This window comes from Chenopodium quinoa, unplaced genomic scaffold, assembly GCF_001683475.1.
Source record: "Chenopodium quinoa cultivar QQ74 unplaced genomic scaffold, ASM168347v1, whole genome shotgun sequence".
Classification (NCBI taxonomy): domain Eukaryota; kingdom Viridiplantae; phylum Streptophyta; class Magnoliopsida; order Caryophyllales; family Amaranthaceae; genus Chenopodium; species Chenopodium quinoa.
The window spans coordinates 1,126,579-1,261,159 of NW_018742966.1; the positions used below are offsets into that span (position 1 = coordinate 1,126,579).

Here is a 134,581-nt window from a genome sequence, read left to right on the forward strand (position 1 = left end):
AATCTAAAGGAACTCATCTCTTAGTTGTGCAGATCTATGTTGATGATATTATATTTGGTGCAACTAACGAATCTTTGTGCAAGTACTTTGCTGACTTGATGTGCAGTGAGTTCCAAATGAGCATGATGGGGGAACTCAATTTATTTTTAGGACTGCAGATCAAACAAACAAAATCAGGAATATTTATACATCAGCAAAAATATGTCAAGGAACTCCTGAAAAAGTATAACCTTGATAGCGCAAAGACTAACCACACTCCTATGGGAACTAACTCTAGGTTAGACGAAGATCCCTCAGGAACTTGTGTGGACCAGACAAAGTACAAAGGTATGATTGGTTCCTTACTATACTTAACTGCAAGTAGACCAGACATTTCTTTTAGTGTTGGTCTGTGTGCTAGGTTCCAATCAAACCCCAAAGAATCGCATTTAACAGCCGTCAAGAGAATACTGAGATATCTCAAAGGAGCTGACAACTTGAGTTTATTCTACCCAAGAAGTAACACATATGATCTTACTGGATTTGCCGATGCCGACTATGCTGGGGTTTTGGTGAATAGAAAAAGTACATCAGGTATGGTCCAATTCCTAGGATCTTGTTTAGTTTCTTGGAGTTCCAAGAAACAGAATACAGTTGCTCTATCCACAGCAGAAGCAGAATACGTAGCAGCTGCTGCATGTTGCTCACAACTGTTGTGGATAAAACAACAATTACGTGATTTTGGCATAGTTCTTGAATGTGTTCCAATATACTGTGATAATACAAGTGCTATTTGCATATCAAAAGATCCAGTACATCATTCACGTGTAAAGCATATTCATGTTAGGCATCATTTTCTAAAAGACAATGTGGAAAAAGGCTCTATTAAACTAGAATTTGTACAAACTGAATATCAAATTGCTGACATTCTAACAAAGCCTTTGAGTAGAGAAAAATTCGAAAAGATGCGATTGGAACTCGGAATGATAAAGCTGAATTGAGCAGTTCTTCTTAGAACCCCAAGGTATGTCTTAGTGAAACGACTGAGCATTTCTATATATAACCTTAATGTGAAAAACATAATCTCGAATCTTGCAATGAAAGAGTGTGTAATTCTAATGAGTATGTGATCATGTGATTATGTTGATGAAGAAGACAAATTAAGCCATATTATTTTCCAAGTTCTTTTTTGTAAAGCTCTGTACATGTTAACCAGTATTTTACTTTGAAGTAACTTACTGGAAGTTTTTTTTCTTTCGTAATTTTTATTTTTTAAAATTTTATTTTTATCTTTTTAATTTTTTTTTGTTATCTTATAATTTTAAAAACAAAAAAAAGATTTTTTTTCTCAATTAGATTCTATCTTATTTTTAATTTTATCTTTAATTTTTATTATTGTAAGTAAATCACAAAATCCTTTATCTTACCCCACTAAACTTTCAACCATCATTCATCTCTGACTTCACCCCACTTACCACACGCAACCCATTCACCTCAACCGTCACCTCCATTAAAACACCTCACCTCCATTAAACCCTTCATCTTCTCCAATACACTCACTGAAATTTCCTCACCTCCAAACTCTTTCCTCAAAACTCATCTCAAACCATGAAAACCAACCTAATTTCAAATCCAATGGAGCAAAGATCCGGAAAGAACACCACGAAGGAACCAAAAAGAAAAACCGAAGAATCAAAGGAGAAAAAAGGAAAGAAGAAGGTTCCTCGCACCTCGTCCTCAAAAACCCAACAAAGAAAAACCGACAAGTTCCTACTTGGGTACGCAATTGACCATGATTGGTGCAAGGCTTGTAAGTTTTCGGAACTTTTGGAGATTTTAGATTATCAAAATTGGATTTACATGTTGGATTCGTGTGCAAAATCTCAAATTTACCCTAAGTTGATGGATGAATTTTGCTCCTCTTTTACTTGCGTTAATGGTGTATGTAGTGCTATCGTTAGTGGTGTGGATATTGAGTTTGATGCTATTTATTTGGCTAAATTGTTCAAAACCCCAAATTTTGGATATCGAACCTATGTCAAAAACAAATCCAAAAACACCGTTGATGGCCACAATGAAACCGAAATTATCAAATTTATTGGTGGAAACCCAAAAGTTACTACAACTAACCACAAAGCCTTAACCTCTTTACATAAACTATTGTTCAATATTATTTGGAGAGGAATTCTTCCTCGTTCCCAGAAACGGAGTACTGTAACTCTGTTAGATGCATCCCTCATTTTCTGTTTGGCGAAGAAAGTTAGTATTAACTTTCCTGCTTTAATGATAGCCCACCTGGAACATTGCATTCCCGACTTACACATACCCTATGGTTCCCTTTTGACAATTGTGTTTAAGGATTTGAAAGTTCCTTTGCCACAAACCGAGAATTACATTCTCAAGCCTGAACACATCCCTCAAGAAAAATCACTGTTAAAGCTGAATTTAAAAGTGGTGCATGGGAATGTTTGTTTTGCATCTGATGTGAAAAGTGAGTCTGAGGGGGAACATAGTGAGGGGGAAGGAGAAAAGAGAGAGGAAGATAGTGAGAAAAATAAAGAAGAAATTGGTGAGAAAGAAACAGAAAAAGATAGTGACAAAGAGGACGAAGAAGAAAAGAGTGATGGGGCAGTAGAAAAGAAGAGTAGAAAAGGAGAGAAAACAGAAGGTAAATCAGAGGAAGCAGGAGAAAAAGAAAAAGAGAAAGACACAATTGGAAAAGAGAGTGAGAGTGAGGAGGAAGAGGATGATCAAGAGGAATTAATGAAAGAGTTGCTTAAGGAAATTGGGGGCTCTGTCAAACACACTGCCCCTGTAACAGGCAGAAGAAGGAGAAGTATCAGACTTGCTACATCTAAACCCAGAACCCTGCAATCTGAGCCTGTTATTTTTGAGTTGGATGATGATTCAACCAAAGTTTTTGAAGGAACTTCCATCCAAGTTCCTCAGGGTCCCTCCTCATCTGTTCCAGAAGAAACTCCATCACCACCTCCAATTCCATCCCCTGCTCACCAAACCACACCTTTTCCACCTGCTTCACAGCCTTGTACTTCTGGTTTCGGCTTCAGTGCTTTTAGCTCTGGTCCAAGTTCCTTGCAAATCCAGGAGGAACTTCAGCTTTTGTCCACTACACTTACACAGAGTATAACTAACCTTTCTTCTAAAGTGGATAACCTGGCTACTAAAGTTGAGGGGCTGCAAACTCAGATGCTTTCTCTGGAAGATAAAGTAAATGCTCATATGGACTCCTCGGCTCAGGAACTCAAAGCTAAAGTGAAGCAAAGTTGTTACAAGACCATTCTCGATGCGATCAAGGATGTTACCTTACCATGAAGCTGCTACCATTTCCTAGCCCTTTGCAAAACAAACCTACCCCACTCTTTCTTGTGATTTATTAAACAGTGATATTGTCCTTCAATTTTATTTTATTTGGCTTGTTTTGAACACTTTATTTTGTTTTATTTCGGTTTGTATTAAACTGGATAAGTTTGTCTTTGAATTTGATGTTTTCATTTTGGTTGCATATGAACTGTGTGCGCATGCTTAATCGTTCATGAATTCAGATTTACTACTCCCTCCGTAGTTTAGTACTATATATAGCATGCTCTTTCTATCATTTTGATAATGTCAAAAGGGGGAAGAGAATAACAAACTCAGAAAGCCGGACTCAAACCGATTCCCTTCAAGTCTTCATCATTAAGTGAAGGTATACTTTCATAATTTATTAATTTCATGAATGATGCAGACTTCTTTATCCTTAGTTTATTTTATTGCTTTAAATAATTTAATTGTTTTATTTAAGTATCGGTTACTCTGATTGCTTGGATGTTTGTTTTGTTTAACCGAGTTTGTTTTTGTTTGTCATCATCAAAAAGGGGGAATATTGTTGAATTGACTACCTTAATATTTTGATGATTGACTTACGTAAAACAAACTCTGACTAATGATGTTTATGAGTCTTGGTTGAACATAAAGATTTAGGTACACAAATACATGTTCCGGAGTAGGAACAACAGAGTTTGGAAGACTTGATGATGAATGCAAGCTTTCAAGATGTCCTCACAACTCTATATACTTAGTTACTCAGTGTACGAGCTTAAGAAACAAAAGTGTTGGAAGTAATGGAAGGAATTAAGAAGAAACTTGAAGTTGCTGAAGGAACCTGAAGTTCCCGAAGGAACTTGACGATTGACTCAGAAAGTTTTAAACGAAAGTTTTAAAACGGTTTTCAAAACCCTTAATTTAAGGAAGTGATAAAAATCAGTTTTGAAAAAGATTTAAAAAGATTTTATAAATAAATAAATTATTCATTAATTTAAAAAGATAAGTTTTAAATTAATTAATTATTTATCTTTTAATTAATAAATAATTATCTTTTTTATTAAATAATTATCTTTTTGAATAACTGATTTTTTTGACTTGGTAAATACTGGCTCCTAGTATTAAGGAGAACGTTGAACTTGGGAGTCAAGCTAAGGAAATCATGTTCCTAAATTCCCTCTGCCTACATCCCAACTTCTCAGTCAAAGAGAACGTGGGATTAAGGGGGAAGTGGGAACTTGATGGAAGCTTGGTTTAACTCCTTATAAAAACAGATCAACGTTAAGTTTTGAAAGCGTGGAAAAACAATCTTAAGTATTCTGAGCATAGAGTTTCAAAGTGTTTAAAAGAGAAGTTCCTTCCATCCTTAGTCTCTTAAGTTCTTTAGGAAATACTTGTAATCATTGTGTAATTGGGTTTGGGTTGTGAGAGTTGTAAATTGTGAGACTTGAGAGAGTTGTTTACACTGTACAAGTGATTCGGAGTAGAATCACAAAGTGTGAGAAACTGTGATTGAGGGATCACAGTTGGGTAACTTGAGTTCCTCACGGAACTTGAGTCTAGGCAACGTATTAGTGATTGTAAATCATTTTTACAGAGTGAATTTATTCATTGCCTATATCAGTGTCTTTTCTCTTAGTAGTAGATTTTAATTCCGCAAAATTTACCATAGTCTACATACACTACAATTAACCCCCCCTCTTGTAGTATACATTGTTCTATCAATAAATAATTAAACCCAGAAATCCTTACCAATTAAACCCAAAAACATGCACTAACCTCAAATTTGACCAGAAAATAAGTTGTATCAGTGGCGACGGTGGTTAGTGGCGTCGGTGGTGGTGGGCAGAAGACATAAGAGAGGTGGGAGATCTAGACAGAAGAGGACAGAGAAGGGAGAGAGGACAGAGAAGAGAGGTCGGAGAGAGAAGGAGGGGAGGAGAGGAACGCCGGCGATCTAGATTAGAGGAGGAAGAAGATAAGCGGATCGTGATTAGAGGAGAGAGAAGGAGAAGCGCCGAGGGAGAGAGAATGAGGAGAGAGAAGGAGGTAGCTAGGTTAGGTTATATTAGGGTGTATATATATAAAGGAAAGGCCGGGTTTTTTTTTGGAGCAACGGTTCAGTGGCACCGGTTCAAACCGGTGGCCATTTTATTTTTGGCACCGTTTGAGCTGAACCGGTGCCATTGTTCTTGGTCTAATTCCTTGCCCAATTGTAGGCCGGTTTTTGGCACCGGTTTTGCCTGAACCGATGCCAATTGGGGGTTGCCTTTTTGTATTTTTCTACTAGTGCGAAATGCATATATGATCCCGAGATTTATCCCCTAAAATCTCAAGGATTTTTGACATCGGGCCACTAAATCTCCAAAATTTCTCAAAAAGCGCTGATGTTAGCCTTCAAACTTGGAATATTTTTGACTTTTTTTTCGACCGGAAATAAAAATTGCCGAAATGTTTACCACGGTCCCTAATACCCTCAGAGAGTCCTATTGGGTGGGTGGAACTATCCAATTTACCTTTAAAAAGCCAATTTACCGGTTTACAACTTACACCGATTTCATTAACTTAAGTCTACCACGAATATTTATGACAACATTTAATGATCGTATATGATTCCAAACGGCATTATATGACCCCGACATTTACACCTTACAATTTCAAGACTTTTCGACACCGAGCCCCGAAACCTTTAAAATTTCGCATGGATTAGTTTTTAATTTTGGAATTTTTTAAAACTTTTTTTACCCAAAAATTAAAATTTCCGAAATGTTTACCATGGTCCCTAATATCCTTCGGGATTCCAATTGGGTGGGTGGAACCATACAACTTGCCTTTCTACGGCCAATTTACCGGTTTACAACTTGCAATTATTTCATTAACTCAAGCCTACCACAAACATATATGACAACCTATGATGATCATATATGGTTTCAAATGGCATTATATAACCCCGAGATGTGTCCCCAAAGATATCAAGGCTTTTCAACACCAGGCCCCGAAACCTCAAAAAATTCTCAAAAAGCATGGATATTAGCCTTCAAAAAATTCTCAAAAAGCATGGACTTTTTTTTGTCCGTAAATAAAAATTGTCGAAATGTTTACCATGGTCCCTAATACCCTCCGGGAGTCCAATTGGATGGGTGTAATCATCTAATTTGCCTTTTAACGGCCAATTTACTGGTTTACGTACATCTTGCACCGATTTCATTAACTCAAACTTACTACAAACATTTATGATAACATATAATGATCATATATGGTTCCAAACGGAATTTTAGGACCCTGAGATTGATCCCTTAAAATCTCAATCTTCTTCGACACCGGTCCTCGAAACCTCCAAAATTTCACAAAAAACGTGTATTAGCCTTTAATTTTTGAATTTTTTGACTTTTTTTCGCCCGTAAATAAAAATAGCCGAAAAATTTACCACGGTCCTCAATTCCCTCCGGGAGTTCAATTGGTTGGGTGGAACCATCCAATTTGCCTTTAAACGGTCAATTTATCGGTTTACAACTTACACCGATTTCACTACCACGACTATTTTATGACAACAAATAATTATCATATATGGTTCTAAACGACATTATATGACCCCGAGATGTATTCCCTAACATCTCATGTCTTTTCAACACCGGGTCCCGAAACCTCCTAAATTTCTCAAAAAACGTGGATATTAGTCTTCAATTTTGGTATTTTTTTGACTTCTTTGCCCAGAAATAAAAATTGCCGAAATTTTTACCATAGTCCTTAATACCCTCCGGGAGTCTAATTGGTTGGGTGGAACTATCCAATTTTCCTTTAAACGACCAATTTATAGGTTTACAGCTTGCACCGATTTCATCAACTCAAGCCTAACACGAACATTTATGACAAAATATAATGGTCATTTATGATTTCAAACGGCATTATATGACCCCGAGATGTATCTCATTTATTTTCAACACTGCCGGGCCCCCGAAACCTTCGAAATTTCTTAAAAAGCGTGGATATAAAGCCATCAATTTTTGAATTTTTTGACCTTTTTTCGCCAAGAATAAAAATTGATGAAATGTTTGTCATGGTTCATAATACCCTCCGGGAGTCCAATTGGGTGGGTGGAACCATCCAATTTGCCTTTAAACGACCAATTTACCAGTTTACAACTTGCACCAATTTCATTAACTCAAGCCTACCACGAATATTTATGACAACAAATAATGATCATATATGGTTCCAAATAGCATTATATGACCCCGAGATGTATCTCCTAAAATTTCAAGACTTTTCGACACCGGGCCTCGAAACTTCCAAAATTTCTCAAAAAGCGTGGATATTAGTCTCCAATTTTGGAATTTTTTGACTTTTTTTGCCCTGAAATAAAAATTGCCGAAATGTTTATCATGGTCTCTAATACCTCCGGGAGCCCAATTGGGTGGGTAGAATCATCCAACTTGTCTTTAAACGGCCAATTTACCGGTTTACAACTTGCACTGATTTCATTAAAGCCTACCACTAACATTTATGACAACATATAATGATCATATATGGTTCCAAACGTCATTATATGACCCCGAGATGTATCCCCTAAAATTTCAAGGCTTTTTCGACACTGGGCATCGAAACCTCCAAAATTTCTGAAAAAGCGTGGATCCTTAGCCTTTAATTTTGGAATTTTTTGACTTTTTTCGTTCGAAAATAAGAATTGCCGGAATATTTACCATGGTCCTTAATACCCTCCGGGAGTCCAATCAGGTGGTTGGAACCATCCAATTTGCCTTTAAACGACCAATTTACCGGTTTACAACTTGCGATGATTTCATTAACTCAAGTCTACCACGAACATTTATGACAACAAATAATGATTGCATATAGTTCCAAACGACATTGTATAACCCCGAGATATATTCCTAAGAATTTCAAGACTTTTAGACACCAGGCCCCGATACTCCAAAATTTCTCATAAAGGTGGATATTAGCCTTCAATTTTTGAATATTTTTTACTTTTTTTTGCCGGAATAAAAATTGTCGAAATGTTTATCATGGTCCCATAACCCTCCGAAAGTCCAATTGGGTGGGTGGAACCATCAAATTTGCCTTTAAACATCCAATTTACCGGTTCATATATTGCACCGATTTTATTAACTCAATCGTACCATGAACATTTATGACATCATTTAATTGTCATATATGATTTCAAAGGGTATTATATGACCTCGAGATAAATCACTTAAATTTTCAAGGCTTTTCGACACTAGGCGTCAAAATTTCTCCAAAACTATGGATCTTAGCCTTCAATTTTGGAATATTTTGACTTTTTTCGCCCGAAAATAAAAATTGTCGAAATGTTTACCATGATCCCTAATACCCTTCGGGAGTTCAATTGGATGGGTAGAACCATCCAATTGTCCTTTAAACGGCTTATTTATTGGTTTACAACTTGCACCGATTTCATTAATTCAAACCTACCACGGACATTTATGACAACATATAATGATCATATATGGTTCCAAACGGCATTATATGACCCGAGATGTATCCTCTAAAATCTCATAGCTTTTCGACACAGGGCCCCAAAACCTTTGAAATTTCTAAAAAGCGTGGATATTAGTCTTCAATTTTGGAAATTTTTGACTTTTTTTCGCCCAGAAATAAAAATTGCCGAAATGTTTACTATGGTTCCTAATACCCTCCGACAGTCCAATTGGGTGGGTGTAACCATACAATTTGCCTTTAAACAACCAATTTACCGTTTACAACTTGCACCGATTTCATTTAATCAAGCCTACCACGAACATTTATGACTACATATAATGATCATATATGGTTCCAAACGGAATTATATGACCCCGAGATGTATCCCTTAAAATGTCAAGTCTTTTCGAAACCGGGCCCTGAAACCTACAAAATTTCTCGAAAAGCGTGGATATTAGCATTCAATTTTGGAATTTTTTGACTTTTTTTCGCTTGGAAAAAAAATTGCTGAAATGTTTACCAAGTTTATTAATACCTGTCGGGAGTCCAATTAGCTGGGTGGAACCATCCAATTAGCCTTTAAACGACCAATTTACCAATTTAAAATTTGCACCGATTTCATTAACTCAAGCATACCACGAACATTTATGACAACATATAATGATCATATATGGTTCCAAAAAGCATTATATGACCCCAAGATGTATTCTTTAAAATCTGAAGGCTTCTCGACACTGTTCCCCGAAACTACCAAAATTTCTCAAAAAGCGTGGATATAAGCCTTCAATTTCAAAAATTTTTGATTTTTTTTCACCCGTATATAAAAATTGCCGATATTTTTACCATGGTCCCTAATAGCCTCCGGGATTCCAATTGGGTGGGTGTATCCATCCAATTTGCCTTTAAACGACCAATATAGCGGTTTACAACTTGCACCGATTTCATTAAATCAAGCCTACCACGAACATTTATGACAACATATAATGATCATATATGGTTCCAAAAAGCATTATATGACCCCAAGATGTATTCCTTAAAATCTGAAGGCTTCTCGACACTGTGCCCCGAAACTACCAAAATTTCTCAAAAAGCGTGGATATAAGCCTTCAATTTCGGAATTTTTTGATTTTTTTTCACCCGTATATAAAAATTGCCGATATTTTTACCATGGTCCCTAATAGCCTCCGAGATTCCAATTGGGTGGGTGTATCCATCCAATTTGCCTTTAAACGACCAATATAGCGGTTTACAACTTGCACCGATTTCATTAAATCAAGCCTACCACGAACATTTATGACAACATATAATGATCATAAATGGTTCCAAACGGCATTATATGACCCCGAGATGTATCCCCTAAAATTTGAAGGCTTTTCGACACCGGGCCTCAAAATCTCTAAAATTTCACAAAAAGCACGGATCTTAGCCTTTAATTTTGGAATTTTTTGACTTTTTATCGCCAGGAATAAAAATTTTCGAAATGTTTACCATGGTCCCTAATACCAGACCTATTATTTACCCGACCCAAAAATTCAACCCGATCTGTTACTAACCCTACTCAAAATTAACAAGACTTGTTATTGACCCGACCTAAATTCAACCCAAATTATTCCTGACCCGATTTCAAATCACCTTAATGCAATTTAGACCACCTTATTATTGTTGATCAAAGCATTTTTTCTAGGGAGACCAAGTCGGTCCAGGCCAACAAAAGAAAAGAGCATCATCCTCAAATTTAAGAGTTATATATAGTATATATTTATTGTATGGTCAAAGGAGATAATTATCTTACTAAATTATAGACTATAGTTCCCTAGTATATTTCCATATATATTATAGTCAAAGGAAATAATTAGCTTGATAAAAATGATAATTATCTATTTATAGTTAGTTGAACCCGAATATGACCTGACTTGGAAATGACCCGACCTGATTGTAACCTGCAAATTATTGACTTGAACATTACTCGACTTGAATCCGTGAATGACCCGACTTGGAAATGACAAAACCTGATTATAACCTGCAAATTATTGACTTGAACCGAACTCGACTTGAACCCGATAATGACCCGACTTGAAAATGACCGGACCTGATTATAACCCGCAAATTATTGACTTGAACCGAACCCGACTTAAACCCGAGAATGACCCGACCTGTTCTAACCCGCAAATATTGACTTGAATCGAACCTGCCTCGAACTCGAGAATTACTTTTACCCGTGAAAACCCGAATTAAACCTGACCTATTGTTCACTCGACCCGAATGTAACCCGACTTGTTATTAACCTGACCTAAACCCGACCCCCACCCAATAAGAAGTATGACCCAACGTGACCCGACTCAAGCATGACCCAACCCTAACCCAACCAACATAGGTTATGGAATTAATCCGAATTGACCTGACCCGAGTTGACCCGACCCACTCTTACCTGACCCAAACTCGACCCGTTTACCCGAATTGACAGCTCTAACCATTACAAACCTAGCCTTAAAAGGAAGGAGAGACATGTCATGCACCCCATGACATCATGGGAGACCATTTGGGTGGTTGGACAACCATACGCGCACTTTGCCTTTAAATGGTCAATAAAGTCGTTTACGCAACTTCTCCTTTATGCAACGGACTATTAGTCTTGAGTTTTCGACATCAGCTATCGAAATCTCCTAAATTGGTTCGATTCATTTATTATAACCTTGAAATTTGACTTTGGTAATATTTTTGGACTAGACAAGATTATGCCCCGAGGTGCTTGCCGAGGTAGCCCTCTCATTTATGCCTTCACCCACCCTTCATTATCATAAGATGTCTTCCATTGTTGTCCTTGTTGCTTTGGCTTGGCTGACCTTGTGATACTTTGACGTGTCATTATGTTTCCAAATGAACTTATATGACCGTAATGTATAGCATAAACATTCACATTATTTTTTGGGAAAAAAATTCCGAATGACCTAAAAGCGTGGATTATAGCCTTTAAATTTGGTAAAAAATTAGGACCCACATTAAAAGAGGTTGGGGTGCTTCCCATGAATCCCATGATACTTTGAGAGCCCATTTCCCGCCACGCTTTCAAAGGTATATAGAGTGCACTGATCAGTGAACATGCACTTTCTTGCCGATGGGTTATGGGATTATGGGTAGGTAATTTCTAAGGTTAATTAAAAAAAATGAAATGAAATGGGATTTCCCCATAAAATTTCCTGCAAACCATCATGCATACATGCCCACAATCTCTTAATCCCATGCATATCCTCCATGATTGTTTATTACGTACTTACTACTTTTGCTCCCTTTTCATCATTGTTATAACTACTTCTTTCATGTATAAACGTTTTTTCTATTTTGAGAATTATTATTTTAGCCAATCATCGTCCATTCAAAATAAATTTCAAACGCGTATGAAGTAGCATTAATTAATTTGACTAGCTAGTTGTTTTTTCTTCTCAATCCCACATAACTAGTACTGTACTATACATGTACTCCGTATTATGTAAGGTTTAATATAGAAACTTGGTAAATTGGTAATACTCCTCAATATGACCATGTTTAAAATTATTTGACATAGTTGAACTCAAATTTAACTTCCAAATTCAATCAAGTTCACGAAAAAAAAAAAAAAAAGTGAAAATTGGCCTCCACTAACTAACAGACTTTGGTAAAAATAAATAAGAGTACAGAAGCATCATCTATTTCTGACTTTAAGAATTGGAGAGGTAAAAATGTACTGTAATAAAAAAAAAAAAAAAAATGGCAGTGTAATTAATGAGTAAAGTTGATGGGCCAAAGTGATGGGCCTGACTTTAATTCTGAAAACTCAGAGTGGAGGGCTTCTTTTGGGCCGCTGACACACCATATTGTTAGCACGGTCACAGGATACTTACTAAGTCTGTCGCTGACATAAGTTGCACGCTTTCGGAATTTTTTTAATTTTTATTACGTAAACATGCAATCATTTTTGGTCCATCCTACTTTAACTCGATTTCCCAATCTTTCTTGTTGGGAGGTAAAGCTCCTTTCTATGGTGTTGTCCATGCTAGTGAAATTAACAATATTCAACTTTTTTTTTGTAGTTTCATCATCATAAAACTTGTTACACTGATCTAGTAAGCAATACATAGTATAAAATAGGCCGATATTATTGAATATAAAAAGTTTTAATCATCTCAAGTTAGGTCACATCATAGTCATATACTATTACAAATAAAGTTAGTTTCATGTATATGATCCTATATATATGATGATTAATTTACGTAATCTTATTAACCTTTATTCTACCCTACCATGATTTGCTAATATTTACATATGATAATTAACAACCTTAGCTTTTATCTTACATAATGATAACATAAAATGTAGCAACATGACATGCGAACTCGATTAAAATAGAACATGCAATTTAATTTATAAACTTTTTTGTATTACTCCCTTATCCCTTTTAATCTCATCTATCAATTTAATTATACTATAAACCCAACCTTCATATTACACTTAATTACTTGAATCAATGTCTATGTCCTCTAACATATCCATATTTATGTCACCTATATATCCAAGCTTCGCATATTAGCTAGGGAAGATGGAAGATGTATACAGCAACAAATTAACAAGCATGTAGAAAAATACATAAAAGAAGTTAATACTACCTCCGTTAACATTTACTTGCACCTTTGAGATATTATTTGAACGAGAGGCATAGAATATTTCAAAGTTGCAAGTAAATGTTAACGGAGGTAGTACATTACTTTGCATTGGTTCAACAAAATCGGTGAAAAGCTGTCAAAATCAAAGAAGTTTAGCTAGGCGAGTACAATTAAAATATAAAGTATTGCCAAAAAGAGGAACAACCAAGTAAATTGATCCAACTACCAAATTTCACCAAAATGACATACGCAAAAGCCTATAAATCAAACAAACAAACAAACTATTTGCAAATTAAATGCATGCAATATTTTTTCACTATTACATTTAATTTTACTTTCCTACATTACATTAGCTTGATTATGTAACACGGTATCAGAATATCTGCAATGTTACAGTTGAAACAAAACAAAAGCACACGATCGATCGAACTGAAGTTTAACGTACGTACATACGTAAGCCAATTTTTAAGGTTGAATTTGTAGTATCAACTCCTTACTTCCCAGTTCCCACGTGCATGCATGTACTATTTATAAATATATACTGTTTTTTTTTTTTATTTCTATTTATAATATATTGAGGTATATTTTTTGAACTATAAATTCTTTATTTGCCCAAATTTAGTCAACATCTATCTTTGATTCTTTGAAAGGTACATTGTGTTTTAAGGTGGTGCATGTTTGGTTTGGCTTTTTATTCTTACTACATAAAACTTTATTCTAATATTTTCACTCTATAGTTTCACTAATAAGGTAAAATATAACATGAGGTGAAAAATATACTTAGAGTTTTGGGTTATGTTATGGGTGATGTATAGTCTACATCACATGATCATGTAATAGTACACGTGGACCATGCATATAAATAATTTTGGGGGGAGGGGGGTAGTATCTAGTGGTGAAAAAGAGGAATTGGTAGCTAGGGTTAGGCTTTGCTTTCCTAGGATGAAATTCTAGACGTACCAATATTAATTGTATTGCATGTTGTGAAATTTTGATTAGTATGAGTAGTGTAATCACTTGATGAATGACTGAATTGACATGGGTCTCTATTTATGTCCTTTTGAGTTGGTGTGTGGTTGTTGACATAATAAATACGAATTGAGCTAGTAGTCTCCAATTGATCTCTATAAAGAAAAGGAGAGGTTATATGCTTATTAGTGTAAAATTTTCTATATGGATAAGTAATTACCTATTTGCGACTTGCAAGGGTATGGTGACAATATTTAATTATTTATCAATTACATATTATGAGCAATTTAAAAAATAAATTAAATTGAAAAAATGAATAAGGATTGTGGGACAAAGAGAGTATTGCACTACGTTATTGGATCTACTTTGTACAGCATTATGATTTACGAAGTATGATTTAAGTAATTGACAAGTGATTTGATTAAGTAAGGCTAACAAATAGTGATTGTGAAATACTCGTACTTTTAATAATCATGCATGCAAGAGACTATATTTAAGTCAACTCTATAAATAAGACACGTTATAAGGGCACATGTTAGTTGTTGTTAGACGGACAATAAACAATCTTATCGTTTTTAGAGAATTCTTCTCCTAATTAGATTGCCATGACATTGCATAGAATGCATGGGAAAGAGTAGTCGAAAGCAATTAAAGTTGCAGATTAGAATTGATTAATGACGTAAGATATGACTAGTGTTGTGAAAGCTCCATGGTTTGTTTTCATCATTTCATGTGCATCAACCTTAACTTTGTCACACCATTATTGTTGTCATTTTCAGTCACCCCCTATTGTGGATCTTGTCGACTAGTAGTCGTGATAGACTTGCTACATACAGCCAAGGAGAAAGTGGTGACTATTACATTTAAACTTTCTCATTCTTCTTTTCAAGTTTCAAAATAATTACGTTGTGTAACCATTTTAATTAACTTCTTTTCGAGTGTTTTACTATTCATTACACTGTATTGACGTTGTAACTTCTTAATTAACTCCAGGCTCCAGCCATGTACTTGTATTAGTCGTCTATATCAATATAAAAGGTGAGGTAGTAGAATAGTAACATCGCTTTCTGCCTTAGATCTTTGGTGTCTAGGGATCAAATTTCAAGGGGCTTATTATAGATATTTTTCATATATTTCCCATCAATTGAGTCCCCTTTTTCTTGTAAAAGAAAAAAGATTTATAAATGAAAAAATTTACTCAAGAAAAGGAAAGTTAAAAATGAAAGCAAAATTGCAAACCTTAAATTATTTTTATAAAATTATCAAAGACCAAGTTTTAACAAATTAAAATGTTGTATTCAAAGATCTATATACGACACAATTTAAATGAGCAGGCCGGAAAAAATACTACTTGAGAGTTAAGATGAAGTCTGTTGCATGACAGAATGTTACAGCCCATTGGGCCTTATCTCTTCCAAATCCAAGAATGGACATTTTGATCCACATGAAGCCCAAATTGGGATATCATTGACACAGTAACTATTTGTGAACTCAGATCAATCTCACAAGTTTCACAATTCACAATTGAAGACATGTTGAAATGTTAAATCAAATGTTAAGGTAATTGAAGACATGTTGAAACATATTTTTATCTAAGGTACATAAGACTACAAATTCATGCAAACTATCAAACTCAACTATGCAAGCAAATGCCTTATCATAGACAGCAAAAATACTACTCGGTAGTAAAAAGAAAGCAAGCTAAGCAGCAAAAGAAAGGTCAGCAATAACAGTTAAAGAAATACAGAAATTTAAACCGTTACCATCTGAAGCAACAAACCTTGGTTAGTTCCATTGCAGCCTTATATGATATTGGCGCAAACAATAACTCACGCCATCTGCAGGTAGCATTCGAATATAGGTAATTCACAGTAAGTCATAACAGATCACATAAGAAATGGAGGATAATGTCCCTCCCAAAGAATTTCTGCAGGTTCAATATCATGGGATGGAATAAACTTGGATCATGAGGCATCTTCAGATTACACATTTACATCAACTTACTACAATTTATCCTAATAGTGAGAGCATTATAGCTTAACTTATACAGATTGACCTCTATTATAATATCGGTATGTAGGAATGTACATTTCAATAGGTACTTTATATTCTGCTTGACCTCTATCAATTAGTTTTCATACATGCATACCGAAATGTACTACACATTAATTCACTTATGCGGAGTACATAGCTACTAATCCACTTAGCATCAGTTCTTCAGTACAGCATCCCATGCTAAGCATGCAACAAGCAAACATGGAAAAAGCGCAGCACAAAAAACCTTAACATAAGGGCATGATAGGCCACTTAAATGTATCACATGCCCTGTTTTTGTTATGGCCTGGGCTGCTTCTGCTAGATTGCTAGAAGCACTAAATTCCTCACACTTATAGGCAAATAGAAAAAAATGTTGGCTGCCTAAACTCGACTAAAGAGTAAAGAACGCTACTTGCAAGTTACAACACATGTTCTATTTGAACAAAACAAATCAAAACTTAATGAGATTGGATTACAGGAGACCAGTCAGCAGCACAAACATAATTGAGATTAGAGTAATTAAATAAATTGCACAACTGGAACAGTATACTATAGATTATACTGATAACTTACCATCATTCCGATCATCTTATTATTACTTTTATATTGATATTAGAGTATTGTTGTGATCAGAAATTATTATCCAATAAGTAATGAACAGAACAAACAAAGTTCATACTAAAGAAAAAAAAAAGCCAACTAAAAAAAGTTACTCTAAACATGCGTGATCATTATTCATTCAGCTTATATACATTTATTTGAAGAGATTACTTAAAAAAATCATAAGTACACAAGTTATGAACAACCTTCTAGCTTCTATGCTAAATCAGAAAACTATCTGTAAAAATGTCTGGAATAATAAAAAAAATCAGACAAGAACTACTAAGATGTACAGAAACGTACAAACTATTAGTTCCTGAGAAATAATTTGTCTAATTATTAAGAAAATTTAAGTTTTTAAATCTCTAAACTGGAAAGCTTGCCACTTCCAGAAGTAGTTTCTAATTTACCCCAACAAGCTAGCCTAGGAAGCACCACGCTTCCCAGACTTCAGCGAAGTTTTGCTCTCTTCATTCCTCAGTCTCCATTGGTGATATGTGAAGTCTATCCTTATTAATCTGTTTCGCACGACATTCTATGCTGCAAAAGGCTCCAAAGTTGCTGTATGTGACAGTAAATGCAGAAATTTTAAAGAACAAAGCAATAAAAGTAATATTCTTAGGGCGTTGATAAAAATTTTGTTTCTCATATACAATTTGTACTCCGTATAAATTAGCATACAAAACTTGTTAATTTTACGTCTAAAAACCTATGAGTAAATTTCTAGTGCGAATTACCGATTTATAAAATCCTGAGTAAAATTTTCTAAACATTATTATTTCTTATAACTAAGTATTGTTGAATGGAAAAGTAATCGAATTTCTCAATTAAAAAGCATAATTTGTAAGGAAATAACCTCTATTCAAAAAAAAAAAAAAAGTAAAATTATAATGGTAATATTATCAGTCAATGAAATAACCTAAGATCTTAATCCATACAAAATTTGCTTCAACTACGAATTCTAACTATCCCACCTTCAAATTTACGTCTCTATTATTTTTCAGAACTATTAAAATCTGCTTTCAGTTTTCCTTCACTTAATTATTTTTTTATTTTTTCCAAAATTTTATGGGTACAATTCATTTTTTTTTTCACTTCAATTAGCAGAACATAAGCACGCATAATTAAGCTGAAACTAATGCATACATACTAATAAACCAGGAAAACAAAGATTTTTAAAAAAAAAAGCAAATCAAGAAATCTATCTTAAAATAAAAAAAATCACACCATAATTATAAAAAAAATTTGACGAATTATATTCCATTATATTACTCTGTAATTCCGTATGAAATAGATATAAAAATGAAAAAAAGAAAAAGAAAGATTGCGAACCTGTACATATAAATTGCCGAAGTACTTTCGATCAAATTCTTACAAAAGAAACATTTCATAAGAAATTCACCAAATGGCATTTTACTCTGATCAAATGGTTCACGTGTTGCCGGGACTATCGTGAATATTGACGGTCGACTATAATCCGGTGGATTCCTCGGAACTATCGCCGGAAAATTATTTTCAGGGAGAATTGTCATCGGAACAGTAGTAATCTCCGGCGAAGGTTGCGGCGGGGGAGGAGGAGGAGGATGAGATTCCGGCCACATTGCCTCGCCGGAGAAGATGGAGGTGTAGCCAGAGCTAGATGATCGACAAATACGAGATCGCTTTGCCGACATTGTTGAAATTAATAAATTGAATTAGGGAATTCGGAAATTAGGGTTTATAAAAATTGGGAGTGAAGAAGAGATTCCGAGATTGAAAGAAGAGAAATTTGGTAAAGGCGTCAAGCTCAGTTATTTATAGGCTACTGTGGACCCTACTTTTTTTTTTTAATTTTTTATAATACTTTCTCCGTTTATTTAATTTTTGGAGTATCTATCTCCTTCCATTATAAATTACTCGCAATAAAGGAATATTTTATGTCTCACAAATAATGTCCCTTTTGTTGCGAGTAATTCGTAACGGAGGAATTATTTTTGACAGACTCTGTTCTTTTAATATTGCATCATAAGGAAGAAGAAAGAGAGAGAAAGGTAAAAATACAAATCTGTCCATATAATTGTAGATATAACTAAAGAATAAGCCGTTAAAATGTAAGGGTATATAGGTTATTTGTAATGTGAATATAAATATTTTCTATTCTAAAATTAATATGATGCAATATTTACGAAACGGATAAAGTATATAGGAGTAATTATAATTTCGTATAGAGTCATTTTTTTTATCAGATGATTAAATCAGAGTACTCGTCTAGTCGTCTTAGACAATTATGCTGATTTTTTGGGCTTAATTTGCGGCAATTTTGGTGATTAAAAGCAGAGTATAGAAAGTGAATCACATTGTTTTGGGAATGAGTTTTATTTCCATGTTTAAGAGATATTTTGAGATTTTTCTAAACAAAGATTCTGATTCTTTTCCTAATTATGTTTTAGGTTGTTTGCAATAAATAAATAAATGAAAAAGTTGGCAAAAATAATCTCAATTTTCATGTATTTACTTTAAATAATCCGAATTTAAGAGTGTATTCACTTTTATTAGTCCCAACAACCGGTCACTTGCTTGATCAATCCATTAGAAGATTTAGAACAGGTTTCACGTGATTGATAAAAAAAAAAAAAAAAAAAAAAAAAAAAATTATAAACATAGCCCTTACTTAGGCTATGTATAAGAAGATCAAAAGGGAAAGATTGAGTAAAAATTAACATTAATTACACTGATCTACGCATGATTTAGTCATGAATTTCCAACTTAATTACATTTTGAAAAATATATTTAATGCTTATACATAATAGCAAGAAAAAAAAAAAAAAAAAAACCCAAACCCTCCCCTAGCCCTTGCCACCCACCCAAACCTTTGCAGATTGGCAACCCAACCACCTTTAGCACCTCTAAACCTCTTGAAATGGCCACTCCTCCGGTCCTCTCCACTTTTGCCCAAAAAATTACTGCCCCTGGAAACCCCACCACCTCTCTTTCCCAGCCACAAAACCCAATCATCTCCGTCCCTCTCCCCATCCATGAAACCCTGTCCCTCTTCCCTTCCGCAACCATGAATCCCCCTCCATCCCTGAAAACCCTTCAAAAGAGGCATATAAGGCAGAGGAAAAGAGTAGTTTTCTGGGGGTGGGGTGGGGATTATGGCGGTTCCGATCGTGGGTTGGGGAGGGACCTAGTTTTGGGAGGTGGGGCTTGGGGATAGGGGCGGTTTCTGGTGGTGGCCTGGGGAGGATGGACTATTGGAGGCTAGGGGTGGGGACTTGGCTGCTTTATTTTTATTTTTATTATTATTATTATTATTATTATTATTATTATTTGACCATTGACTACCTATTTAATAGATTACTGATATTCTCAACAAATTCAATTATTTAAAAATGATCCAAAGTTGAGATTATTTAAAGTGTATACGTTAAAATTGGGATTATTATTGCAAATTTTTCATAAATCAATCTATAAACTGTTTTTTTTTAATGCAAATTGATAAATAAATTGTAGTTGTATTATTTATTTTTTTTATTCTATTCAATTCTATATATAAAATAGTGAAAATTTTAATTTAAAATAAAATTCTAAATAACACTTTTGTCATAAAAATATATCAAAATTTCGCTTGTTTGATCTTATATTATGTGTAATACATAAATACATACTATGTACTAATGTATTATTGTCATCTAAGGAGCGCAACACTTCGCATTTGGTGAAAATTAGAATACCGAGTATCGCTGTCTTGTGGTTGACTTCAAGATCCGAGTTTATATGTTAGTTAGTGATATCTTGATATGATATGACAGCGATGATACACATACACCTTAGCTGCTCATATCAAAAGGGATTTGTGAAGAAGAATTGACATTTTAAACCTTCATATAAAGGGCAAAATCTAAAACTACCCTAATTGACAAACGCAAAGGATAGAGAACTCACCCTTCCTAAGCTTATAAATATATATCGCCGCATCTAAACTCCTTGTTAGGCTACCTCTTTCACTCATCGACTTGTTTCATATAAAGCTTCAATTTCCCTCTCTAGCCTCTCGCTCTTCATCTATCTTCACCCCAATTTAATTTCTTTATCGAATCTTTGTGGGAAAGCAAATCAGCAGTTTGCATAAATTACAAGGCAACTGGTAATCTTTCATTTCCTTTTTAAATATGTTTTAGTTCATTTCTTAAAATCATCCTGACTACTTTTAATTAAATTACTTCAGTTGAGGTAAAAATATATATTTATATTTTATTTAATTTTTTTTTTATACTTTAACATATGACCATGTCTCTAAACAATTTAATAATTCTTGTAAAAAATTATTAAGATTGTCCCATTTTCCATTATATCAAGTCATATTTTTGTCGAATCAATAGGTAAGGGTGCCAATTTGGATAAAAAATAAAATTCAATCCAATTCAAACTAAATTATTAATCTGGATCAAAATATTTTAAATCGAAATAGATCGGTTTAGAATTTTAAAAATATCGGATTTTGGGATCAATCACATAAATGGGGATTGGATCCAAATTAAATTAAAGTGAACAAACGGTGGCCTGGAGTATTAAATAAGACCATTAGGTTTAAGAAAAATCTAGTAAATTATTGGCCTTAATATTATTAATAACCACAAAGCTTTGTCCTTAAGGTTTAGTGATGAAACAAAAATCATCTCAAGCGTTCACATGAAGGGAAAAATCTGAAACTGCCCTAATTGACAAAGGCAAAGACATTAAGCAACCTATTTCACTCACCGGTTTCAAATAAAGCTTTAATTTCCCCCTATTTTTCTTTCTACCTCCATTTGTCTCCACCCTCTTATGATTTTTTACATCAAGTCCTTGAAAGATAGCAAATCATCAACTTCGAAATATTATTAGGCATCTATCTGGTAATCTCTATCTCATTCATTTTCCTTTTCAAATTTGTCGTAGTTCGCTTCTTAAGATCATCTTTTGTTTAATACTAAATTCAATTTTGAAAGAGTAATAAACAATATTTTTTAAAACCTTTTGTTAATTATTTAGTACTCCATAATATATGCATGACCATGTCTCTTAATAATTTCATCCTTTCAATTGAAAACTAGAAATTTATTTTCGTGTTGGTGTGCAATCTTTGGATTGAATCCGAGTGAATCCAATCCAATCCAATCCAATCCAAATTGGATTAGTAATATGAATCAGATTATATGAAAAGCAGATCATCAGAGATGAATTGAGTTTTTAGAAAATCAAAAATTTGGATCAGATTAGATTGAAAGGTTTAAGACCTATATTTCACGAACACGAATTTTTTCAAGAAGTCTAAAATTAATTTTAAAGTACTAACTTTAATGAGATAGGAAAAACAATAAGCTAATCGAACAAAAGTATATTAAGTATCTTTACGCATAGTTCGGGATTGTACTAATTTACACTAATTTGTAATTATCGGTATTTTCATTACTATTTTTTTTTATCAAAAAAGTCATTTCACCCAAAAAAAAAAAAACATACATTTTGTTTTCTCTTAACTTTCACCGTCTACTTTTTGACACAATACTTATTAACATTGAAATTTATATAATATTAATAATACATGGTCAAAGCATAGAAAAATGATCAAGTAGGTCAGTTATTCGGGAACGCAGTGAGTAGTTTATTTTATTTCGAAATTTATTTTGGAGCGCATTGTGTAATTTAATTCTAACTAGTATTTAATTTTAATCGGGAAACTTCATGTCGGATTGGACTTAACTTTCAAAACCGTATTTTGTTTTGGATTTAAGTATTTAATCCAAATCCAATCCGAACACCAAATTAAAACCCTTATTGATAAGTTCAAAGCTATTTGGTAAATGGATTTATTATTCAATTATACTTTTGTATTTGGTATATAAACTTGATTTTGAGTTTTTCTTCCAAAATATTTTCAATTGAACGTTTATACTCTTTACATTTTTTTTTTGGTGAAAAGAGAGGGCAAGCCCAAACGAACAAAACAAAGACAGAAGACTAACAAAGCAAACAGAACAAAATAAAAAGCAACAAAAAAAAAAAAACAAGTCACACGAACTAAGCCTTGTCTTGAGGAACAAGCCTAGCTCTCGCAACCCCACTCAAATCCTCCAATAAAACGGCCCTAAGATCCTCCGGGATCGCCTCAAACAAGACTAGTTTTTGCTCCGAGGTAACGCCAAAATTAGCTAACCAGTCCGCAGCCCGATTCGCCTCTCTATAGCAGTGAGATAATTCCACTTTCCAACCTTCACGAGCAATCATAACCTTACATCTTCTTATTATGTTAATAAAAGGAGAGTTAGCCGAGCAAGGCTTAACCAACATTCGGATTGCAAACTCTGAATCAACACGCACTTGAACCAATCTATGCCCTGCATTCCAAGCAATTGCAAGCCCACGCATAACCCCAATGAGTTCAGCTTTATTGTTAGAGCATATGCCGCAATTGGTAGCAAAAACCTCGAAAATTTCTCCATCACAACCCCTTATCAGCCCTCCAGCACCTGCCTTACCCGGATTACCCTTGGAAGCTCCATCGGTGTTAAGGAAAACCCAACCCAAGCATGACAATTCCCATCGAATATACTTCTCTACCTTTCGACCAGCCCCACCAGGATTGAACAAAATGGGATTCTCCATAGCTCTATTGATGTCCAACACTCTTGCCATAATATATGCTCCTTGGTCTGGGGGAATACTTGGAGCTTGACTGAAAATCCTCTCATTCCTCCAATGCCATAGGCACCAACAAGTAACCATGAAAGTTACCTTTCTAGCTTCACCATCGACACTTTGTCCAGTCTCAATATTAAACATGATCCATTCACTACACTGCATCGAGTTGTAGATCATATTATCATCCCAACCCAGCCTTCGCCAAACCATTCTTGCAGCAGGACAGCCCATAAGAATGTGATTCACACTTTCATCATTCGCACCACACACTCCACAGCGAGGATCATTGGTCATCTTTCGAATAAACCTCATAGAATTAGTCACGAGGCGATCTCTTACTGCCAACTATATGAGAATCTTAATTTTCTGTGGCACTCGAGCTTTCCAAATAGCCCTCCACCGTACCCTTGGCTTTCTCGATCAGGAATTTCAACTTGATTGCGGATAATTTTAATGGCCGAGGAAATCGTGAAACCGCCAGACGGGTTCCCATTCCAGTAAAGACTATCGATAGCCTCTTCATCATTGAGAACTTCATGAGAGGCTATCAATTCAAGCACCTCAGCATTAAAAAAAGACGCAAAAATCTCATACTTCCAACCCGAGTTTGTATCCTAATATTCTCGAACAGGATCCTCCAGCATGACTGAAGGCGGTTTTGGGTTGGCTAGATCATACAAAGTGTCCTTCGAGGCCCATCAATGAGTCCAGAAAGCAATCCTATCTCCACCTCCCACTGCCATATTGACTCCCTTCTTAAGAATATCCACATTTTCCACAATACCTTTCCAAACATTAGAAGAATCTGATTTAGCTTTGAACATCTCAAGGTCATACCTACCATCGCAATATTTGTTGCGCAAAATACGGGCCCAAAGTGAATTTGGTTCCGTGAGCATTCGCCATCCCAGCTTGGCTAAAAAGGCTGCGTTTGCTTGACGCATTGATCGAAGTCCCAAACCTCCTTCACTTTTTGGTTTTGTCACCGTTTCCCAAGCCACCAAGTGAACCTTTCGATGTTCATCATCCCCACCCCACAAGAACCTCCTAGTCTTTTTATCAATTTCATCACAAGTTGCTTTAGGAAGTTTAGTAGTCTACATAGTAAAATATGGCACCGAAGATAAACAAGCTTGAGCCAAAGTGCATCTCCCCGCAAGAGAAAGAGTCTTCTGTTTCCACCTAGCCAACTTTGAATTAATATTCTCAATCAAGTATTGGTAGTCTTGCTTTGTGGTTCGACCATTAATAGTCGGCACACCCAAATAACGGCCCAAATCTTCTGTATAAGCCATTCCCAAATTGTCACAGATTGCTTGACGAACCTCACCATCAGTATTATTCGAGAAAAAGACACAAGACTTCTCATAACTGACCTTACTACCCGAAGCTCTACAAAATCTGTCGAGACAATTTTTCATGAACAACGCTTGATCAACTGAGGCTTCACAAAATAAAATAAGGTCATCGACAAATGCAAGATGGCTAATTTCCGGTCCCTTTATACACGCTCTCACTGCCTTCCAACCTCCAAATTTCACCTCATGCTCAATTAGTTGGGCCAATCTCTCCATACAAATCACATAAAGATAAGGAGAAAGTGGATCTCCTTGACGAATACCCCGACTCGGAGTAAAGCTGGAAGTTGGCTCACCGTTCCAAAGAATTTGTAACTTAGTGGAAGTTAAACAATTCATAACAATATCAACCATGGACTGCGGCAATCGTAACTCCATAAGAGATTCCCTAATAAAAGACCACCGGAGTCGATCATAAGCCTTTTCAAAATCAATCTTCACAACCATAATACCACGTTTGCCTTGTTTCTTCCTCATCGAATGAAGCATCTCTTGGACAATGATGATATTATCCGTTATTTGACGCTTGGGCACAAAACTACATTGCGTCGGAGAGATAAGAGTCGGGAGAAGCGGCTTCAATCTATTCACAATCACTTTTATCACAATCTTATAAGTGATATTGCAAAGCCCAATTGGCATAAAATGATTTGGTTTCTGAGGAGAAGCCATCTTAGGTATTAAAACCAAAAACGCATCATTAAGGCCCTCAGGAAACGCCTTCCCATCAAGCACATCCTTCACCAAGTTAATCACACTCGGAGCAACAAGATGCCAATAATGCTGAAAAAATAAGGGTTGAAAGCCATCGGGCCCTGGTGCCTTAAATGGTTTCATCCCAAAGAGAGCACGCTTAACTTCACTTCCAGTAAAAGGTCGAGAAATCAAATCTCGATCATCAGGTGAAATAAGAGGAAACTAGTCCAAAAGTAAACGCTCCCTTGTGAAACTACTCTGCTCCTCTTGAAATAAATCGTTCCAGTAGCTCACAACCAAATATTTTACACGATTCGGGTCAGACACCCAAACTCCATTCAAATCTTGTAATGATTTAATACGATTTTGCCTTCGACGGATGATAGTGGAAAGATGAAAATACTTTGTGTTTCGATCCCCATCTCGAAGGCTATCAACCCTTGATTTTTAAAACCATAAAATCTCTTCTTGGTTCAAGACTTCATCCATCTCCCTTCTCAACTTCATTTCGAGCTTGATGAGATGACGATCCCTCCCCGCTGCTAATCTCTTCTGAACACCCTCGAGTCGTGCCCATAACTCTGATTTCTTCCTAAAAATATTGTGGAAAATTTCCTTATTCCAAGATGACAAAAAATCCGCAAAAGGTTCGAAGGAAAAGAATTATAGGCAGATTATTATTCCATCTCGAATGAACAAATTCATCGAATTTAGCATGGTTCATCCACGCGGCTTGAAATCTGAACGGTTTCAAAGAGGAAGGGATTGGAGCAAATCCGGTGGTGCTAATAAGAATAGGGCAATGGTCACTTCTAGATTTAGGGAGATTGCGTAAAGCTCCTTCATCAAACCGAACTCTCCACGACTCATTCACCAAACCTCTATCCAATCTAGCCGATTTAAAGGTTTCAACTGAATTTCCTCTAAACCAAGTATGCGCAGGCCCCGAGCAGCCCAAGTCAAACAACTCATTTTTATCAATCCATTCAGCAAACGCATTGCATCTTCGAACAATCTCAGCCCCTCCAACACCATTTCTTTCGTTCATAGATGTCGTCTCATTAAAATCTCCCGCAATTAGCCATGGACCCGAGTAGTTCTGCTTAATTTGGTCCAAGGCTTCCCATAAATCGCGCCGAATAGAGCTGTCCGGGCTTGCATACACAGCTGAAAACAACCACGGTGCTTCTCCATGTTTATTGATCTCCACCGAAAGATGTTGTGTGTGGCTTCCATAGCCAACAACAGATACTACTTCAGTCCTCCAAAACAGCCATATACCTCCAACGAATCCCTGAGCTTCAACCCGCATCTGACCCGTAAAACCAATACTATCACACACTCGTTGGGCTTGTTCACCACTTAAGTGTGTCTCGACCAATGCTAAAACTGTAGGCTTATTAATCCGAACTAACTCCCTAATGAGAGTTACTTTATTTCCCGCTTCCTGAACATTCCACACCATTATTTTTATAGACATATTAAATTCTGGAAAAATAGGGAATCGGTCATAAACGTTCAAAGGAACGTTAGGCATGAGTGAGAGATACGCTTCCCTCAGCGCTCTCATTGGATCGTCCGTCACATACGGAATCTGAAACGTAGCCATCATATCCGGTGGATTGTGATTCGGTGGCAAGAAGCTTGTTATACTCTTTACATGACTTTTGTTGTCAAATGTCTTAGCATAAAGCTTGTTTATTTGTTTTACCTAACATATACTAACTCCATCTCCTAAAGAACGACTTATTTGGACTAATTTTAGTCCTCAAAAAGAATGACCCATTTGCATTAAAATCCCCACCAATTTGCAATAATATTTGTGCAAAATTAGCTTCCCCATATAAAATTTTGTTTCTCAATGTATTTTATATTACTTTCTCTCTCTAATTTTTTCCAAACCCCATGTAAATTTATCTTTCCAATATACTTTTACTTCTTTTTATTTAACTTTCTTAATACCCGCAAAATCAACCCAAATGTGTCATTCTTTCGGAGACGTATGGAGTAGTGATTTTGTCCAAATCTATTAATGTTATATATTGTACATGGTCGATTGAACAAAGTCTTGGTACGTGGAAAAATTAGGGTATTATTTTTTTAGTAATATTTTTTAGAGGCTTGTTTGATAATAATCCCAAAAGTTGTTACACAATCCTTTATAAAATAAAAGATCAAATTTTGCAACTGAATTCCACCTAAAGTGGACTTCTTCATTAGGGTTTATTTATTTATTTATTTATTGTATATATTTTGTTTTTCACAGTAACGAATCTACTATGGACTACTTGAGTGACTATGACTCCAATGAAGACGTCTACGAAAGCAGTGAGGATTACTCCGGCGACAAGGCCAATACAAACTACACCATCTTAGACGAAGCCGAGATTCGACGTCGTCAAGGTGATCAAATCTCTCATATCTCCTCACTCTTATCACTACCCAATGATCAAGCAAGCCTTTTGCTTTATAAATACAATTGGAAGGTTGATAAGTTGCAAGACGATTGGTTTGCGGATGAGCACGCTGTTTGTGACAAAGTCGGGCTATTGATCAACGATAAAAACATTGACAATAAAGAAAGAGATGATGATATCTGCAAGATTTGTTACGACGAGTTGGAATCTGGAAACAATCGATCCGTGTCGTGTGGACATAAGTTTTGTGTTGTGTGTTGGAAGAGTTACATAAGTGTGGCTATTGACGACACGGGTGCCGGTGTTTTGTCCCTGAAATGTCCGGCGATTAAGTGTCAAGCTGCTGTGACTCGAGACTTGATTGTTGAGTTGGCGTCGAAAGAGGAGAAGGAGAAGTATGATGAGTATTTTGTGAGGTCTTTTGTGGAAGGAAGGAAGAATACTACAAAGTGGTGTCCTGCACCGGGTTGTGACAAAGCTGTAGAATTTGTGGTTCAAGAAGGCGGAATCCATGGGTATGATGTTACTTGTTTGTGTTCGAGTGCGTTTTGTTGGAATTGCGGGGAGGAGCCTCATAGACCGGTGGATTGTGAGCTTGTTGCGAAGTGGACCTTGAAGAATTCATCGGAGGCTGAGAACACTAAATGGATACTTGCGTATGCTAAGCCTTGTCCCAAGTGCAAGCGCCCTATTGAGAAGACTGTTGGATGCAGTCATATGACTTGTTCTGCACTTTGCAGGTAAGATCTCCTACAATTTTTAATCTATTTTTTTATACGGAATAATCAATTTTGGTTATATGTAGTCGACCCCCTTTATGAGTAAAGGCTTTGATTGATTGACTGGCCGACTGACTAATATTATGAAAGACTTTAGTAGATGTTAGTTATTAGCATGTTTGATACGTCTTAAGAATAGTAAAGCTAAAATATGAGGTTGAATCTTATCTACATTCCTGTCTTTTATTGTTGTATTTTATTCTAGAAAATCGAAGTATGTAAATTTAATTGTAGAACTTGAATGCCTTGATAGTTGACAGTACAAATAATCTGAATATAGATCATTCGTTTACACCTAGAGATGGATGGTGTTACTAATAGTTATTATTTTTTGGAAAACCTAAGTAAATTATATACTTATAGTGGGTTACAGGGATTTTAGACTAATTAGACTCTACAATTGTGAATTTAGAAATTAATGTTTTGAAATTAAAATATGAAAAGAGTTAAGTTTGATAGTATAAAGCTTTTGGTTGATGAGATGGTCCTTTAACATGGTATCGGAGACAGCGTGATCTAAGAGCACTCTCATTCACAAAAAAATGCCCATGAGGAGAATTTAATGGTAAAAATGCTAAAAATGTTATCCCACTCATCAGCAAAAAAAAAAATGCCCATGAGGAGATTATCAAATGCCCATAGGAATGTCAAAAATAAATTGCTACAGTACCTATGGGCCCATGAGTGTTTGTGAGAGAAAATATAGGAGAGATGGTGGTGTGGTTTTTTTTGTTTGTTTAGCCCATGAGTGTGGGAAGAGTTCTTAAATAAAATGCCCATAAGAAAAAATGGAAAAGAGGAGTGAGAAAGTGAGTAGAGAGAGTGACATTTTTATTTTTTGCCCATGAATGCGAGTGGTCTAAGGTCACGAGTTCGAAATGAATCTCATCCACCCCCTACTTTCAAGTGGAATATTAAGCGCTTGGTATGAGAAAGGACTCATGCAGCATCCACACTTCTAGCCCAAACGGGCTCTCGTGTATGGGGGGCATGATAGAGTATAAAACATATTCTTGGGCCTAAAGTCCTCGACCATCAGCTTAAGCTTTTGGTTGAGTTGGTCCATTGATAGAAGTGAAGGAGTAATAATCTTTACGCCTAGTAATTTGTTTAGTTGATTAGCATCATGTGAACTTTGATATTTATTTGAAAGTGTATAATGTATGAATAATTTGTGTAGGTTTGAGTTCTGTTGGTTGTGCCTAGGGAATTGGTACAAACATACGGGGTGCAACAGATTCAGTACAGAGGATAGAGATATCGATGAAAGAATGAGGAAAATTGCTCAATTTTCTATTAGAAGATGCTCACATTATTACGAAAGGTGGGCAAGCAACCATAAATCGCGACAAAAAGCCATGGATGACTTGAAAAGAGTTGAGGAGGTTGATCTGAACAAGCTGAGTGGCAGGGTGAACACCCCTACAACACAGCTAGAATTCGTCATGCAAGGATGGAAGCAAATCATCGAGTGTAGGAGAGTACTGAAGTGGACTTACGCGTATGGGTACTACCTAGAGGAGGACAAAAAGGAGGACCAAGACTTTAAGATAAAAAAGGAATTGTTCGAGTTTCTGCAAGGTCAAGCTGAGACTCAGCTTGAGAGGCTTCATTCTTGCGCTGAGATAGAACTGTCGCCTTTCCTTAAAGATGTTAATGAAGACGACGATGATATAATTATGACCAACCCTGATGATATGGATTTTAGTAAGTACCGCATTAAGCTGGTTGGTCTGACAAAGGTAACTGGTAAACACTTTGAAGAGTTGGTTAAGGCGTTGGAGAATGGTTTATAAGAAGTGGTTCTGGATCGGAAGATAGGGCGCAACAACAGCTCGAAGAAGAGAAAGGATTCGGCTTCTTCTTCACAAGGTACTCAAGATTTTGATTATGATCCGAATACGGTGTACGACTCTTGGGAGTGTGATCAGTGTACCTTCATTAATATATGCACAGCTACTGCGTGTAGGATGTGCTATAGGTTTGATTGAAGGTTAATGTCTGTTTAAGTTACTAAGCTAGTACCATTTACAAGACATGGGATTATGGTTTATTTGGTTTGAGGTTGTTTTTTTATTTGCTTGTTTTGAATTGGAATTTGTGAACAAAATGTCACAGGATTATGATTAATTAAGTTTTAAACTATTGTAATTTCATGTGTTTGTCTTTGTGTTTTTTTTTTTAATTGATTTTTACATCCTTTTGTTAGGAGATTTTACTCTCCAGCAGCTAATTAAGCTTAGGATGCTGCACTCTTCTGCATTGTGGTTTGTGGGAATTGTGGCCATCTAAATTGTATCGTTGGAATACAAAATTTTACTTAAATCAATTTTACATCATAGAGGAGGAGGCTGAGGCTGAGGCTAATCAAGGTCGAAGCCGTGCTAACTCGACCCGTACCGTGTTTTCTTAAAGATATCCTAGAAGAGACTTTTCAAAGGTTATCCTTAAAAATCATAATACAAAGAGTGGAATTTCATCTCCTCTATTCTGATAGGGGTCGCGATGTATACCTTACCCGGACCCGAAATTTGTTATCCTTACTCATATCCCACCCGGACCCTTAGTGTCAATTTTAAGACCCTTACCCGAATCCTTTGGGTCTAGCAAGGTCGGGTAGGGTCCTTTACCTATTTTTATCCTCAAATTTTAATTGCCTATATTTTAGTGTACAAATATTACAATGTGCAAATATAATAAAGTAATTATTTACGTGAGTATGTATTAATGTATATGACCCATCAGTTAATCAAACTTTGAACCTATTGTAAAACAATTATAAGAAGAAAACTACAATATAATACAATTAATTATAATGGGGAAGATTTCCGACGAGGTTAGGGGTGGGGTTAGGGTTTGCCGGTGGGGAAGGTGGCTGGAAATTTTGGGTTTTTCTTAAAAAAAAATATTTTTTAAATTTTTTTTTGACCAATCACGTATATATTGAAGGCAAATCCATAGCATAGTTGGGTTGGTAATTCCTATTTACTACACCCCCCTTTAGCCATTAATACCTACTCCCCCACTAAAATTACAGTAAAACCCTTACCCCCACTAACACACCCCACTAACTGCATCCCACTAACCGCACTAGTTAGAACTTGCAGTTAATTCTCCATTTCTCTTCAACACCATATTCTCTCTCTTCAAATACTCAAAATCGCTACAATTCAAGAAAAAAAATCTTCAAAATTACTGCAAATTGCATCAAAACATCTGAAAATGTCTGACATTCGAGATGAAGTTCGTCAATCGCAACTAAATTCCGAAAAAGAAGAGTAAGAATTTGTTCATTTAAGTAGAATTTTGAATGTAAACCCTAGATTTTATATTTTTTTTTGCGTTTTGATATTCTAAAACAAACTCTACTATAATTACACTTATTTTTGTGCAAAATAGACTAAAATCTACTATATTTGGTGGTATTTTTAATTAGTAAAAACGAAAAAGAGAAGAATACTTCGAAGGTTCCGTCGGAGAAGACGATTACTGAACAAATGTTCATTTTCAGTAAATGTTCATTTTCAATTTGATAGATGTTCATTATGATACTAGTATATGATCATTTATATTCTTACCTTACATCTACTAGGGTTCATTCTTGAATTCTTGAGAGAATATTACTCTAATTTTGTTCATGATCTTTACATATTAATAAATGTTTACTGGTATTTAAACATATGTTTATTTGAATGTTATTACGTACATTTTCATTCTCATATTGAAAATATCCACATAGATTATACTAATACATGTTTAACTTCATATTAAATTATATGCTCATGAGCATCATTTGAATGTTGTACTACATACATTTTCGCTCAAATATTGATAGATGCTTATTCGAATTTGATACATAGATGTTCATTTGGATATGTGTATATTATTCACACATATGTTAATGCATGTTCATTCACATGTCTAAAAATGTTCAAAAATAAATTACATATTGCTCATTCATCATAAACCTTTGATGATTCTATTTTAAAATATGATTCTATTTTAAAATATGTTAAAAAATAAATCACCTATTGTCACTTACATTATTTGTGATATATATATGCTTATGTTATTTGTGATAATTTGTTCATTTATATAAAATAGAATGTACATTTTTGTTTTGCCAATTGAACATTTATTAAATTTGTAATATCAATATAATGTTTATGCATATATATTGATTTACAAACACAATACATATTGTAGTTATGTTCTATATAGAGTGAAACACACGTTGCAATAATTTAGAGATGAAAACTATGAGCCTAAATTTATAAGGAGATAATGCCATCAATTATATTGAAAGATAAAAATGAACAACATAGTAATATGTAGGAATCATATTTTGATAAAAGCATGTTGAACCACAAGTAAGTTAATTTGACATATAGCATAATGTTCATTTTCATAACAATGAATACACACATTGACATTGTAATTTGTTTGACTTAAAGATACACCAAATCAAGAAGCTGGGAATACAATACATTGCTCAACTGATGCTATTTGGATTAAACAGAAGCTAGAGGCAATAGAAAAGGAGCAAGAAGATTTATGGAAGCTTATATTACTACAAATATTATTCTTTCGGTTATTTGATCATTTATGGATTTCTAAATGATCAAGTACATTAATATTCATATTTTTTTTTAATTCATTAGTGCTTGTTATATACATATACATATATATATATATATCAAGAAATTAACGAAATACAATAAAATGTACGTAACCAAAAAGGCAAATGTTCAGTGTCAAAACAAAACATGTTCAGTTACATATCACTTATCAGAAAAAGAAAAAAAAAATAAGCTGGAACAAATATATGTTGTTTCAATCCAAATTCTTACTTATTATTATTTTCCAACCTATTCGCTACATTAGTGTAAAAAAGAAAAAGCTAACAACCTATCATACTTAGAAGAAATATGTTGATTAGCTACCACGTTGAACATTTTGAACATCTCTTGGAACACTTGAAGGAACTTGAAAATTTCTTGAAACACTTGGACGTAATTGAACCTTTTCTCTTGGCACATTTAAAGAAACTTGGACATCACTTGGAGCACTTGAATGAACTTGGCCTTTTCTTGGAGCACGCACTTGGACAATACTAAATTCTTTCTTAAAAACATATTCATTATACCTGCCATAAATTTCTTGTTCAGAATTAAAATATGTAAAAAGTAACTCTGATTTAGTTGCTTCTTCATACAAAATTTCATCACTAGCACCCGTTGTATAAGTTTTAAAAATGAACATAATCAATGAGAGATATGTACAAATACAAAACAGTACATATATAAATGATCATTTAGCATTATCAATTTGATCAAAATAATAAAATAAAATAAAGAACTAAATATTTAAAATATAATTAAAACATCTATAACAGAACATTAGTTTGAATCATAATGATCATTTAGAATTATGAAATTGATCAAAATTGTAAAACTACTAAAAAAACCCACGAAAACGTATATAAAAAAATCTAATCACTCACAGAAAACAAATCACAATCAACAATCATTAAACTAAAAACAGCAAACAAACTTGAATCATAAATCATACTAATCGAAATAAGAGACAAAATTTATTAAAATAAAAACTTCAATTCACTTGAATTACAACACCAAACCAAATTGAACTAAAACATAGGCTAAATTGATTTAAAAAAAACTAGAAAAATCGAATAAAATCAGCAAATAATTTAAAACAAAACAGCTAACAAAATTGAATCAAACAATTGACCAGCAAGCATTTATCGAAATCAGAGGCAAAATTGATCAAATTGAACAACTCCAATCAGAAACAAAATAACTTCACAATCACGATCAAATTCGACAATCGAAGAATGTAGCACTTCATTATCACAATCAACAGCTCCAATCAATGATTCATCCATAAATAAGAGGAAAAAAAGTGATTGAAAGAGAAATAATGTTGAAAAAGAGAGAGAAAATGCCAAAAAAAAAATAAAAAAAACAAAAAACAGAAAAATAGGTTTTGAATCATATATATAAATGACTTGAGAGATAAGATATAAATAAATTTAAAAAAAAAAAAAAAAAAAAAACAAAAGCATAAACAGGTAAAACGATGTAGTATAATTGGGGGGAGTAGGCAGCAATGGCTAAAGGGGGTTGTAGGTAAAAATTTTCAGTTGGGTTTATTAGGTAATAAACATTAGTTGGGCTTTAATAATAAGTATATCACCAATAGTGTTTTTTTAAAAAAAAAAAAAATTAAGGAAGTAAATCACCAATGGTTAGGATTATTAAAGTGTAACTTTTTTAAAATAAATGATATAGATTAAATATTTAATTAATATCAACAACACAAATTAAAAGATAATAATGCATTAATCCTAATGTAAAAATAAATTAGAAAAAAAATAAAAATAACAATGCTACAATATTTAGATATGAAGGGTGTACTCCGCATAAAAGAAAATTCTCTACCTATTGAAATTCAATCACAAACTTACTTCCATTAAAATACGGAGCAATACAATTACTTTCCATAAATTAATATACAATTACTCCATCATATATTCGGATTAGGGTTCTTATAATAACATCGCAACCTTTACCATATAACCCAATTGGTAGTAGCTTCCCAAGATCAGAGAAACACTTTTCAATTAAAAAAAAAAAAAAAAAAAATCTCGTTGACAAGCCATGGAATCTGATGATGATAACTTGGAGTTTTACGAGAGCGATTACGATGAGGAAGAATACAACTGCGGCAGTGATTCCGACATGGGCAATTATAGCTCCGTGTCGGATGAAGATGAGTCTAATGTCAATAACTATGGTACCTTCAAGCCCAAGAAAACTTATACAGTATTGAAGGAGGGTGATATCAAGAAACAGCAAGATCATCAAATTTCTCATGCTTCTATTGTTTTATCTATATCAGAAGTTGCTGCAAGCAAGCTGCTTTATTACTATAAGTGGAACGTATCTCAGCTCCATGATCAGTGGTTCGCTGATGAAGATAGAGTACGCGATGAGGTTGGTTTGCCTAGCACAGTTGTACCCTTTTTAAACACCGAGGAAGCGATCACTTGTGGCATCTGTTTTGATGTCCTGCCTCAGGAAGATTTTTATCCTATGGTTTGTGGTCATCCGTACTGTAAAACATGCTGGAGAGGATATATTACTACGTCGATTAATGATGGGCCGGGATGCTTGTCGTTAAGGTGTCCTGAGCCTTCGTGCAGAGTGGCAGTTTGTCGAGACTTGATTGATGATCTAGGAACGGAGGTAGAAAGAGAGAAGTATCATCGGTATTATTTAAGGGTGTATGTGGAGGAGAGCAGGAAAATTAAGTGGTGTCCTATGCCAGGGTGTGAGAATGCAGTAGAATTAGAGTTAGGAAATAATATATTTGATGTAACCTGTCTTTGTTTTGGTAGCTTCTGTTGGAATTGTGGGGAGGATGCTCATCGTCCTGTGAGCTGTGAAACCGTGTCTAAGTGGGTGTTGAAGAACAGCTCTGAGGCCGAGAACACAAAATGGATCCTAGCAAACTCGAAGCAATGTCCAATGTGCAAGCGCAACATTGAGAAGAACAAAGGGTGCATGCATATGGTTTGCTCTCCACCCTGCAAGTACCAGTTCTGTTGGCTCTGTCTCGGGGATTGGAAGAAGCACGGCCAAGAAACTGGGGGTTACTATGCGTGCAACATATATAACAATAAAAAAGAAAAAGGATTGTTGGACGAAGAAGAAAGTATCAGGGAAATGGCAAAATCATCTTTGAATAAATATGCACATTATTATGAACGGTGGGCAGCTAACCAAAAGTCAAGGGAGAAAGCAATTGAAGATTTTAAGGCATTAGACACTGGTATACTGGTGAACCTTCGCAACAAGACCAATGAAACAGAGGTACAACTCAAATTCATAGCAGAAGCTTGGGAACAGATTATAGAATGTAGACGAGTATTGAAGTGGACTTATGCGTATGGATATTATTTACCTGAAGACGAGCCTGTCAAGAAACAATTATTTGAGTATCTCCAAGGACAAGCTGAGGCTCAACTTGAAAAACTGCATAACTGTACAGAGAAGGAGCTTACGAGTTTCCTTGAGAAAGATGATGAAGATTTTGGAAATTTTCGTGAGAAGCTTGTTGGTTTAACTGCTGTCACTCAATCCCACTTCACAAAATTAGTTGCATATTTTGAAACTCAGAAGTTGTAAGCTAAATAACCTCTAAATCAGTACTAATAAGCTTCCCAATAACTACAACAATTGTTTATGTTATTATTAGTTATGGCCCTAATTATGAATCTATGAACATAAGTCACATGATGCCGGATCACAAGAAGCAACTTCAGAAACAGACTATGAACCAGTTTTGCTTGTTTTGGACGGATTATCACGTTTGATTTATGTATATTGGTAGTTTTACACTTAGTCTGATTAGGTATTTAATAGCAATAGTATGATTTTGTATTATCTATTTAGTATACTGTTTTACAAGATCTTGAATGTTTTCTTTTATCAAGTAGATATCCTGCAATCAAAGAAGCTAGTTTGTTAGATGCTTTCAATTTTTAGTTATAACATTATTAAATTTTAATAATCAAGAATTGAAAATACTAATGGACAAAGCTGTACGTTGTCAAGCACAAAACTTGGACATGGCAATTATATTAAAATGGGAAGTATGACCAAGTTTGATGTACTTGGACTTCATTGGATTGTTTATTAGTGAAAACTGCTTTAAACCAGATTCTCAGTGAGTTTGGCTTGAAAATTTAGGCTCTTAGTGAACTTAGACTTGATGTTTTCATCAAAGACATGCTTGAAACTAAAATCTGAAACAAAAGCTCTTACATGCAAAAGTCAAGAACACCTTGAAACCAAAATCTGAAGCAAAAGCTCTTACATCCATAACTCGAGAAAATTATAACTGGCAAGAATCCAAATTTTCTTTCTATTGTCAAACCATTGTTTGGTTCGTCGTGCATGTTTTTACATACAGAGCAAATCAATCAGCCTAAAACAGGATTGACTATCTTTTTATCCTTGATACAGAAAGGATAAAAGAACAGAGGATGACATGCTAAGGTCACCCCTGTATATGCCCTAAACTACTAAAAAAAAAAAATAATGAACTGAAAAAAATGGATGGTAATTAATACATGTAGATTTTGGAGTACATATAAGTTGATTAAGTTGCCAATTATGTTGAAACAACCCCAATTGAAAATGTGAAACAGATATCAATCAGGAGCAGAGGAAGCATTGTTAATTGTCTTGATCCTGGCCTGATGTTTATATTGTGAAATTGATCGATACAAATTCAAGCAAGAGTTGAGATTCTTCTTTAACATGAGGTTCTTTGATGACACAGTGGATTGAATATGAATGGAATGAGGCAGAAAAAAAAATATAAAAAGTATCATTTTCACAAAGCTGATGACAATAAACACATGATCTTTTCTGAAGCAGCATTACCTTGAGGCCTTGAATAGCTTTGTACTGTGCAAATTTGTTGCCTTAATAGTTTAAGTGAATTCAGTTGAAATCATTTGACCTCTGAAGTTGCAAGGGATTGTTTTGTCTTCATGACTAAAAGGAAGATCATCCGAAATCAGCATAATTTTTGTAGGCGCTGAAGGTTTACTCAGTTGACCTTCACAAAGTGTGAGATTCCTTCGTCTTGTTTTACAGTTGCATTAGATTCCGACATCCGATTGCTTGGTCATGGAATTGGAACTTGATATCTGCCAATGGAAATTGATTACCAAATCACTTTTGAAAAGTCAAAAATCATTAGGTAAATCAGCAAATGTCCTAGGTTGAAATAATGGGGGAGTGGGTTATTTGCATCTGTTCTGGCCATTGGTTGCTCCAGTCTACAGTTGAAACAGTGTTATATAATTTCGATTGTTTTATAGTTGTTTCACTTGTTTATATAACTTCGAGATTGGGAAAAATCATGGATGATAATCAACTATATCCTCTGTACACTCAGGCCAATATGAGCGTATGACAGGGAATTGGATATCTCATCTTCCAAGCTGTATCGAGGTGTTCACTACTACACGTCTAGTCGTCTACACATACATGTATACATTGTATCAGACCACTACTCGGCTTGCTGACCCTACCCATTTTAAGCATGGTTATAAATTTGTAACTCAACAGTCGCAGAGATATCCTATAACACAAGAACTATCAATTTCTATTTGCTAACATAAAACCCATTATTAGGTGTTAAAATAAATCAAAGCCTACAGAGACTTTCTGAATAGAAGGGACAACAACAGATGGATGCTTTGACTTACCATTGGCTGGCTACCTTCCACTACCTTCTCCTCTTCCTTCCAAACCACTCTAAGGCTGTGGCTCAACCCGTTGAACTGGAAAAAGAAACAAACCAACAACAGCAATATAACTATAAGGATTATATACTTCATTTAATATAAATTATTACCTATATTAATGTGCATTGTCAATGTTTAACACCAATCAAGTATTAATTGATGCAAAGTTTGTAAAACTACTAATACTATAGAAATAATAGAATATATGATGGACTTGATGGTATAACAAATACACTAATAATCAAGAACTATTCACAAGCACAAATGCACAAAATATTACACGTTTCTTCATAAAAATAGTAAACACAACCAAGTTTGTATTAGCCAAAGCAAAGGTAACAAAACCTAATCAGCAATCCAGATTGTACTCACAAAATAAACAACATAGAATTATAGACAAACTCATATTGAGCACACAAGAGGAGTCAGTAAAGGTTCTCAAAAGAGCAAAGATCAAAGAATATGTGGCAATGTAGCCTTGACAGTTTCACAGATAGTGACAGAGCACTTTGGGATAGAGTTATCCTAAACTACAAATTTTACCAACATTGGTACAAAGCTACAAACAGGCAAGACAGTTGAAATAAATAGTACAAGCTGATTTCCTTTCTTGATTGGTAATCAGATATCGTCAATATGGTGCCAGGGTTTCTTAAAAATTCTGAAGTAAAATTTGATTAAATCTTTCACATTTCTCAAGTCAATCAAGTTTTGACACTCTTCACCCTCTGCAGAGCATAGTGCCACATCCTGACAAATAACCACCTTGAAAATGTTTTAAATATTTATATAGCTCAGAACTCTCTTTATTTCATATTATGTGTACATTAAATTAACTTGTGAGTTTTAAATTCCAGTATTAACTTGTGAGTATGCGGTATGCATACAGCAAGTTTAGGGTATCTGAGCCTATAAGCATTGATCAACTTAGGTTATGGCTTGATAGTCAATATCCTTTTCTTAATGCAAAAGAGTAAAAGACCTTTCAATAAAGGAAAATTTCCAAATACGTAGTATTTATATTTGAAGAAGAGACTAAATCCCGACATATCCAAACACAAGATCCTAAACAGCTTAATAGAGACTGAATATAAACAACTAACATTTGTAATAAGTACCTTAGTTCAACAATCAATTCCCAAAATTTCAATACAGGATTCATATATAATACTATTGATAATTTTAAAGGTACTGAATCCAGGTTTTCATACAAATTCAAATTCTCCAAAAAAAAAAAAACTGTTATTTTCATTCCCGATACTTTTTTATAATAAACCCTAATGCTAAACTTTCAAACTAGAACCCCCCTTCCAGCCTTCCTTATAATGTCACAACCTAATGAAAGAAAACAATCTAAAAAAAAAAAGCCTAAATTACCGAAAACTCTCAAATAAAAAGGCCAAAAACAATTAAACAAACCCTGATATTAAATTTAAAAGCATCTCCAAGAGAGTCCCTGATATTAAATTTAAAAGCATCAATATTTATAAGTCTTTTAAGAAAAATGCAAAAGACAAAAACTTAGCTCAAAAGATCCATATTAAAGATCCGTAATAAACAACAATATGGTGTATCAATGCAACAGCTTAAAAGCTAGTTGCATGGCCTAAGACTGAAGAGTAGGATCAAGCCCAAGCAATCAGGCGCAGTCAAGTAAGAATAGAGCAGCAAGCTTACTGTTCATTTCAACTTTCAAGTGTGGATGAATAAGATTAATTATGAGAAGATGTTGCTTTTATAAAGGTGATAAGATTTGTTCAAATCTCAATGTCATTAGACCATTGGAACAAGGAATTGAATGGTAAATTAAACATTACAGGTTGCTAATTACATAAAGATATTGAAAGACTTAGAAGCATACCTTGGAAACAAGTTGGACCAGGCAATTGGCGATGCTATGATAACTATCTGATACGAGTAATTTTGTGCTTAAGCTTTTTTGAGAAAATCCAAGAAAAGCTAACATGCATTGACATGAAAAAGCTTTACGTAAAACTCCACAAATTATAGTCACAGAAGAAGTAAATATAAACTTGTTAAGCTCTTTCACTTAAGTCTTCAAAACTGACAAGCCTCAACAGCAAACCACAAAATAGCCACAAGTCACTGAAGAGACTAAGCTGCTTAAATTCCTCTAAAATAAGCCAACCCATTTTTTGAAAGCCAATGCAGCTTCTCTTTTCTTTGATTGGGCTTCCGTCTGATAATTTGGAGCCTTACCCTTATAAAGTGTCTTATGATACTTCAGAAAGAGAGTACGGTACCTATACTTGTCAATGAACATGTTTCCTTTCTCCATCATCTCAACCACCTCATTTGCACGATAAAAAAATCCACCCCTAACAAAAGTGTAGAGAACAGAATCCAGAAGTTCCTGATCAAACTTCATTGGGGTGGCAGTAGCAAGACTTTTCATCTCGCCCCAGAGCTCTGCCACCTCAATGTATTTTCCTCCAATGGCCGCATACCCAGTTACCATAGAATGGAAAGTTTGCGCATTAGGGGTGTGTCCCAAGCTTCTCATCTTCTTTAGAGCCTTCTCTGCATCTTGCATTAATCTCTTTTTACAAAAAAAATGAATCACATTATTCCAATCATGGACACCACAATCTACTGTCTCGCCCTCCTTAATTTCCTGCAAGAGTTTGGCCATAAAACCTGCTTCACCACTCTTTGCACAGCTCCCAGACAGAACCTCATATTCTTTATGACTAGCTCTTGGCACTTTAGCTTCTTTCATTTCTTTGAAGAGATTAAGAGCCCCCTGAGTATCTCTCTGTAGCACCTTGGCCTGCATTAATGCTTCATAACAACTTGCATCCAGCTGAATCCCAGCCGTTCGAACTTCCCGAAGAAGTGACGTAACCTCTTTTAGCATTTTTTCCTTACAGTAAGCTTTAAGAAGCGAGGAGTACACAGAAGAGCTGGTCTTGATCCCAGCAAAACGCACTTCATCAAGAAGATCATGTGCTTGATCTAACCAGCCAAGGGAGATGCATGAATTAATGACATCAGCCAGCGGTGAATCGTTAACAGAGGATAGGGAGTCTTCTTTCTCTACCTTGATCAGAAACTCAGCCAAGTCCTTAATTTTACCAGCGTCCAAAAATGCCTTAGCTAGCTTCACATATGTTTTTTCTGTTGGTTGAAGAATACCCCGTTCAGTCACAATCAATTCTGTTTGCTTCTGCAATTGCAGCAACAAAGTAACCAGTATTTTTTTTGCCTCTCCCTCCATACAAATGAAGTTCCGGTCTCTGCTGAAATCTTCAAAAGACATAAAAGAGCCTGGCTGACTCTCACCTTTATCAAAAGTACTTATCTCCGTTGTGTTATTGACATTTATGGAAGAGTATGAATTTGCAGGTTCAAACCTGAGTGTGGCAGCAGCTAGAGAAGTTTTAGCTTCTTTTGCCTTACGAAGCATCTCTAAAACCATTTGAGAAGCGGAATCCAGGTCTCCAAACTTCAAGTAGCAATTAAGCAAGCAATTATAGTATTGTCGAAACTGAGTATCATCTAGGTTGTGAGCTTCATCAATGTGTCTCTTCAGCTTCTTTAGTTCTTCTCTTCTCCCATTCCTTTCATATATACGTGCCATGAGGATTAATAGGGTAGCATCAGTTTTAACACCAATTCTAGGCATCATGTCAAGCAGCTGCTCAGCTATTCTTGTTGTCCCAGACACGAGGCACCCAGCTATAGCAACACTAATGGCAAGAGTGTTAGGCTTCATTGCAATTAAAGGTGCATTACATTTCTTACGGGGGTCTATCCTGTTATCCTGAAAGAGGTAACCTATCTCAAGTATCAGCTCGGCAGCAAGATAGGCTCCAGAGGATGACAGAGACATGTAGGCTAAAACGGCAGACCATGCTGTTACTGGGGGATATTCTTCCATTCTGATCAACTTCCTTAAGATAACAGATGCTGGCACTGGCTGACTGCATCTAGCAAGAGCATGAGCAAGGTATATAAGAGTCACTTTCTCAAATAATGTCTGTTTACCTTTCTCAAATGCCTGTTCCACCAGCCCAAAAGCTCGTTCCAGCAAATGGGAGTCCAAGGTTTCTGCATAACTCACAAGCAACTTATTTACCACCGATTTCCTAGGAAATCCTTCCATCTCCAAATGCTGCTCAAAATATCTCCAAGCATCATCATACCTATGCTCATCAACTGCATTATGTATATCCAAACTCAACTTTGCTGGGTCACGAGCCTGCACCAAGATAGTACCAGAAGATGTCGAAAAGAATTCTGTTCGCTTAAATATATGGCCATGATATATCAAACTGAGAGCAAGCCTACTTCCATTAACCAATGAATAAACGGCAGGTTGAGAGAGATTTCTTTCTCTAGAATTTGAAAAGACGCTAGGTGTAACATAATGAGCACCGCCAAGCCATGATGACAAAAACTGGCATCTCAGCTTCTTGATTCTCAGCATTCCCACTGTTAATAAAATTATATCTGCACCAAGGCATCCCACTAATTGATGAATCCATCAGCGGGGAGAAGAGAAAAGACATCAACTCACTCCATCCAAAACAAAAAGTCACACATACATTTTAAAGATACCCGGAAAACGTTGTAACATTTCCTAAGATAATAATGGATATTGATTAAAATTCCTAAGCTATTGCTGGAGTAATAGAGCTACTATCAATAATCTTTTAGTAAAAACATATCAAACTCTTTACTTATGCAGGACTGAGACAACGGGATGATTAATACCGCGTACTCTAAGATAAAAGCAGGCCTGTCCCTGAGCCAAGGCAGTGGGGCGGCCGCCCTGGCTCAGGGAGAAAAGGTCCATTTTCATAGGTCCATCCTAACATTAAAGGGTTCTGCAACACATTAGCAACTAAATTTGATGCAAATATCAAATTAGCTCGAAAATTCACATATCTTAGGTGCAAAAGGTCCAATTTCAAAGGTCCAATCTAACATTAAAGGGTTCTGCAACACATAAGCAACCAAATTCGATTCAATTATTAAATAAAGCTCAAAAAATCACATATCTTTAGGTAGAAAAGGTCCAATTTCATAGTTCCATCCTAACATTAAAAGAAAATTTGATTAAATTATCAAATTAAACTCGAAAAATTACATAATCAAAATCGCTCTTTACAATCTTTCATAACCTTACTAATTATAAGCAGTAGTTCAATAATCGAGTTTAGAAGACCCCTAACATGAGCAATACTTACAAAAAAATTAGCGATAAACCCTAGAATGTGAAATTGAAATTGGATGAATACAAAAGGAAACAACATCTAACCTGAGAAGCTGCTTCAATAGAGGATAGAAATATGAGAAAGTTTCCCCAACAAATTAGTCAGAATTCTTGCCAAAGAAATGGAATTAAGAACAAAAGGGAAAAAGCACGAAGTAGGAGTAGGAGTACAAAAATGGTGTAATAATCATCCAACAACAGAGTAAGAATGAGAGAGAAAGAGAAGAGAGGAAGAAGAAGAAGATGAAGAAGAAGAGTGAAGTTAGCGTGAGAGGAATTAGTACGCCGACCCTATACTGATACAAATTATTATGGATCGGGTTTAACTCGGGTTTGATTTGGAATCTTTTGGTAGATTTTTAGTTTTTTTCACCTCTTGGTTTGATGGTAACACACACCAGCATTAGTGTGTAGTTCCGACGTTGCAATAATCATGCAGTTGAAATTATTTTGGTCAAAATTAAGATTAGTCTTATCAATATTTTCTTTCATAACTTTACAATTATACTTTTTATTTCAGATTAATTATATATAATAATATTTATTCATATTATACTCTTTATTTCAGGTTAATCACAATAGCATTGCACAAAATTTAGGGCAAATTATAGGTAGCAACGCTTTAACCCTTAGCAACTCTGATATAGTTGGAAATATCTCAAAGTTATTATAGAGTAATGCAAGTTGTAAAGAAAGAGAATTTCAATAAATTAAAAATAAAATTAGTTATAACTAATTAATTGATGGAAATTTCAAAAAAAAAAAATTAATTGATGGAAAAAGCATTATTGTAGCTAAAGGAAAAGCGTTATTGTAGCTAAAGTTAACATTGTACTATACTTAGAGCCTGTTCACATTTACTGAACTTAGCTGAACTGAACTGAACTGAATTGAGCTGAAATGAATATTTTATGAGAGAGGTAAATTTAGAGCTGAACTGAACTGATTGGAGCTGAACTGAACTAAACTGAACTGATTAGAGCTGAACTGAACTGAAATTAAGTAAATGTGAACAGGCCCTTACTGTAGTTTTTAGTTGTCTCAATTTCTCAAATATTGTTGTGAGGCTACAAGCTAAGATTTTTTCCCCTATCTTAATCTCTTAATTAATTAAGGCCTGAATAAATCCAACCAACCCTAATCATGTCGAAGATTAAACAAATCATATGCGATTAAAGGCAAACACCACGGCGCTGCTCCCATCTATTTGTTCTACGAGGATGTGATTAATGCTAGTGCGCTTTACTTATTTTAATTGTATGCATGTTAAACGGAGTGGGAATGTACTTGCTCATAGTATTTCTCGTTGGGATACTTCTAACTCTTTGGAGCGTATATATATGTTCTTTTCCCCAAAGTTTAATCACTATGGCGGAAATTGACTTATGCTAACAAAATGTTCGCTCGCTTGCTTCAGAAGAAAAAAAAAAAAAAAAAAAAAAAAAAAAAAAAAAGCAAAATGAAGAATAGAAAGAAGTTGCACAACAAAAACTGGTAGTACATTTTATTACCACCTGAGTTCACCTCCTCATACTATTATTTATGTAACAAAGCTTGGTTAACTTCGGCTGTTACACTTATGAGGAGGGTATTTACACAAGAAGAACTATACAGGAAAACTAAATTACACAACAAGAACGGATCTTTTTTACCCTCTACAAAACCAAACAGCTTTCAAAACTCGGGATTGGTTAGGTCTCATTCCTTAGCCTTAGCCTCAGTCTCGGAGTCAGACTCTTTCCGGCATCTTAGATGATGGAGTAGCCTCGGCGATGCTCTTGCTGCCTCGGCCCTTTGAAGAAGAACTCCTCCTCTTGACTCCTAAACACCTCATCCACCTCCTCTGCTGAGGTTGCGAAGGCCAACTCCTTTGCCTCCTTCTCAATGTTCTTCAGTATATTCCTTTGTCCTGTGTTTTACACACATGAGATATAACATTATTATCAGAATATATATGAAATGTAACCCAGAATTGGCTAGCTCCAGTTGACATTGTATGATCAAAATGAATAACTAAAAATAAATTAATCTAGTACATATAAAGATGTTTATTAGATAAGCTGTACAAGTATCTGTTGTGTTTTTTACCTGCTAGTGGGAATTTATGGTTGTTCTCGGCATTGATCTCGAAGCAAATGACCTCTAAGTTTTCATCCTCAGAAGCTACAGTGACGAAGGGGTGAGCAGGAGGGACTACAAACACCGAGCCTTCTCTGAGCTCTGAGTTGATCTTCTCATAGTGGACCGGGGATGTCTCCTCTTCGCCTCGCCTGCTTTTCTCATTGTGGTGGTGGTGGTGCTGCTGCTTGTGGCCAGACTTAGATACATGAGGACAAGCCATCTCAAAGTAGCCTTTTCCATTTAGCACCACTGCTATCTTTGTGGCCCTTGAGTTGTAGTATGGAGTGTGCATGGATCCCTGTCAAACGAAAACATCACCATCAATATTAAGACAATTTTAATACAAAACTTTAGTTAAGGTTCACCAATGACAAACCTGAGTGATGTTGGCAAAGGCAACCGCAACATTGAGGTCTCGGAGTTGTCGGTAGTCGTTCGAGTCAACTTCAAAGAGTGACCCAAAGTCATTAGATTCTCTAGGATTCTGCCTTAAGAGATGAAATGGGCCTGAACCCCTTGAACCCTTCCCTCCAAAAGGCCAGTGGCTGCCTTTTTCATGGGTCAAAGCCCTGATTTGTTCCTCAGATGCCTTTATTATAGCTCCTTCTCTCTGCTGCGAGAATATCCTCTTCAGGCTATCCTCTGATGTCTGTTATCAATATAAGTATGTCAGTGTTGCAGGCGTCGATGTATGAGTATTTCTTGAATTAATCCTGATTGAAAGATCTTTAGTTCCTTACCTTGAAGGCTGCTTGGAGTATGTCAGAGCTGAAGGCGTTGAAATATGATTCTGGGTTGTCACCTCCTGGCCCGAAGAATGACTAATGCCACAGAATAAATTCGTACAATTAGAAAAACTACTTACATGAAAAATATTGTACAAGGAATTCAGGGAAACTACCTCAAACTTTCCGATGTTCGAAACAGGATTGATGAGCTTGACCAAGATTAATTTGTCATTGTTTCCTCTGTTGATCAAATATGCAGTCACTCCAGCGGGTATCACCATCACATGACCACGTTCTATATTGAAGCTCTCCCTTCTGTCTGTGTAAACTAGACTCACGGTACCCTTTCCTAATATCAATCCAAAAACAACAAATATACATAAATAAATATTGTGAAATGAAGGTTAACTTTACATAGATTAAGACTCAAGAATATCACTCACAATACAATTCAATTCTAATCATCTAGGCAATTAAGAATCCTAATTCTAACGTAACTTAGAATCCTAATTCTATTCAAAGTAGCATGTATTGTAATAACGAAGGTGATATAATTTTACATAGATTAGGACTCTCGGAATACTACTTGTAACAGAATTATATCATCTAGGCATCTAAGAATCCTAATTCTATCTAAAGAGGGACTACTTCTCTCATCATAAATATATAAATATAGGCCCATAAAACCCAGTTATTCCCACAACCAGCAATCAGCGTTATCAGCCATAAACAAGAAAAACACACACAAACGCACACACTACAAAACCAATGGCTCGTCAAGTTTTCCTCCTCTCAGCTTTCGTTTTTCTCCTTTCAATTTCTTGCGCCTTGGCAGCTGATTCTTCTAATGCAACTGATTCACCTAATACAGCTTTTGTCAAAAAGACTTGTAACAGTGCCACAAACGTTACCCTGTGCTTAAACACCCTTCTCCCCCAGGCCGGCCGCATCAACAGCCATCCCAAAAAGGCCACAAGCCTCGCCATCATGGCAACCATAACCGAGGTTCAAACTGCGTCTAGCAAACTTACCCACCAGGCTAAACAACCTAACCTCAAAACCCATGAAATTAACTCCCTCAATGAATGCAATAGCATGATCTCTGACTCCGTCACGGGATTGAACCAATCATTGGAGGCAACCAATCACTTGGGTGGCGGCAGTAAGGCGGACAAGGAATCTAAGAGACAAAGCACGGTAAACGACGTAAGGACAGTCCTTAATGCTATCAATCAATGCACAACTTATTTGCAAAGCTCTCATGTTAGAGATGTCCTGCTCAAACGAGTTGACGACATTGTCACACCACTCAATCAACTTGCTACTAACGCCGTTGATCTCATCCATCACATGGTGTTTTAATCAACTCAATCATCCCATCTAATATACTTAGTACTTAGATTATTTTACTTAGACTATTGTTATTATGCATAATTAGTTTCCTATATGTTCTCAATAATTAGAATTGCATCAATATGCACTTTATTACAGTAGATTATTAGTTTTGCATTATTTCATATTTCTATGCACAATTAGTTATCTATTTTTTATTCAATAATAAAAATTGCTGAATTAAATTCTATCTTATATTATAATAAAGGATTATTATTTCTCAATTTTCATGGTTACATCTGTATTCTTTATCAATAAGTTGCTTATATGATTGTTTTTACAATATAAAGATTTATAATTATTGCTCCAAACAAAAAAAATCCAAAAAAAGAAATAGTAGAATATAGTTACCTTGGGCAACAAAGAGGACAACATCAGCATCCCAGTGATTAGGAACAACAAAAGTCTGAGGATTAGCCTCAAAGATCAACACCCTAAAATTCTCAATCCCTTTAAAAAGTTTAGACCTTTTTGTAAACTTCTGAAGAACTCTCACTCTCCCTTCTTCTGCCTTTAGTTTTGTACTCCAATGTTGATCATCAAACACATAAGGCCTACCTTTACCACTGCTCTCTTCCTCTTCTTCTTCCTCGTCTTCGCTTCTCTCCTTCTTCCTTCCTACAATCTCATCATCCTCATCTCTCCTCCTCCTAATCTCCCTCTCCTGCTCTATCTTCCTCTGCTCGCATTCGCTCTCGCAGACCTGCTCCTGTCTCTTACCCTCCTTCTCCTCCTGGCACCTCTGCCTGCACTCTCTGTACTCCTTTCCGGGGTCGTGCCGCGACTGCGGCTCATCCCTCTGCTCTCTCCTCTCCTTCTCTCTGATGTACTCCTCACAGGCAGTCTCACACTGATGCCTCTGTCTGCTGTCAAGCTGCCTCTGCTGCCTGCAGTGTTCCTTGCATAGTCTCAGCTGTTGATCTTCCTTGGATACAGAGAGACTAGCGCATAACACTACCAGCAGAGAAAACACCAGCAGAATTACAGACACTTTCCCTTTCAACAACCCCATCTTTTTCTTACTACTTTAACTCTCTTATTATGTATATTTTTTCAGCTGGGCTTTTTATCAAACAGTTGGTGTGCACTGCTTTGGTTGATGAATTAACTGGGTTAAATGATGGTGTTTATATAAGTAATCAAATGGGTAGTGAGAATATGGGGTTTCCATGCATAGTGCCATCTGTAAATGGGTTTTGATTAACGTGGCAAAGTGTAAGGAAGAAGATGATCGCCGTGTAAGAAATAGGACAGATGCTGAAAGAATGGTATATTTTGTAGAAGTTTTGATTTAAATGTTGATGAGTGAGTGAAGTAGTGGAGTGGAGTGGAGTGAGTGACAAAGTCGAGTATATCATAAATTTTGAGATTGGAATGAATTAAATGGGTAAATTGGCAAGTTGTTGATGCTGTTAGATTAGTACGGAATTGCGCTGATTTTGATGGTTTTGTTGTTAGTGGTATTGTGTACGGAGTATTATACGTCTATACGAAGTATGAAGTACAAAAACAAGAGTAGATACCACGTTAGTCTAAACGGGTTCGAATTTCATCAAATTAAGGTGTTTAGGAATGGTCAAATGGAAACTTCCTTGCCTTTTATTTCATTTCATATAAATTAAAAAATCGTGAAGATTGAGATATGATCAGTCGATTAGAGTTATTCGCTAAATACAAAGTAGGAGTAGTTGCGGATACACAAATATGGGGATAGTGTACAATGGCTTTTCTTTTTCCTCAAAGTTGCTCAATAAATAGTTGGCTTATTAAGTCATAAATTTTTTTGTAAAACCTACCTCCAAGTCTCCAACAAATATGATCACAATTTATTTATTTACTTAAACCCGTAATCACAATTTTTTTTTAAAATGGCCTAATAAGGTGACTTTTTATCAAGCAAGATGGAAGCATATTATACGAAGTATAACATATCTCGAGTAAAAAAAAAAAAAAACAAAAAATTGCAGCTGTTACTCAATGATTTAAGAGTGGAGTACATGATAGTCATCGAAGCGTAGGAGTGAATGTAGCTCATCATAATGGATTTGTACACTTTTAAAGAATTGGGACTCTGGATAACTTATCCAAAAGAGTGACAATTCAAAAACAAATTTTATGCTAACATTCAGTTCTTTAAACTCATGGACTAGAGCTAGGTATGGGCTAGGACGATCAAGCACGGCACAATCGTGTCCCAGCATACCTAAGCTCGGCACAAGTGCTACACGAGAGACAAATCAGTGGGCTATGAGTCGCATATGGACATCATGCCAAGCCTAGCACAAGCATGATGGCATGTTGGATTGATTCAAAGTATTTCCTTTATTTTAGGATAAGAATTGTCGAATATTGGTTAGTTTCTATTAGTAGTAGAATGTTATGTTGATTTTATTAAGTTGTTGAATTAGTGGTGTAAAACGTGGGTTGTTAGTTGCTATTTTATAGTTTGTTAGTGGCATTATGTAAGTCTATATATATGGCTTAGTATTTTCAATTTCTAATGGAATGTAATCAGATTGATAAAATATTTTTCTCTTATCTCTCTCTTTATAGTTTCTACTGAGTTGGCTCACTTCCGTTCTGGCAGGCAGGCAGGGTATGCTGCCAAAGTGCCAAGCTCATAGCCTCATACCCATCTCTATAATTAGGATTTTTCTGCTTAATCAATGCATTATACAAATATAAATATTTTCAGTTAATCACTTTTTTTTTTTTTTTTTTTTTGAGAAACTTCAGTTAATCATTTAGAAATATATATAATAAAAATAAATAAATAAATAATCATATATATTAAAAGTCATAGATAAGATCGATCACTCTGAGCCAAACACAGAGGTCGAATAAATCTGAAATTGAAATTTATATTCTAGATTAATCATTCTAGTGTTGTAAGTCCTATACTTTCTATTTGTCAACAATATTATTATTTTATTTTGTCAAAAAAAAAAAATATATATATATATATATTATATTCTAGATTAATCATTCTAGTGTTGTAAGTCCTATACTTTCTAATTGTCAACAATATTATTATTTTATTTTGTCAAAAAAAAAATTATATATATATATAGAGAGGCTATATTATAAAAAGCTCCCAATGTTATCCGATTAGCATGAAAAATACTACGCATACTGCAGTTTGAGAGGTAATTTATTGGTGCGTTGCTGCCTCATGAATTCAACATCCTAGTTTCGTGCCTGTAAACAAGAAGAAAATAAATAGCATCCATTTAGTTAATCTATGATCAAAGGAAATCCTGGGATCGATTCTAACCCCCGCCCTTATGCTCTCTAAACACCAAAAAAATCTATGATCAAAGGACTACAATTTTGCATGAATGGACATACTACGGTCAGTGAGAGTGAGGGGATAGCTCGAGTGGTTAGAGTTTCCCTCCCGATTCTAGGAGATCCTGGGATCGATTCTCACCCCCGCCCTTGTGGCTCTCTAAACACCAAAAAAAAAACATACTACGGTCAGTTTTTAATGCCTTCTCGTTTGTGATATAGGTTAGATACATTGCATAAATAACATGAAGGGGCTAGTGAGCTGAATTTATCCGACCCGACCAGAGATCGGTGTTGGACCGGTCAAGTTAACATATGAAGTATGGGGTAAGTGAACAGCACAAACTAACCCACCGAAGGCTAATATAGTTAACCCAAACATTATGGACGGATTTTAATGAAAAATACGCAAAACTCTTAGCTTGACGCCTTGATTCACCTTGCCCGGATCAATTATTGCTCGTGAATCAGACCAAACTGCATTTAACTGACCCATTGGCCATTACTAGGGGCCAACCCATGTATAAATCAGCCCCAGCTAATATTTAGACCGTCACATAGGACTATAGGAGAACACATCTACAATGAAGCATGAGTATTACTTACATCCGTATTAGTTCGGCCACAAGCGTTCTCACACTGAGCGTTGCACGAGTCCACAGTTGGTCGGCCCACAGCTGATCGGCCAGCAGATCCTACATTGTCGATCTCTTCCATGCATCGATCAAAACACCCAGGATCACATCGTTCAATCCTAGATATTGCTGAAACCTCAACCATATTCACGGCAAATATAACTACTACACACAACACAAACACAGCAGCAACCTTGTTGGCCATTTTGTTCTTCGTCGCTGATTTTTCTTGACTTTTGTAAATTTGCAGTTGATCATTCACAGGCGAGTTTTTATAGGAGAAAGAGCTTATTTTATAACTCTACAAGGCTTGAGAAGTTTTTGCTACTATTTTTAGACATTTGAATAAAAACCAACAAATAGGTCAAAAGACCATCAATTGCTACCAAAAATCCCTCATTGCCCAAATCAGTCTATAAATTTGTGGCTGTAATGCTGTATTTAGCTGAGGATTTAAATCATGTGCGAAGTTGCGGACAATGAAATTATGCTCCAACAATCATTTCCATTTAAAGGTAGTCCAGTCTATTATTATTCCATTGCCAAAAATAAAAAAAAATAAAAAAAAAAAAAAATCTATCTTCCCTTTAACATCAATTATTCATCTATATGACGGAACAAAAACAATCTTAGATACCACAAAATAATAAACTAAATAAAGTTTGAAATATTGTAAAGATTTTAACATGATGTCAAGTATAAAATGACAGGATATCTGATTCCAACCAAAAACAAAAGACTTAAATTGAAAACAGCAGAAAAGTATGTAATACTCCAATATTGAAGCGTGAATAGGATTATATTCTCTGAAAATCAAAGTCTTAACATTTCAAAACCGTACAGGCTGAGTAGTCCACACCTTAAAGGTCACGAAATAGAAAGCCTAGCCTAAGAAAACTTAAAACAGCTTCTGCTGTGATTCCAATGCTACACTTCAGGTCTTCAACGGTACTGAAAAAACAAAATCAAAGAAATAGGTCAGATGATATAAAATGCAGGCAACAACCTTCACTTAAACACAACAAATTAAAAATAGAAGTACAATGGAAAGCCAAAACACTCTTAAACAATACTGGCAACAAGTATAAGAGGCATCACCAATCGAAATGGCTTAGTCGAGTGATGCCTATGATCATAGTAACAAGTAATTGAATAGCAAACATGTAGGGTAGAGTAGAGGAAGACAGAGTCAACACTTTCAAAGCTTTCAAACATTGGAAGGACATTGATTGTTAAAAGGGGAAGGGTAATGGATCCCTTCAATTCCCTTCCCTTTACTTCCCTTCCGGCTTTCGTTCTTTCTCCCCGTCCTATATCAAACATGACAAAATATTGATCCCCCACTCTAGTCTCTACCTCCCCAGCCATTAAATCCAAATTTTCAGATTCACCACCCAATAAGGTTTACCAGTGGATAGTTTCTCAACTGCAAATCATCGACATAAAAGTTCCAGGCATGTTCTTTACTATTCAATGTTCATAGACTCTCACTGCGAAAGCAACCAAAAGATAGGAGTATAATCCTATTCAACCTTATTCAACCAACAACAAGCACTCCTTAGTAAAGTTGATCATCTTTAAATGTAAAATAATGTTTCGTCTAAGCAGAGCATTACAGGTTAGTACGGACTACCCCATCAAGAAAAAGTTAGTTCGGACTACAGAGTAGCTAAAAACCACAAGTAAACACCTGAATAGATCATCCAAGTTCTTCCCCAAAAACTGATGGAGTGGGATTGAAGTAAAAGTTTCAATAAAAAAGTTCCGACACTAATTGCTAGCAAAATTACACACAGCAGCATCCACATTGCAATTTTCAAATAGCACCAATCACAAGAGTATCTATTAATCATCTGAAACTACAAATCAACACATCAAACACCATAGTTCAAATTAATACATCATCTCACCAACTCATAGTAACACCCATTACGTCTCCTCAAAGTTTCAAATTGTACAGGTAAATCAGAGTATCAAGGTCAACAATGAAAAGATTGTCTCACCGATCACAGCTAGACCTCAGCTTAAAACAAATCCGTAGTAATCAATTTATCAAGATGTATGGAGATCAACCTCAAACATTCTAAGCCAAATAGAAGCACATAAGCTCAAATTAATTATCGACACCAATAACTCAAATCATTAACTCCGTCTCTGGCACCGATTATTTCAATCTCCAACACTCACAGCTCATGAGCTCAATCAAAGCAAAACAACTCAACAAACTAAACAGAATGGAAAAATATATGAATCTAACATTCATTTATACACTAATTTCACTTTCACTTACATGACTATCCTACCTTAACTAATAACAAATTAAAACCATTAATTTCCCAATTCACAAGCATAAGATCAAAAGAAAACAAAAACACAATGCAGAATCCAATAATATCAGGTCAATTAATCAAGTTCAACAAAATCAATCATGCCAATAAACCAAATCTAACAAATAAATCATACAATAAAACAAAAAAAAAAAAAAAAAAAAAAAAAGGTTAATTTGGTAAAAATTAACCTTGATGAAACCGATTTCCTTGGCATTGCTGCGGAAGCATTGCCTGCAGCACATCAAACCATACTTGCGGATGATTGCGTGAGGGTTGCCGCAAACTCGGCTGCCATGAATTAAGCAAATCAAAGTCGAATTAAACACATAATTAATCGGAAAAAAAAAGGATTGAAATTGGAATCTGCTGAGTTTTGGAAAGAGAGAAGGATTACCAGGCGCGAGATCCAGGACCGTAGTTCTTAGGGTGAGCATTCCAGATGTTAGAGTGACCCATTTTCTTCTTCGATTGACGATTTCGGATAAACCCTAGAACAAGAAGAGTAAAGCGCCGCTTCTGTTTCTGAAAACCCTAGCAATCTGAATTTTGTGAGAGAGTAAATGATGGCTTTTTAATCACTGCGTCAGCACAATCACCAACGTGCTCAAACGCGTCGTTTTTGTGTTTTTTTTTTTTTTTTAAAAAAGATTTTTTTTAATCAATTCAATAAAAACAGTAAAAATAATTTTAATTCAATAAAAATTAAGTAAAAAAAAAAAAAACATTTCAACAAAAATCATTCTTTAAAAAAAAAAAACGACAAATAAACTATATTTATAAAAATTATAATTAATCTTATACTGTATATGATATAAAATCCGGTAACTAATACGAAGTATTATACATTTGTACATCATCTACATCATTATACTCTCTTTAAACCAAATGCAGCAAAATGTTACTCCTACTTCATATTAAAATACTTTGTACATGCCAAAACTTAGGGCCTGTTCATATTTACTAAACTGAACTGAACTGATTGGAGCTGAACTGAACTGAACTGATTGGAGTTGAACTGAACTGAACTGAAAAATTAAAATGCATAAAAATATATGAAAATGTTAATGAAAATTAATGATAATATATATAGTGGATTGTGAAAAATATAAAAGTGTTTTAAAAATAACTTTGTATTTTAAATTATTAAATTTTTGTGTATTATATTTTAAATATATATATAAAAATAAAAAGTATTCTTCAATATTTACTGTAGTCAATCGTTGCTTGTTGTACTCTACACAATTTTGTTCGTTTACATGAACTAGGGATTCCATTCACGCACCAAGTTGAAGTCATGGGACCAACAGATGAAGATCATACTATGTACGATGATAACAGAAAAAGCAGCTATGGATATTGTATGAACCTAAATAACTGATCAGATATGGGAGTCAATTCAGAGGAATGCAGAGGTAATAGAGGAACTTAATGATGAAGAAGAAGAACTAACCGATTATGAAAGCTAGTAACTGTTGTGTAGTACTCTCGTTTTGTCAATGAGTTCAACTATAAAAAAACATGTGACCATTTTGAACGACGAATATAATTTAAAATAATAATAATTATTATTATTATTATTATTATTTTTTATTTTTATTATTTTATTTTTATTATTTTTATTATTATTATTATTATCATTATTATTATTGTTATTATTTTTATTATTATTGTCGTTGTTGTAATATGCTAAAACATCTAAAACAAAAAAATTAACAACTGAGCTGAACTGAACTAAACTGAACTGATTGGAGCTGAACTGAACTGAAAATAAGTAAATATGAACAAGCCCTTAATGAGGTTTATCATTAATGTTGTATCATCAATGGTAAATGGTTTTTATTTTTGCTAAGTAGACTAATCTTATGGTAAAACGGTCTTACATAAATATTTTTCTTTATCTCCATTTGAGCTTTGAAAACAATTAACTAATTCTTTTTTATCATTGGTTAGAGTCAAAATATATGTTTAACTTTGCAACATTAGTGCTCACTATCCATGACTAAAGATGACACAGGGACAGGGCGGCACAAGACCTGGCACAGCCCGATATAAAAAAAGCATGGCACGTTACTATTCGTGTTAGGCCATGAGCCGCCTTTAGTTGGGAGAAGCACGACATGATTTGTCCTAGCACGACAATGCATGCTAGTATTAATGAAAATTTGCTTAGGCACACAAGCCCAGCACGACAGTCTGTGCCGTGCACAAGCCAATCTTTTCAAAATTTCGACACAACACAACACATAACTTGTGGACTAAGCCATGGGTCGGACCTAACTAACCCTAAAGCATATGGGTCCGACACGACCCAAAGCCATCTTTATCTATGATAATGTCAATGGATTAACAATGATACTTGATACATGTATTATTTTTTATACTATTATTGTAGTCAGTGAATATTACAATTTAATCATTATTAAATAAAAGGTAATGCTATAGCCCTAATGCTATATGTAGCCCTAAGGGCTATATATAAACATAAATTACACTTTTAAAAATTGTATAAAATTAGAAATTCATGACAAAACACATGCATAAATCAGTGTAAATTTTTATGATTTTTTGAGTGTAAATTCTTAAAACTCTTTAAAATACTACTCTTCTTTCAAAAAAAAAAAAATTAAAATACTACTCTGTATAACATTAAGTTATGTGCAACGATTAGACATTTTCCCTCTTTACTTTATCTCAAATCGTTGCACATAACCCGTTACAGAGGTAGTATGTTGAAAAATTATTATGTGAATGAATTCAATCAATCCATTAATTTTACAACCACCTTGTGGATTTGACTTAAAATTGTGAGGTAGCCCGGCCCAAGAATACGTACTTATTCCCAATACACAGGTACTCCAAAATTAAGGTTAGCATAAAAGAATCTCTTTCCCTCTACAGCTCTACTCTTTCAAAATCGATTTAGTTTGCAGACTGCTTTAATTGATTCTTCCAAGTTATGGTTATGCACACTAGAAAGAGAAGAGTACACTGTTCAACTATGCTAACCGCAGGTTTGCAGCAGTCCCTAGTGCAAGTGCCAAAAACAAGTGTTATTATCAAATGAACAGAAACGATAAATGACCAAAGACTACAGCATTATTTGCTCAGGCGAACAACACATCTACAACACATATCGAATAAATAGGAACCCAATCTTGAAGAAATCACAGAATACAGTAACCCTTTTTATGGGAGGTAAATTGATTCTAAATATATTCCAGGGCAATAGCTTGTAAAACAGCAGGAAACTGCATTCCAGGGCAAGAAAATAACCTATATATTTGAAACATTCAAATCTAATCCATTCATAGAATCATAGCAGTTTAAAATTCCAATGGCACACAGGTCCAGTTGTTTTACATACTCCAAAATCTAAAATTTAAGCAAAAAAAAAAAAAGGTGTTCCATAACTCAATCTACAAAAACTTCAGAGCTGCTTCTGCATTGCTGCCAAATTGCACTTCAGCGGTACTGAAAGAGGAAAAATAGAAGTTAACACTTTATGAATCAAAACATTTCCTAGGTAATTCAAACATACAACTCAAGTTACAAGAAAAAATCCGCCAAATTAACAAAGTATGTCTAACTTCCTTGAATAAAAGTTGGTAATGGACTAATAGTAGTCTTTAAAGCCCCTGAACTTCATAGCAACCTTTCAGTTCGAAAGATATCAGATAGGTGATGAAAAGTGTCCTGTTAACATGCAATTTTCCCCTTAAAAGCTAATGGATGGAATACAACTATACAAGTTGACCAGGACATTAAAGATAAGTATAAGACATATCCTCAATAACGGCAAATTGCATAGGCTGATACATGATTCAAGGGATTCATTACAATAACTCAAGGTCTTTCTAGCCTACCGCACACTTCATATTTATTCCAAACAAAGAAAGCTACACTCCTATATCCTCCTCTAAACAAAGTAAGCATTGAAGCAACATTGTAATTGCATTCCTGTTTCATCTTCCAATTTATTTAGGTATAATGTTGGAAAACCATATGTTTGTCACTCATACATCTTTCTCCAAAAGCAATGAACTTCATCCAAATAACATATTTTCCCCAACAATAAAGCCATACATTGATTAGAAACTCCAAACTAACCGCTGCAAAGACAAGTTCACCATCCCAAACAAGAACCAATATACTGATAAAACAGTTCAGAAATCCGTGCTGTTAAGCCAAAAAACTTCAATATAACATACTCCGTACTAAGTTTCCTAATCCTAAAGCCTAAAAATCAGTCAATGAGCACCAGCTATAAATTGATGTCACATAACACTCCCAATTCCCAACCCCTAAAAAGACATTGCAATATCTCCAAGTGCAATATCATCATTAAAAAGCTCATTTCAAACTATATTCTCCGAACTCTTCACTTCACCTCAACAACCCATGTCAAATACTGGACATCCATATGTCTACAATGTTACAACATCTAAACACTTCACTTGTAACAAAATCGAGATAAAAGTTAAGCCCCCAAAAATTAAAGTAAAATTTTTAACCTCAAAATTACTTGAAATTAGCACAGTTTATGCATAATGGATATATGAAAACAGAGAGAATTGACAAGTTAATTCACATTAAGGTCTACAAATTAATGGAGATTAAACAATAACACATATACATATAATAAAACCCACGAAACCCTCTCAAATAATCCGCAAAATTAGCAAAAAAGTGTATAGCATAAAAAACTAATTCAAATTTATAAATCAAATAAAGAAATAACCTTGATGAAACCAATTTCCTTGGCATTGCTACGGAAGCATTGTCTGCAGCACATCAAACCATACTTGCGAATGATTGCGTGAGGATTCCCGCAAACTCGGCTGCCAAAATTTGAATGAAAATAAACAAACAAATTAAACCCAGAAAAATTAAAACAGATTAATCTGAAATTCTGAGTTAAAAAGATGGAATACCAAGCGCGAGATCCAGGACCGTAGTTCTTAGGGTGAGCGTTCCAAATGTTAGAGTGCCCCATTTTCGTTACTTTTCCGGCGCTTTCAAAAGCTCTCTATAAACCCTAGAAATTATGCCGTTAATTTAGGGAGATGAGAAGGGGGTTTTTATTTGCTGGATTTTGGACCCAACACCCAACAAACTTAACCCCTCCAACGCGCCGTTTTGGTCTTTTTCTTCTACTAGGGCATTTGTAAGATAAGACTAGTAGAGTAAATCAATATCTAATTAATTTAGGGAGATGAGAAGGGGGTTTTTATTTGCTGGATTTTGGACCCAACACCCAACAAACTTAACCCCTCCAACGCGTCGTTTTGGTCTTTTTCTTCTACTAGGTCATTTGTAAGATAAGACTAGTAGAGTAAATCAATATCTAATTAATTTGTTGCCCACTCGTATAATCGTATTAGCCAATGATACTTGTATAATTGTAAACTTCGTATTTTTGGGTTTTGATTATGTTCAAGATTAATATAAGATTAACTATTACGAGTATACAAATTTTTACCTACAATCTGTTGTTGGCAAAAATCCCTACACCCCCACCCCACTACATCCCCCTGCACCTCTCCTCATTGCATCTCCTCCAGTCCTCCATCTCCCCACCTCTTCCCCCTTAAATTATTGTATTTCACCGAAAAAATATAGCAGCTTATATCCATCTTTATGAACTAAAGAAAAATCCATATTCGGCGATCTCATCGACATAATCTTCTTCTTCGATAACATTCTAAAACATGTCCCGTGTTCTCTAGACCACTATTTTTGTCAACTCCGGCAAAATTCCAAGATTGATCACCTGAAAACACCCAATTTCGATAGATTGATCAGAATCTGGGATCTTTGCAATTAAATTGATTTGCAGTAGCAGTCGTGATTATTGCGGTAGTCGTGGACCTCGTGGTTATGGTTGTGGACGACATATTAGCTGTAGCGGGAGATATAGAAGATGATATTATGTCATATCATTAGTTCATTACCATGGATTGTTTGAAGGAAGCACATCGGCTTATGCTGATTTGTGATCTTGGTCAGGCTCGAAAATCAAACTGGCCAAATTATTGGCAAACTTTTATACTCCATATATAAACATATACTATCTTATAAATGAACATTTTGTTAAAAAATAATTGTAAATGAACATTTATTATTTTACAACTGAACATTTATTTATATAGCATTAAAATTCACCTATGTGTGGTTATGTTGTTGCAATGAGAAATAAAATGAAGTTCTTGAAGAAATCGCCCGATTAATCCATTTTTGAAGAAGAAAGCAAGCAAATAGACAATTTTAGAAAAAGTTGTAGATTCAAATAATACAATGTACATTAAAATACAGTAAAATGTTCTTTTTCATATACTTACATGATTCAAATAATACAATGTATATTAAACATGTAACCAACATTATAACATATATGTTCATTAGAATATAATACAATGTACATTATAATACAATAAAATATACTTTTTTTTATATACATACATGGTCATTTATACTAAATGTACATTTACTATATGAATAATGTTCTTTAATATTATCATGTTCTTTACTAATATTACAAATGTTCTTTAGATTTACTAAAAAAACATATAAAACAAGATGTTCTTTATAAAATAGCTATATGTTCTTTATAAAACAACTAAATGTTCTTTATTGAACAACTAAATGTTCATTCCGCCTTTTTTTAAGAAAACCGGATGCACCAAGCATGATGCATCCGCCTCCACAGAAAAAATTTCACTTTGCAAATTAATTAATTAGTTAATAAAATAAACAGCCTTCAACAGGAGGTATTATTGTAAAAAAAAAATACTCTATACCTAAAAGTTAAAAAAAATAATAAAATGTGTTATAGAATATTCAATAATAGTATATAAGTATTCTTTCAAAAAAAAAATAGTATATAAGTATGAATATTTATGTTTCAAAACACAAAAAAAAAAGTATGAATATTTATCATTTTAATGTCTTTTTTAATATGTGTAAATGTTCATTATTACATAATAGAATAAATTTTATTAAAAACAATACAAAATATAATAATAGGTAATTAGGAAAGATTGTTATATACACCCGGGTGCACTGTACACCCATGATTATTCTCATTTTGATGATTGTTTTTCATTTAATAGCCAAATGAATAGCAAAAACCTTGGATGAGTTGTACGCACCCGAATGTATATAACAAATTCTACTATTGGAGTATCAATATGAACCTTGATGTATGTGTATATGTTTATTTAAAATAAATTCATTTACTTGTTCTAAATGAAATTATCATGAATCATAATAAAAATGGGCATATACCAATATGAAAAAGAACATTTTATATGATAAAATTAATTTATATTTTGAAAGTTAGTAAGTATCTAATATTTGTAAATGATCATCTTATATATTCAATGGGTAAAGATCTGTAGTAAACTATGTACTTTAGTAACTAATAATATTTTACATTTTTTGTGGGGAAAGGTTGTATGTATTTAATTAGCCCTAAAATTTCAGAATATAAGTATAAATGTTGATATGTAGAAGTTGGGAGTACATTTTGTGTTACAACTGTAGAACATGCATGATTTAATTTTGTAATATTGATCAATAATGATGACTAATTTTTGTAAAAGAGCCAAATAGAGGTCAGTCAATATTATAAATATCATACAGGCAAACCTAATCACCTATTAATATGATGAAAATGAAATTTTAAATTAGAAATAAGCATAAATTTAGCTTTAAAAATGTACATTTATGTCTTTTAAAATGAACATCCTTGCATATTTAAAACGTACATATTGAGAATCGACAATTGTTCAAAGAAAAAATACTTAGTATAAAATAAGCAATGCTAAATCATTACTTCAAGTTGTAAGGTTGATTGGTATGACCTTGAAAGATAATGATCAATGAATATGATATATATAATTTTTTTTTTTTTTTTTTTTTTGAAACCATCAATATGTGAATGAGCATATACTTTTATGTAATTGAGCATATACCAAATAACAATGAACATTCATTAAAATAAATTTTCACTCTAAATAATTATCAAAAAGACTGAACATTGATATTTTTTTTTATAAAATCAATTATCTCTTTAATTAATCCTTTTTTATATTCAATAGTTACTATACTTGATCGAGGACTTTTCTTTCACATCTATTAATATGATATTCACCATGTATCCTTGTAAGTTGTAACTTATAAGAAGACACATGTATTGAAATTTGTAATTGAAGTTTAACTGGCTCGAAATGAGATTCCCATATGAACATGTAGAAAATTCAGCAAGCACTTTACGACACAAAAATGAAGAAATAACAACAATCAAATGTATATCTATTACCCCTTACCTATTAGTGAATGAACGACCTGAACATATAACATTTTTTAAATGAACATTTTTGTAAATGAGAATGAACATTTTTCTAAGTGAGAATGAACATCAAACAATGCTATTATCGAAGGCTTAGCATCCCGCGGTCTTTTTGAGCAATGAAGTTCACTGAGTCGAATTTTTTTTTATTAAATTATCAATAATATGCTCTAAGCTAGATAAACTAGTTCATGCTAGATCAACTAGATCATGCTGAAATAAGGAACGAACTACAATTAAACGTCAACTCAGATATGAAAAAACATAGTTTAACAACAACAACAATAATAATAATAATAATAATAATAATAATAATTTTACAGAAACATATGAACAATTGAACTATCATCACCAACTAATTGATACAGTGGCAGCCACAAATCGAAAATAACAATTAAAAAAAAATTATCTAAAAAGAAGAAGAAAAATAGGACATGGGCCCTGACGATTGAGATGGCGGCAACGTTGAATTTTTGAATAAAGAAAGTGAAATGGTAGTGGATAAATGGGTAATGGGAAACTGGGAATGGTGGAGTTAAACGGTGCCGTTTAAGTGGGGGTGTAGGGAGTAATGCTTGCTTTAGAGTGTAGGGATAAATAATTAATTACGAGTACAAGTGTCAATTCGGGTGTTTGGGTTGAATTTGGTGAAGTCGGGCCAGCTTTACATTAAACTTAAGTCATGTTAAAGCGAGTCGAAATATAATTTATTTATTTTTTTTTCTTTTAATTTGGGCCAGATTTTGACATTTCTATTTACGATTAGTGTTTATATTTTTATTCACGCCGATAAATTTAAAATTGTATTCACATTCATTTAAATTGCTTAAGAGCTAGTAAAACGGTATAGATTAGCTTATTGCTTATAGAAGTATATCTTACATTTCAAATGAAATGTTATTTGCTATATAATTTTTTGTTTTATCAACCATTTTGAGAGCTTATTTGCTCATCTACTGCCCTCTAAAATAACAAATGAGTCACACAAATAAACTTAGTTATACAAGAGTGCATGATGAATTTCGCACATATTTGGCTACATCTCAATTCTTAAGATTATCTCTCGGCGTGGATAGGGTCACAAGGACAATGGTGTATACATAATTTGATCTTAGTATCACCCTTTAATACTTTAACCAACAAAGTTAGTTAACATACACTTATAAATGCAAATAATGTTGAACTTCTTAAGCATTTATGTGGAATTCAAGAGTCGGATTATGTTTGTGTATTTCATCAATTTGTATATCTATTCACAAGATTGGAATTGACAAATTAACCACTCAATTTTCGAGAAGAATTCACCCTTCATCCTATTAAATCTGAGTGCAAAACTCCTAACTAGTTTGCATTATGATGGGCAATATAACCACCACCAAGGCGAAAACAAGACTGAAGTGTCTGAAGACTCATTTCTGTCTCCTTAGAACTCAAGGATACGAGGTACGATCCTATAGAACAGATCCTGCTCAAGTAAGGTCGTGTATGAAGACTCATTTCGCAACATCAAACCGCTCTGTTTTCAATACCTCTCATTTTCTCAAGCAGGGCTATGATGAAAGTGAAACAACAAGCGCAAGAAAATACTAGGATAAACCCAAAATAACAGCATATATAATAGCAAATAAACATCACCATGAAAGTACATGATCAGTCTCCCTTATGATTTTCCAAAGCATCCACGATGCAAATTGTTTGTGGCACACATTATTATTACTAGATGGATCGCGATAAACTCTTGAAGATCTCTCAAGGGTCGGACAAATGATCTGTTCTAGCTTAAGGGCGTCTTGGAAAATATGTCAATATTCGGGTTAAACACAAGTTTTTATTCAAGTTTATACCACTGATTTCACTAGAGTACCCCGAAGAAAGGATCATTTTATCCGCTCTCTGAGAGATCAAATCCATCAATCCTCGACGTATAATGTCTCTAGGTGCCAAATTATATCAACATGTCCAGACAATTTTTCATTTACATGGAAATGTTGAATGCTGATGGCCAAGCAGTATACTTGTACCGAAATAGCTACACTGTGTCCTGAAGAGTTCTGACAAATTAGAGAGAAGAGAGAATGAATAGCTTTTGTATTGCTTGATCATTATTCTATTAGTAAGTTGAGTATTTATACAAAACCTATGCTCATGAGATAGGAAATAATCTTCCCAAAAGATATACCATTTATCCTAATGATATATTCACTAAATAATATCTTAACATATCATAAACCTAAATATATTATTCCCTTAATGATATTTACGGAAAATATATCATACATATATTTTCTGATATCTCATATCTCTAACAAGTTCAGAGCTGCTGCAGCATATATAAATACATCGCCGTCTACCAAAACTTGTTGCTAAGGCATGTAGTGTTTGATCTAGCCCAGGCTAAGGCGTTTTTCATAGATTTTTTCTTGAGCCATTTAGGGGAAGGAGAGCGAGATACTTCATGAGAAGTCTCCGATTTCTTCAACATCTCCCACATGATTCGAACATCTTCGTATTCACAAGCTTGTACTTCTTGACTTAGTATCAATATTCCTGTTTTTTCAAGTCATAGCAGCCAAATTCATAAGCTATTGTTCAACTTTCTCAAATTAAACATCCCAATTAAAGAAATAGAATTACTAACAGTCAACCAAAGTTGTTAAGGGTCGTTTTCATCTTTATAATATCCTAGCTGCTTTAACATCAATTAAGTACTATCAACTTGAAAGCTTAAACGCATCAGACTAATAAGAAAAACAACATGCTTACATGATCTTAATTATGTAACTTTCAGCTTACAGGAATCTAAGTCATCATAACTCGTAAGCCAGCAAATCAAACACTAGTTTATAGTTATATGCTTGTAATCGTCATTATCATATCATCTAATAGACAATATTATTGACTTGTCCGACAATTATTTTTGACTTATACACTATCCTCCTCGACCTCTCATCCCTAACTGTATGTTCGTTAGTTACAGGTCTTCACGTAACATAACAATTTAACAAATTAACACTATGTCATGAAATATCGTCCTCAATTCCTCGTGCTTCATGCTCTAGGCTACCCAACTGCTTAAAGCATGATCGATAAATCAACTCATCTATATTATAATAGTGACCGGTCCTAAATATCCCGTGTGCTAGTAGTTAAATTAGTACCAACTAACTGTTGAACAACCACAAAAATTAATCCATATGTAATACGGAGTATGGATGAATTATTTATTATAACGTGAAAAAGGGTTAGATTAGACCTCAAAAATTTCCATTATGGAGTAATAACAACAATAATAGTTGAAATTTCTAACTATTTACAAATTATTTCGTCATATAGTTTCAAATTAAAGACTATACCGTCCTCTATAAGATTATTTATGAGACAATCTCATACAGGAATACATGAATTTGTTCATTATCCCTCGATTAAATTTGCATACTACATAAATCATCATCATCAATTAATACTATTATGTTATTTATGTAAATGACTATTCCTTAATAATCTCTTAATAGTACTCGTAGTAGTTAATACCAACTAACTACCAACGGTTGGACAACCAGAAAAGTAAAACCGGCCCATGTAATCAATAAAAACAAAAGTAATTAAGGGTAGTCAGTTTTGTAATACCTCTTAAACTCAAATCTAAAATCAATCTAATACAAACCAAATAACGCAATAATAAACAAATTTCCATCAACTCATGCATATAATTATAATGTTTTAACAATGATTTCCTCAAAACAACTGCAATTTGTTGTACTTAATCTACTATCAAAAATTCAAAACAGTTTCTAATTGAGTAATTACCATCAACTAATTTCGACTTTTTTTACATTTTTATGACACAATTATCGTCTAAACAAAAATTAAAAACTTTTAAAAACGGAGGGAGTATTACTTACCACGCTTGCGAAAACCAAGACGAGCAGCTAGACCACGGCAAAGTCGTTTAACAGGATAGATGATTCTTTTCTCCAACCAATAACACTCCATAGTACAGTACTTTGAGTAATATCGATATTTCACCCTTTTTTCTTTCGGTATTTAATTTATCCAACGATGAAAATAATATAATTCGTTACGAATTATGATAAACCAATCCCCTAAAAATTCGGAAATTCTAATATATCTTCTTGAATAATAATAAGAATAATCCCTTCTTTACGAAGAAAAAGTCTTTTTATTTATTTTTGTTTCTGGAAACGGGAAGAAGAAGGCTCCTTCCAAAATCATAAAGTTAGGAAAAAGATAAATGTATGGTACGTATGCTTTATAAACCCACATATTCATAAAAAAACAAAAAATATTAAATTTAAAAAGTTGGCAAATCCAGTAAAATACGACCACGTGGTCAATTTTTAGTCTGGGAAATTAAACAACAGGTTTAACTGTCGGTGGCTTTTTCTTTTTACACGTGTGGTTTTCATATTGAGCATGCTTGACTCCATTGTCACTTAGCTAAGATATTACTTTTAATTTTATTCATAAATATTGACAAGATATTACTTCAATTTTTATTCATTAAATAAGCGAGATATTATTATTACCTTGCTATTATTGTTAATTTGTTATTGGTATTTATTTTCATTATTGTAAAGTTGAAAATGATGGTTTCACCTAACTAGTGGAGACTTTGGCCATAGAAGGTGTAATGGTTAGATTTTAGAAATCTTTTTTTCCACAAAAATACAAAAACATATTTATTTGGCAAGTTGGTGGATCTAATTGGTCAAATATATTATATTTTATTAGTTTTATAAGGGATATATTTTGTTTTATTTGTATGAAGAATTATTTTTAAAAAGGGAATGGAATGTGACTACATCCACTTGAAGTTGTTATTTATAAATTTGGGCCTCTTCAATTGAACTTAATTTCATTTCATTTCATCTCCTAATTTCCCTTTCTTATAAAATATTCATTTTAGCTCTTTTACTTCAGCTCCAATCAGTTCAGTTCAGTTCATCAATTCAGTTCAGTAAATATGAAGATGTCCTTTGTATTGATTAATGTCCTTAATACTGTACCAATTAACCTAGTATTTGTATAGTCTTATATATTTATAACCTTGAACTTCTTATTTCTCGCAAGGCAATTCCATTCAACTTATAGATCAAACTTTTTTTAAGTAAAACGATAAATCAACTCTATATCGGTTGGCTCGGTAGCTGAATAAGGCAATACAAGGATTTTTAGTAGGATTTGAATATAAGATCTTATTAGTGTTAAGATGCTAAATCAGGTAAAACCCTTAGACCCTTGTCATAGTACGATGTATCACCTTACTTTCTTATAGCCGAGTACACACCCACTTGACTTGATGACTTGCATAAATTATTATTGAAAAATAAGGAATTTAGAATTATAATAATTAGATGGAATACAAATTAAATTTTGTAGCAATGTACATAGAATATATTAATTAATCTACTGATTGTGACTAGATAAAGACATTTCAACTATTGTCGTTCTTAATTGTCTATGTTAATTGGTGGAAACATGCTAAAATGCTTTCACAATCTATTATGAACCATTAAGTAACATACAAATGCTTGTCCAAATATGTAGTAGATTATCACGGATTATGTCATTGAGATGTCTAGTTGATAATTTATAATTTCTTCAAAATTATATACCGTAGATAGTACTTCTACATAACGAAAACCTACATAATAAAGTTCACAGGTTTAGTGTCAGCTCCTAAAGCTTTCTCTCGTTAGGAATGGAACCTAAACTCTTTTTTAAAAAGTCTTCTTTGATTCTTAGTGAATATATTCTTCCTTATCCAATTAAGCGTAAAAGAAGAAGCTTGACATATTGAGGATATATTTTAAGAAGTACTGTATTTATATGGCAATACGTTCAGCTTTTCCTTATAGATTCATGCTTTAGGTACAAAGTCACAAAAAGTAAATGATACATTAATTACTAGGTACACAATCATGATTATGTAACTATATATGCAAAGTCACAATGTTTAAAAGAAGTGACTAAGTGAGGAATATTTCAAACTTTAAGAAAACCTTTATTGTTTTCTTCCAAAGTAAAATGTACGAAGTAATTCATTAATATATATCTTAACAATATGTTTGTTAATTGGGGCCAGAACATTTCATAGGTTCTCCCGATCCGAGTTAGCAGGCTAAGCACGTAGGGAGTGGAGCGGGGGAGGCCTGGTAAGGGAATCCCTACCCCAAAATGTTTTTATTGATGTTTGATCTCACAACCATATATAGAAACTTTTACCACTAGGCCAAATTATGTTTCGTATCACTATAATGTACTTGATGTGGGTAGGGGTGTACACAAATTAGATCAAACCTGAAACCGACCTGAACTGGACCTGTTTGGATCAGCTCGGAACCTAACCGATAAATTCATGTCTGGTCTCAATCCTTAAAAATCCATGATTTCGGGTTTTAGGCTCGGTTCGGGTAAAATCGGAAATGCTCAGGTTTGAATTTAAAATCGGTAAAGCTATTGTTATTATCATTATTATTTAACAGGTGGTAAACAGATCCAACATGTTTTTCATTAAAAAAAAACGAAATAAAACAATAATAAGGTATTTACGAGTCCAAACTTGGACCGGGCCTGATTTTTCAGGATTGGACCGGATCCGAACCTGGTGATTGAGTCTAGTTTCCAATCCTTAAAAATCAATGACTCTAGTCTCGATCTATTCAGGTCAAGTCATGTCTAGTCCAGTTTTAGACCGGTGTACGGCCCTAAATGTGAGTACCACTACTAGAACTCTAGAAGTGTTTTTGATACCACTAAAAACACATACAACTATAATCTCTTATGGTATAACCCAATTACATTATTTTCTTAGTTACATATTATTTGCAACTTATCCTATTGTTGCAATAATATGCAACGGGCCAACGGAGGTAGTAGTACTAGTACTTTTACAAAATTGCCGTGTTAGCTACAACGTACAAGTATTTGCCAATTTACCGTACACAGTAAATTCTCATCCCACAACATTAACAATTTACCCTTACCCTGAGTCCGAGACAAATCTACTAGCAGAACCACCGTCCCTCTTTCTCAATCCTCCCAACCCGCCAACAACATCAGTCAGCGAAATAAAGCGGCAACCACTAATTCTTAAGGTACCACTATTACTATTTCTCTTTTCTACTCCCTCTTTTTATATTTTTCAACTACTCCGTATATTTTGGACTTTTAATTTCAACTTTTATTATTATTTTTCGCTCTGATAGTGATTACTACTTGTACTGTATTATAATTCAAATTGGTGTTTTTGATTGTTGATAATGATTGTTTTTTTTTAGCAAAATTGTTGGAAATAGCACTCAAATTACATATTATGATGGATCAAGTGTATAATTTGAAGGGAATACTGATTATCTGTATAATATAATGGCAAAGAAACACTTTTGATGTTTTTCAAGTGTATCAAAATATATATTACCTCCGCAACAAAAGTCTTGACACTCAAAATTTGTTTGAGAGTGTTAAGTGGCGAAAGAAAGATAAAAAATGCATGTGATGAGAAGACAGAGAGAAGACAACTCAAAAGGGAAGTAATATATTTGTTGCACGTGTAGCAACCGTTTTTTAGTAATGTTGCATATAATATAAAACGGAGGTAGTATATGTGTGCGAATGCCACCCAATTTCATGATTGTTTATTATTGTATAGTGACTAGTAAGTGGGCTTAGATGATCTATTTAGATTAATTGCGGAGGCTTGATATTGCCTGATCAGATTTTTAATTTTTTTTGATGGGTTATCAGAAGTTGCTTAGCCTAACTAGGGGGATGTGTACTTCAATGAGTGTAGTTGTGTAGTTTGGTTGTAGGCTTGTAGCTGTCAAGTAAAGGGGAACTGGTTCTTCAATCAATCCTTAGCGAATTTCATTTTATCGTTCTTTGTTGATGGGGTGGATTTTGCATTCATTGAAAGGGTAATGGCTAATGTAGGCCATATGCTGAACTAATTGGCAATGGAATTGTCAAAATTTTGACATTGGTAGGACTTATGATTCATATATATTGGGCTTATTCACTAATATTGGTCAGGACTCAGGATCAAAGATTATTGCACTCTCAGGCTGTGTTTATTTGGGCTGAAAATGTTAATTCCTGCCACCAAAATAGTGTTACTTCAAGTTCATGGTTTGAATATTACTTTTTATTGTTATGGATTCTGAACATAAAATCAAGTTAGATGGCTTGATTAGTCACTGGACTGGGAAAGATTTCAAGCATACTGAGTATGAATTACAGTTGTTATTTTGTTACTCTTTTGAGCAGTTATCCTGATTTCTGTTGGGAGTCCAATGCATCGTTCTTGATGACAATGCGTGACATTCATGTTGAGTTAACCTATAGCGAGTCACATTCTCACCAGATGCCGCTTACCCTCTATTAAGGTAGAAAGGTCAATTAGCATGTAGATTATAGATTAAAAACAGGTAAAAGACATAGGTGTAAAGTAGGAGAACCAATTTATTCTCTGCTGTCTCTTGGTCAAGCTATAGAGTATAGATAATATCTGAAATCAAGCACATTATTGAGTTTTTATTTGATGAAAGCCGAGGGCATAGCATTTGGTTGAGTTGGAGGGATTTTTTAACAACATTTATGTTCGAAGCAGCTGACGCTGCAATTTCCTGAAACCCTTGAATATGTATTGTGTCCGATTACACCTGTATTGGTGGATGTACTTCAGCAACCAAGCAAACCCAAAAATAAAATAAAATTGATTCGATGATGACGGCTATTGTGGAAAAAAAATTATATAATTGATCTTGCGAAAGAAAGAAAAAAAAAAAGGATCTTAAACCCTTGGCTGTGATACCATGTTAAAATAAAAGGAAAATATCTGACTGTCTGTATTTCTCTATGTTACACTTAAATTTATTACATGCCTTATATAGACTACACAACTACGGAGCCCTAGTATTCAATGAGAATATAATAAGTCAGACCCAATACACAATATGGGCCTTGTCTATGCTTTCAATATATATCTATGCTGCATATTAGATGGAAATCTTGAAAACAGTTTCACTTGTAAATTATGGACACTTTGAAGAAAACCACCACTCTATTCCAAGTTCATAAGAAACTACAACAAGATAAAGAACGATACTATAAATAATGGGCACTTTGGAATAATCTAACTACAATAACTCCACAAGATAAAGAACGATACTATAAATAATGGAACTTTGGAGTAGTTTTTGATAACTGAATGTTCTATATTCCTACATAACATTGCAGTTTGTGATTGACTAACAAGATTTTTTCAAGTCATTACCTTTGTTATTTCTGTCTGCTGCTAGATAGATTATGTCAATTTATCGATCTTTTGACATTATTTTCTCTTCCCTTCCCTCCAGCTATTGGCTGCTAAGTTATCTTTGAAATGGGAAAAACTGATGAGGGCTCAAAATCTGATAATGTGAAGATGGAATCTACCTCCAACAAGCCCAAGCCAAAAGCAGCTCCTTAAGTTTCATCTTACATTGATTGGGTAGCTCTTCCTCCCTCTGATGATGATGATGGTTATTATGGTTTTGAGGGAGAGAAAGAGCTGGATGGTGTCTGACTTGTCTCTGATCATACCAACTAGCAGCTGAATACAGTTCCTAGACTATTGGACATTAGTCTAACTGGCATTCGGCAAAGATTTTTGAAAATGAGCAGTCGAAACAGGAGGCGCTAATGGGGCAGATGCTGCTGAAGCTCAGGCATCCTAGATGTTTGATGGTCCCAGGTTCACAAGGATATGTACTGTGCAGGTCTGCCCTTGGTAGATCTTTTGACAATAAATGAAACATCAGTTCGTTGTCTTGATGCAGATCAAGAGGGAATGAGTAAACAAGATGCCTTCAGGGCAAAACTGGTCAAGTTTGGGCTCCCAAATTATAACCATCTGACCCAAATTGCAAAGTTATCCGGGGGCCAAAAAGGACAGGTGGTATATACTTTAGTAGCAATGTTGAAGCCTCAAATTTTGTCATAGGATAGACCAACCAATCCCTTGGAAATGCCGAACATTTACGCTCACCCTGGGAGATGCCTTAGTTGAATTTATAGGCAGAGGTGTCCCTGTTAGTCATGATTCTCAGTTGATTATGTGTGTGGGTAAGGTTGAGGAGCATAGTCAAATCTTGGTGGTTGATGTACACATTCTATACCATATTTTACCCTCATTTTATAGCTATGTTCGTATGACTTCTAAGCTCTACGGAGCTATTTCTCGCTAATATCCTCCTCTCTAGTGTGGCTTGGTCTATTTGATTGATTTTGTAGGCATATGAAGATTTCCGGATGATTTGAACTTGTTTTAGATAGCCACGAAAGCTTATTAAGATGGAGGAGAATTTTACCCGTGTCCGCCTGGAAGGCACATTGCCCTGGCAGCCAGGGCGAAGAAGGAAAAGAAGAGAAGTCATGAGAAAGAATGGAAGAGTTCAACTTCCATCCGCCCGGACCGGGTGACATTGCCCTGGCAGACCGGGCGGACAAAAGCACTGCATATGAAAGATTTGTTGAAGGCGTAAGGTCGTTTTTTCTTCTCGCGCCCGACCGGGCAGCCTTGCCCGGTCAGACCGGGCGGAGTGTCGATGACCGCATTTTCCTATTTTTTCGGGTTTTCTTAATTAAAGGATATAAATACCCTTTGTAAAGCCCGACTAAAACATACTTAGTTATTATCTTAGCAGTTTTTAACACCATTAGAACCCTAATATTCTCTCTAGATCTAGATTAAAATTGCACTTTCAAGTTTTGATCTTTGTTCATCAACAATTGGTACTTTTCTTCATTCAAGCAATTGGTATTCATCTCTATTTCTTCTTTTACTTTTAATTGCTTATTAATCATGCTTTCTTCATTATTATTGTTTTTGCTTCCATTAATATGTGTGAGTAGTTCTTTACTTCAAGATCTAGCGAAACCCGAATATGATTAATGCATGATTTAATTCTTTAAATTCTCTAATAATAATTGTATTTGATTTGCTTAATTGATTATGTTTATGCCAATACTAGATTAGGGATAATTGGTATTGTTATTAATCCTTTGTTTTTATCACAACGGGAGTTGGGTTTTGACGGATTTGAATAAATCAATTAAGGGTTTGAAGTTTATCACGGGAGTAGTTGAACGGATGATTAGGAAGTTAAAGTAATGTGCTTAAGGTCTCTAATTTACATGATTCCACGGAAGTAGGCTTGATTGTGATTAGAGAAGCCATTGATAACTCGGGAGAGACCATTGGTATTATTCATGGATTACTTTTCCTCATTAATCAATTGAATTATATGTTAGGGGTAGAACGACTATTGCATTAATTGTATTCGTGGTGAAACTTGATCTTGGATGTTTTTAGCATTGAATTGTGCATTTTATTAGATTTTATCGTTTTAATTAGTTCTTTAGATATTGATTCCCACTTATTTGATTTGGTTACTTGCTTAGTAATTGCTTGAGTCTATTTAATTAGTTGAACTATAGTCTCTTGGGATCCGACCCCTGCTTGCCCGTCTATATAGTAGTGGTCTAGTTAGGTTTATTTTTGTTAGGTACGCAACACGCCTATCAAATTTTGGCGCCGTTGCCGGGGACTAACGGTTTCATTCTAGTTATTTGTGATTCATTTTACTAAGCATATATTTTGTTGCTTCGGCTATTGTTCCTTGTGTCTTTGATCTCCCGTTTTAGTTTCTTTGTTGCATGCAAACTCGAAGTTCAGGTTCAGATGATTTAACACCTTTTGATTCTGAGATCGAAGCTATTGCACGTAGACGAAGAGGTAGAAGAAGGAAAAATCAAAATACAAGAAACATGGTTGACCCAGGAACAAAATCTCTTTTGGAGTATGGTATTCCGGATACAACAACCGGATTTCTCTCCAGTATTGTTAGACCACTTGTCACCGCTCAAAGTTTTGAGTTGAATCCCCAATTCATACAGTTCATCTCCAATGATTCTTTTGCGGGCTCATCAAATGATTGCCCCGTGACTCACATTGATAGTTTCTTGGAGAAGTGTGACACTATGAAGCTCAACGGTGTCACTGATGATGCTATTAGACTACGCCTTTTCCCTTTTTCACTAAGGGATAGGGCAAGGGAATGGCTACGAGATGAAGGTATTGGTTCCTTTGATACGTGGGACAAGCTTGCTAAGGCTTTCCTAGTAAAATTCTTGGGGCAAGAGAAAACCGAAAAATTAAGGAACGAGCTATATACCTTCCATCAATCTAATGATGAGTCCTTATATGAAGCATGGAGGAGGTTCAAGCGATTGCAGAGACAATGCCCTCATCATGGTATTCCTGAATGGATGCTGATCCAAACGTTCTATAATGGTTTGACCCATGAGTTTCGCATATACATTGATGCTGCATCTGGAGGTTCTATCATGACGAAGAACCCAACCGATGCAAAGGATTTGATTGAGAAGATGGCGGCTAATGATAATTACCATCCAAGGGGACGAAATGCTATCAACGCAGGTAATAAACATGATGTTGATGCTCTAACCATGTTGACTAGTTCTGTGCAGGCACTAACTCACAAAGTCAATCAACTCCAAGCTGAGTCCCCTCGACCCTCGATGGAAACTTGTCAGATGTGTGGATTGCAAGGCCATACTGCGCGGGAGTGTCAACCTAATTATGATGGAATGACAATTGAGCAAGCTAATGCTTTTTATACCACAACCTCCACAAGGCCATTTGATGAAGGGTGGAGAAATCATCAAGGGCTCTCATATATGAACAATCAGGCTCCAGTGAATCCTCAACCACCACCTGCTTTTCAAGCAAGGGCACCTTTCAATCATCAATCCACACAACTACCACCACCCCAAACCTCAAAATTTGATCTTGAATCAATTATGAAGGCTTTTACTACCTCCCAAATTCAACAACAAGAGCTTATATCAAGGCAATTTGAGCTACAAGCAAAGCAAAATGAGTACTTTGAAAACTCAATCCAATTGCTCACCGCTCAAAATAAGAGGATAGAGACTCATCTTTCTCAACTTTCACAGCAAGTGAGTCATCTAACAACACTTCAAGATCAAGCAAAAGTCCAGACGAAACAATGCAATGCAATTTTCGTGAAGAGTGATGAATTGTTTACGGGTGGATTAGAAGAGAAAGCGTGCAATGTGGAGTCAAGAACTGAGAAGCATGAGAGAGAAGGTCCCAAACATGTTGCTCCACAAGCATATGAGGAGCCAATGCCTTTCCCGCAAAGGTTATCAAAAGCTGTGCTCGATAAGCATTTTGGGAAGTATTCCGAGACTCTTAAGAAGGTATATGCTACCATTCCTTTTTCCGATCTTGTAATTCAAATGCCTCAATTTGCAAATTTTGTGAAAGGAATTCTAGATCATGATCATAATGATAAGAAATTAGAAAGTGTGGTAGTAAAGAAGAAATGTTCTGATCTTTTACATGATAGCTTACCACCTAAATTGCATGATCCTGGTAGTTTTACTATCCCTTGTATGATAAACAAAACATATTTTGATAGGGTCTTGTGTGATTTAGGTGCTAGTGTTAATTTAATGCCTTTTTCAGTGTATGACAAATTAGGTTTGAAAAACCTTAAACCCTCTCCTATATCTCTTCATATGGCTGATAGAACTGTTAGACTCCCTAAGGGTGTAGTTGAAGATGTATTAGTTGGGATTGGTGAACTTGTTTTTCTTGTTGACTTTGTTGTGGTGGATATGAAAGAAGACCATAAGATCCCACTCATCTTTGGTCGCCCTTTTCTTGCTACAAGTCAAGCTTTAATAGATGTTCCTAAAGGACAAGTGACCATTAGAGCTCAGGATAAACAAGTTGTGTTTAAGATTTTCAATGACCATAATTTTACTTTTGATGGTGGTACTTGTTTGAGAATTGATGCTACTAACCCTTTGGTTAATAAGTGTGTTTCTAATAGAAATCATGTGCGCAAAAAAGACAATATTCCACCACATGATGGGTTTAGCTACATCAAAATAAGCTCGGATACAAAGTACATCAACTCAAATTTGAAGGAGTCGTTTGGAGGTGGATATATTTATGAGAAATACCACAAAATATCTTCTCCGTGTGGTGACCCAGGTTGAGCTACTAAAGAAGGGTCGAGCTAAAGACCTTAAACAAGCGCTAAATGGGAGGCAACCCATTCCGTTTTTTTTATTATTTATTTTATTTTCCCTTTATTTTTTTCTATTTATTATTTTTTTTAGTGTTTTGGGTTACGATGCGACGTTATTTTGAGGGCGGTCCCAGCTTCGCCCTTAGGTATGATCCCTCCTCTGTCATTAGGGCCTAGTTTTCTTTTTCCCTTACTTGTTCTTATTCGATATATGTTCACATTGAGGACAATGTGAAGTTTAGCTTGGGGGAAGGATTACTTTTGGCTTTGGGTAGTTACTTTGTGAATCATGACGATGAATGGCTAGTAAACTACTTCTTTGTGCCCCTATCCTTAATGATTTAAACTTGATGATTTTGGTTTTTGGCTTGATTTTGATTGAAAGACTTGCTATGCGGATTAAATGATCATGATCTGATATTGGATTGTCTGGGCCTATGGAAATCAACTTTGTGCAACTGTGTATGAATCTGGAGCTTGACTGTATTAACTGTGAGGCTTGAGCCTTTATTATTTATTCATGTGTGTTAGTTCCTAGTGTGACATTGATCTTAGTTTTGTCTTGAGACTCTTAGTAGTGTGTCATGATACATTGCACATGCACGATGAGGAGGACGAAGGCCATGTTCATTAGGTAGCCTCCAGATGAATTTAGAAACATATGTTCCCTTCTTGCTTACCCATGTTGTAGCCTTGTCCATGTTTTTCATCTAAGTCACAAAATTAACCTATCGGCCCCAATTAGTAACTTATCCCAAGTCTAGCTTGGGGGAGCCATCTATCTTGGTATTCTCTATGGTTTGTGATGATGTTTTGGAGAAGATTAATTTGAAGCTTGAAGGTTTTTGAAATTTTTTCTATATGATCTATTTTAAAGCTCTTATAGTTTGTTATAAAAAAAAGAAAAAAAAAGAAAAAAGAAAAGAAAAAAATTTCAGCTTCTTGAATGATAAATAAAAGAGCTTCAAAAATAAGAATAGTGCGATGAATTGTTATGTAGGGTGAATAAGGTGGTAGTTGCTCTTAATTCAAGTTATCTTTGGAGTGTGTATTCTTGTGAATTAGTTCGATGGGATTTTAATGTGTATTGTTCATTTTTGATGGCTTCCCTGAAGGACTATATTTACCTACATTTTCTAAAATTTCCCTACCCATTTTCACCCGACTTACATTACAAGCTTGAAAAAGACCTTCTGACCTTCGTGCATAGTATTTCGAGTCGACTTTTTACTAGTTTGAGCGGCATTATTACCCTTTAAACACACGAGTGTTGTGAGATAAGGGGGGTTATCATCATTAGTGGGGATGGAGAGAGATCAGGCTCATTTTTAGCTCGCCACATAAAATTGTGCGAAGTGACCACTAAGTGAGATACTCTAGTCATCGATTCCTTATGTGTACATGGTTGACTCTGTTTGATGGCCATTCAGGTTGATTGATAGTCTGAATGAGGTGATTAGTTGGCTAAGATGCTTGTGTGTCCGATTTCGATTTTGAGTATGGTATTTTCAAATGTATTATGGGGTGAAGTATGTTTATTTGGTTGTTGCTAGTCATTGATTGTCTTGCTTGAGGGCAAGCAAGAACTTAGCTTGGGGGAATTTGATGTACACATTCTATACCATATTTTACCCTCATTTTATAGCTATGTTCGTATGACTTCTAAGCTCTACGAAGCTATTTCTCGCTAATATCCTCCTCTCTAGTGTGGCTTGGTCTATTTGATTGATTTTGTAGGCATATGAAGATTTCCGGATGATTTGAACTTGTTTTAGATAGCCACGAAAGCTTATTAAGATGGAGGAGAATTTTACCCGTGTCCGCCTGGAAGGCACATTGCCCTGGCATCCAGGGCGAAGAAGGAAAAGAAGAGAAGTCATGAGAAAGAATGGAAGAGTTCAACTTCCATCCGCCCGGACCGGGCGACATTGCCCTGGCAGACCGGGCGGACAAAAGCACTGCATATGAAAGATTTGTTGAAGGCGTAAGGTCGTTTTTGCTTCTCGCGCCCGACCGGGCAGCCTTGCCCGGTCAGACCGGGCGGAGTGTCGATGACCGCATTTTCCTATTTTTTCGGGTTTTCTTAATTAAAGGATATAAATACCCTTTGTAAAGCCCGACTAAAACATACTTAGTTATTATCTTAGCAGTTTTTAACACCATTAGAACCCTAATATTCTCTCTAGATCTAGATTAAAATTGCACTTTCAAGTTTTGATCTTTGTTCATCAACAATTGGTACTTTTCTTCATTCAAGCAATTGGTATTCATCTCTATTTCTTCTTTTACTTTTAATTGCTTATTAATCATGCTTTCTTCATTATTATTGTTTTTGCTTCCATTAATATGTGTGAGTAGTTCTTTACTCCAAGATCTAGCGAAACCCGAATATGATTAATGCATGATTTAATTCTTTAAATTCTCTAATAATAATTGTATTTGATTTGCTTAATTGATTATGTTTATGCCAATACTAGATTAGGGATAATTGGTATTGTTATTAATCCTTTGTTTTTATCACAACGGGAGTTGGGTTTTGACGGATTTGAATAAATCAATTAAGGGTTTGAAGTTTATCACGGGAGTAGTTGAACGGATGATTAGGAAGTTAGAGTAATGTGCTTAAGGTCTCTAATTTACATGATTCCACGGAAGTAGGCTTGATTGTGATTAGAGAAGCCATTGATAACTCGGGAGAGACCATTGGTATTATTCATGGATTACTTTTCCTCATTAATCAATTGAATTATATGTTAGGGGTAGAACGACTATTGCATTAATTGTATTCGTGGTGAAGCTTGATCTTGGATGTTTTTAGCATTGAATTGTGCATTTTATTAGATTTTATCGTTTTAATTAGTTCTTTAGAATTTGATTCCCACTTATTTGATTTGGTTACTTGCTTAGTAATTGCTTGAGTCTATTTAATTAGTTGAACTATAGTCTCTTGGGATCCGACCCTTGCTTGCCCGTCTATATAGTAGTGGTCTAGTTAGATTTATTTTTGTTAGGTACGCGACACGCCTATCAGTGATGGACGATGGGACTGTGAGGATCTTCTTAGGGGCTTTCAAGGAGTATTTGGAAGAGCTGCAAAGAGAGAACATGGCTGAAGTGGATGACTGACATAGCATGCTTTGAAATATTTGTATAGGTATTTGCTGCCTGAGAGTATTATTAAATTTTCCCTCTCATCAACCCAAAATTTGGCAATTTGATTAAAGCATTTTATGAGGATACTATGTTTTTTTTTTTTTTTTTTTTTTTTTGTGAAATCACTAGTCGTATAAAATTCGGAAAGGTTCAAATTCAGAATTTCTGTCAAAAGCCAGAGAAGTTTGCTCTTGTGGCAAATTCTAGGCAAGGATCTTTGTTTCTACTTGTGTGCATCCCTGCCTTCTGCTTAAGCAGATGTAAATTAATACGTAAAACTTTTGACTTTGTTATTTGTGAGTTGTGACAACTGTCTTTCTCCTCAATTTCTATTCTTAAATTTGTCCAACTGACCCTTCTCAAAGTAGTCCTTTGAATCTGGTCCATCCCTATACCTTCTCAAACTTGGAGCATCTATTGATTCGCCATTCTTGGCATACAGACGAAGCAAAATCCTAGCATCTGTTCCAGCTCTTTCGACATTTCCGGTTTTCAGTTTCACGTTATACGCACATGACTGCATATGCACAAAAAATGTTATCAACTCATGTAGTAGTTGTTTGGGTCCAATTTAGTCCAATTGGGCCTGGTCACTGAATGATCCAATTAAAAGCCCAAGGTTAAGGTTCAACTCTCCAAATGTGCTAAAGTCAAAAATCAACATCCTCAAAGCCATGTCAAGGTCAGTCAACGGCCCAATCAGCTTGGCCCAGCCCAACTGACTTCCGGGCCCAATCCGCCTCCTTCATTAGCCAAGGTATAAAAGCCAACAATTTGGTCAATTCTTGGTAAGACAATAAAGCCTCAAGCAACTAAACTCTTGCACAGCTTTCTCTCTCTAATATACTGACTTAAGCATCGGAGGGGCCTTCCTCGGCGTCCCCCCCGAGGCTAGTTTACGTGTATTTGTTGTGCAGGAAACCCTCGGCTCCTGCGTCGTTCGGACCGAGACCAAGTTCCCTCAAGATAAAAGGATCTTCCGAGATTCGATTGTTTTCATCCGAAACAATTTGGCGCCGTCTGTGGGGAACGCTACTAAATTTCGCGTCAGTCATCAAACACTCCGGCAGTCGCCATGACTAAGAGTGGAAAGAGTTCCAAGAAGGCTAAGAAGGGAGGAGGCCGGATTACGGTGAGGGAACGCCAGCCGGTTTATCCCTCCCCGGAGCAAGCCTCTTCCGAATCGGAGGCCCCCATTTCTCCGGAAAGGGAAGCCTCAAGAGGTCCTAGCCTCCAGGAGGAGAACACCTCGCACCACACTCGGCAGCCGGGGCCATCCCCGAGACCGAGTGGCTCAGGTGCGAGGAACTCCCCGCCGCGCCATAGCGTGCAATCCAGGTCACATCCGCGGGAGACTCCTCCCTCCGGACCCTCCACCGAGGAAGTGGCCAGAGCAGTGGCCATCTGCATGGAGTTCCTTAAAGCTCAAGGGGCTCCAATCCAGATGCCTGATGATCACCAGCCGAGAAACCTGAAAAGGAGGATCGGTCAGGATGATGGTGGACAAGTTCCACCACATAGAGAGCTCGGCCAGAGGTGGCGAGGGGACACCCGAAACTCCAGTAAGGAGAGGAGGAGGAACCCTCAACCCTCTGACCACTCTGAAGCTCAGAATTCCATGGGGCCCTCCAAGGACCCGGAATTCGCCCGCCAAAGCGTTCACGAACGCTTGGGTTCGAGGGAGGTGAGTGTGCATAGCCGCCTCACCTTCCCAGAGGATACCGGACCCCACCCAACCTTGTCTCAGCCGGGGACGAAAACCACTTCCACCTCTGAGAGAGGAGGGAGCGAGGTCCCTGAGGCCGGGTACAAGGGGAAGGCGGTCATGGTTCCATCGAACTCGCCCTTCCAGAAGTGGATTCTGGAAGAGCATGTGCCAACGGTCAAAATCCCGGCACATATTACTTACGATGGTACCTCAGATCCTAAGGATCATATTGCCTCTTACGAGGGGCACATGTATCTGAACCCGAGGTCTGAGGCTACCTGGTGTAAATACTTTCCTACGACCCTCAAAGGTGTTGCCCAATCCTGGATCACCAAAGGGCTCAAGGAAGGCTCCATAACCGGTTGGAACGACCTCTCCAACAAGTTCAAGAGCAAATTCTCTACGGCCAACCGCCGAGAGAAGACCACTGCAGAGCTAATGAGTCTGCAGCAGGCGGAGGACGAGAGCCTCCGCGACTATCTGACTCGCTTCAGCAACGAGTCATCCGGAATCACAAGCCTGGATCAAGGCCTGGCCGTGTTCGCGCTACGGAACGGCCTCCAAGCTGGAAAGTTCCTGGACTTCATGGTCATGCATCCCCCGCAGACCCTGGAGGAAGCCTTGGAAGCATCGGATAGGTTCATCCGAGCCGAGGAGTGGAACAGATCCAGGTCTCAGTCTCGTCCGAGAATTGAGAAGCCGAAAGGGCAGCAGCCCGAAGTCTCGGCGCAGAGGAAAGGGAAGGCTAAGGCCTCAGAACCGTCCTCTGCTGCCGAGCCGAAGAAGGAAAGACACTTTCCCTACACGGGAAGGTACGATTCATACACTCCACTCTCCCTTCCCCGTGCTAAGATTTTCAGCACGACGAAGGACGAGGGGAGATTCAAAAAACCTCGTCCGTTGCCTCCCTGGCATCAGACGAGGGGAAAGGACCAGTGGTGCGAGTTCCATGACTCACCCGGACATCGCACCGAGGACTGCGTCCAGCTGAAGGACCAGATTGAGGATCTGGTCCGCAAGGGGTACCTGAGCCAATACCTCGCGGACAGGCGCGAGGAGAAAAAAGCTGAGAAAGATTCTCGGCAGGACCTCAACTTCGCTCGGAAGAAGGATAAGGGACCTCAGGGCAAGGAGTCCCTCGACATCCTAGTTATTTCCGGGGGAATCTCGCGAGGCACAGCCAAACGCCAACTGAGGGGTCTAACCCATCAGATTCATCAGGCTGAGCTTCGGCAGTCCCAGTCACCGGCGCCGAACATCCTGTTCACAGCCGAAGACTGTGAGGGGGTGGTATACCCCCACGATGACCCACTAGTAATCATTCTGGGCATCGCCAACCGCAACGTCTGGCGGACCCTCGTCGACGGCGGTAGCGGGGCGAACATCCTCTTCCGAGGAGCGTTCGACCAGCTGAGGATGGGAGCCGAGCACCTGGCCCCCGCACCCTACCCGGTGTCTGGATTCAACGGCTCTTCCTCGTATCCTGACGGGAAGATTACACTTCCTGTCACCATCGGCGAAGGCCGAGCAGCTAGGAATATCATGGCCGAATTTTTGGTCGTAGATGCTCCATCTGCATACAACGTGATCATGGGGAGACCCCTCATTCACGGCATTCAAGGAGTCGTCTCCACGTATCATCAAATCATGATATACGTTTCAGACGAGGGAGGCTCCGAGAAAATAAAGGGCAGTCAAAAAGAAGCCCGCCGATGCAATCACCTCAAGCCATCCACGTCTCGCCGAGGCGACCGTGGCGATGGGGAGGAAAAGCACCGGGACCGAAACGCCAAAAAGCCGAGAGGCTCAGACGTTTCGGCTAATGAAGCCCCAGACAACGAGAAATCTGATGGGGGCCAAAAGGCTGACTCCGCCTCAGAGCCGAACGACTCTGATGGCCAGCCGCGGTCAGGAAAGTCTGCTAATATTGATAGCAGGCCGGAATTCGAGGAATCCAACTCTAAGAGCATGGAGACGGATGACCTGACCGAGTCAATAGAACTGACCGTAGGAGATCCGAACAGATGTGTTAGCATCGGGTCGTCACTGGAGCCAAACACCCGTGCGGCACTCGTCCAACTCCTACGGGCCAGTGGAGACGTGTTCGCCTTCTCAGCCGCAGAAATGCCCGGGATTGATCCGGACTTCGTCTCCCATAGGCTTAATGTCGACCCCTCCAGTCGACCCATTAAGCAGAAAAAGCGGAACTACTCCGCCGAAAAGAACCAGAACATCGCAGCTGAGGTCGATAAGCTCCTAGATGCTGGGTTCATTGAACCCTGTCAGTATCCGGAGTGGCTGGCCAATGTTGTAATGGTTCAGAAGGCAAATGGTAACTGGAGGATGTGCGTTGACTTCACGGACCTGAATAGGGCATGTCCCAAGGACTCCTATCCGCTGCCGAGGATCGACCAACTGGTCGACTCGACAAGCGGGCATGCTCTGCTCAGTTTCATGGACGCATTCTCGGGATACCATCAGATCTTCATGCACCCCGAGGACCGAGCTAAAACAGCGTTCATAACAAGTTCCGGGTTGTACAATTACAGAATGATGCCCTTCGGATTGAAAAATGCGGGGGCAACATATCAGAGGTTGGTTGATCAGGTTTTCGCCGAGCAAAAAGGCCGAAACATGGAGGTTTATGTTGACGACTCAATCGTCAAAAGCATAAAAGAAAAAGATCATGTCACGGACCTAGCCGAAACCTTCGCCACCCTCAGAAAATACAAAATGAAGCTGAATCCGAAGAAATGTGTCTTCGGCGTGAAGTCAGGCAAGTTCCTCGGCTTCATGGTCAGCAAGAGGGGGATTGATGCAAACCCCGCCAAAGTACAAGCTGCTTTAGACCTCCCCGAGCCGAAGACAAAAAGGGATATTCAGCGTCTAGCCGGGAGAATGGCTGCCTTGTCCAGGTTCATCTCACGAGCCTCAGACAAAGGGCTCCCTTTCTTCAAGGCGCTGAAGCTCCAAAATTCAAAAGGCATTGAATGGGGAGACGAACAAAAGTCAGCCTTTCAGCAGCTCCGTGAACACCTGGCTCAACTCCCAACACTGGCAAGGCCAGTCGTAGGAGACATCCTATACTTATACGTGGCGGTCAGTCCAGCCACGGTAAGCGCGGTGCTGCTAAGGGAAGAAGAAAAAGTTCAACAGCCGATCTATTTCGTCAGCCACACCCTGACGGATGCCGAGACGCGCTACCCATTGTTAGAAAAAGTGGCTTATGCAGTGGTGGTGGCTGCTCGGAAGTTGCGACCCTATTTTGATTCTCATCAAATAGCGGTTCTAACTGATCAGCCGTTAGAGAAAGTCCTCGGCAAGGTTGAAAAATCCGGTAGACTAGCAAAGTGGGCTTTCGAGCTCACCGAGTTCAGTATCGGTTATCAGCCGAGAACAGCCATCAAGGCGCAAGCCTTGGCAGACTTCTTGGCCGAGTGCTCCTATCAGGAGACTCTGGATGCAAGGAGGAAAATCTGGACCGTCTTCACGGATGGGTCCTCCACCGTGAACGGTTCGGGGCAGGGGTCGTCATCACCTCTCCCGAAGGCAAAACCTTCGAGTATGCACTAAAATTTTCATTCAAAGCCTCTAACAACGAGGCCGAATACGAAGCAGCCATTGCTGGCTTAGACCTGTGCATATCGTTGGAAGCCGAGCATGTCTACCTCAAGACAGATTCTCAGCTGGTCGCCAATCAGATCCGGGGGGAGTATGAGGCTAAAGAGCCTTCAATGGCAGCTTACCTCACAAGGATCAAATCGACAATTGCGAAGCTGAGATCTTTCGAAGTAGAGCTGATCCCAAGGGGTCAAAATGCTCAAGCGGACGCACTCTCCAAACTTGCAAGCTCAACTCTGACTGAGTTAAGCCGTTCTGTCTATGTGGAGGTGCGCCGAGAAAAGAGTGTAGCCGAAGCAATATCAATCTGCTGCGCTGCACTCGAGCCGAGCTGGATGGATGACATCCTGGCTTATAAACTCAGGGACGAGCTCCCCGAGGATAGGAATTCGGCCTCCAAGATAAAGCGGATCAGTTCACGATTCCTCGTCTTCGGCGGCCAACTCCTCAGAAAATCCTTCTCCGCTCCATTATTGAAATGCGTGGGTCCAACGGATGCCGACTATATTCTCCGAGAGATTCACCTCGGCATCTGCGGAAACCACATAGGAGGGAGAACCTTAGCCCACAAAGCTCTCAGGGCAGGGTATTTTTGGCCTACAATGATCTCGGATGCAAAGAACATGGTCAGAAAATGCGAGAAATGCCAAAAATTTGCACCGGTAATCCATCGGCCATGCCTAGATCTCCAGCCAATTCTTAATCCTCTTCCATTTGCACAATGGGGGTTGGATATTCTGGGACCCTTTCCCGAGGCCCCATACAAAAGAAAGTGGCTGATAGTCGGAATCGACTATTTCAGCAAATGGATTGAAGCGGAAGCTGCTTCAGGCATATCTGAGCAAACTGTCAGACAGTTCATCTGGCAGAACATAATAACTCGGTTCGGCATCCCAAAAGTTTTTGTGTTCGACCACGGCAGACAGTTTGACAACCTGCCCTTGCGCCGATACACTGATCAATTCGGGATAAAATTGGCTTACTCCGCGGTTTGCCACCCTCAGAGTAATGGCCAAGCCGAAGCCGCAAATAAACAGATCCTTAACGCTCTCAGAAAAAGAGTAGAGGATCAAAAGTCCAAGTGGGTAGAGGAACTTCCGGGAACCCTCTGGTCACTCCGGACAACCGAGAAGGAGGCAACGGGGCATTCACCTTTTCAGCTGGTGTATGGATCCGAAGCAGTGCTTCCAGTGGAAGTGGGCTCAGAAAGCCTACGAGTGAATCTCTTCTCAGCCGAGGAAAATGAGCAGCTCATGAAAGAGTCCCTCGACTTCCTTGACGAGATTAGAGATCTAGCCCGAGAAAGGATGGCTGCACACAAGCTCAGAATGAGCAAGTCCTACAACCGAAGAGTCTATCAACGACCTCTCAGAGTTGGGGATTTAGTTTTGAGGAATGCTGCAGCTGTTCAAAAAAGTCGCATTCATGGCAAACTCTCAGCATCTTGGGAGGGACCTTATGAAATTTATCAAGAGCTTCAGCCCGGTACCTTCAGACTCAAACAAATGGATGGCACCGAGCTGAAAAACCATTGGAATGCCGATGTGCTCAAAAAATACTATGTGTAAATCCTTCGGATAGTACAATCTATGTAAGTACACTGATTTTGTTTATAAAAAGGCCATCGAGCCAGTATTCATTCAGATTGCGTGTATTCTTTAAGTCTTTATGCTTTCTACGGTTTTTCAAAAATTCAAGGTTTCATTCGGCGCTGTCCGGGGTATTGCATAATGATGCCTTGTACCTCGGCAAGCCGTAAAACCTGCCAAAAAAAGATACAAGCCCGAAGTATTGCATAGTGATGCCTTGTACTTCGGAGAATCTGTTCCTTTGGGCAAAAAGGCCATAGACTTATCCGAAACATAGCCTAAAAAATAAGAACTGATAAAGCCCCGAAGTATTGCATAGTGATGCCTTGTACTTCGGATGAATCAGTTCCGGGTGGTAGTTGCAACTCTGAAGTATTGCATGATGATGCCTCGTACTTCAGATAAACTGCTGCCCCGGCATGGTGTTTCGGATAGTTGTTCCCTTGGATGAATTGAAGAAAGTGTCACAAGAGTACCATCTCTAGAGTGAAAACTCTCAGGTGGGAAATCAGTACTTTAAAAACAGATGTAGAAAATAAAGCAAAGTGTTCAAAGATCCTCGGCTTAGCCGAGAAAAATTATCAGCCATTCCAGAATTCAGAAGACCTCATCTTCAGATTTCTGGGGGGGCAGAGGGAAATAGAGAAATGGCACAACTGATCTAATACCCTTCAGCTCAGCCGAAGTTTGATACTTATGTCAGTTTTTTCACAAGTTGAAAACATCCGAGTACAAACGGCAAAAAGAAGTCTCAGCAGAAATGATTCTCGCTAGCCGAAGTTCTGCACTTAGCAAATATTTGAAAGATCATTCAAAGAAAGCAGTAAAGTGCGAAGACTGGTAAAGCGAAGAGAAGAAAAAAAAAAAAAAATACACAAGAAAGCTGAGAAAGTGAACTTCTTTGAAATAAAAATGTTGAATTACAAAAATAGTCGGCAGCCGCCCACAAGCGGAAAGTAACAGCTGCCGAAATACGTACAGGCAAAATAAAAATATAATAAGCTGTTGTACGATAAGGCAAGCTGAAGCAAAAAAAAACAAAAGGCAAAAATTCAGAAAGCGGCAAGTCTAAAGTTGAGCGCATGATGAACCGCAAGATTCTGAAGACGACTGCCCGAGTTCCTATGCTTCAGCCTGAGGGTCAGACTGATCAGCTTCATTGGGCCCAATGGTGGTCTCAGCTCCAGCAGCAGAAGAGGCGGGCTTTGCACTTTGCCGAGCCTCCCTTTCCCTCTGCTCAGCTTCCAACTCCAGTCTTTCAGCTTCCTCTTCGGCTTCCTCAGCCTTAAGAATTTCAGCTTCAGCTGGAGTTGCATACTTCATGTGAGGGTCTTCGGGATTCTGGACCCACTCAGCACATTTAGACCAGTCCAGCTTCGGCTCAGCATGAAGGCAGAGTCTTCGGCATACTCGGAATCCGTTTCTGAAACCCATCTCATATTCCTCTTGGGTGTAAACACGGACTTTGAGTAAAGCCTCAGCATCAGCCAGCTTCTTCTGGGTCTCCTCCAAGTCTTCCTTGGATTTCTTCAGCTGTTCAGCGACTTTGGAGGAGGACCCCTTCAGCTCATTCAGCTCTTGCTGAATTTGGAAAGCCTTTGTCTGAGCTTGGGCCACTTCAACTTTCTGGATCAGCAGTTGATCCTCAGCCTCTTGGAATTTAGCTCTTTGAGCTTCAGCAGCAGCAGCAGCCTCTGAGAGTTGGACGTCTTTGGCCAAGAGCAACTCTTCAGCAGCCATTCGGCTGGCTTCAAGAGCCTCTAGACGCTGCTGCACTTCAGCTTGTGCAGCAGTTCCTTCTTGAATTCGGCTCTCAATAGCAGCCTTGAATTTGGAGACGTCCACTCCCATATGCTCCTGGAGGAATTTTTCCCCTTCCATCAGTGGGGGAAAAACCTCCATCTCCATAGCATCGCAGAAGGTTTTCAGAGCTTCGGCAGCTTTTTTACCGTACTCCTCAACCTCCTGCTGCTTCTCTTCAGCTGCTGCTTGCTTCAGCTTAGCAAGCTTAACTTCCTCTTCAGCCACCTTCCTTTCATGCACAGCAGCGTCTACCCTATCTTGTAGGGTATCAATCAGCTCTACAGTGAGAGTCTGATTGTGCACGAACTGAAAACAGGAAGACAAAAAAAAAATAAGTAATAAGAAAAAAAAATAGAGCTGAATTTCGGAGGAAATGAAGGAAAATTACCTGCATCATCAGCAGTTGGTTAGACCTGGCTGGGTCAGGAACTGATCTACTGGATTCGCCCATCCCAGCAGTGGCCTTCAGCGACCAGATCCTTGCCCTGTCTACTTCGGACATGCCAGCAAAATTGCCGAAGTAGGCTGCAGCTCCTTCTCGGTTTTGACCCCATATGAGGTCCCAGATGTGATCTGGGATTGGAATTCGGGGGGCCGAGAAACCCATTTCTCCAGAATGCAGAGTCTGGAAAGAAGGGAAGGACGACGATGGAGCTTGATTAGCTTTGGTTGTCTCAGCATCGTCCTTCTCAGAGGAGTCAAGTACTATGACCTCCTCTTCTTCAGGGGTGAGGACGAAAGCCTCAACCTCTCTTGCGATATCTGCCGTGAAGCCTTCAGCATTTGACATCACGGCATCTTTATTTTCGTGCTCAGCAGCACTCTCCTTGATTTCTTCTTGGACCCCTCCCTTAGGTTCGGGAGTTCTCTGATCCACCTCCATCTCAGGAGGTGGCGGAGGGGTCTTTTGAAGAGATTGGGGTGTTGGCTGGGGAACCCTCGGCGATCCATTGCCTTCCTCAGGTTCCCTTATTGCGACGCCGATGGTCATCGGCCTCTGCTGAAAGTCATGAGGGCCGATGATGGCCATCCTTCGGCGCCTCTTCAGAAGGGGCTGCTCGTCCATATCTGAGTCTGAAGACTCTTGTATTTGATCTTCGGGACGAACAGGAGCTTTGCCTTCTCTGTGTCTGTTACTCTCTTCAGACTGTAACAGACAGGGGGGAAGAAGAGTGTGAGTAAAAAAAAAAGAAGAAGAAGAAAAGAAAAAAGTTGTCTGAAAGCTCACCGAGGTTTTCAGCAAAGCCTCGTCTTCTTCAGCTGCTCTAGCTGCAGCTTCGGCTTCAGCAGCTCTGGAGGACCCTTCTCCTCCTTCACAAGCCTCAAGTACTCGTGCAACCTCTTCGGCTGTGCGGGCAGCTTCAGCTTCCTCGTTCAGCAGCTGAAACCAAGGGTCTCTCTTCTTCCACCAAGGCTTCTGCCTCTGATACAGAGCAACAGCCTCAATTTGGAAGTGGGAAGAGTCCAGATGAACTTCCCTATGCCTCGGCTCAGTGATAGACGGGGCCCGTTCAGTTACAACTCGCTCTCGGTTAACACCAAGACGAGCGTAGTTAATACCAACGTTGGTCTCGTCCCGCTCTGAAAAAAGGAAAGGGAAAAAGTTTAGCTCAGATATGTTGGCACAGCATAAAAAAGCAAAGCGAGAGAAGAAAAAGAGGTAGTTAAAAGCCTCGGCCCCAGCCGAAGAAGCTTACCATCCTTAAACTTTCGGCTGAGGCCAACAGCTGCTAGCATATTCTCTTGGAAAACGTAATGCGTATCGGGGAGCCAAGTCTCCGGGATATGCTGCATTCGACCACTCCCCCCGGGTTCGGCAGCTTGCCGAAGATATGTTGCTGATCCAGGTTCGGATCCGCCCCGTTATCTGCGGGGGGACCTAGACTTCCCATTTCGGGATCAGGCTCAGCTAAGTACCGGGGAGCGCTGAAGACACAAGGGTGGCCCGGATCTATGGGTGCCCTAACCCAAATCCATTGACCTCTCCAGTCCTTGTCTGAAGAGTCATTTGGCCACATGGTCAAGTATTGGGGCCGGGACTCAATCCGATACCACCCAGAACCATGGCTTCCGTGCCCACTCTGAATATTTGGCACTAGCCGATGGAGCTTTCTGAAGCAGTGCAGGTTCGGCACGTATCTGAAGAACTTGCAGACCCATAAGTATGTCATCACCCTTCGGATACTGGTGGGGGTTAGCTGACATAGGGAAATGTTGTAATGGATCAGCAAGTCTCGGACGAAAACGTCCAAAGGGAACCTCAGCCCATACTGAAGCTGTCTCGTGTACACCCCCACATACCCCGGGGGTGGACGATGGATTCTATCGGATGCTGAGGGCATTCGGCACCAATATCCATCAGCTTCAAAAATGCCGTAGTGCAACTCAATTTGCTCGGCAAATCGATATTGATCGGCGTTCTCTACCCACCATGAGTAGGGGCGGTTCTTTATCATGGCCGAAGCGACTTCGGCATTCTCCCACTCTGAAAACCCAGGGAGGATATCCCAAAGGACAGCGGGAATTTCATCGTCCCGTCCAGAAGCACTCGGCTCATCCGTTCTTTGAGGAGGAGCCGAGGAAAGGGGAGTCGCCCTAATCCCATCAGCAGGGTCAGACTCCGGCCTTCGACCATTCCAGGTCCCAATCCTATTCCTAGGATCGGGAATCGGCCTTGCTCTTCTTGGAGCACGGGCTCTACCTCTAACTCCTCTTGCCATGGACTATTTCGAAGAGAAAAGTCGAAAGAAAAAGGGAAGGAGTTCGAATTCGAAGAAAAATGAAATAAAATCAAAGGAATTTACCTTGATCTGAAGCAAAAGTCGCCGATTTACGAATTGGTAGTGACAAGTCTCAGCTTCTAAGCTTAATGCTCGGGGAATTTGCGAAGTTTTGATGCGGGCTCTTGAGCGTTCTTGAGAATTCTGGGTTTGTGTTGATGAATGAGTGGGGAGAGAAGACGCGCCTCTATTTATATCTCCAGAAATGGGAATTCAAGGAGTCTGCGTTTCAATTTCTCTCAAGCACCCCACTAAGTAACCGTTAAACACACGACCTTGCAGTTAAATCGCCCACTACCCATCCAACTTCCGCAATTATCCACATTAACTGTTGTTATCTCATTAATCATGGGTTAATTACGGTTTAAATTCACATTTTTGGATTAACAAATCATTCACTTCCCTCCTTTTCTGATTAAATCAAACCCGACCCGTCATCCTTCCAAATCGGGTCTGGGGGGCAAGTTGTTTGGGTCCAATTTAGTCCAATTGGGCCTGGTCACTGAATGATCCAATTAAAAGCCCAAGGTTAAGGTTCAACTCTCCAAATGTGCTAAAGTCAAAAATCAACATCCTCAAAGCCATGTCAAGGTCAGTCAACGGCCCAATCAGCTTGGCCCAGCCCAACTGACTTCCGGGCCCAATCCGCCTCCTTCATTAGCCAAGGTATAAAAGCCAACAATTTGGTCAATTCTTGGTAAGACAATAAAGCCTCAAGCAACTAAACTCTTGCACAGCTTTCTCTCTCTAATATACTGACTTAAGCATCGGAGGGGCCTTCCTCGGCGTCCCCCCCGAGGCTAGTTTACGTGTATTTGTTGTGCAGGAAACCCTCGGCTCCTGCGTCGTTCGGACCGAGACCAAGTTCCCTCAAGATAAAAGGATCTTCCGAGATTCGATTGTTTTCATCCGAAACAGTAGTAATAGTGTATACAGCTACGTACGTTGCAGTATATAGTGCAAACAACATCTTAAAACTTGAGGATCAACTAGTGTGTGACTAGACTTATTAATATATAGGTTCATCTAGCTTAATTAGCTAGTTTCATGTATGAATTAATCACTAAAAAACTATGCAAAAGATTAAGAAATTTTAACGATGAGAATACAAAATTTTGATGTATAGTCAGGGTCTTACAGAGTGAGCAACAATGGCTAAGGAGAAGAAGAAGACGACGAGAATACTTAAAATGTAAGTACCCTTTGCCATGCCTATCAAACTCTTTCTAGCTCTCTCAGTATTTCTTGACTATGTTAGAAGATGTGGAGAAATGTTTTTGAGTTGTGGTTTGGTTAGCACTAGCACCTCGTCTATTTATAGCAAATAGTGCGACATACTAAGTACTCCATATGTAATTTAAAATACATCTATAGTATTATCATTATATCATACGAGTATAATAGATAGATTAATTAATTACGGAGTAATAGATGTTGAGTCGATAACAAGCAATCAAGAAGGCAAGGATAGACAGCTAAACAAGGCATAGAATTTTTCCTCCTTTCATTCTTTGAATAAAACAATATTTTCTTGTAATCTACGTGTTTATGTTTTTAATTATTGAACCGTATTCATATTTGCACATAAATACATTACTTCTCTCCATCGTCAGCCTATCACATGAGTTCGTTATTTTTTTTTTTCTTTCTGTAAAATCTTTAATCATCACATAAATTATACGAAGTATGAAATAAAACATTGTGCAATCCCTACATATTACAAACTTACAACGATAAAGAAAGGTTGAAAGTATATACTTTGTAGTATACAAAGTATTAAAAATTACTTTGGCAAATAATGCAACATAGCTAGGAATAATTTTTAAAAATATAGTCTTAATAATTTAGTAGGCATTGATTAGGTTACAAGGATTCAGTCAGGAAGATGGACATTGAACAAGGCATAGAGTTCGCCATTTCTTGAGGAAGAAATATGACTATTACTATTTAGACAAATCCCAATGCAAACCATATACGTTAATCTTATATGAATTTTTGTCCATATCTACAAATTATTTAGCAAGTATTTGATATGTAGTAATAATAATTGTCAAATATTGCTGGTCACGACAGATGTACGATGATAATTCGTCGAAACTGATCGAGGAAGATAACCTAAGAAATCAAGGCTACTTATTCTATTTTTGATTAATTATGGGATTGGATCGGAGGGTAATATATTATTAAGATAAAGACAAAGCTCAAAGTTGACGATAAAAAGCAAGATCATTATCATTCATATTTTGATCAACTCAAATTAATTCAAGGTCAATGAATTGAATAGAACAAAACAACAAAGTTTAAATCGTTAAGTTTAATTCATAATTAATGATCCTTTTGTTATATTAAGTGATTCAAGTCTCATATCATATATATGTATGTAGTACTACCAGGTATTGTACTCTGTTTATACTACTCCCTCCGTGTTTTTTAAATGTTACACTTTCCATATCCGACCGTGATTTTTTAAGTGTTATACTTCATTTTTTGGCAAAAAGCTACATCAAAATAGTATATCTCTATCCCTTCATGGTCTCCACCCAAATCCACTATCACTTTTTTTTTTATTATATATTTCCTCTCACATTCATTACTTTTCAATAAACTATTAACACCACTATCTTTCTTTTAAAATTTTTAATACTCCAACTATCCCACTTACCTCTTATTTTATTTAAATTAATTAAATTGCCTAAAACTATGTGCCAGTGAAACTGTAACACTTAAAAAAACACAGAGGAAGTAATAGAGGCAAAAAAATATACTCGTATATATAGTACAAAGTACAAAATTAAGTCTAATCATCTAATGTAATAACATTGATTGTATGATCAACTTATATTTACTTTTCATTTGTTAATCCAAACAGCCATAAATATTGATATTTACGTAGTATAATTTTTAGAATCCAAATTTAAAGGGAAGACTAATACAAACAAAGTTTAAAAAATAAAGTTTAATCTCGAACACCAAAAATAGTGTATATAAAAAATTCTCAAAATAAAACAGTTTCCTAATGGATAATAAAACAACTATTATCCACGACTTAAAGATTGATAAGCTAAAATTTAAAGTACATTTTTATTATTCATTCATTTTTTTATTTTATTTTTTAAATTTCTTTTGCCACATTAAACATAATAATGCTACAAATCGTGATTGTTTCTAAACGAAGACGTGCATCTTTTCCTCAGTAATTTAGATCATCTTTCGTCTTCGTATAAAACCATCGCTTCGTATTTAGTTTTACTTCAATTTCTTCCCCATTCCATTTACTTTGGCTGTAATAACAAGAAACAAAAAAAAAACAAAAAAAAAAAAAAACCACAAATTAGTTTAGCAACATTGTAAAGTCCTCCATAAAGTAATTAATTAAAGGGTGGTACTCAAGACCTATAATATAATCAAACCCTTATTTATGTGTGCTACTATATTTTGTGCCTCGTAAGCCAATATAAAGAACTTTAACAACTTATATCGAACCAAAATACCCTTCATATTCTAATGTTAAAGTAAAATTGAACCATAATCAATCTATTTTATGTCAACTTGAAAAGGTAACAGGTTTTTTTTTTTTTTTTTTACCACCTTTAAAAACCTGGTTTTGATTTTTATTTTCTTAAATATATATATATTTTTAATAATTTAACACCTTAAAATAATAATTTTGCCACCATTTAACAACCATAATATATACAATAAGATAAAGCTAATCAAAGAATTATAGGGTATGTTATGATTAATATCCCAATTGATAAACATACCCCTGGTTTCCTCTTCATCACATTTTTCATCACAACTCATCTCACAATGGGTTTCACCTCCCTGGCAAGAGTTTTGGCAGTCAGCGAAACATTTCTTGTACACCTCTGTACCGGCACCATTAGGGTCACCGGCCTCTACCACCAAGTTCATGGCCGCGGCCACAATCATGCACATCATAAACATTGCAACAAACTTGTTACCGGCCATTTTTTAGTTGATGTATGAATTATCTTTTGTTTTTGAATTAAACAGTACGTGTGTGATAGATTTAATTTGTTGCATGAGAGGAGCCTAGGTTATATATATGGTGGAGTGCTTATTTTTGGACAAATTAAAAGCCTTAAAATGTGGGCAATTTTATGGTAAACTTTTTTATTTAGTGCTATTAGATTGGCTAAAAGCTAGGAGTTTTTATATGTTTTAAGCCTCAAATTTTTGTTAATTATTAACTTCCTATAATCTATCTTTCTTCATGGCAACTCAAATTTGCTAGGCGTATTATCCTTATTTTTAGGGTTCCAATTCTACAAAATGTAGATAAAATAGCTTAGGATCCCAATCATGTAAAAAGGACTTTGGACTTAGCTATTCAAGTTGTGTGTGGTGATCAAACTAATTAAGCTAATTAAGGGTGCTAATGAGATAAGACAAGGCATGAGCTATTCAAGCTAGACAATTATTAATATCTTGAGCCGAGGAGTCAACTTTTTACTTGTTCACATTTTTACTCAAGCTTGCGTCATATGAGAGTTTGACCACATATAATCCCAACGTATAATTACATTATTCTTTAAATCTATCAATTTGGTAATATGAATCTATATATGAGGAGTAGCCTGTTTTCTTGTTTGTCTCTTTTGCCATTCACGAACACACAGGAGTTATTCTCTTAACAAAATCATCAAGAAAAACCAAAAATATATATCAATTGTTGCTTAAATGGAATCAAGACATGTCAAATAAGAGGATTGTAGTAGTAATTGTACTAGTAGCTTTTAAACAAATTTAATTATTACATGAATCTAATACAACATACAAGAGCCTATGGATTATGGGGGCACTCGACCGCAATCTTTAACTTGATATATACGTAAAAACATGTTACGTTACAATGTGAATAGCATGAATCCCATTAGAAATGCCCAAATAGTAGTAGGTGATGAGAGGATCATTGATGCACTTGAGGTTGATGGGGTCAACACTGGTCTAATTCTAGGAGTCCTTGATGGTGCCTCAACTTCCACTGAGGATGGTGCCTCGACATCCACCGTTGATGGTGCCACCACCTGTGATACTTCTGTGCCCGTTGGTTCGGGTGCTGGTGTAAAGGCTGTTGCTTTGGATGCTAGATTCATGTTTTCAAAGACACAGAATTAAGTTAGTTGTATTGTATTATTGCTACTTCCTCTGTTTCTTTATACGTGCAACAAGTTGGATGTATTATATACTATGATATAGGTCGTTATGCTTTGGAGTAAATTGTCCAATTAGTCTAAACTTATTATGGGAAATTAGTTAGTTCACCCACATTTGATTTTGATTCGGGTAAATTCTTTGCCAAACAAAAACATGTTCATTGTCAATTACATGTATGTTCTTTCCGGCTTTTTTTTTATTTAATCGGGCGCATGGTGCACCCAGGTGCACACATCAGGCCGTTAATTTTCTAGTCATCCAATTTGAATATTTTCGAGTATGAGTCGGATAAGACTTATAATTAACGTACCTTGGGGACTGAATGCCGGGCTAGGTGAGGCTCCTGCTGGGGGAGGTGCTCCAAACTGCAAAGGACCTGTTAATTAAATTACATGTAAAAACATTTGATTAAAAAATCATGTGAAATAATTAAGAGCATGCATAATTCAGGTCATTCCAATATTCATGAAAACTCAAAGCTGAATTTCAGTAGTATTTTGTCCATCCGGATTTCAACTTTTAAATCATTCATATTACACTATTAACGTGACTATTATAGTTTCGGACATAGTGTAGGTAAGAAAAATGATCATAGTAATTTGTACCTGGAGCAGGGAGAGGACTACCAGATGCTGCAAGATGACATAAAACACCAACCCAATTACATATTTAACAATTTTAAAATCAAAACTAAATATAATCTTATGAAATTATGGTCATGAAATGAGGCCAGTTACATACCTTCACACTTAATAGGAACACCACCACTGTTACAAACCCTAGGGAGTCCAAGTGCAAGAGTTCTGTTCACTAGTTGAGGCAGAGGAATACTAGCAGTGACCATGAGGCAAGCACAGTCGACACTACTGCTCATCACTGATCTCAAGGCACCACAGCAGTTCGACGATGGGGATGAGCCATTGGCCGTGCTGCTGGTCAGGTAGTTCATGCATGGGGTGAAGGTGGCTATCATTGAGGCAGTGCATGGTGTAGTTACCTGCCCATTCACTGAACTTACTACTAAAATATAAGTTAAGATGGATAATGCTGCTTTTGATGAAGTAAAATTTAACCTATCCATTTACTTGATTTTAGTACTTTTCTCCAAGTGTTTTTTGTTTTGCTGAATTTTTGTGGTGAAGAACTTACAAAAAAAAAGACTGATTTATAGAGTGGAAGTGTATTTTGAGTGTTATTATGAGTAAAAGCAGAGTATTTCTGTAGTGAGACCAACTGCCTCTGACTTATGTGGAAGGATATGAGTGGAAGGTTCTAATGATTTTTATTTATATACTTGTTTGTCCAAATTTTATAAACAAATGATTTGGTTGTGTTTGGAATGTTAGGTGAAGATTATAATTTAAAGATTGTTATTTTTATGTAAAAAAAAATATGTTATTTTGCATGGTTATTATAGCATATTTCAATGTTATTTTACATAGTTATTGTAGCATATTTCAATGTTATTTTACTGTGACTTGGTTGAAATGTTATCCCTTGAGCATAAATAGCAATTGCTTCTACTGATTGGACATCTACTTGTAGAAATGATTGATAGGTGATAAAAGAACGTCATATTGGTTATGGTTTATGAGTTATTTTGATTTTTTAATGTGACAACTAATTTCAGACGGAAGGAGTTGAGAAAAGAACTCTCAAATTAAATTTGTTTCTTATTATTGTGAAATTAGATTATCGAGGAACTTGGTATGACATGAACTAGTTTCTCAAGATACATATGCCCTTTGTTAAATCTACTTCGTCATACCAAATAATTTCATACTAGAATACATGATAGGTAGGAATTGAATAAAAAGAAAATCAGACAAGACTAAGTTAGAAAATGTAAATAATATGCTAAATCATGCAAGTGATATAAAATAAACTATATAGCTCAACTAACCATATGAACAAAATATTGGTTTGGCCACCCAAACTTAACTGCACTTTGTTGTCCACTTCCAACTATAATCCTATAAAATCTTCCCTCTCTTTCCCAAAATTATCATCCTCATCTAAATTCAACTAATTATTTCTCAATTTTCCTCCTTTAATCACTTGTTTTTTTTTTTTTCTTACTTTCTTTAGTTTTTTTTCTTGGAAAATGGCTTCAAGAGGATCTAAAGTATGTTTAGTGCTCCTAGTTTTAGTAATGGCCTTAACATGGAATGGAGTAAAAGCTCAATCAGGCGGCAGCAGTTGCACAAATGTGTTACTTAGCATGTCCTCTTGCCTTAACTTCATAACCGGCAACTCCTCTTCCCCTGCATCTTCATGCTGCTCGGCTCTTTCAAACGTTGTCCAATCACAGCCTCAGTGCCTTTGCTCGGCTCTCAGCAGTGGGGCAGCTTCCTCTTTAGGTGTTGCAATCAACCAAACCCGAGCTCTCGGTCTACCCAATGCTTGCAATGTACAAACTCCACCTGTTAGTCAATGTGGTGGTAAGCTTTTTGTCCATTCAATTATGAGTTTATGACTAATTACTTCTTCATAATACTGTATATAACTAAATTTCCCTACATTTACACTTTAAGTAACGGAAGTATGATACGGACTAGTACACAATATAATCACTTATATAATAAAATCGCGCTATTTTTTTAAACAGGAACAGGAGGACCTTCAGCTTCAGGTGCAGCTCCAGCAGGTTCTCCAGCAGCAGGAAAACCAGATGCAGAACCTGAAGGCCCATCAGCTGATTTTCCCTCAGGTACATACATGACTTCTAAATATGTTTTACACAAAACCCGAAAAAACAAGAATCTGATGCAAGCTTTTTTATAACTGCAGGATCAGGATCCAAGACAGTACCATCAACTGATGAATCAAATGGAAGCACCATTACATCTTCCCTTTATCTGCTGTCTTTTATACTCTCAGTTGTGTCCTGTACTTCTGCTTTGGCAATTTTTTGAGCCATTTTGTAGCATCCTTTAGCAAAATTTATGTATGTGATTGTACTATATTAATTAGTTTGTCATGGTTGTAGAGTGAATTTTGGGACCATATTGGCTCCCCTGTTGGCCCTGTCATTGAATTTGTTGAGCAGTTTGTGTAATATTGTTTGCTTGATTGAAATTAATAAAGTTGTACCACACTTTTCAGATTAATTTTAAGATGTCTCTTTCAACCTTTTCATCGTAACTAAGAAAAAAGTGTCCTATAGCAAATTACAAAAAGTTTAATTTAGTCAAAATACAACACCGTAATGATTGTAGTTGCCTAGTTAATATACTTCTATATTAGAATAGAAATGTGGCTGATTATTCACGGACAAACAATCTCAATGTTGATCGGTAACATGAGGTTCTTGCCAAAGGAACAATTTTAAGGATGTACTGTAATGTACATGAAACTTATGAGAAATGGATTATAGAAGGCACTTGTGCTAAACATATAGCAGACTATTACTTGATTAACTGATAAGAAAGTAGTTGGATTCAAGTTGGTTACAGAACTTTACTTTAGAATTTTTCATCAACAATATGAATTATAGGATATACAGCTTTGATGACCAATTTTAGTACCCCAAATGAAAGGAAAATTAGCAATTTATGATTAAACACTAGACAAACTAGACCTGGCATATTAACTAAACTTGAACCTAGTTAATTCACTTACATGCCTAAATTAGACATTAGTTTTGACTTTTTTTTTTTATGTTAACCACTTCCCTATAAAACTCATCCTCATTACTTTCCTGAACATTTTCAAGGGGAAAAAATATAAGCAACAAAGGTGCTTAGATGTTCTGTTTTTGTTATTGTAACACGTACAAGATAAAAATGGCCTCACTAGTCGCGCTGATGCTAGTCATGACCATGTTGTCGGGTGTAGCCCTGGGTGATGATGATTTAGCACTAGCGTGCAAAGATGCACTAGTAAGCTTATCGCCGTGTCTTGAATTCATCACGGGAGGCTCTTCCACCCCGACCTCCTCGTGTTGCTTGCAACTACATGCTATTGTTGAATCACAACCTTGGTGTCTTTGTGTTGGCCTCAAAGGCAATGGCGCTGAAATTGGAGTACCCATCAATGACACCAGGGCTGAATCCCTCCCTAGAATCTGTCGCGTCAAAACTCAGCCTGTTAGCGAATGCAATAAACTTCCTGCAGGACTCAACCTATCTGATTTGCCTTCTAATGCTTCCACACCAAAGGGTTCAGTCAATCCTAACAATACAACATTGCCTAAACTTCCTACCATTCCTTCAGCTGGTACGTACGTATATTAGAGCAATTGGTTTATAGCTTAGCGTAGTTGGTTAGGAATTTACCTTATAACCTTGAGATCACAAGGTCTCTATTGTAGCCTGCTGTAGTTATTTGAAGGTGAGATCAATCCCTTGTCCTTTCCTAAAAACCGTTAGGGCCAAAGACTGGTTAGAGATCTTTTCTTCTTACTTTTTTATTCTAAGAAAATAATTAGACAGACTTATTATTGCAAATCATGCTCCGCCAAAGTCTTTGGGAAAACGAGTTCATACTAATTAACTTCAAACTCTCACCTTAACAAATAATATGAGCATTTTGACATATATCAATCTTGAACGTTATTAATAAAAAAAATTCAGTAGCTATTAATTGGTGAATTTATATTATGCAGGAACAGGACCAAAATCGGATTCTAAGAACACATCTAATGGAAGCATGATCGAATTCCCATTTCATATTACCCTCTTTCTTCTCTTCATCACTTCAAGTGTTTATGCTAATATTGCAATTTAAAGTTAAAAACGTGCTTATAATATTGAAAATTTTCAATTTAGATAAGCTTGTTCGTGTATTGCTCTGATCACTTTTATTTATAAAAAGCCATATGAATTCAACATATTTCGGACTTTCCATGGATTTTCTTACATTCCAAATTGTTAACCCTCTTGCAACTACACGTTGGGGAAGTGGCCAATTAGCCCTAAGCCATTATCCACTAAGAAATGTAACATGTACAATAAAGTTTTGAAAACAACCCAGAAGTCAAAATTGATGGAGAGGTGGCCCATTTGGCACACATATTTTACAGTGTTTCATAAATCATAAGTCATAATATTTGGAGTCTTGTTATATACGTAGAATTTTTTTGGATATTAAATTCTTGTCAGTTATTTCTAATATAAGATGATAAAAAAATATTATAATACTCGCTATAAAATATATCATGATGTGAAAATTAATGACATTCAAGAAATCTACAACTCTTTTCTTCAATTATGCTTCTTACGTACTCAGTCATAATTTTCACCTGTTGAATTTTGAATAGGTTTAAATTAAAAGGGAAGTCTATAACCTCACGTTAGTTTTGTTGACTCTCCAGAGATGTACATATATGTTTTGTATGGTCGTATAAAATCGAACTCCGTTTGATGAGTTTACCAGCAGCCCCATTTTAAACTAATAATGTAACTAGCACGAATTTAAGGAATATATGACTATATGAGTAGTCAACCCCATAGAATTTTTATTAAAATCAATATAGAAAAGTATATTATGACTTATGAGACACTCCTAACGAAAAATTGATAAAAACAAGTACGTAGTATTTTAGGAATATACGTAATGTAACTGAAATTTTCTATTACTCTATATGTTTCATAATAATCGCAACACTTTGATTAATACACATGTCAATGTACAACTTTGACCATTAATATTTAATTTATAAATACATATTATTAAGAAGTATAAAAGGGTGATAAAAATGTACATAAAGACTAATCTAAAAAACATTTTACATGAGAACATATTTATTTATATATTAATAAAAAGTATTGTCAAAGTACGTAAGTATATAAATAGTGTAAAAAGTCAAACCATCGATTATTACAAAGTAGAGGGAGTAGCAGTTTACATTTTGGTAATAATTTAAATTTTCTTCATGCCTTGCTTTTATTTATTTATTTATTTATTTATTTATTTATTTATTATTACTCCTATATTTAAGAATTCTTAGTGCTTTGCTTTATGCTATTATATTTACACTTTTTCACTTTCTTAATTTATTCACTTCTTAGGCTTCTTTTACTCCTACAAATTTTTATAAACTCTATCTTACTTAAACCACACAATTTTTAAATATATCCAAATAATACTTGTATATCTCTTTTATTCTAGATCACCTAACAGTAACATCATTTTGGAAAAAGACGTGTTATAAACTTATTATAGTACTTGGTATTAAATTACATGGAAAGATGGAAGAAACTCACTCGGAATACTTATAATCAGTTGCTTTGGTCGTAGCTCTTAAGGCATCCATCATTCGATCTAAGTCATCTTATATTCTAGAGACAAACAAGAAAGACACGTAATTGAAGCTTAATTTTGAATAATCAAACAAAAGCAACGAAAAACAACATAAAAATAATATGTGATGGTTCTAGTACTAGCAATTAGCTCAATGTGGGCTATGTCAATGGCTCAACCGAGCTCTTCAGGGCTAAGTGGTGCTTGCACAAATGTGTTGGTTACGTTGTCACCTTGCTTAAACTACATAACCGGGAACTCGTCGACGCCCTCATCAAGCTGCTGCAGCCAGCTAGGTAGTGTTGTTAAGTCCTCACCAGAATGCTTGTGCGAGGTTCTTAACGGTGGAGCCTCGGGTTTGGCTGCTGGTTTGAACATTAACCAAACTCAAGCTTTGACTCTTCCTAATGCTTGCAATGTTCAGACTCCTCCTCTTAGCCGTTGTAATAAAGGTAACTTACCATATGATTTTTTTTTTTCTTTTTTATGTTTTCACCAATTTAATTTATAAATTCTACTCGTACTATACTACGTATAATTTATGATGAAGTAATTATTTATTAACAGTATAATTAACTTTCAAAAAAGTAAAAACTTACGTTTATACGTAAGATACACAGTTAAACATGTTAACAAAATTATAATAATATGTTTTTATTTTTATTTTCATTTGTAAATCATAAAAAATTAGTTTAAGTAGAGTGTATAAGTAGTTAAAAGAAGTCCAAACATGTAAATTGAAAAAAACGAAAATAGTTATCGTTAATTTCAGTTTATCAAATTCTAATACTTATTGTGTGGTATTTTTACAGCCGCTTCTCCAGCAGGATCTCCATTAGGAAGTCCAGGTTTGTACCTAACTTTAACAATCACTTATTGAATACTCATTTAAGTAATTTTAGACATTATTCTTCAAACTTTAAAAAGAATTTACTAATATTTCCTTAAAAACTCGCATACATCCATGATCATATTAAGGGAACTAAAATAACATTCATCATATTGCCGTTTTAAACAAATTGAAATTATCCTATGCATTAACACAAGTACAAATATTTCATTCGCACAAATACTAATAAGTTATACGTATGTGAAATTGCAGGAAGTGGATCTAAAACATCACCAACAGATGGTGATTCTTCAGACGCAACATTGTCAAAGTTACCGACTATTCCTGCTTTATTTGCGGTGTTATACTTTCGTCGTTTCACACGCTTTAGCCTTTTAGATACGTTCAAATTATTTGGTCTTATTTTGGACCGTCTTATTCACTCTTCTTGTTTTCATGTGCGATTTTTAATTTGTTGTACGGTTGTACTACCACCACACCCATTTTGTAATACGAGTACATCTTTTTTTATTTTTTGGAATTGAGTAATTTTCTTTGTATTATTATTATTATTATTATTATTATTATTATTATTATTATGATTTGAGGTGTATACTTTTTTATTAAGAGATTATTATTTCCATCATTATATTGCAATAAAAGAGGTGGTGTTGTTATGATTTGACATTATTTGTTTTTTTAACTTCTCTATTCAAAGCCTTACAAATATGATCTTCCAATAGAAGCTTCTCAACAAAGGGACATAAACCATAAAGAATTTTGGAAATCATTGTCCAGATTACAAGGTTGAGTAATTTCTAAGTAATTTGTTTGACTAGTCAAGTTTTATTGGGATATAATTAAAAAGAGGATAAGTTAAATTTGAAACATATGAGAATCAAACTCCAAAATCAAAGTTTGTTTTTGAAGCAAGATCTTAAAATACAATAATAATGTTGGCATGAGATTATTGAATGACTAGGTTGAATTAAGCTAATAATTTTTTAAAATAATACTGTACTATCCATTATAATATTAAATTAAGCAAAAATTAGAGAGGTACATCGATATGTTTTTTTAAATACACCATCCAATATGACATTGATGGTTACTTTAAGGCGAAAGTATCATCACATTATTACTCTTTAAAGTTAGAAATAAAGGCACATAAGAACGGTTTTTTTTCATAAATAACACTTATAGAAGCTGTCAAATTTCCATAATTGTGCCATTTTTAAAACATAATTAAAGATTTATCGTCCACATCAATAGTTGCAAATATTATATTTCTCTTGTATTGGTTCGAGGTAAGGTTTCTACTTGAAATAATAGCTTTTATTTGAAATAAATTGCTAACTATTAGACGATTTTGTCGAGGATAAAATGTTAAGTTAACACTTTTGTCTAAGGCAAAATTGATAGCCAAATGGAAATGAGCATTTTCATTACTATTTAAAGTGCTAATTTGTTTAACTATTAATCGCTACATCAAAATTTCAATTGGCAATTTACTTTTGTTAATCGCTAATTGAAATAGTAGTCCTTAGAACAACTACTTAATGACCATTTTTTTTTTATCAAGGTGATACAGATAATGCACTTGGTGGTAGTTTTTTTGTTACTAATATACCGCTAATTATTGAATAAGTGATATATTTAGCTAGAAAACTTTACTTCATTTGGCAATTTACTCTAGTTATTAATCGCTAATTTGGTTCTTGTCCAGTCTAATAAGCTAAAACTCATTTTGGTTGTGCTAAATTATCAAGCTAATAAAAGTAAAAAAAAAATTCATTACTATGTTTTTGGATGTGTCACTTTTACAAACAAAACGTTCAAACCACTCAAACGGGTTGATGGATCTTTAATTTTGTTGTGCACACTACAATAAAGAGCGATCCTTGAGCCCATCCTCAATATTACTAACTTGCATTCCTTTATAGAAATCAAGGTTACATGTTCATGAAGACTGGATTGACACCAATTATCAAATTCCAAACAAAGAGGATCCAACCTTAAATGCATATTCCAAGCATCCTAAAATTGATTCCTTGTGAGAAGGGCTTTGACAAAGATTAACCAAACCCAACTCTCTTGGGCACCCAACAATCAAAATTCAACAATGAATATTTAAAGCTCACACACATTCACTTCTTTGGTCCTTTTTTATTGCATCATATGACTAATAAAGCTCTCACATAAAGTGAGCCTATAGTAGGGAGTAATTACTTTGTACATTTTGCATAAGTTATTATTTCATGTATATGTATCATGTGTGGACGCGTGGTAAAAAAAATGAACCATATCGAATATATGAGTAAAGACCAAATACGGTCCCTAAACTTTGGTATAAGTTTGATTTTGGTCCCTCGACGTTCAAAAGTCTGATTTTGGTCCCTCAACCACCAATGAGTCATAATTTGTGGTGGCTATTACAATGACTCAGCAAAGTTTAGGGACCCATGCCTATGTAATTGCTAACATGGCCAAAGTTTAGGGACTTTGCATTTTTTATTTTATTTTATTCTTGCTGAATGGACTAAAGTTGAGGGACTTCCATGCATTCCAAGTATTAATCCCAGAAAATTAACCTTTCTAATTGCCGAACTCACTCAATAATTTATCCTTACCAATTACCTAAACATAACCACAATAGTCACCACCACCACCACAACCACTAGCCCATCGCCAATACATAAACAACCACTGGGCGCCACCATTATAAGACCACAACTGTCTTAAAATTAATAAAAAAAAAAAAAAACCAATTACCAACAAATCTAAAATGTCAGTCAAATTAAACAAAAAAAAAAAATCAAATTGAAAACAAACAAGTTTTGAATTAAGAAAAAAAAATTGAAGGATAACCCATGTCAAGTTGACGACGACCACCACCTTGTTATTTTCGGTGGGAGAGGGTGGTGCTAGATTGCCAGTGGAAGTAGTATGTATATGTAGGGTGGTGGAGCTTAAAAAATGGGGAAGGTAAGAAGTTGAGGAGAGAGAACATAAAGTTATTAAAATTAATGTGGGAAATTAAATAAATTCAAGATTGGAATGAGTAAAATAATTAGATTAATTAAAGTTAAAAATATGGTTAATTAACATAGTTCGTAGCAATTGAATTAAAAAAGGCAAAGTCCCTAAATTTGGTCCAGTCAGTATTAGAAGTCCTTAAACTTTGGTCCAGTCAGCAATTAAATATGGCAAAGTCCCTAAACTTTGCTGGCTCATTACAATAACCACCAGTCCACCACAATTGATGAGTCATTGGTGGTTGAGGGACCAAAATCAGACTTTTGAAAGTATAGAGACCAAAATTAAACTTTTGGCAAAGTTTAGGGACCGTATTTTGTGTTTACTCTCAAATATACACTCCTATATTCCTATCAAAAAACCGATTAATAAGACAAGTATTGCAATTACTATGTATTTAGAATCGAAAAGATACGGAGTATAAAAGTTATACGGCTTAAGCTCATAAACGGATGAACGTAGATCTGTCCTCCTCCTGCTCTCTATTTATCTCAGTTTTCCATTGAAGCGCACTTTACGTTCTCAATTTAGGCGATTTCTTAAATTTCTATCCTCCATTGAAGCACCTTTCGAGGTAAGATGTTGTTTCATTTTGTAATTATCGAATATCAGTTTCACAATCTAGGGTTTATCGTTAATCCTGTTGTCATTATAATCAATTTAGGGTTCATATAAAGTGGATTATTGAACTATTGATTATAATTACTAAGGTTATAAAAGATCATAACGAGCGATTTTGTTGCTAGAGATGAAAATTATGTGTTTTTTCGAGCCTAATTTGATGATTGAATCAAGTTTGCCTGTAATGTTTGAATGGAACTATGAAATTGGAGCTTTTCTATCTAAAATTATGTTATTTTGTCGAGCCTAATTTGATTTTTTTTTTTTTATCAAATGTTAGGATGTAACTATGAAATTAGACCTTTTCTACCTAAAGTTGTGTAATTTTTGGAGCCTAATTTGATAATTGAATCAAATTGGTTGCTATTTTGCTAATGTGTTGCAGAATCCTTTAATGTTAGAAGGGAACTATGAAATTGGACCTTTTCTCCCTGCCCCAGGGCGGTGGCCGCCACTCCTGCTCTGGCTCAGGGAAGGGCTTGATGATTTATAATCTTATAAGGCATATGAAAGTGCTCGGACCATTCGATCCTCATTAACCATATTGGGTTTAATTCTAATGCAAACTCCTAATGTCTAACCCACTTAACATCTTTTCCTATTCCACATTTTCACCACCAACAACCCCCAACCGGCAACCCTGCCTTATAGTGCATCTCTCAAACCATCTTTTTATTGGGATCTCTTGATAGTCTTTCCATCGTTGTCCATATTCTTGTGATGTCACATGTGGTAGGTTTGTCCCAATCCTAAAATGTGGTTGAATGGATGGATGTCCTGAAAGCTGAAATTGAGTTTATTTATCTTTGTATTTAGGGTGTTTTGGCTTGATTGTAAGAAGATATACTACATCCGTTTCTTATTATTTGCAACAAATGAAAATTTTATGTCTCACGAATAATTCCCCTTTGTTGCAAATAATAAGAAACGGAGGTAGTATTTATTATTCTCTAGGCATGAGTCTAGCAGCTATTGGGATTGGAGGCAGCACCAAGATGTTGGACGTTAAAGTCTTGAGTCATCAGCGGTGGTTATGCGTTCCATGTTAGTAATGGTCGTTAACTGATTAGGGTAGTGCTGTAGTGGTATTGTTACCGGTTTCTTTTCTCCTTTTCTATACTGACACATGCAATGAGCCTCTGAAGCTGATTTCTACTAGATCTGCAGGTTCATAATGTATTAGCTTGTCTTTGCAGTCCAGTAGGTTCGTGAGGAGATAGGTAATACAGCATGAGGGTGATGGGTTTTGGATTTAATAACAGTGTTTTGGTAGCGTTGGATGAACAGTTGACATTTGTTTATTGCTCTTCCCTCCGGAACAGAGTTACCTAATGTGCGAGTATTGGATTCAATATGATATGTTTGTCGCTATCTAACTTCTGAATTAAAATTTACACCTTTTGTTTTACTACCTCCGTTAATAGTTATCTGCAACTTTTGAATATTTTATCTCTCACAAATAATACCCCAAAGTTGCAGATAACTATTAACGGAGGTAGTATAATATGTGGTGCGAAGGAGGATTAGTGTAACTAATAAGTAACATTGGGCCAGAAGAGGGGGTAAGTGGAGCTTTGGTAAAAAGCAGGGAAGTTGATGGATTCTATCAAAATGGGGGTCGATGTTGTTTGGGCATAAAGAATGTGGAATGAGCTAACGTACCCTTGGTTACACAGCAGAGCCTCTCCAACCAAATCATTTTTTATTTTTATTTTTTTCTTTTCTCTTTTTTTTTTTTAAACCTACTTATCAACAGATGACATGTGTTTATTGATCTTCCCTCTGATTTCAGAAAACTTGCATACTTTGCATATTTTCACATGCTATTTCTTTGTTTCCTTAGAATTTAAAGCCTTTGGACTAGTGGAGATTGGGATAACCCATGTGATTTTGCCTTCAACATTCCTTGTTTATCCCGTGTGATTGTTCACATATATAATAATAATACCCGTTAGTCTTGATGAAATCCATGTAACCTATACAGTAAATCCTTCCCACTTTTAGTTGTTAGTTATTGTTGTAGTCGTCTTGTAGAGGTTTGTTTGTTTAATGTTTCTTAGTGTTCCTTTCTAGTGGTATATGTCTTATAACCAACTGTTGCATTTCCCATTAGTGGTGTGATTTGTGATGATCATGAAATGAAATGCTGATTTACTGGTTGATAATAAAATGGTGGTTTCAAGTGAATATTGTTGCTAAATTATTGCTATTTTCTCCTTGATAGAATATATGAGATTCAGAATAATTTCTGTACCTTTCTCTTAATATGTGCTCTAAATTATTCTGACCAGCATAAATGATGTGTGCGTACAATAACTCTTATTTCAGGTTGTACCAAAGGTCTACTCAGGGTTTCAACCGACATCAATTGTCTTCACATGTACCGGATGTGATTCTATTTTATCATGTCTGTGCTGATTGAAGGTCTCCCTGATGCTGTTGCCCTTAGGTGCCTTGCTCATGTTCCTTTTAACCTTCACCCCAAGTTAGAACTTGTAAGTCGTACTTGGAGAGATGCTCTTCGCAGCCGTGAGCTTTATAAGGCCAGGGAAGAGGTAGGTTCAACAGAGGAGTTTCTGTGTGTATGTGCTTTTGATCCCGATAATCTATGGCAGCTTTATGATCCCCTCCACGACATTTGGATCACACTCCCTGTTTTCCCATCAAAAATTATGCATCTTGCTCACTTTGGGGCTGTCTCCACTGGTGGGAAGCTATTTGTGCTTGGTGGTGGGAGTGAAGCTGTTGACCCATCAACTGGTGATCAGGATGGGAGCTTCGCAACCAATGAAGTATGGTCTTATGATCCTGTCATGAGGAGTTGGGCCCAGTGTGCTCCCATGCTGGTGCCTCGTGCAATGTTTGCGTGCTGTGTCTTGGATGGAAAGATCATTGTTGCTGGCGGTTTCACCATCTGCCGAAAATCAATTGCTCAGGCTGAAGTTTATGATCCTGAAAAGGATACATGGGTTTCGATTCCTGATCTTCCTTACACTCATAACTCAGCATGCTCCGGAATGGTCATAGGGGGCAAAATGCATGTTGTGCACAAGGGGCTGTCAATGGTTCAGGTCCTTGAGAGGCCTGCCGACGGCTGGATGGTGGAAGACTATGGTTGGCTTCAGGGTCCAATGGCTGTAGTTAATGGAGTTCTTTACGTCATGAGCCATGGCCTTATTTGTAAGCAGGAAAGCGATAAAAGAAAGGTCATCGTTTCAGCATCGGAGGTAAGAAAGAGAATTGGGTCTGCAATGATTGGATTAGATGGAGACATATATGTAGTTGGAGGTGTGATCGGTCCTGATCGATGCAATCGAGACATCAAGCCGACCTCTGATGTTGATGTTCTGACTGTAGGGAGTGAAAGACCAAATTGGCGCCGAGTTGCTCCTATGTCCAGGTGCCGTGGAACCATTCTTGGATGTACACAATTGAGAATTTAAAGATCTTTTCAAGGATGTTGTGCTCTGTTGAAAGAATGGTGCCCCTGTTTTGAAGTTTGGCACCATGAGCGCAGGGGAACATTTGTTATTCTCCAATGTCTATTCCCTTTGACTTATGCTGTAACTGGTTTCTTATCGCCTGATCATGAAATGCTTGAAGTTTATACAGGCAACAGATCAATGTGGAATGTAAACTTGTAAAGTTTCTTTAAGATTTGGCCAATTCTTAGAGCAATTTAACAATTACAATTTGTTTAACCCCTTTGGGTGCTGAATATGTTGGAATGAAGATTGATCATTACTTTCTAAGTTAGTTTTTTATTTGTGTGTTTGTTTTTACGACGTATTTTATTTTCTATTATTGGCGGTGATCAATAATTTAGGTGAAAAAACTTTGTATTGCGGAGGTAAGAAAATGATAAACATAGCCGTAAGGGTGGTGTATAACGTCATTAAAAATGAAAATATTAAAAATAAATTAACATTAAGTACACCAATTTATATGTATTTTATCATAAATTCTCGATAATATATTTTTTCTGTGTGACTGGCCGTCAGCCCAAGTGGTTAACAGAAGATGAATCTGACTAAAAAAGAAGCCCAACACTGCAACACAGTCACAACTCACAAACACACGACCGACTTTGACTCCTTTTCTGTTATTCTGAATAATTTGCTAAACCCTGCAAAACCCTAAAAACTAAGGAATCAAATTTGGGGAAGTTGGAGTAATATCAGCAATGGAGGAAGCTCAGGTGAAGGAGGATTTCAAGACTGAAACAAACGGAACCCAGATGGAGGAGAAGGAAACCGAAGATACCCAATTAGAGGAAAAAGATTCCTACTTACAAACTGAGGTTGCTCCTGCTCTTATTGCTCTTCACCCCTTCGATCAATTCATTGCAGTAACTGTTGGTTCGGAGCTCCGAATTTTCAATCTTGTGTAAGCCAATTTTCCTTCAATTATTACTTTATTATGATGGGTAATTACTGTTATTAATGTCATTGGTTTATGTTGATTTGGTTTGAAAAAGTTCTGAAATTTTGGTTTTATTAGATTGGGAACTCAATTTCTGAAATTGGGTTGATGGGGTTTCTCATTAAATGTATGCTTTTGATGTGAGGAAGTTTAATTGACTTGAATATTCAAAACGGTGTGCTAATATGATTTTTCTTGTTCTTTGGAATGATGAATTTTTAGTGATCAAGTGGTTTTAGTGAATGATTGTGTTATATGCAATATAAAGTTGAACTTGGTGGTTATTTGTGCAATCTCTTTGAACCTGAGTTTTTATTACATTTGCAGCAAAAATTGTGCAATCTCTTTGGCAGATGAATCCAAGGAGATGCTACATAGAGATTCTATTAGAGCTGTACGTTTTAGTGACTCGGGGAAGCTTTTGGTATCTGCCGGTGATGACAAGCTTGTTAAGATATGGAGCGCGGAATCCTGGCAATGCCTTTGTACTGTGTAAGTTTTCCTGATTTGTGGAGGGTCTTGGTTGTGGAAATATTTTTACTATATAATGAGTTTGCTTGTATTGTCAAACGCCAGGAACATACTATGGTTATTTGTATTTAATGTTATTGAGGTCTCGAGCCTTTCACAGTTATACCCTACCAATCTTAATTAGGATGCCTATTCTGTGATTACCAAACTTGAAGCTAGTTGGCAAACCTGTTTTCTGGATAGCATGTATCTTGTTTAAAATTAATGTCTTAGTCTGTTGTTGCAGTGATTGCATTTTCTTAGACTTTCTTTTTTCACCTTATGATGTATTCTAGATTGTTTATGGAACAGAAATTCGGAGAAAAGAGTAAGCGCAGTTGCTATTAGCAAAGATGAGCAATATGTCTGTTTTGCAGACAAATTCGGAGTTGTTTGGATTGTAGATCTTGTAGGGCTTGCTGAAAATCAGCTCATCCCCGAAAAGAAGGCTGTGGCAATTTTTGGCCACTACTGTAGCATCATTACTAGTCTGGTATGTAAATCAGTAGCGTCCAATGCCCACCACTTTACCTCTTATATATGCATGGTCATATCTTGAAGGTCTTGTTGTTCCTTGCAGGAATTCTCGCCTGATGGACGTTTCATAGTCAGTGCTGACCGTGACTTCAAAATTCGTGTAACCTTTTGTCCTTTTCTCTGAATGAGTATTCAGGCCATAATCTCTTGAACTTGCTTTATTGAATAAATTTCTTGTCACAGGTTAGTGTGTTCCCCAAAAATCCCTTGAAAGGAGTCCATGAGATTCAGAGCTTCTGTCTTGGTCATTCAGAGTGAGTCTATCTTTCTATCCTCATTCTTGCTTATTTTTTTATCGGAGTGGATAATGATAAGATTATGCCTTTCGTCCTAGATGTATGCCTTGATACTTAGTTTGAATGTACAATCATTTCTAAGAAGGTGAAAAGGTTTTCACGAATTCTACATTTCTGCTTGAAATTTGCTTATAATATCTAATCAATCTGACTTATCCAAATTCATGAATTCTTGATAGCTTTTTCTTTCACTATTTGAAGTTGAATCAGATTGTTAGAATCACATACTTCACTTGGATTTCTAATTTTCTCCATTCCCTCAAACAAACTTATGCAACAGATAATAAGTATTTCCACATAGCATTTTGAGCAAATTGTGCTCCTGTCTTTCTTAGTCATTAATTAGTTGAGTTAGGCCACAATGGTATGTTGCACATTTGAAGTTTGGACTTCTATGCAGCCTGATTACCAGTATTATACAGCGTTCAATAAGTTCTTTTTTGTTATTCTTTTTCCAGGTTTGTGTCATGCCTCACTTTTGTGCACAACTCAGATTTCCCACAGGGCTTTCTCGTGTCAGGAAGTGGTGATTCAACTGTGAGTGAGATTTTTTTTTTTTTTCCTTCTGTGGAAGAGGGCCAGTTTTTATTGGATTCTGATTTCTCTTTCAGGTGTGCATGTGGAATGTTACATCTGGGTCACTTCTTTGCACAAGTGATGTTGGAAGAGAGGTATGTCATTATGCACAAGGAATAAAATTTTAGCCTGCATTTCCGTTCAACTCCTACTCTTGAATTATCATTGTATGAACTAAAAGAAAACTGGACCTGTCTACCTATGTTAAATCAATAAGCTGATTACGTCAATTGAGTAGAAATTTGTCAACTTTGAAGTATCAAGTAGGCAGGTTAGTGTTGAGCTAACTAGAGTCTAGATATGCCGCACATTAAGTTGTTGAGGTTCAACAGTACCATTTCGAGCCATTAGTTTTTCTTGGTTGTTTAGGGTTATATGTGACGAAAATTAAATTACTGCAGACATTTTGGCCTGCTACAAGGATTGAGAAAGACTGTTCAGCCAAAGGCTTGGAATTTACTTGCCTCTTGTGCAACTACTTTTGCTACAAAAGTGATTTTTTGTTAATTTGAGTCTAATTGTAATAAATTTGAGTTGTGTGGAATTTTTACAGTTTATTTTTGGTCCTTTTGAAGTACTATAGCTATTATTAATGATCTCAATCTAAAGCTAATTAGGTGGATAATGCATATCGCCTCCTACAAATTATTTTGCTTTTTAGATATTCTCTGTATTTATTGTCAAAGCCTCACGCATGTTGCTCTGGTTAATGAAGGCAAATTTATCAGAGAAAAGCCATCCGGCTGTTACTGATCTATATGCCACTGCTGATGGGTCATTAGTTGCAGTCGCAATTCAGAGGCAAGCTCTTGAAACTCTTTTGTCTTTTGATTTGCTCTTGTCGATGTTCTGGTATTAGGCTTGTTCTTTAGATATATAATTAAATTCTAGTCTTAGTCCCACATTTTCTCATATGATTTCTTCTTTTGTATTTCAGCTTGCAAGGGATATTATTATTGAGCTGTGACCTCTCAGCCAAAAGGCTTTCCACGCTCAAGGTAGGTTCATATTAAATTTCGTGAGATATTAAATTTCTTGGAACAGGAAAACGGTTGTAAACTATTGGGCTGTCCCTGTTGTCCAACCCTTGACCCGCCTTACCCCATTAGATGGTCACTGGTCCCTCTAGCTAGTCATGTAGTAGTCTGAGTACTTTATTGCCAGGAATCTCAGGATCAAATGTGTAAGCACCTTTGCATCCAATTTTTGTCCTCTAATCTTTAATTGAGCTGAGTCTTTGCATCTATGCCTCAAGAACACTTGCTGATGCTGGACTAGTTCTATTGCCGGCATTTTGTCCACCTTGTGACAATATTGTAAAGATTTATTAGCAAAAGAAGTTTCAGAGGGATTAACCTACACTATCTGCAGGTGGTACCAGTACCCGGAGAAACATTCATCCCAACAAGACTTGGGACGACATTGTCAGGAAACTTGTTATGGATGGTTACTGGTGCCTCTAATTTACCTGGTTCAAAAGATTCATCCTTTGCACGCATCAGAGCTGTGTCGTGTTTTAAGAAAAAGTCTAATGATTCAGATCTTGAGCCTAGAGTTTTGGAAGATGCAGAGGTACCTGGAGGAGATCAATTGCTAGAGAAGTTGCAAGGAAGTGTGTCTGTAGAAAGTTCTGTTTTCTCTGCTGCTGCTGATGCCCTAAATGCTGCAATGAGCAGTTTATTAAGAAAAAAGCAGTATTCTGATGAGAAACGCGATTTCAGAAAGAAGACTAGAAATGATAAGAAATTTAAACAATGATATAAAAGATAATTAGCTAGCTCTTCATTTATTTTTATTGAAGTTATTTACACATGGTTCAGAGCTTGAAGCTAGTCAGGCTACTCGCATGTAATACTAAGGTAGAATGTGTTTGTTGCCCATCCCATTTGTTGTATCACTTACTTTCCTTGCGAAAAAGAATTTTGTAATTTATTAGACATCTCTTATTCATTTTCTTATCCAGCTACATTGTATACTTACATTAAGTTTCTATCTCAATGTCGAAGGATGACTTATGATTGTATGGGCGATTCGGTCCTGCTACTGCAGAGGCTTCATTCGAAATTCTTCGTATGGACTACTAACCACTTGAATTCATTATTCATTACTTCCAACTAATCATGGCTTTAGACGTGCATAACCTTAATCTTTAATACTTTGTGTATATATATACATATCATATTTTTGGATTAAGTTAGCAATTGCATAGCAATGTACAGAGTTATACTAGGTCCGAGGATGGGCTTTCAGCTAGATAGAAGAGGGCAATAAAGAAAACACAGGAAATTATTTCGAGTTATATTTTACTCTTTTTTTTCCTTGTAAATGTCAATTTACTTGGTCAATTAAAGTATTAAAAGTGCTACTTGTATTTAAAATCTGAGATTGAATCTCCTTTTATATCATTGCTCTCACTGACTCAACATCGAACGTTTGAAATCATGAAAAACTAAATCCTGATATTTTGGTTGATGAGTTAATGCCTATGGAGCCAAAAACCTATCCTAACGATTCCCAAGAATTGATGGATTATTAGATACCAATGCCCACTAGCTCGGCTATGTTTCAATAATTCATAAGTTAAAGACAATAGTGTAGTTGGTTGGGCCTAAAAGACAAGGACAAATCTATCAAAGTGGTTCCCTTTTCAAATCAATTAATGTTCACCCTCTCTCTCTCCCCCTTTTTTCCTATTTATAAACTACCCTACGCTCACTTCTTTGAGTCTATTCTCGAATACGCTGAGCTAGTCTTAGTCTAGTGGTAAAGATTTGTCATCTCACAAACTAGTTTATGAGATTAAATTTTATACGGGCTAAGGAAATTTTTCCGAGATGAGAATTCTCTTATCTTTCTCCTCACTTTCAAGAAATCAAAGCTACAAAATTGTATTCAGTAAAGTCATTTTCTTTACTTTAAAAAAAAAATTACACCCACTATGTATAAAAATATACTAAAAGGGGTGATATCATAAATATAAATAATTAATATGGTGTTTTCACTACAGTGTACGTCACTTACATGCTACCTGACTGACACCCATCAATTTCAACAAATTTTATAAGCTCTCTGCATAATCATAATCAATGCTAACATTAAGTTAATTATTGGATTCCTAATTATAATATTAATAGAGTACTCTTATCTTTTTGGGTCAAAAGTGCTATTACTCTTACCCAAACACATTTAGATATACATTGTGGTTAAAAGGAAGCCCTAGTTATTATTACAGTGAATTTTGTGATGATGTGATGGTCCTAATGGGGTCCTATATTAACATGAAACATTACTATTATAATTACTATTATAATTATTATGATTTATGACCACTCATATTTATTTAATACTTGATCAGCATTAAACACCTAATTGAATAAGAAATTTTGATTCATAATTTTTTTTAAATAATTATCTAATCCTTTGAAGAAATTTATCTCAACCATTTATAGTGCTTATTATAACCTGACTTAACAATATCTTATGAGACAATTTTCAACTTTTTATGTCATAAATTTACATTTGTGGACTATGGTGCACGAAGAGTATCGGATTATGTCCAAGTAAGGATCTTTTGGTCAAACCAATTAATATTCTACAATTGCTCCTACTATAATGGTTGCCTTATAAAGAGCACCTAAAAAATTATTTATTTATTTCTATAAATTAATGGCAAACACCATGAAAATCATTAAGACTTAATTTCACCTTTTAATCAAATTCATTTAAATATATAAATATGTTGATTAAAGAATATATTATCATATAATTAAGATAAATAGGAGGGGTCAATTAAACACTCAAAGTTTAATAGAAAGAAGGCATGTGAAGTGGGGCCAAAAAGAATTGATTTCCAAGTGGAAATAAAGACAAATGAAACTTATTATGACACTTTGTTTTTTTTAATTGATGTTAATGTGAAAGTTGAAAGTGATGTGGCAAAGGAAAATTATTGAAAAAGACTCCATAAAATAATAAAGAAGATAAGGTAATTGGATAAAATCAAAGAGACTTCGGTTTGTGCGAGGTAACAAGTTAGATTGTCTCATCTTTTTATTCCATTTTAGATACTATTTCTAGTTATATAAGATTCAATTCTTTTTCATGACCTCTTTTGGCTACTTATAATAGGAAGAGAAGTGTTTTTGGGAAGGAGGAAAGAGGTTGATAAACTTGTCTAACACCTATATATCACCACAAAAATCTTAAATTAGTACATGTGTAAGTTGATATGATTTGGAAAACTAATCATCTTAGTACATATTTCACTTTGAAAGTAAACATTTAGGATAAGATAATAATTACAAATGGATGTAGTATCATTAATTAGTAGATGGATATTCATTACCAATTTACGTACCATAGCTTGACTCGTATAGTTGCTTCAAATATATCTTATTGTTGTATACATTACTTTTGCTTACAGCTTATCATTCATATGTCCTCTTTCACTCTAAACATGATTGATTCTGTTACTCAACATTCTTCGGTCAATGAAGAACTTTTTCACAATTTATTGTGATTTATGAGTAGCATACTAATACGTACACCATTATATATACAAAAAGATACATAAAAACAGTGCAAGTAATGCATCCGCCAATACATCTTGAGACACGTTGTCTTGGGTGCACCAGTCTATTACGAAATATAATCACGCATGAATGGAGCATTATATTGGAGAATCATGATCAAGGAATGAAAATCATCATAGAAATAGATTTCCCAAAAATGATCAATTGTTAACCCAAAATAAAATCAATCTACATCTAGAGCACAACAATACAACATTCACAAGTCATGTCACCCATTATGGGCAGCCAACGTTGGATATTGCTATGCCACAAAAAATTGCTGCGAAATAAACCCTACGTTTGAAAGCAAAAGTTGCATCGTAACTCTATAAAAATACGGAGTATTTATTAATAAAGATTATAGGTAACAATTTTAAGCGTAGCTAGCTTCAAACCTACCTTTACACGATAGATTTAAGGTCAACATTTTTCAAAGTCCTACCATTTTTATGGCTTTTCAATAATAATTAAGGTGTTTTAAGATAGATTAGGAAAGTAATGTAAACCTAGGTTTGTAGGTATTTTGACGTACGAATTGATGGAAAAAAGGCTCCTAATAATTTTGCAATTTGCTAATATAAGTATGGTTCTCAAATCCTTCTTATCCATTTTGTCTACTTCATAGGAAGTATTTTTCAAAGTTGATATAATTGTGTTATTGTGTAGGGATGATATAGATATGTAATGGAATAATTTTGAACCCATCAAATTTCCTTACAATTAACAATCATTGATATATCATTTTTTGCAAATTGTATAATAATTAAATAACCTAAATACCCCGTAATACATTTCAATATCACGGCTAGTAGCAAGAAAATATATTTTTGGTTTATTTTTAATTTATTTTAATTTTTTGTCGAAATAAAGGTCTTTACAAATCATGCAACAACTTTTTTGAAGTTACATTTGAAATGAATAAGAGTAATGTTCAATCCATCAAATTGCCAAATAACATAAATATGTATATACTGTAAATATATATATAGATTATGGTAAAAAGTGATGACGGCAAAAAAAAAACTTTTGAGTAAGGCCCTGTTCTATTCACCTTAAAAAAAATATTAAGTAAAAATAATTTCAGTTCAGTAAAAATAAGTTCAGTTCATTAAAATTAATTTCAGTTCAGTAAAAATAATTTCAGTTCAGTAAAAATAATTTCAGTTCAGTAAAAATAAAATTCAGTGTTCTTAAAGAAGAATTATAATAGAAAATCAGTAAAAATAATTTCAGTTCAGCAAAAATAATTTCAGTTCAGTAAAATTAATTTAAGTTCAATAAAAATAATTTAAGTTCAGCAAAAATAATTTCAGTTTAGTAAAAATAATTTCAGTTCAGCAAAATTAAGGTGAAGAGAACAAGGCCTAAGAAGAGCTATTAACTTTGTTAAAAAGGCTTATATTCTCATACTTAATTGGAGGGTGAAAAGTATAAGAGTTAGATATTAATTTTAAAGTTGCTAATCTAAAATTACTTTTTCCTTAATTATATGTAACAGCTGAAATTCTTTCTAGGAGTGTAAAATTAAAGTTTTTAGGAGTAATAATGTTAGATTGAGACTATCTTTTTTGAGATAAAGCTAAAGCCAACTTGATCAATGAAGGGACAATAATATACAACCATATCTTCATTTTTCAAAAAAAAATAAAAAAAAAAAATAAATAAAAATAAAAAACTTATTCTTCAAATTTTGGAAAAATTAAAAATAAGCTCACATACCCAAAATGTATTTTCCCATTCATGCACCAACAAAAGTAATGAAAAAGTAAGGTTTCTTTTGTTAAATCATTTATTTATTTATGTTTCCTTCAAAATGCATGACAAGATGTCACCTTGTTTCAATTTGAGAAAGCTAGTTGTTGGGAAATTGAGTCATTTTGATATAGAAAGTGAGCTAATATGGTCATATTAGTGTTTTAGCAACCTTAAATTAGCTCCATTTTATATAGCATGACTTTTGTAAATTTCATAATACACTTGATACATCGCTAATTAATTAATGTGCTACATATTGTTCTTTGTTCATGTGGATTATAGTACAAGCTCACGAATGATCAACGATACCAAATGGCTATTTTAATAGCTAGAGTTTCTTTTTCCCGTGTAAAGAGGTTGCAAAAGACAATGTTATATACATACAGGTTTTATTATTCCGGGTCTTAAATATCCTTACTATTGAGATGATGACCTTAGGGAATTGTATGATCTGTGTATAGCTACATTGTGAAAGAAATACATGCAAATTGAGGGACAAAATGGTGCATGTCCTACTTGGCTATGGGAGAACTCTATATCTTTCATATGTGAGCTATATGATATCTATCTACTTTATTTTCTACATTAATGATTAAAATGTGGGGTAAATAAAGCTGCAAAAAACCATGTTAGTGCATGATACAAGTGACTATTCTTTTACATGATCATGATCGATCATCCATATATATATATACCAAAAAACAAAAAAAGGCCCACCAATCTACTTTGTGTTGATTAATGATGATGAATAAATATGTAGGCGTAAAAAGCTTCTTGTATTGTGTAAGAAACATATATTAGTGCGTGAAGAATCTTTGAAAATGGAGAACATTTTGATGGAACGATGGGAAATGTGAGACCTAATTTTCAAATGATGTGATTACGATTATTGGGTTGTAAGTAACGGTCTATTGTTTTTATTGATTTCTTCGAAAAATACGATTGATCTTATAATGTATTCCAAGCCCTACCATGAAATGATATTAATAGCATATGTTAAGGGTATATTTGTCATTGTACTATTGTATGTATATCTAAAAACTATGTTGAGTGACGGTATAATACAAACAATATAAATTACTTCCTCCGATCAGCCCACAAATAATACCGCTTTGTTGCACATAATTGTGGACGGAGAGAGTATATAATACATCCAAGGAAAACGATCGATGTAGACGTAACTTGATCTCATTGCATATTTTGAGTACTTTGTATTGCCCTTTGAAACTAAAATCAATTATGCTAATTGAGCATCCATACAAGTCAAGTACAAGTGTATACGTATATACTTTGTATATATTTTTAGTGTCTTTTATAAGGTATACTTGTATTTTCCATAAAAATATATATTATTTCACTTTTATATTATTTATAACTTTAAAATATTTTATATTTTATATAAATAATATTTTTAAGTTGCAAATAAAATGAAATGGAGGTATACGGTTACTATGACATCAGTTACATACTCCATCGTATTCGTATAGTCAAAGTCCGAAGATATAATTTCATAGAATGTACATGTACTCCATGTTCTTACTAAGCATGTAATTGTAAACCAATAGTAAGGAGGTTGCAATACTAGTTGTATTTCAATTTGTAATGACGGCTGAAGTGGAAACTGTGTACTAGAATAAACCACAGCAGTTGGTTAATGGCTTGGAATGGTCAGCAACTTCACCACCCTTCAGAAATCTCATATGCGTGCGTGTAATGGCCCTACTTTTTTATATATATAATTTTTTAAAAAAAAACTACCTACTCAATAGTCAATACCACTTGTTCCAGGTACGTTCTTGCACCGTTATATCTCGGGGTTGGTAAAGGTTTACCGTCCAATTTAATACCTGTACAGTCAACACAGATTAACTAGCCCAGGGGGTTATCCGGGAATAACCGCTCCGATACTGCAGTTAGCAACCTGAAGAGAAGAATTGAAGGAATAAGAGAGAGAAAGAGTTTTTTTTAGAGAGGGAGAGAGAGATTGTACCTCTATTACGAAAATATGGCTGGGTATATAGAGGAAAATAACCAAGTTGGTGCCACCTACGGCTATAAGTGGCAAATCGACCTTGTAGACAGTAGGTGTCTACGTGGTCGGAAGCAGCTCTCCACGTGGCGGAAGTAGCTCTCCACGTGGTCGAGAATCGGGCCATTATGGATGTTCAAAGGATTTGCTAATCGATGATTAAGTAGTAATACGAGGCCATTATCATCTAAATAGCGACGTTGTCGGTATTGTCCCGTACACCACTATTAAAAATTCACAATTATATTGTTTGATTGACAAACAAATTTATGAAAATTTTGATTTTTCTAAAATTATATGAATTTTTTTGTAAACCATATTGCAACTTATTTTAATTATAATTAGAACTTGAATAATTCGTGAAAATACGGTAAACAAACAAACTCTTACTTTAATCTTCAAAAAAAAAAAAAAAACTCTTACTTTTATTTTTACATCTCTCTTCTCAAATGATCCCACTCCTGCTTTGTACTCCGTAATATACTACGTAGTACTATTTTTTTTTTTTTTGAAAAAATGTAGTACTACATATTTAATCACTCCCTTATCTTTCTTTTTTTTTTTTTTTTTTATTTTACGGATTACTTTCTCTGTTTCTTATTTTTTGTCATACGTGGATTATTTCACAGTTTCCAAGACGGAGTATATCTCCATTTCTATACCCGTAAAATTTTTAAAATTTAATACTCAATATATATAATATAATATACAATGAGACATGATTTTTTTTTTTACTCATATTTGCATAGGGCGAAAAATAAAGATAAAAGGAGTAATTTTAAAATTTTCAACAAACCTTACCCCACCCAAACGATACTCCTACTACTGTAATTATTTCACTACATTCAACTAACTCTTTTAAAATTACTCATACAAGTCAAGCTAAGAGACACACACGATGCATGTATGTGCAATATAAAAAAGCTATCAAGTTCGATTTTTTTCCAAGAATGTTATCCACCATATTCTAATAAAATAAAATAATTAGTGGTTTTAAAAATTGTTGTTAAAAAGTATAGTTATCATAAAACAATATGTTAGTAATAAAATACTAGTATACGTCTATGAGTTCATGAGGATAAAAAATAGAGTATGAAACTATGAACTATCTCCCACCCCCCCCCCCCCCAAAAAAAAAGGATGGTAGTTTTTTTTCAAAGGAGGTAGTTTTAATTTTGTTAATAAAAAAAAAAAGAAAGAAAATGAGAAGGGTATTTTGGGAAAGTGAAATTTATCACCTAAAACCCCTTCTCACTTTATATATTACTCCGTACTAAGGGCCTGTTCTCATACGCTGAACTCAGCTGAATTGAACTGAAAATAAACTAAACTGAACTGAACTGCACTGAACTTATTAATTAGTGATTTTTAACTACGGATTAGTGATCTTTAATTATTTATTGTTATACATATGTGTATTTACAAATATACATATTAAAATATTTAAGAAAAATATACTATATAATTATAATATTTACGAAAAATATATTACAAATATGAAACCCCAAAACATTTTAAAAACATATACTATTTAATTAAAAATAAAATATTATTATGACAAAAGAACACAAAATACTTTGTAAAAAATTAACACAATTATAAAAAAAAATAAAAATAAAGTAAAAGCTGGAACAAAATTAGTTAAGGTGTGTAGTACTCTCATTTTGTCAATGAGTGTAACGGTAGAAGTGTGTATCAAAAAATATAACCATTTGAAATGAATTGTTTCAATATTATTATTATTATTATTATTATTATTATTATTATTATTATAATTTATTGATTATTGTTATTATTATTATTATTATTATTAAAGATTATTATTATTATTAAAGATTAATTTATTATTATTATTAAAGATTAATTTATTATTATTATTATTATTAAAGATTAATTTATTATTATTATTATTATTAAAGATTAATTTATTATTATTATTATTATTATTATTATTATTGTCATTGTAATAAGAGTTTAAAAGAATGAAATTTGGCTTTATATCATTAGCAATATCATTAGACATAAACTGAATTGAACTGAAATTCAACATATGAAAACAGACCCTAATTTACTACGAAGTATAGATTACTATATATATGTTAAATTGTTAATCAAAACGATGCCTTAAAATAAAAATATTTTGAGAGAATATTGAAATAATACTCGTTTTTGTACGCCACACATACAGTCTGAACAGTGCTGACAAATAACAGTAAAACAAAGATAAAAAAAAAAGAAAAAGAAAAAGGAGTAGTTCACTAAAAGACAAAAACTCAGGTGTCAGCTTATTGATAAATCCCACACGAAGAGTGAACAATAAAGTAATCATTGATGCATCGCTCAATTATTAGAAGGAAAAAAAAAAGGTAAAACCCTTGTTTCACATCTACTAAACCTTATGTAATTTTTGCCTAACTTATGCCCTGTTTAGTTCGCCATATATTTGAATTTATTTGATTTGGTCTAATCTGATTTGATCTGAATGTTAGATTTGATTAAACTTTGACTTTACATATACGATAATCTATATGGAAAAAATATATCGAGTGAGGTATCATATAATGTGTATTTTATTAATATGTGATTTTCAGACTTTTTATTACGAAATTAAAGATATTTAGCGATAAAAAACTGCACATAAAATGATGATTTGATCTGAACTTATTTTTTCTGATCTGATCTGAACTTATTTTTTCTGATCTGATCCGATCTAAACTTATTTTTTATGAAATAAGGTGAACTAAACAAAGCCTTACCCCCCTAGCTTTCGAACAAAATAGAACAAATTTCAGTAAAGTAGAGTAGAGCAAAACTTCATACTACAAAGTACAGCAGAGCAAAACTTCATATTGCAAAGTAGAGCAAAGCAAATTTAAGAGGAAAGAGTAGAGCAGAGCATCTCAAAAGAACATGACCTTAACCAACCCTCTTTACTTTATCTAAAATACGTACTCCTCCCTTATCAAATAATGACCGGTATAGAATTTTTATGCTCTAATTTCGCATAATTTTAACTATTTATATATATTTAATTTTAATTTCATTGTTCTATATGATTATGCAAAGTATATTACTCAGATTATATATAAATCTTAAAAAGTAGTAGCAGAAAATTTGTTATGTGATTTGAGAATTGTATGCATTGTAGTAGAGATGCATCTAGCAAGTTCTAACATGAGGGATATCACTACACCCTAATATCCTATGCATCTTCTTAGATGAATTATCAAAGAAAGTCAAAATGATTGTTAATAGTGTAGAAATTAATAATAGTACGCACTACCAAGTAGCATTACTTTCACGATAATTATTGTCGTTGATCCTATTAATCGCTAATACTACTACAGAGTACTATGTTTTGGTTACTTGTAGCTAAATTATTGGTACAGTATTTAAGGGTGTACAAAAAGATTTTTATTTATTTAATTTTTTTTTTTTTTTTTTATTTTATTAATTTTTTATTATAGTTCCAACTTCCAATGAGACAATGATAACCATAAATATCTGAAAAAATATAGGTTGAAAATAAATAGTTACACTCCTAAGTCCTAATATATGTGTTAGTACTTAGTACGTATGATGAGAGGGAACGTAACCCAGATAAATATAAATCTGATCAACTCCATGACAAGAGTTTATAATAAAAAAAAATAGTGATAATATAACATTAAAAATATCAATTGATATACATTTAAATTTAAAATTATAATCAATCGTCACATTAACCGCTTGTACAAGGCTACAAGTAAGAGAGAAATGGAGTAGTGATTGACATAGCTCCCACATGTGTTTAACAACATCATTATGAAGTAATAAGACACTGTTCTTTTAAATTGTTGTGATCTGCTCTGCTGAACCTTGCTTTGATTAATATTAATAATCCGCTTTGCTAACACGTACTTGTTATATTATAGTCAGAAGCTCAAATGAAAGCGCCTAATGGTAAATTGGCAATGCTGTCCAAAGTAGAGCAATAACATACAATTCCAAAAAGATATTTAAATTTAGCTATACTTAATCCAAAAATGATTCAAAATGGATTAGGTTATGCGAAATAAATGTTGATTATCTGATTACCTCTATTGATTGCTTACTTTACACCATACAAGTACAATACATCTTAATAATTAAATAGTTATAAAATATCAAAATGTTTATACAACAATTTCAAAGAACACTTAAGCTAATAATGTGATATAAATATAATTATGCAAAATATATTTAAAGAATTAAATAAAGTACATAATATATTTTTTTTCACAAGATCACACAAAAACAAAAAATGAAAACGACCCACCTTAATATCTAAAAATAATTATAATTTTGTTGGTGGGGGGCCTAGTGTGTTAAATTGACACTCTTCTCTTTTTATAAAGGCAGTCCCTCTAAACTGGAAAACTCCCTCACTCTTTTCCAACTTCCCTTTCTCTCTCTCTCTCTCCTCTTTTTTCCACCACTTTCTCTCTCTTCTTTTTTCTACTCAATTTCAGCACATCCGTGGGCAGTTTCACAGAAACTTGAAATAAAAATTATTTTCAAACAAAAAAAAAAACAAAAACAAAAAAAGCTGAAAGTGGATAAAACTTACACCTGCGCAATTTATGGGCTTTCTCATTAACCCACCAACCAATTTTTAAGAGAGAGAAAAATTTTCTTTTATTTTTTTATAAATATTTTTATTTACAAAATATATTTTAAAAAATTAGAGAAAATAATGGAAATGAGTGTTTTTTTCTGTATTGGGATCAGGAAAACTAAATTCTGCAACTGATAAACTACAGTAGCAACAGCAGCAGCAGATTCACTAGTAGTAGTAGCAGTTTTTAGGAGTATTAAGCTCTGATAAACTCTCTCTCACATGGGTTTTGCATGTGGATTTTGGTGGTCCCATTTGATTCTATAATCTTCAATTTTTTTTTTTTTTTGGTTTATTCAATTAAAGTTTTCATCTTTCAAGCAAGTTACCCATTTCTTTTGGGATTCTTCAGCTGAGTTTTGGTTGGTCTTATTGTTGAGAGATCCAAGTTTTGATTTTTTGGGAGTTTTAAATTTCATCAATTTCCCAAGTTTTCTTCTTGGAATAAGGTAATTTTAGCTAAATTTTTAAACTTTTTTTTAATTTCTTGCTTAAATATGTATGGTTATACAACTGGATTGTGTGTTTTTTAACAATGTTTTGATTTGTTTATTTTTTGAAGGGAATGCTGAGGAAAAGATCAAGACAAGTGACAAGTACTCAAGGCATAATTTCTGATCATAACAATAATTCATGGATTCCACCTGAAAAATCCACAAAACCCACTTCATTTTTCCTCAACTCTCCTAAATTTCTCAAGAGTTTCTTCTCTTCCTCTTCTTCTTCTTCATCATCTTCCTCTTCGCCTTCGCCGTCGCCGGCTTCTACACTTAATGATCCAATAATGAGCCCAACTTCAATCCTTGACAATAAAGCATTCACTGCTTTAGCAAACTCATTTTGGGTTGTTGACAACAACAACAAAAACCCAAAAACCATCTCAGCAAACTCACAACACTCTTGGGAACAACCCAACAACACAAAGGGTATTGGACTTGCTCTCATTGATGAGAACAGTTCTGAATCCAGCAACACAGCCAACAACACCAGCAACACAACCAACAACAACAACACAACAAATTCCAAGCAACAGAAAAGAAAATTAGTTGTGTTTGGTTCACAACTTAGAATCCAAGTACCTCCCCTGCCTCCATCCTCTGTTTTCCCCTGTTTTTCCCCTGAATCACCAAGAGAATTTGGGATCAAAACACCCAAAAACAGTTATTGGCCTTTTGGAAACAAGGATTCACAAGTTCATCCTCAGGAATCCAATGGAAATAGTGGTGGGAATGATAATCTTTCATTGAGTGATATGGAATTATCTGAGGATTATACTTGTGTAATATCTCATGGTCCAAACCCTAAAACTACTCATATTTTTGGGAATTGCATTGTTCAAAGTTGTTGTGGTGTTGTTGGGTCTTCATCTTTTTCATCTAGGAGAAATGGGTATTTGTCTAAATTTGGAAATTCGATTTCATCACCTGAGAATTTCCTTAGTTTTTGTCACCATTGCAAGAAAAAGCTTGGTGAAGGGAGTGACATTTACATGTACAGGTATATACCAATTCACTCTTACTCTTGTTATTTTAATTTTCTTGGTGAAATGTTGTGATCTTGATTGTGCTAATAATGTTACACTTTATTTGTCCGGAATCAGTAATCATTTTACTCGTTGATAGCGTAATTTAAACTTAGTAATCAGGATTGAAACGAAAAGGAAAATGAGTATTGGTATTAGTGGATATCCATTGTTATCTTGATTAGTAGAAATATGATATTGATATTGATATTGTATAAGGTTTGCCATTATAGTCATATAGAGTAGTTTGTGTGTTAATTCTTAATATAGACTTGGTCCATTTAATAATTGCATTTGATCCAATCAATCATTGTACCTTTAAGAATTTGGCCTATTTATCTAAGCAAGTAGGCACATAGCCCATTGAATATGTAGGGTACTTTATGAATGGATCACTACTTTGAATTCTTTACAATAATTAGTACTCATTTTGTTTTTAATAATAGGGTAATGCTATACATAGCCCTTAGGGCTATATATAAACATTGAATTTACTCTTGGAAAATGTATAAAGTTGGGAATTCATGACAAAAATACACGCAAATCGGTGTAATTAGTGTGTTTTGTCATGATTTTCTAAATTTAAACAATTTTCAAGAGTAAATTAAATGCTTATATGTAGCCCTTAGGGCTATGTATAGCATTTTCCTTAATAATAATAGGCTACATTTAACCTTTTATTTTTAACAAATTTTGTCAATACTTGATCGTTACCTTCTTACCATTCTATCATTGAAAATTAAAAAAATTGTTACCTAATGATGCTCTTATGAAAGCACCCATTAAGAAATCTAGCTCTCGATCATCGCGGTTATACTTCATAACATTATATGTACATACATTATACGAGTATGTATGATTATATTTAGTTGGTTAAAGACTTAAAAGGTGATCTATTATTATTATTATTTTGATTTACGAGGTACTAATGAGTTGCACAATTTTTTATGTAATACAGAGGAGAAAAGGCTTTTTGCAGTCAAGAATGCCGCTGCCAAGAAATGCTTTTTGATGAAGTGGAGAACTAGAAGTTTGTTCTCAGAGAATTTCAGCATCTTCAAACCAGAATTAGCTACCTAAAAAACCTCCCCAATTTTTCCTACTATTTTTGATTATATAATAACCTAATTAAAATCCCTTTTTTTTAATTTTAATTTATCCCTTCTTTACTTAATGTTGGTTTAGTCTTTAAGAAGTTTTGTCCAACAATTTGTATAAGAGAGAGGAGAATAGGAGATGCTGAGGTATTATATTAGATGTGAAAAAAAAAAAATTTGTAGAGTTGATTTCTGATGAAAATGATGACCTAAGTTTTGATTCTCTCAATTTTTATTTTTTGGTACTTTATTATTATTATTATTATTATTATTACTACTACTTAAATCTCGCTAACAAGTTCTTTTGGGGCATTGAAGACTGAATAACCATATAAAAAATTATTCATGACGTTGATCAGCTTTTGCCTTATTATTTATTTTTAATAAAATTATTATTATTACTCCATATTATTGTGTTTTTTTTAGAGGATGATGTTGATTATTTCTTTAATTATTTTGGATGATGAAATTTTCTTCGATTATCTTTGAAAATAAATGACTTATTAATACTCAATCATGCATTATAAACAATTAAAAATAAAAAGTGGGGTCCCATAGTAACTTATTCCATTAAAGCTATGTCCTGTCTTGTTTGTCCATCTTGGTTGATCAATAATTATATCTCAAGACTCATACCAATTTTTTTGTCCATTTTACTTTAGTTGAGTAATCATCCAAACAACTACCACAATTGATAAGATCCAAAATACATGACATAATAACCAAGGAAATTCAATTATTTTGTTCATATAATTGAGTTGGTAAAAAAGACCCTATAAACATTGCTTTCATTATTTGTAAGTATTTGTCTTTAAGCTCTCAGCAACTTTGACATTGTAGTAAAATATTGTTGTGGATCTCCAATTACTCCATTAGAGTTTTCGATTAGCTTTAAACGTGAATCCGATGTTTATATTTTCAAGTGTCTATAGTCTACCTACTTGTGCTTGTTAAAGTTTCCGTCTATTCTATTGATCCAAGCTATACTCGAATCAAACATAAATTTATTACATGTTTGTTGATTGAGCTTGCTTGAACCAAATATTATTAATATGACGGTTATTGATTGATGATAAATTTGAATAGGAGTTGTTCCAACTAATAATTATATTGACGGACTCATTTCAAAATGAACCAATCAAACTAAATGAACCAATCAAACTAAACAATCTGTTATCAGATTGTGACCTATATGTCTTTTTTCAATCTATGTATAAACGTCTTGGTCTCTAATTAAATTATTAAAGCTACAATTATTCATGATTAACCTCTCATATGACTATTTATATCTACATTTACTAAGAGCTCTATAAATTGATTTCTCCATGCCATTTCCCTAAAAGATAGGCCTAAACACTTGGGTTTAGTTCCCTAAAATAAACCTCATTCTCATGATTATCCTAACATTAGGTATAAGGCCTACTTGTAAGTGATTCCCCTACATTACTAAAATACCAACATATAATAATGAGTATGAATTATATTTGTAGCCTTTAATTGAAGGGTAAGGGACTTGTAGCTCCAAAAAATATCAAACATGTCCTGCATATTAAGGGTAGGTGACTTTTGAGCTAGTAAATTATTGCTTAGTAGCCTTTTATATAAATCTTTTGAAGAAAATATTCTAAGTAGCTAGTTTCGTGCCCTTTTATGATCATATCATCGATCTAGTGGAGTTGTGGCGTGGGGGGTTGATTGTGGTACCCATTAACGATCAATTCAAATATTTGCGGGAAATATTAGCCATCTTGAGACTCAAAAAATTAATTAACTAACTACTACGTACTCCTTATGAATTATATCGTATAAATTATTAATTGTAATAAATAATACTCGTAGTAATAAGTATTATTATGAGTAATGTTTTGTCCTCCAAATATATTGAGCGAAATATATCACACGTCAACTAGTGTATGACATGCTCAAAGTATAATGCCACACTCAACTCCATGATTTTTTTTTTTTTTTTTAATTAATTGATGCATGATATTGATATGGAGTAAGTTGCACCAATGTCACAACTTTTATTCTATGACTAAGGTAAGATGTGCAATTTTAGATTAAACTCGTCTTTTATTTATTATTACATTAGACTACTACTACACAATAGTGATATACTTTAAATAAATTAGGGTAACTCCGAAACTAGCCGTTTTCTTTTTTATTTACCACATAATTGTTGTCTACTTTTTTTTATTTACGAGGTAAGATAAAAGGAACATTAAGTCAATGTCAATTTGGAGATCAAAGAAGACTATATACTCATTCATTTGCACGGCCTAAGATAAACTTAATTTGGCTACCATTTATCCAAATTTTTATCCATAAGCTATTATCCATTCAATAAATTATGTTATCAATTAAATTTATCTAATGTATGTAGACAAGCTAAGTTTTAAGTATTCCGTATTATTTATTTTAAGAGACGTGTTAGAAGAAAACACCCTATAAAAGAGTCAAAATAAAGGAATGGCAACCCAAAAGTAAGTATTGTAAGGAGTTAGGAGTACATTTGAAGTAGTTAATAATGGAAATATTATTTTCTTATCTATCATCGTTTATTTTTTTGAAGAATCTAATTTATATCAATTGAATTACCCCCATATATAGAAAAACAAAACCTTGGTTTGAATTATCCTTGGGCTTCATTTCACCTTATTAACATAATAATGAACTCAATTAAGGTGTACCTCCCACTGTTATTAAGTGGTCCAAAAAATATCTCTATCTTACAATCAAATTATAATTAATACTTTTTTGAAGGGAAATTTAATTAATACTTCATATAGATGATTGCTGCCCTATTGTCCTTGATTGTCCACCCTCAATTACTAGTCTATAATAATTAATACGGTCTAAAAATCCAATCATATAGTATTTTAATTATTAATTTTAACAATAAATATCCAATCAATTAATATTATTATTGTTATTTTTTCTATGTATGAGTTAGATTACTTAGTTCAACTACTTATCCTTATTGACCGAAGCCTTGGAATTTAAGAAATTAAGACTACCTGTATAAATAATAATAATAATAATAATAATAATAATAATAATAATAATAATAATAATAATAATAATAATAAATAATAATAATAATAATAATAATAATAATAATAATAATAGTAGTAGTATCTTTTATTCTTCTTAAACAAGCTATTTTGCATAAAATAATACAGTAAATTAAATCATATATAGCTTAATCAAGATATATCATATACAATGTACCTATATTATGGTTGTATATATCTTAAGTTAGGGACATACATACGACGTTCATTATTCACTATCAAAGCTAGCTAGGTGTCATACAGCTCGATTATTATTCCTCGTATAATGCTTGAAAGAAATCGTTTAATATCTTTCGCAAATTATTCAAACTAAATTTAAGGATGCTATTTGAAAACGCAAGCCATTTGGATATGAAGATATAACTTGTCGTTTAATTATGTTTTGTGGAAAGTGTTAGGAAATTCAATCAACAAGGGGTGATACCAATTAAGCCTTATTGATAAGTTGGTGTATCTTGAATTTGACATTTAAACATTTAACATAAGGAGACATTTGAATATTGATACGTATTAGACAATATAAACTGTCAAACACGGCTTTATTAATTTTATGTTTCAAGGGAATTAATATATCAAAACATTTAACTGTTACGCATAATCTAAAACCTCTCATAATGATGAGTTGATGACATTATCCTTCAATTAATCCAAAATTTTTACAAATACTTTTAATTTATTTTTATAATTGAACGCAAGGGTAAGAGCCTCTTCTCATATGATTATTTTTAGTTCAGTTCAGTTTAGCTCTCAATTTCCTTCTCTTATAAAATATTCATTTCAGTTCAGTTCAATTCTGTTAAGTTCAGTTAAGCTCAAATAAATTCAGTCCAGTCCAGTTTAGTTCAGCTGAGTTCAATCAATGAGAACAGGCCCTAAGGTAGTTATGTTGACGAGTAAATTTACTTGTCATATCTATACTAATAGTATGAGTGTTCGATTAACCAACTACTTTGCATCTACATCATGAGGTTCTAGCCTTCTAGGTGTACCACTTATATTATCCATTCGACAATATTGTTACTTTCAAATAGAGAAAGGGGATGGAATAATGAAAAAGAATGGAGAGAAATGAATCGAAACTACTTCAAACCAATTTTGTTTGGTTGGCAAAAAGAATAGAATAAATTGTTCTATGACATTGTTGGTATCATAACTACTTTCAGTTCCTCCATCGATCTCAGATTATTATCCGATCCGTGTAATGAACATTTTCTAATTTCATATCACAACTCTTAAATTTTCATTTACGCATTTAACAGTTGCTGAACGAACAAAGAGGCAAGCTGCAGACATTAATCTTTACGCTGAGAAAGTGTATGGGGGGGGGGGTATAAGGTCAGCTAATGTGTGTAATAGCCCCAAGGTGTGGAAGGCTCCACCAATGGATGTTGTGAAAGTTAACTGTGATGCTTCAGTTGATGCGGCTGGATGGATTGGCATGGGTGTCGTAGCTAGAGACCATTCTGGTACGGTGATTTTTTCAGCTACAAGGAGGGTACGGGGTTTTTTT

General features: G+C 35.2%; 17 protein-coding genes across 18 annotated transcripts; 10 read left to right on the top strand and 7 right to left on the bottom strand.

Annotated features, from left to right (window-relative positions):
* Positions 1 to 17,022: 17,022 nt before the first annotated feature.
* On the bottom strand, positions 17,023 to 19,028 carry LOC110728906. Its single transcript, XM_021908570.1, has 2 exons — positions 18,327 to 19,028; positions 17,023 to 17,555 (listed from the first exon to the last, which is right to left on the bottom strand). Exons 1-2 carry the CDS (start codon positions 18,665 to 18,667, stop codon positions 17,465 to 17,467), a joined length of 432 nt encoding a protein of 143 aa, XP_021764262.1. The 5' UTR covers positions 18,668 to 19,028; the 3' UTR covers positions 17,023 to 17,464.
* Positions 19,029 to 27,990: 8,962 nt separating this feature from the next.
* On the top strand, positions 27,991 to 28,872 carry LOC110729047 (probable E3 ubiquitin-protein ligase ARI5). Its single transcript, XM_021908750.1, has one exon. The coding sequence runs from the start codon at positions 27,991 to 27,993 to the stop codon at positions 28,870 to 28,872; it is 882 nt and encodes a 293-aa protein (XP_021764442.1).
* A 1,225-nt stretch (positions 28,873 to 30,097) lies between these two features.
* Positions 30,098 to 31,428, top strand: LOC110728907 (probable E3 ubiquitin-protein ligase ARI7). Its single transcript, XM_021908571.1, has one exon. The coding sequence runs from the start codon at positions 30,179 to 30,181 to the stop codon at positions 30,701 to 30,703; it is 525 nt and encodes a 174-aa protein (XP_021764263.1). The 5' UTR covers positions 30,098 to 30,178; the 3' UTR covers positions 30,704 to 31,428.
* Positions 31,429 to 35,244: 3,816 nt separating this feature from the next.
* On the top strand, positions 35,245 to 37,712 carry LOC110729000 (probable E3 ubiquitin-protein ligase ARI7). The gene has a single exon (XM_021908696.1). It carries the CDS (start codon positions 35,588 to 35,590, stop codon positions 37,115 to 37,117), a length of 1,530 nt encoding a protein of 509 aa, XP_021764388.1. The 5' UTR covers positions 35,245 to 35,587; the 3' UTR covers positions 37,118 to 37,712.
* A 78-nt stretch (positions 37,713 to 37,790) lies between these two features.
* On the bottom strand, positions 37,791 to 44,924 carry LOC110728999 (pentatricopeptide repeat-containing protein At1g03100, mitochondrial-like). 2 transcript variants are annotated; one of them, XM_021908695.1, is made up of 4 exons: positions 44,537 to 44,924; positions 41,114 to 43,725; positions 39,214 to 39,288; positions 37,791 to 38,649 (listed from the first exon to the last, which is right to left on the bottom strand). In XM_021908695.1, exon 2 carries the CDS (start codon positions 43,700 to 43,702, stop codon positions 41,387 to 41,389), a length of 2,316 nt encoding a protein of 771 aa, XP_021764387.1. In that variant the 5' UTR covers positions 43,703 to 43,725; positions 44,537 to 44,924; the 3' UTR covers positions 37,791 to 38,649; positions 39,214 to 39,288; positions 41,114 to 41,386. The 2 variants fall into 2 exon arrangements, with proteins under 2 accessions (XP_021764387.1, XP_021764386.1); XM_021908694.1 differs by having other exon boundaries at positions 41,114 to 43,743.
* A 1,044-nt stretch (positions 44,925 to 45,968) lies between these two features.
* Positions 45,969 to 50,075, bottom strand: LOC110729001 (vicilin-like antimicrobial peptides 2-2). Its single transcript, XM_021908697.1, has 6 exons — positions 49,084 to 50,075; positions 47,514 to 47,689; positions 47,353 to 47,433; positions 46,989 to 47,261; positions 46,580 to 46,910; positions 45,969 to 46,400 (listed from the first exon to the last, which is right to left on the bottom strand). Exons 1-6 carry the CDS (start codon positions 49,742 to 49,744, stop codon positions 46,240 to 46,242), a joined length of 1,683 nt encoding a protein of 560 aa, XP_021764389.1. The 5' UTR covers positions 49,745 to 50,075; the 3' UTR covers positions 45,969 to 46,239.
* Positions 50,076 to 53,422: 3,347 nt separating this feature from the next.
* On the bottom strand, positions 53,423 to 55,540 carry LOC110729002 (40S ribosomal protein S29). Its single transcript, XM_021908698.1, has 3 exons — positions 55,380 to 55,540; positions 55,174 to 55,273; positions 53,423 to 53,606 (listed from the first exon to the last, which is right to left on the bottom strand). Exons 1-3 carry the CDS (start codon positions 55,439 to 55,441, stop codon positions 53,598 to 53,600), a joined length of 171 nt encoding a protein of 56 aa, XP_021764390.1. The 5' UTR covers positions 55,442 to 55,540; the 3' UTR covers positions 53,423 to 53,597.
* A 2,719-nt stretch (positions 55,541 to 58,259) lies between these two features.
* Positions 58,260 to 60,108, bottom strand: LOC110729003 (40S ribosomal protein S29). Its single transcript, XM_021908699.1, has 3 exons — positions 59,917 to 60,108; positions 59,724 to 59,823; positions 58,260 to 58,456 (listed from the first exon to the last, which is right to left on the bottom strand). Exons 1-3 carry the CDS (start codon positions 59,976 to 59,978, stop codon positions 58,448 to 58,450), a joined length of 171 nt encoding a protein of 56 aa, XP_021764391.1. The 5' UTR covers positions 59,979 to 60,108; the 3' UTR covers positions 58,260 to 58,447.
* A 5,296-nt stretch (positions 60,109 to 65,404) lies between these two features.
* Positions 65,405 to 67,585, bottom strand: LOC110729004. Its single transcript, XM_021908701.1, has 2 exons — positions 67,238 to 67,585; positions 65,405 to 65,882 (listed from the first exon to the last, which is right to left on the bottom strand). The coding sequence occupies exons 1-2, from the start codon at positions 67,326 to 67,328 to the stop codon at positions 65,683 to 65,685; spliced, it is 291 nt and encodes a 96-aa protein (XP_021764393.1). The 5' UTR covers positions 67,329 to 67,585; the 3' UTR covers positions 65,405 to 65,682.
* A 7,579-nt stretch (positions 67,586 to 75,164) lies between these two features.
* LOC110729048 lies at positions 75,165 to 77,450 on the top strand. Its single transcript, XM_021908751.1, has one exon. It carries the CDS (start codon positions 75,165 to 75,167, stop codon positions 77,448 to 77,450), a length of 2,286 nt encoding a protein of 761 aa, XP_021764443.1.
* Positions 77,451 to 96,809: 19,359 nt separating this feature from the next.
* On the bottom strand, positions 96,810 to 98,597 carry LOC110729005 (non-specific lipid transfer protein-like 1). The gene is made up of 4 exons (XM_021908702.1): positions 98,059 to 98,597; positions 97,923 to 97,949; positions 97,628 to 97,693; positions 96,810 to 97,246 (listed from the first exon to the last, which is right to left on the bottom strand). The coding sequence occupies exons 1-4, from the start codon at positions 98,396 to 98,398 to the stop codon at positions 97,008 to 97,010; spliced, it is 672 nt and encodes a 223-aa protein (XP_021764394.1). The 5' UTR covers positions 98,399 to 98,597; the 3' UTR covers positions 96,810 to 97,007.
* A 710-nt stretch (positions 98,598 to 99,307) lies between these two features.
* On the top strand, positions 99,308 to 100,427 carry LOC110729006 (non-specific lipid-transfer protein-like protein At2g13820). Its single transcript, XM_021908703.1, has 3 exons — positions 99,308 to 99,758; positions 99,926 to 100,027; positions 100,108 to 100,427. The coding sequence occupies exons 1-3, from the start codon at positions 99,422 to 99,424 to the stop codon at positions 100,230 to 100,232; spliced, it is 564 nt and encodes a 187-aa protein (XP_021764395.1). The 5' UTR covers positions 99,308 to 99,421; the 3' UTR covers positions 100,233 to 100,427.
* A 675-nt stretch (positions 100,428 to 101,102) lies between these two features.
* LOC110729049 (non-specific lipid-transfer protein-like protein At2g13820) lies at positions 101,103 to 102,045 on the top strand. The gene is made up of 2 exons (XM_021908752.1): positions 101,103 to 101,535; positions 101,924 to 102,045. Exons 1-2 carry the CDS (start codon positions 101,103 to 101,105, stop codon positions 102,043 to 102,045), a joined length of 555 nt encoding a protein of 184 aa, XP_021764444.1.
* Positions 102,046 to 103,558: 1,513 nt separating this feature from the next.
* LOC110728908 (non-specific lipid-transfer protein-like protein At2g13820) lies at positions 103,559 to 104,969 on the top strand. Its single transcript, XM_021908573.1, has 3 exons — positions 103,559 to 104,012; positions 104,373 to 104,408; positions 104,663 to 104,969. Exons 1-3 carry the CDS (start codon positions 103,688 to 103,690, stop codon positions 104,932 to 104,934), a joined length of 633 nt encoding a protein of 210 aa, XP_021764265.1. The 5' UTR covers positions 103,559 to 103,687; the 3' UTR covers positions 104,935 to 104,969.
* Positions 104,970 to 107,830: 2,861 nt separating this feature from the next.
* On the top strand, positions 107,831 to 111,802 carry LOC110729007 (F-box/kelch-repeat protein SKIP30-like). Its single transcript, XM_021908704.1, has 2 exons — positions 107,831 to 107,999; positions 110,375 to 111,802. Exon 2 carries the CDS (start codon positions 110,452 to 110,454, stop codon positions 111,487 to 111,489), a length of 1,038 nt encoding a protein of 345 aa, XP_021764396.1. The 5' UTR covers positions 107,831 to 107,999; positions 110,375 to 110,451; the 3' UTR covers positions 111,490 to 111,802.
* A 275-nt stretch (positions 111,803 to 112,077) lies between these two features.
* Positions 112,078 to 116,406, top strand: LOC110729008 (tRNA (guanine-N(7)-)-methyltransferase non-catalytic subunit wdr4-like). The gene is made up of 10 exons (XM_021908705.1): positions 112,078 to 112,432; positions 112,796 to 112,960; positions 113,291 to 113,471; positions 113,559 to 113,615; positions 113,699 to 113,769; positions 114,270 to 114,348; positions 114,423 to 114,482; positions 115,103 to 115,188; positions 115,325 to 115,385; positions 115,759 to 116,406. The coding sequence occupies exons 1-10, from the start codon at positions 112,230 to 112,232 to the stop codon at positions 116,143 to 116,145; spliced, it is 1,350 nt and encodes a 449-aa protein (XP_021764397.1). The 5' UTR covers positions 112,078 to 112,229; the 3' UTR covers positions 116,146 to 116,406.
* A 10,723-nt stretch (positions 116,407 to 127,129) lies between these two features.
* Positions 127,130 to 130,226, top strand: LOC110729009 (protein MARD1-like). Its single transcript, XM_021908706.1, has 3 exons — positions 127,130 to 127,827; positions 127,941 to 128,875; positions 129,859 to 130,226. The coding sequence occupies exons 2-3, from the start codon at positions 127,944 to 127,946 to the stop codon at positions 129,926 to 129,928; spliced, it is 1,002 nt and encodes a 333-aa protein (XP_021764398.1). The 5' UTR covers positions 127,130 to 127,827; positions 127,941 to 127,943; the 3' UTR covers positions 129,929 to 130,226.
* The last annotated feature ends 4,355 nt before the right edge of the window (positions 130,227 to 134,581 follow it).

Excerpts from the sequence above, each read along its gene's own strand:
- LOC110728906 (XM_021908570.1), bottom strand. The coding sequence starts at position 18,667 with ATGTCGGCAAAGCGATCTCGTATTTGTCGATCATCTAGCTCTGGCTAC. Across the intron at positions 17,556-18,326 it reads TCGGCAATTTATATGTACAG|CAACTTTGGAGCCTTTTGCA; the intron begins GTTCGCAATCTT and ends TGTCACATACAG.
- LOC110729047 (XM_021908750.1), top strand. The coding sequence starts at position 27,991 with ATGGACTACTTGAGTGACTATGACTCCAATGAAGACGTCTACGAAAGC.
- LOC110728907 (XM_021908571.1), top strand. The coding sequence starts at position 30,179 with ATGAGGAAAATTGCTCAATTTTCTATTAGAAGATGCTCACATTATTAC.
- LOC110729000 (XM_021908696.1), top strand. The coding sequence starts at position 35,588 with ATGGAATCTGATGATGATAACTTGGAGTTTTACGAGAGCGATTACGAT.
- LOC110728999 (XM_021908695.1), bottom strand. The coding sequence starts at position 43,702 with ATGCTGAGAATCAAGAAGCTGAGATGCCAGTTTTTGTCATCATGGCTT.
- LOC110729001 (XM_021908697.1), bottom strand. The coding sequence starts at position 49,744 with ATGGGGTTGTTGAAAGGGAAAGTGTCTGTAATTCTGCTGGTGTTTTCT. Across the intron at positions 47,690-49,083 it reads TGTCCTCTTTGTTGCCCAAG|GAAAGGGTACCGTGAGTCTA; the intron begins GTAACTATATTC and ends GATTGATATTAG. Across the intron at positions 47,262-47,352 it reads TACTCCAAGCAGCCTTCAAG|ACATCAGAGGATAGCCTGAA; the intron begins GTAAGGAACTAA and ends TATTGATAACAG.
- LOC110729002 (XM_021908698.1), bottom strand. The coding sequence starts at position 55,441 with ATGGGTCACTCTAACATCTGGAATGCTCACCCTAAGAACTACGGTCCT. Across the intron at positions 55,274-55,379 it reads GGTCCTGGATCTCGCGCCTG|CCGAGTTTGCGGCAACCCTC; the intron begins GTAATCCTTCTC and ends AATTCATGGCAG.
- LOC110729003 (XM_021908699.1), bottom strand. The coding sequence starts at position 59,978 with ATGGGGCACTCTAACATTTGGAACGCTCACCCTAAGAACTACGGTCCT. Across the intron at positions 59,824-59,916 it reads GGTCCTGGATCTCGCGCTTG|CCGAGTTTGCGGGAATCCTC; the intron begins GTATTCCATCTT and ends AAATTTTGGCAG.
- LOC110729004 (XM_021908701.1), bottom strand. The coding sequence starts at position 67,328 with ATGGAGTGTTATTGGTTGGAGAAAAGAATCATCTATCCTGTTAAACGA. Across the intron at positions 65,883-67,237 it reads TCTTGGTTTTCGCAAGCGTG|GAATATTGATACTAAGTCAA; the intron begins GTAAGTAATACT and ends TTGAAAAAACAG.
- LOC110729048 (XM_021908751.1), top strand. The coding sequence starts at position 75,165 with ATGGTTGACCCAGGAACAAAATCTCTTTTGGAGTATGGTATTCCGGAT.
- LOC110729005 (XM_021908702.1), bottom strand. The coding sequence starts at position 98,398 with ATGGATAGGTTAAATTTTACTTCATCAAAAGCAGCATTATCCATCTTA. Across the intron at positions 97,950-98,058 it reads TGTTCCTATTAAGTGTGAAG|CATCTGGTAGTCCTCTCCCT; the intron begins GTATGTAACTGG and ends GTCATCTTGCAG. Across the intron at positions 97,247-97,627 it reads CCCGGCATTCAGTCCCCAAG|CATCCAAAGCAACAGCCTTT; the intron begins GTACGTTAATTA and ends ACATGAATCTAG.
- LOC110729006 (XM_021908703.1), top strand. The coding sequence starts at position 99,422 with ATGGCTTCAAGAGGATCTAAAGTATGTTTAGTGCTCCTAGTTTTAGTA. Across the intron at positions 99,759-99,925 it reads ACCTGTTAGTCAATGTGGTG|GAACAGGAGGACCTTCAGCT; the intron begins GTAAGCTTTTTG and ends TTTTTTAAACAG. Across the intron at positions 100,028-100,107 it reads ATCAGCTGATTTTCCCTCAG|GATCAGGATCCAAGACAGTA; the intron begins GTACATACATGA and ends TTATAACTGCAG.
- LOC110729049 (XM_021908752.1), top strand. The coding sequence starts at position 101,103 with ATGGCCTCACTAGTCGCGCTGATGCTAGTCATGACCATGTTGTCGGGT. Across the intron at positions 101,536-101,923 it reads TCCTACCATTCCTTCAGCTG|GAACAGGACCAAAATCGGAT; the intron begins GTACGTACGTAT and ends TATATTATGCAG.
- LOC110728908 (XM_021908573.1), top strand. The coding sequence starts at position 103,688 with ATGGTTCTAGTACTAGCAATTAGCTCAATGTGGGCTATGTCAATGGCT. Across the intron at positions 104,013-104,372 it reads TCTTAGCCGTTGTAATAAAG|CCGCTTCTCCAGCAGGATCT; the intron begins GTAACTTACCAT and ends GTATTTTTACAG. Across the intron at positions 104,409-104,662 it reads ATCTCCATTAGGAAGTCCAG|GAAGTGGATCTAAAACATCA; the intron begins GTTTGTACCTAA and ends GTGAAATTGCAG.
- LOC110729007 (XM_021908704.1), top strand. The coding sequence starts at position 110,452 with ATGTCTGTGCTGATTGAAGGTCTCCCTGATGCTGTTGCCCTTAGGTGC.
- LOC110729008 (XM_021908705.1), top strand. The coding sequence starts at position 112,230 with ATGGAGGAAGCTCAGGTGAAGGAGGATTTCAAGACTGAAACAAACGGA. Across the intron at positions 114,483-115,102 it reads CAAGTGATGTTGGAAGAGAG|GCAAATTTATCAGAGAAAAG; the intron begins GTATGTCATTAT and ends TGGTTAATGAAG. Across the intron at positions 115,189-115,324 it reads GTTGCAGTCGCAATTCAGAG|CTTGCAAGGGATATTATTAT; the intron begins GCAAGCTCTTGA and ends TTTGTATTTCAG.
- LOC110729009 (XM_021908706.1), top strand. The coding sequence starts at position 127,944 with ATGCTGAGGAAAAGATCAAGACAAGTGACAAGTACTCAAGGCATAATT. Across the intron at positions 128,876-129,858 it reads AGTGACATTTACATGTACAG|AGGAGAAAAGGCTTTTTGCA; the intron begins GTATATACCAAT and ends TATGTAATACAG.